Below are 144,179 nucleotides of genomic sequence, written 5' to 3'. Positions count from 1 at the left end.
AAAAACCACAAAAAACCACAACAAAAAAATTCAAAAAGCCCCAAACACTATAAAAATAAAAATATTATTTCCTCCCTCTCTTTAAAAAAAATAAAAATAAAAAGTGACAATTGAACTGCTCCCTACAGTTAGTAACTGGTTATTCTTTTGATTGCTTGAGAGCCGAATGAAAGCTGAATGAACCTAGGAAGCAGGTGATAATCTTCTAAGTAATCTGCATATACTATCATTCCACAGTGACAGAATTACTGTGCAGGAATCTAACCCAGCACTGAGAAATCATGTATGTCTACAAACCTGACTCTAAGACAGGATGGTCAGAACATGCAGCAAAGGTAAGAGCCTATTTCTAACCACAACTGTTCAGCCTTCAGAGGGTGCTGCAACAATTCCACTGTCCTGTGTCTGCAGGAGGTTATTCTGAAGTATCTGTGATAGCACAGGCAGCAGTGGAACAGCGGCAGCCAAGCAAGGAAGCTGTTTCTGTAGAGGTCCTGGGTTCTCCTTCAGGAAGAGAAATGGGCTGATCTGAACCTCAGGAAAGTTAACAAGGGAAATTGCCAAGTCCTGCACCTGCAGAGGAACAACCCAGGCACCACATGGGAGCCACCCATCTGGGAAGCAGTTTGGCAGAAAAGACCCTGGGGGTCCTGGTGGACATGAGATGAACATGTCCCAGCAATGTGTTTTTGCTATGAAGAAGGGGAAATGTTTCCTGGGCTACATTAGACAAAGTACTGACAGCAGATGGAGAACAGTGATCCTTCCTGTGAAGACATGGACATACTGAAGACAGCCCAAAGAAGGCTACAAATATGATTCAGGCACTCAAGTGTCTCTCTTATGAGGAAAGGCTGAGAGAGCTGAGACAGTTCAGCCTGGACAAAAGAAAGCTCAGGGAAAATCTCATCAATATATACAAACTCCTGAAGGGAGGGTACAAGAGGGACAAATCCAGGTTCCCTCTGGACATCAAAAAATGCATTTTTACTGTGATGGTGACCTAACACTGATGCAGATTGCACTGAGAGGTAGTGAAATCACCCTCCTTGGAGATATTCAAAAGCAAAAGGCATCTGGACACGGTCCTGGACAATCAGCAGTGGCCCTACTTGTGTGCAGGGATTGGACCAGATGACCATCAGAAGTACCTTCCAACTCCAACTATTCTATGATTTTGTGATTATTTTAGGAAGTAATCTAATTTTTATAAGAATATGACATTTCAAATGTAAGCCCACTACATCCATTTGAACATAACAAAATGACAACTTCTGATTTTTTCTGGGTTTTTTTCCCAGATCTATGAGAGCTGAGGACTGTAGGTTTATGAACTATATCATTATCAAAGACTAAAGTTTGATCTGGATTTAAAGACAAGAATGTAACTCTAAAGATAAAACTAAGTTTCCAAAAGACATGAGAATTATAATTCAAGCTTTATTTTCTGCATTCATTATTTCTTTTTAAACATTGTCTATTCAGTTAGCACAACTCTTTGATGCAGAATGTTTTGCTATAGGCTAAGTGAAATAATTTGCATCATATTTTCAAGCTCAAAATGTTTCCTTTTTATTATAATACGGAATGGTTTTATAATTTTAAAAATATCTACAAAAATTTACTTTGTTGAACTTATAACTAATTAGGACAAGCAGAAATCAAAGATTCCAAAAAAGATTCATTTTTTCAGACAAAGCACTCAAACTCTTTTATTTAATATCACAAGACTTTCCTGACAAATTATGTCATAATTTGCTCCTCTTTCTCTGTCCCCTAGCATCTATTTGTGTTCCATCTAATAACACAAGTCAGTTTGATTATAAAGATGAGATGTGAAATGAGACCGAATTACAAAACTTTCCTTTATGCACTGCTTTTTCTAGTGTAAAACAAAATAAATATGATTCATTTGTATTAAGAGAAGATACTGTTATAGTATTTATTTGCAATTTCATCAGAAAGATAGAAAATGGGCTGATCACATACATAAATGACAGTAGTATTGTTTTTTATTTTATTTTGATACTTTCCCTCTTTGAATTTCTCTGTGATAGGAAATCTGTTTTGCCTGGTTTTTCTTTAACGTTTCAAATCAGACTATATTTCTGGGTCAACGGCTATCTTCCTTTTCCTCAATATAACTTTATTTTCCTTCTTTCATCACCTTTTCTTGTCTGGCATGTTCTAACTTTTAAAACCATGTGACTCTTTACCTGTCATGAACTGAGAGAGGCATGAGAAACACTGAAAACATCCTCTGTTTTTGTAAAAGCAAGCAAGCAAAAGAAGCAGAGTATAACTATGGTATCACTTTCCTTTTATGACTAACATAAAAAATTAAAAATATGAATAAATATTTTCACTTGTAAAATGAAAGATAGAAAATTAAACATTCTTTATTTTTATTTATTTCTGTAGTGTTCCAGGTAGAAGAGCAGTCTGCAATATTAGATCTACAGCTGTTTCCTACATTTACTTCCCACAAGGCTCTGTAACACATTTTGTCTCATCAATTTAACACAGTATCCAACTTCTGAATACTCAGCACTTAGTTTTGCTTGTTTTTAAACATTTTCCTAAGCAGTGCCTAGTGTTATATACATTTTAGATCAACTGTGACATCTCTGCTTATGACTGCAGGGCCAAAGCCACGGCTTGTATAAAATCTGAGCAATTGTGCTTTGTGACTGAATGCAGGGAAGAGTTGAAAAGGTGAAATTCTGTCTCCAAATTAGGCTTAAAGTGTGAGTCTGTAATACAGCAGTGCTTTCATCCATTCAACCCTATCACCTCTGTGAATCCCCTGTTGTCAGTCTGGCATGTGAATCGTGCACAAAGCCTAACCTCCATTACATTACAGATCCCAAATTAATTTCACATGACCTGAAGAGATGCTAGTCAGCTCTTTGCACCAGGAGCTGAAGTTCAAGTCACCCTATACAATCTAATTATTCAGGATGTACAGGGCAACTCGTCTGAATAAGGACATCTATTGAGAGCTGGATTTTACTGACCAGGACTATTAGATTACCTCTCTGGACTGAAATTCTTCCATGTAATGAAATGCCAAGAATATCTAGGCACCTACTTATAATATCATTAATTGTGTAATTATTTTAGTCAGTTTCAGCATTACTATTTTTTGCATTCAAATTCTATTTTATTCCAGTACATATTACATATAATCCACTTGTTTAACATGCTAGTTCCTGTTAAGAACATTCTGGACAAGAAAAGTACAGAAATACAAAGAACACATGCATGTATGGATCAACTTGTACAAAGGACAAGAAGGATATTATACCCAGCAACTCAGAGCTAATTTGGACTTCAAGAATAAAGCTGACCTGATTTTCACAGAAGATTTTACAAGGAGATGACTATTTTTAAAAGCCCGTAGAAACATTAAGATGTGCTGCTTGTGCTACAAGCATAAATAAAAATGTTTTTCACACATCAATAAAGCAAAATAAAGCACAAACCTCACTTAATAACACTATCCAGCAGCAGGAGTAGAATATTGTATTAGAGCTTTCTTGTGTTGTCAGTGATCTCCATAGGCACCTCAAAAATTCATGCACAAGAAATTAACTTCCTCCTACCCAGATTTCCAGATACTGAGGTGTTTGAGTAGGAGACTATAAAACAGGAATTACTTAATTCTGACAGTACAAGCAGAAGAGAGAATAAATAAAGTTTTCTGCTCACAAAAAGCTGTGCAAAGACATCTTCTTGTGCAGGTAAACGGGATTTAAAAGTCATCCAGACATATCAATTTAAACATTGATCTAAAAGACAAGTTGGGACTAGGCAGGGAAGTAACTTATTAGCATATGTCACGTTGACTTTCTTTCCATAACTTATATTGTTTCAGATAAATACAGTGTCAACCTCTTTGAGAAAGTAACTTAAATAATAAGAATAGACTGAACTTTAGATTAATTGAAGAAATTAGAGTAACAGAAACCATTTTAAAATAGTTTCTAAACTATAAGGAAGCATGTTTAAATACTAGTCTCATAACTACCATCAGAAAATTTGTGTACTCAGGTTTACACTGTTAATTCATATGAATAATCTTTAGACTGCTCACTTGAAACTCTGAATTTCCTGTGAGTGAAGAGTAGGCTAATTTGGAATCATTAAAAAATTCCTCAGTTAAGTTGGTTGTTCATATTTTAATGTCCATGCATCTCTAATTTCCACTGACATCTTACAAGCTACAGTACACTTGACAGCAATTCAACACAATAATCCTCTTGAAGTTTGCCAAGCTATATTCTTTAGACAGAAAATTTATATCTGTAATTCATACCTAGAAGAATTTACGTACCATGAAAATGAATACAGCTTCAGCTGAAATCAAATGTTAAGCCATCTGCAGAGGAGGTGTGTAATTTCATTGTTTTTATTGTTATTCAGCAAAATAAAGTATGTACTCAATGACAAATGTTCAAGCTTTAAAAAGTTTTAAAAATAGCAGTTTGGTTTTAGCTTCTTTTCATGGTCTTTGAGAAAGAAAAGGAGGTCAATGTTCACTGGAGAAAGACAAATATCACAGCCACCTTCAAAAAAGGCCAGAAAATTAACCCTAGCAGCTACAGGATAGTCAGCCTTGTTTCGGTTTCTAGAAAAATCATGGACTGAGTCCTCTTGGACCACATTTCTAGGCATATGAAGTTAAACAGGTGACTGAAAGTCACCAGCATGGATTTACCAAAAGTAAATTATGCTTAACTAACGTAGTTATCTCCTACGACAATGACTGCATTTATGAATATGGGACAATAGTGGATGTTTTTTCATAGATTCAAGCAAGATTTTGACACTGTCATCCATGATGTTTACATTGGAGTGTCACCATCTTCATGGCTAGACAAGTGAATGGATCAACTATGGAAGGTGATTAACAAGACATACTGTGACAGAAGGATTACCAGAGGCATCTGCACTAGGACCTGTCCTCTTTAACATCTCTACCAATGAGCAGGAGGTGACAGAGAACCCTCTCATCAATTTTACCAATTATGTCAAATTAAGGGTACAATTCATTACAGCCAAGGACAGGGCCCAAGCAGACTGAAGAATTGGGCCACCAGTAGCATTATGAAACAGCAGAGACAAATCTCAAACCCTCTAAACATCAAGAAACTTTTCCTTTTACAGGAAAAAATCAGCTCCTGCAACACAACACTATGTGGAGATGGAGATGCCATGAAACAGCTCTGTGGAAAGACCCTGGGGTGGAGGTGGACACCAAGATAGACATTAGTCCATGATGCTTGCTGGCAGCAAACAGACGGAAGCCAACAACCTTCTGGACTGTATGAAACATAGCATAGCCTGTAGGTTGAGGGAATGGTTATGTGGCACTTCTCAGAAAACATCTAGATAGTCCATCCAACATTTTTTTCAAGAGGGAAGACACGGAAAAACTGAAGGGAGCTCAGCAAAGGCCCACTGGTGTGGTGGAGGCTGTTCTGACCAAATGGTCAGAGAAGAGAATGGAGCTGGGTCAGCCTGGGGAAAGGACACCTTCAATGTTCTTAACAGACCCCACAGCTGACACAAGACAATCCTTGGATGGAGACAGGCTGGAGACAGGAGGGAGGGCAAGAAACAACAGGTGTACATTGTGACAAGAGAGTTTCAGACCAGACAGAAGACTTTTATCTTGTGAGAACATTAGGTTGCTCTGATAACTGTGCTATCTCTGTTCTTGGAGGATTTAAAGTCCCAACTGGACTATGCTGTGAACAGCCTGATCTCCCCCAGATGTGGACCTGCTTTGGGCAGTGGGGTGGCCTAGGGGGTTCCTGTCAGCCTCACTTATTCTTTGGTGTCATAGAAAACAAAGATACATGTTGGGAATATGCTTTGATGCTGTATAGTGAAATAAAGAAAAATGACCCAGGGAAGCACAGAGTCACTGGAGCTTGAAGACAGAATAAATAACACTGAAAATAGGGTAAATTACATGCATAAATTGTTATTTTCTTAGCATTAGGGAAAGAGAGAGAAATGAATAAGGATAATTACATTTAGAATTTTGCAATATATATATGAAGTACTCAGCACTCACACAAAGACATATTGCATATTTTCTAGTGTAAAATGTGCTCTTTGATTGCAGAAAATTATCTTCCTTTCAATTTCAGTTCAGAGTTATGCGTTATACTCCCATATGGAGATATGCCCGGTGTTGAAGGCATTGTAAGAGTATATAATTTCTAAAAAATATTCTGCATTTTTTGGCACAGGTGCTGAACTTTAATTGGTTTTCTGCTGTCTCTTTTTGTTTTCTAATTTTTTAACAGAAATTTGAGTTCCACGACTGTCTGAAGACCAGTGGACCACAACAGATGTGGCCCTGAAAAAATCAGAGCAGTTCATTGCATAAGAACCTGTGTCATTTTAACATGGAGGAGAAAATAGCTTGGCAGGAGACTGAGATTGATTGATCCTGGAAAGATTTTGGGTTTTCTTGTGAACAGTTGGATTGGTAAAACAGACAGATGGATTGTTACTGCAGAGAGTTGGTGTGTTGCTAGGGAGACTTGGAATGTTGCACCAGGCAGGTGACAAAATTGTGAACTGGTGTTCAGAATAGATGTGCCATTATTTACATACATACATATATATGCATGGACAATGGACATATATATATATATCCAGTGCTAATGTAAAACTCAGTACTGTAATCACACTCACATTTTCACTACATCCAGAATGTAAAGGCTACATAACTAAAGGCATCTTTTGACAAAAGCCAAATAGACATGGAGTTCAGAAGATAAAATTTTATAAACAGACCAGCAATTGTACCAATTCTAGTATGTACTGAAATCACACTCAACTCCTATTATGATAATTAGTGCCTTATTTGTCATTTAAAGTAGTGTAACTCTCATGCTTCACGTGAATTGATTTCATATGACAGAACTCCACAATCAAGGCATACAATTAATTACTGCATTCTGTGTAGCTAATGAGAAATAAAACCAAATCTTAAATTACCTTCCACTACACTTCCCTTCTACTCTGGCTTAACTTTGCTCTCAATTTTCTCTACCTCCTCACCTCTAAATGGCACAGGGGGACAGGGAATGCAGGCTGTGGTCAGTTCATCATAAATTGTCTCTGCTACTCCATTCTCAGTGGGAGAACTCCTCACATTTTTCTCCTGCTCCAGCTTGGGGTCTCTCCTACTGGAAACAGACCTCTATAACTAGGGGTCTTCATGAACTGCTCCAGAATAAGTCCCTTCCATGGGGTTGCAGTCTCCTTCAGAAATAGACTGTTCCAGTTCTGGTGGGCTCCAATGGGGTCACAAAAAACCTGCTACTGCTGCAGCATGAGGTCCTCTATCAATGAGTCCACAAGTAGTGCTAACAGCCTGCTCCAGCACAGGCTTCCCATGGGGTCACGGATTCCTTTAGGTATGCACTTGCTCTGGTCTGGGGTCCTACAGGGGCTTCAGGTGGATCTCTGCTCCACCACAGACCTCCATGGGCTGCAGGTGCTCAGCTGCCTCACCATGGGCTGGAGAAGAATCTGTTCTGGAGCCTGGAGCTCCTACAGCCCCTTCTCCCTTACTGACCTTGGTGTCTGCAGGGTTCTTTATCTCACATATCCTCCCTTAGCTTTACAGATGTTGTTGTGCAGTAGTTTTTTTAGCCCATTTCTCAAATCTGTTATCCCAGAAGTGCTACCCATCACTGGGTAGACCTTGTCCAGTGGTGGGTCCATCTTGGAGCCAGATGTTGGACACAGGGGAAGCTTCTGGAAGCTTCTCACAGCAGCCCGCCACTATAACACCCACTGCTTTCAAAACTATGCTGCTTAAACCCAATGCATCAGTTTCTAATAATTTGTGCATTTAAAGATAAAAATCTATTCATAGCCACAGTTATGGTTTTTGTAGCCTGTCATAACAGTAACTAAACAAAGAATGATGCAATGAGTCTAGCCAAGCATCCCTCAATTCTACAGGTATGTTACACCATAATAACTCCAGTGTTCAATAACTATCCCCTTACAAAATAAAGGTGTTCATTTTTTCTGTATTAAAGAACAATATCCCTTTAAATAATTGAACAATGAAAGATTAAAATGAGCAATGTTACCCCACAATGGCAGATGACATATTTTTAAAGAAAAAAATATTGTATTTTGCACTTCTAACAGTTTACAGAATATGCTGAATTTTCAAGGACTTTTTCTGCCCTTTATTTAAAAGACTTTGGGTGGGCTTAGTATACTTAATCTTAGACTGTCTGCTAAATATCACATTAAGTCACAAGAAGAGGTCAGTCTAGAATATTTGTTGGGTTAATACACTGTGCTACTTTCATTTCCCCTTACTGACTTTACAGAAAACTTATAAATTCACACACTTCATTAAATATAATTGATTCTGACTTTTTAGACCATCCTGTGCACTCAGCCTTAAAAATAGCATCAAATGCATTAGTTGTATTAGTATTAAAAAAAGCTCCAGGTTTTGCATTTTCAGTGTTTGATTTTCTTATAAATCAGGTTCTTCCCCTATGAAGTGACGGGCTCATGAGAAAATATTGACACCTATTCATGCTAGAAAGAGACATTATACCACATATGTATAGATCTATATAGGTATATATTAAAATTTGTGTATATGGATATGGATATGGAGATGGGTATAGACATATAGATAGATATAGATATATAAATAGATAATATATATATATATGTGTATGTGTAGATATATATATATATTTATATATATGCACCATGAAGTCATGGCAGTAGGAAATTGGATAGTTTCCTATTTTTTCTGATTTTTTTAATCATTATTTTTTTACTTTCATTTTGGAAATTTATATTGAAACAAGAATGTAATTAAGCCATTTAAATAGTTACTCTATTTAATAATATTAGAAAAGTGTTGAGTAATTAGTCTCTGTATATGCAAGATTCAATGTACTGTTGCATTTTCCTACAATCCATACCAAAGTGGCATGGTTAGTTCTTCAGAATTTTTAAACAAGTTTTAATTAATATTAGAAGTATACCAGTGCTCATATGCACATACATGGCATGAAAAATAGAAGCTCAAGGAAAAAGTTCATAAGACAAATATTCTTCATGTATAATCTATAAGTAAAAGAGATTTCAGCAGCATGATCAATATTTTTCTCAATATATATTTTTATCAATGTAGAAAAGAATCAAAATATTTTATATATTTTTTTTTTATTTTAAAAAATCAAAAATAGCAATGCTCAAGTTATGTCATTTCTTGCAGCTGTTGAGGAAACTATCTGAAGATTTTGGATTTGGACCAAAGGGAAAAAAAAATATCTCCTTCTAAGAACAGATCCAAAAAATTGTTCCTTCTTATTTGGCTACCCTTTAAAGAGAGTGAACTAAGTCAATGTGCATAAGAAAATAGAAACAGATGGAAGAATACTCTCAGAAACCATTTAATCACTTTCTAGTGGGTTCCATCTGCCCTAAGTTCTTTTACCTTGTTAAGAAAAAAAAAGGGAACAGACCAGAAAATCAAAATCGAAAAGCCTTCACGAAGCTGGGTTTGAAATCTGCCATCAAATTATTCAGTCATTCCTATTCATCTAACCAAAACCAAATTTGCTATCATGAGTGCTTCCCCACCTATGCTACACAGGCTGCAGTTCTTGAAAATTATTTTCAACACTTTCATGGCCACAGATTTCCATTCCACAGTTTCCAGTTTTGGCTTGGTTTTTTTAGTTTTTTGTTTTTTGGGTTTTTTTTGCCAGGAGATATTTCAATAATTATGCCTATCAGGTTCAGTTTCCCTAGAGACTCAGAAAGGCCTAAGCTTTAGCAGTAGACAAGCAGAAAAAAAATGTGTGTTGGGATGAATACACTAGCATTTCACAACAAGCACATTTGATTTTGCTGCTTGTGTTCTGTGTGATGATGAGAAGCTGGCACTTGACTAAGTTTCAGTATGAGCTACTCACATATCCCAATCTTTTGTTACTGAAATAAGAGCTGCTGCTGAAAGTAGGGCATATAGGAATAAATATTAGTCTGGAAATATGTTATTTTTGAACAACAGACATAAAGTGATGCTTTTGTCTTGCCAGGACTGGTTCTGACATTGCTGAAATATTGTTTAACTGGCCGACCCTTTCTCACTTGCATGCCAGCATATGTGGTGATGCTATGTAGAAATACTGTAAGAAACTTCCTGTAGTCTGTTGATGACTAATGGACTGGATCATCTGGGATGTAAGGAGAGGCTGAGAGAGCTGGGAAAACTCAAGAGGACATTATTCATATGCATTAATACACCATTGTGGGAGTAAGAAAGACACAGTCAGGCTCTTCCCATCAGCACTCAGCGACAGGACAAGAGGAAATGGGAACAAATTGAAACAGAGGAAATTCTGTCTAAGAGGGCAGTTTTCTAGTATGAGCCACCACTGGACAGGCTGCCTAGAGATGTACTGGAGCTTCCATCCTTGCTGACAGTCAAAACCTGACTGGACACAGCCCTGAGAAACCTGCCCTATCTGACCCTGCTCTGAGCATGGATTTGGATGAGCATATCTCTAGAGATGCCTCCAGCCTCATCCATTCTGTGATCCTGAGTGTGGTCCAACATATAAGACAGATAGAGGAAACTGATCATAGCTGTAAGCCAAACAGACATTCTAACCCTCTTCTGCATGATGGCCTTGGTCAGTCCTTTATCTAGCATTCATTAACTTTGTGAAATGTGACTCTTAAATCAGCTGAATTACATTATTTTATTTATAACCAAGTAGGTTAAAATAAGCACGGATTTTCTTCAAGGTCTTCCAGCATTTCAGAAACACAATTATAAGTTAAAATTACATTGATCATTGATTTTTAAAAGAAAATTACTATTTAACTCTATTAAACAATTAAAAGAAAGTTTATTTTCCAGGCTGTAATGCAATGGACAGAACAATGTTCTGCATGCCATCTTAATTGCAAGCATTGTTTGAGACTAATGCAATATTAATTTCGGTGAGTACAAGAGATTTATAGCATAGTATATAATGTCTGAAGTATTTTTATTAGAAAAAAGACCAAAAAATCACAACACAGTCAGTGCATATTCTAAGATCTATGCACTTCCAGGCCAAAAATTTGGAGAGAATATTAAAGAAATGTGACATGGGAAGAGAAAAGCAACCCATATGCAAGAGCAGAAGGGAAGAAGTACAGTATCTCAAAAGAACTGCATCGGAATGAGGCCATATGTATAATCTGGGACTCAACCATTCCCCTATTTCTGGAGATTAGCACTATGCTAATCTGGTAAAAAAACTGTGCTAGCAAAAGTACCACAAGATACTCTTACCCAGTGGACCATTACACCAAGAGCCAGCCAGATTTAGGATCACTCAGGACAGTACACCATTTTGAGAACAACAGTGTTACTATCAACAGAATGTTCTTCTGCTAGGATATATTGTTAAGAATGCAGGTATTGTTACCCCTTCGAGTGTATTATTCTCCCATTTTAAAGTTTCTGCTTGATGTACTGTGTATAAGGACCATTTTTGATGACAGGAACCTTAAACTGCTGTTTTACATATAGTATTTGCTTTGTGTAAAAACATCTATTTATTACCTCAACTATGTTTCTAATGGTAGAATTATGTGCAGCTGGCTGCAAATGGCATCACATTTTTAATTTCTCCTGACAGTATTTTAAAGGCTACATATGACATAAATCATCTGAGTTTGTATTTGAGATATTTCATTTTCATCATGGCTTTTTACAGGAATAGAGGGCAATGTCACCAGTGTTAGTTGTTTCCTGGAAATTGTATTATTTAGCATCTCTGGTTTGATGACCTTGTTTTTTACTGTAGTCAAATTAGTTATGATATTTAGCAATTATCCCTATTATAAGGTATATTCAGATCAGGCACATATACTGAAACAGGATGTCACCTGTAAGGAGACATGCTGCTGTTAAACTCAAAGTTTATATACAGTAGCTGTATAGTACAGGAAAATGCATATCATTCAAAAAAGTGATTTATACTGATTAGAAGTACCAAACAGCTGCTTAGCTAAAAGCTTGACTCAAAGGCCTCTGAAATAAATGGAAAGATTTTCATTGATTTTGCTTCTTTTTGGAACAGGTCCAAAAATGCAGATTTTTTAGCTGAGAGAGGAAGCATTCATTGAACAGGATATTTTTTTTAATCAGGAAAAGAAGATGCCCAATGGAAAAAAAATTCTCATTATGGAAAAAATAAACATCACCCAAACAAAGACATTTTACTCTTGTGGTTTTTTAAATCATGCCACATATAAAAAATAAAGTAAACTAATGTAATTATTTAATGCTGTAGTTTAAATGACTGATATGAAACACACCAGAAAACAACAGTTTCACTTACAGTGTTCAGCATCCGTGAGTTCTTACAATATTTCAGAGGAAAAAAAAATTACATGACTGAAACAACATAATTTCATAAATATAAATCTCCTTTTAACTTGTTTTTCATAAATTGAATCATTTATCATTAAAAAATATCTTCTCCATAGTGGAACTGAAAATTAAAAACTTTTAATTATGGACAGATGAAAAAGAATATATAGATTATAGTGGAAATATTAACATTTCCAGTTTGTCCCTTTTCTTCACACATTCACATACACTTACATATGATTTGTCAAACACAAACTGTATCCTCAAAAGAAGCTATGAAACTTTTAGTCTTGCTTATACTTAAATATTGCTTGATCAGTAAATCACTCATAGAAAAACTGAACAAATAAAAAAAAGTGTTTAGGACTGTTTTTAAAAAATAAAATCTATATACTTGTATTCCTTACTATTATTCAGAAGATATCACAGGTCTCCAACCATATGTCTATTTGATCTTTGACTTGGCTGATATGTGAATTTGTCCAAGATCATCGTCCTATTGTGGTTCCATCCAGAATATTATCTTCTACATGAAGGTGTCTGAAGTTTGAATGAACTAAATGTTAACTTAGATAGCAAAAACATTCCATTTATGACATTCAGCTCCTGCTAAGAACAAAGTGTGATTGTTAAGCTTCAGTTTGCCAAAAAACTGGACAAATATTTATAATACTGTCACTTAAAATGAACCTGCTCTCTGAACAGCAGCTATGTGCATATTCGTTCACTAAAATCATATTTTGCTGTTATGACAGACAGCAGTTGCCACAGTTCAGAAAGGCACAGAAAAGTGGGACACTCTTCCTTGCCTTTGCCTCAATTATTCTCCTTTCAACAAAGAAGGGAATGAAGAGTGAGCTCCATGATGTTGTGTCTCAATACAGCTATTTACAGAAATCCACCATCTTTTATTTACACTGTAAATAAAAAATATTTATGCTTTATATTTGATATTCTTTAGTTTGCATGCTCAATTTTTCAATGAGTCTGAACATTTGCACTTGTTTTGAGAATTATATGGATTAAAATAGTATCCAAAATCATACTTGGGAAAGCAAAAATTAATCTTTTTTTTTTCTTCAAGCTCCAGGAAAAATTACATGTGAAAAAGTTAGAACTTTTGTTTGAAGCCAAAGACTCACTGTACTCCACTACATCCCATCAGCCATGGTAGTAGCTTGTGAAAGTTCCAGGATTCCTCAGAAACTTATATATTTTTAGACAGTTTTTTATCTGGAAAGGTTTTGAAATGTCTGTTTTGGCAGAAAGGAATTTATTTGAAATAAATCAACTTGCACGTGGTAATAAAGTTATCTTGCAAGTATCATTCATTGTAATTAAAGATTGCTTCAGTGGGCAAGAGCACATCATGACACAGCATTTTCAGAAAGATGGATATCTTGTTTCTGTACGATAGGTAAGCTTGTGTTTTTCAGTATCTTTTAAAGAAGCATAAGAAAATTTGTAAGCTACTGATATAAAGCAGCATAAATATGGAAATGCTTAAGAAAGATACAGTAGTAACTTCTTTATAATCCATTTTATGGAGTAAATTTATGCAGTGAGTGGGCTTTCTTTTTCTGGAGATGTATTGTAGGACTCTACCCTCTCCTTTATTGTACACAGACTGCAATATGTAGACAAAATGTTGTTTAAAAAGTGACTGCAATTAAGCCATTGTGTCTGTGACAGAAAACATGGCTGATTGCTGTGTTGGAATGCATTATTAAATATACTTGCAACTGAGCCATTGAATCTGTCACAGGAAATATGGCCAACACATGCATCTAGAATGTATTATTAAACCATATTCCCTTACAAGTTGTGCTATTATCCCAACTTTACAAACAAAAGCAAGTTTGAAGTGGCAGGTTAGGGAGTGGGTTTGCAGTATGTTCATTTTTCATGATGTTATTACCCTTAAGAAGGGTCTTCTCAGTGTTATGAGTGGAATAGCGATAAGACATGCCACTTTTGTCTTTGGATAACAAGAGCAGGATGGAGTAAGTTCTAAAATAGTTTTAGGTTATCCCCTATCTTGGATAGCAAGCTATTAAAAAAAAAAAAAAAAAAAAAAAGAATCAAAGCCAGCCCCATCAAACCCAACCTTTTTACCTTAACACTGTTTTCAAGGACAAAAGTATCTTCAATATCAGCCTGCAACTCTCTGTCTCTAATGATATATCAATTGCATTGCATTTAACTTCAGGAGATGCAAAGTTTTTCCACAGTTTTGGTCTACATGCAAAGCACTTAAAGATCAGTCTATTTTACTACAGACAGTCTAACAAAGCTTAAAGCTTTAAAGCTTGTTAAAGAAAAAACAGCATTATCCATAAATTTCAGATGCAATCTTTTCTAACATCTGTCAGTGACTAGAGTGAATGTTTTTGTCTCTCTCATTAGCTTGCTTTTTTCCAGGACATCAAAATGATCAGAGACAAATGGTTGAGCAAACCAATTACTTTTTTTTATTTTTTTATTTATTGAGAACATTATATTTTAGTTTGAAGGGTGATGCAAATTTTAAAAATCATTATTCATAATGGTTTTAACTCTTTAGCAGCCCCCCAAAATCTTCATTATTCCCAGTGGACAACAAACAAACAAAAAAAAAAACCAAAATAACTTTAAAAAAATTAGTCTTTCTCTTGTAGTCAAAATTTCAATGATTTCAAATAGGAGAAAACTGAAAAACCACTCAGGGGTATTACAAATCTTAGTATAAAGATGTGTTTTGGATTTTTTCCTCTGAAAAAGTAAACCACTTCAAAATGCAAGAGCTGATTTCATTGGCTTCTATATATATATAAATAGTATACTGAAGTAAATGATAGCTAGAAGCAAGCCCTTGTACTCTTGTAATAAAAGGAGATTTTATCTTTAAACACTTGTATAAAAGTATTTAATGAAGATAGGAGAGTGGAGACATGAACTATAAACTGAATTAAAAGAAATCTTTCATTTTAAACAAGGATCATGAAATAAGGTGCTGGTTAATTATCCTTCAGCTGGAATGTACCACCAGCTTTGTGTACAACACAGCAGAATATTTTTCAATTCTTTCATTTATACTCCCTCCCCTGTTCTGAAGAGCACTGTGTTTAGAACACAATATACAATATTTTCTTATTTAATACATATTTTGTTGGACAGATTCCTAGAAGCAGGCTGGAGAGACAGCCCTATCAGTTACAAAATGCCACATATAATTTAACAAGTGGATAGTTGTTTGGGATACTGGCTACTGGCCATTGAACATTGTGCATATTTGCATTTGGCACAGGGGCAGGAGGTAATAAACAGAAGATTTCAAGACTGTGAGAATGGAGTTTAATATTTAATAGTTTCTAAATGGTCTAGAATTTGTTTATTTTTGGTGTAGGGACTTTAGTTTGTCTAGCGGGGTTCATCTGCTTTGATACTAAAGAATTAGTAAAAAGCTTTATATCACTGTAGCTAGAGTTAACCTCATAAGAATTGTACCATTTTTACTTCAAAATGTTCATATACATATATTTATGGCATCTTTTGTCCCTTGATTTTGAGGCAGGATTTCCAAAGCTAGAAGGAAATACTGTCCTGGGAAATTGCACAGGGAAGTGAATCATTTTGCCTGAATTGTCAGTGACCTCTCTCAAACATTAGGAGTCCATAATAGTTTTCTAAAATAAATTGTATTTACAAAACCTAATCTATTTCTTGGATGTCATTTTTACATATGTAAGATCTATCTCAGGCCCTGAATTGAGTTTTCATTCCACTTAGCTTTATCTTTGTTTAAAAAAGTGACAAACAGGAGCTAGAGCAGACCTTTTTACTTGAAGAATCTATTATAAGATTTTTTTGTGATTATGATATAAACTAAATATAAAAACAGATAAGATATGATATGAAAAGTTTAGAGGCACAGTCCAAGGGTAAGCTGTATAAATCACATTCAATTTTGCCTCTCCTGAGAATTGTAGTCATCCTAATCCATGTGAATAATATTTATATCCTATCACACAACTATATCTATTTTGAGTATACAAACACAAGAATCAATGAGGAAACGTTCATTTCTTGAAAGACAAATCTTTGGAGTTTATCACAGTATTTTTCAGCTTTGTTGATAGTAAAAGCAACAGATTGATGAAAAAAAGTGAAGAACAGCTTTTAGAAAATTTTACCTGTTTAAACCATTTAAAAATATTTACAGAATATTTGCATACAAGCACTTTTTTCATTGCTTCCTGAATTTCTTAATGTCATTCTCAGACTGTGTATACTTCTGCATACTGTGCAATGGGCAGATACCAAGAGCAGCTGCAGAAAAATCAGCTCCTGCAGTTGTAGTTTGGAACATTCTGCATATCATTTAACCTGCTTCTCTGGCACTCTTCTTTGCAAAGAACTTTACACAGACTTGCTAAATGCATTTCAGAAAGAATTATGATTTTTTATGTGCATATATATATTTTTGTACCATGCCACTGGGGCTTTTATCTTGTTGTACTGCATGTGCCAAATTACACTGCAGTAATTCCACAGTTACGCTGGTGAGTTCAATAGAGGCAATCCAGATTTACAATGGGATGACTGATTGGAATCTGTGTAATGACTCCTTTCCTGAAAAGCTCTTAGTTTGAGGCAAGATTCAATACTAACTTCTATTGAGATGGAAACTGAGAAAATATGATAAACACTACCTTTATCTCATCCTGTATATAGACCAGCTAGACAATAGTTTCCTCCAAAAGAGTACTTCCTACAAACAATATTCTTGAACTACATTAAATCCCCCTGTAACTCTCTATTATTTGAGTGAATTATCACTCATTGATGGAGAAAAATGAAGATTACAATTTTCTATTACTAATGCTGCCTCATATCCTTAAGCACATAAAAAATGTAAGATTTCTGGTAGGGAATGGATTTTGGCAACTCTCCCCCTATGTGTAGCATTTTGTACAAAAACAACATAAACAGAATAGAACTATTTTTTCTTCATGAACTTGAAAGACATTTCAAGAAATTAAAACCATGGTTGGTGTTGTCTAGAAGAAGTAATTACTTGCTAATTCATATTGATTTGTGTTACTTAATATTCATGATAAGTCCTTTAAAGCTCTCTATTAGTAAATTAAGACTGCTATTGATCTCACCAAAGACAACATGAATGCAATTAAAATTACATAGTCCTGTTTTGGGATGAAAAAAATATATTTTAAGTGGATGTGCATTCATACCAAGCTTTTTTTTATAAGGGCAGCATAAATAGTACATAATATAAAAGATTTACAGATACACATAACTTAAAAATATTTTTTGACACAGCAAGGGTTATTGAAATTAAAGAAAGCATTTTTAACCATGAAAAGAAAAACGGTGTCATCTGCACGAATTCTCAGTGCTTATTAATAAGGCAGTATCATCTCTGCCTTGAGTTAATGGAGAGTTGTAGCAAATATATTTTTGTTACTGAGGAGAAGTGGAAGATTTATCTCACTGCCTTGAACACTTAGACTTCCTTATGGTGTTCACTTATTCTTCTTAATGGGGATTTAGACAATGTCTTTTACCAAACCGTTGACTCAAGTCTGAGCAAAGTAATTCTATTTTTCATGCTCCAAACCAAAGCAGTCCAGTAATGATAACAATGCATAAAGGGATATTGCTATATGACTTTTGCATGCAAATCAGAGACTGCATTGTATGAGCAATCCACATAGCAAAACAAATTATGGTTATGGATCTCTGAAGACACTTCCCAGAATGTGAATGATATCTGTGAATAGGCACACACAACAGCACTTGCAAGAAATAAGTTCTTTACTCTCAAAACCTGGTCATACAAGGAAAATATAGAAGCTGATTTCCTGCAGTACTGTATCTCAGAAGGGGATCTGAAATTGAGTCACACAGACCTACTGTTTACACAAAGGTGTACAAATGAGATAATTGTGCCTCATCTAAATGAGTCCATTTATTCCATGAGCTACTGGCATTAGGTATGACTGCTAAAGACATGGGCGATTCAGAAAGCACCTCCCAAGTGGAGTATTTCATCTTGAAAAGCACACACGTGCGTGTGCACACTACCAGTACCAGCAGGGGAAAGAGGAGAGTTTTATGACTCACAGAGATTTTGCCAGTAAAGCATGTGATGACTGAATAAGAAGCATTTGAACCACATAAGCAAAGATGAAGGACCAGAATACTGGACTTGGATATGGAAGTGCTAAACTAAACCTGGAATGAAAGATTAAAATCATCCTGGAGGGGCTCAAAGGGTATTTCTAGCTCTTTCAAGCAGAACACAATTGGATGTGCAGTCCATCAAGAGAGAAGGGGCAGGACTCCAAACAGACATGTATTAAGATAGAGTACAACAGGTCTTTTGAAAGATTAAGCAGAAGAGATTTCTGGTTTTAAAATTAAAGAGTTGCACAATGATTAGGACTTCTACTTTAAGAGGGAAAGAGGGAGATACTGTATGTACCCATCTCCTGCTTCACTTATGTACTCATTTGCTACAGACCCCTTCATGTGAACAGATGAAGCGTTTCCTCTCTGATTCTTTAGCAGTGTTACAGTTTTAGCTGTGTTGTTGTTTTTGAATATTGTGAATAAATGCTTTCCTCCAAATTTCATTAGTAAAATTTCAAACTTCATAAATTTTCTCCAAACCTCAGTCATACCTTACCAGAAAAGGATGTAGACAAATGTCCTTCTGCCCTAGCATTTTCCATAAATTAGCAAGTAAGGAGAAAGGGTGAGGAATCTTAAGCTACTCACTGTGACTAACCTTCTGCCTGAACCATGGTTAATGCTGAATTCAGATCAGTTTCTCAGATCTTTGCCAAGTCAGGTGATGAGAGTCTCCAAAGATAGCTTCCACAGTCTCTGGGAAATGTGTTCCAATGGTGATTGAAATACAATGCAAAAAAGTAAAAAATCTGTTACTGAAAACACATGGCAGTAAGTAAATTTTGAAGGACTAATGTTGCATTCCAACTGGTCTAAAATTCCTAGGGTCGTCCCCTGTACCTTATTCTTTAGCATTTCTTTCAGTTTTCACACTGTGTTGGTTATTCTTCTTAGAGATTCAGAGAATTCTCAGATGGTCTTTTAAGATTTTTCGGCATACATTATATGGACAAGTTAGTTTGTAAATTTTAGCCATGATGTCTTCATTCCTTTGCTACAGCACTATACTGAATCTATACTCATCTCTCTTGGATTCAGATGCTGCACTGAAGCATTTATCAAAGAATACTGCAATGTTTTCAATATCTAGCAATGTGATCCATGGTGTTACTTGTTCTTAAAATCCATTTAAAATTCTAAGCTTTGTTAATTGTTTGCCCAAATGATTATGTGCATTTTAAGCACATAATTTATAGATCCATGAATTTTTATGTCTCATTTCCATTAACTAATTTTTCATTTTATTTATTTTGGTCAAGTATACCAGCACCAGTTGTCCCTTAAAGCATATATATATATATATATATATATATATATTTATATAAATACAAACCAGAGAAATATAAATATCTATGTATACTTATGTATATACAAACATTAAAATTGTACATGTAGTAATGTTATCTAATGCCTCAACATCAAATTCCTACAGACCTCCATTTCTGTTGATCATGACCTTGCAAATCACTAGACATCAAGCAATTTTTTTCATGAAGAGTAAGACTTTCACAGTAACAGATGAACTGAGTGTTGTTCAACAACTTCATCACACAGCACAGTGAGGAAATAAAGAATAAAGAAATATAGCTACAACATGGCAGAGTCATTTGGTACAGTGAAAAACACCGTGCACAAACAAGAAAAGAAAGAACAAGTTTAAGAAAGGAAAAGTAGATAGTAAAACTAAAAAAAGTATGGATCATTTTAAAGACAGAAAAATTGTATTCTGGATCGGAAATTTTGTTGTCTTTTAAGCAGAATTCCAAGGTCTTCAGAGGGAAGCATTCATCATAAGAAAAATTTTAGACATATAGGAAGTCAGATTTCTTGGCAACTTCTTTTTTATTCCAAGTAATAAGATTAATTTAAATAAAATAGTGAGATATAATAATCTTATTTCAATTGAAACAAAGCAATAGTTAAATTGATTTGCTAATTGTCAGTCAAGCTCTTCCTGATAAATTTTGATTCCTAGGGAGGCCTATGTTAATATCTGTTTCATACCTTCAATTTCACAGCTTATTTAGCTGAACTAAAGTTCAACTGGTCTAAGCTAACTCAGTTAGTTTGTGATAAAATATATGTATAATTCATATATATGTAAAATTCATATTTTGTAGAAGTCTATGTAAAAATTAGAATGAAATTATTGGTCTACCTATATGCAAACCTGTACACATTACCAACTACTTTAAGTATCTGGGTCAAGATACTTATCAATTTGGACTAAGCATGAGATTCTCTCAGTTGGTCAGAGCTTGGTGCTAATAATACTGAAATTGTGGGTTCACTCCACAATATGGGACATTCACTTAATAGTTGGATTCAATGATTCTTGAGTCCCTTCCAACTCAGAATATTGTGTGATTCTGCAATTGCAAAATTTATATCAGTGATTAACTTTTTGATGCCTACCAAAAATTAGTTCACTATTAAAATGCCCTTGCTGAATGCAAGACTTGCTGTAAGAAATTATTTATTTCATACCTATTAAACTATTCTACAGTACCATTCTACAGACAATGCTCTCAGTAACTTATGTAGAATAGCCTATACAGAATTATATATGCAAAATTAATAGATTCTTAAGGAGCAGACATTTCCTTCAGACATTATTTCTCAGACATTAGTATTTCTCTTAAAACTTACCTTTTTAAAAGTTATATGTTCAATTTTTTTTATGGCATTATAATACCTAATTATCTGTGAAGCAATGGTATCTTTAATGCAAATATGCTCTTCCCTTTTCCTTGTTATAGCCCAATAGTATGGCAGCTGTATCTGATATCTATAAGAAAAATTCTGTGAAAATGTGGTTACATCAAACATGATATATTCTTTTGAACCCACAAACATCTTGAGTGTTCATTTTATCATTGGTATAAGGAATTTCTAAATATCTGCATATCTGGTTTTGCTTGGGTCTTTTCAAGTTTGGCAAAAAAAGATGTTGTATATGGCAGTCAGGGAACCATAATTACCTTGGCCCCAGTCTTCAATTTTCTGACTAATTTAGGCCTTCCAATTTCTTTACTAATTTATGAATGGGAATTTACTCTTAGAAATACGACAAATTCATTAGAACCATCAAATATTTTGTAATGAATATCCTGTGTTTCCTAATCTTAGACTCTTATCCCTCTGCCATTTAATCTAGGGCTCTGCTCTTTTTCTGCTTATTTTTATCTGTGAAAACATTCAAGAGAAATTGTTCATTTCATCTCCCTCCACAAGTTAGAATATTCCTCTATGGATATCCACATTGCTGCTGTGTATCATCAGCAATACTTATTTACCTGTAAAACCCTGAAATTTGTTACTGTATTCAGAAATGTCCTTCTCGCTGATGTTTTCTAATGCCTTCCAAGGCAGCTAAAGTTGTTTATTTTCTTTTAAACACAATACAATTGGCTTTTCAATTGTTCTTCTATTTGAAATCCTATTGGGTAAGTTAATCAGCTTCAGTATCAAAGACTTGTGCTTTTCATTTATATTCCTATTCTGCCGGAGTATTCAAGCTCTCACCTTTGATTAGAACATAGTGAATAAGAGAGACAGTCAAAACTCGGTTAAAGCTTGCATGCTTAGTATTCTGTGTATGAAGACTCCTTTTCATCTTTGGCCGAAACATCCTCTCCAGTCGTGAGTTTCACCTAATCTGAATTAACTTCACCTAAAGTACAGAAATTTTTATATGGGTTCTTATAAGTTAGCTTTTTTTCTTTTTAAATATGTCTTACTTATCCCTGAATAATGCTTCAATACTTCTCGTGATTTATGTAGGATGAATAAATACCCTTTTTTATTGGGCAATGAGTCTATGTCTATGCCATTAATTACCTGTCTGTAATTCTGTTGTCTTGTTTGCTGACAGATCAAAAGAGCCAGTTATTTCAGACATCACTCTGCTACTGTACTAAATTACAACAGGAAAATTAATGCCTTAGTGATTGATAATAGCAAAATAAAACTTAATATTTCTTCTCTGTAAAATACTAAAAATATAGTGTTGAATACACATTTCTATTGCAATATAATAATTCAGGAAATGAAAGACGGAATTGTGAAACTGAAGCAGAAAAGACCTGCAGTTTATATTCCGTATCTGAAACATCACAAACAATACTTAAGTTTAATTTAAAAAGGCCAAACAAAGATGTTTCTGTATAAGTCATCATTTGATGGTGTAGAGAAAAACCTAGGGGCAAGGAGACATCATTATTTTTCACTAAAAGGAGTCAACCTGAAAGACATGGTTAGTCATCACTGTACATGTAGACAGTGGTAGACTCTAGATTATGTATTACCACTTAGAGAATTCAAAGCCACTGTTCCTTATCTCTCAAAATGTCAGCTCAGTTTTCCCTACCAGTCAAAAAAAAAAAAAAAAAAATCAGTGAAAAATTATTGAGAAAGGAACTAAGAATAATTCAGGAAACAACTTTGTGATATTAACAGTGACTCTTATTCAAGTACACACCTTGAATATTATGCATAGCTCTGGCTGCTCCATTTCAGAAAGAAAATCCTTTAACTAGAAAAGTGCAGAGAAATGATCAGGGATGAAGAGACATTCTGTGTAAGAAAATTATTTAGAATTTGGTAGTCAGTCTAAGTATTCTAGAAGTCAGATCTCCTACCTGAAGAGTACAAGAGCCAATGAAATCTACATACTACAAGAATGAAAAGGAAATGTCAAGACAGCAAAGAAGCAAGCACTTTTCTTTCCCCTTATACATAGGATGAATGTGTTGTACAATGTATTGCTGACATATACCAAATACAACAAACAGCACATGTTAAAAGAGAATGTTTATTGCTGGACAGTGTGTTTAAACAAAATAATTTAGATGCAGCCTTCAACTTAAAAGTATTTGTGTAGGTTTAAGACAAGTTCAGGAAAGAACATCCAGGAATGAAAGTCCTCTCCAAAGAGAGCAGGTTTGGGCACTCCCTCTCCCATGAATCTCTCCCTCTCCTATGAAAGGAGTTTCTTGGTGAAAAGTGAAAAAAAATGTTAATTTAACAAACAGAGTGTGTGCATGCACAGGAAGGAAACATGGACCTAGAGTTCTGCTTGGCTTCTCCCAAAGTCTGAATCCAGGATTCAGTGTCCCAGGGCATCCTCACCTGCTCCTGGCGATGGTCTGTTCTCGCACCAGAGTTGAATTGAACAGCTCCAAAAGAAGCTACAGAAGTCAATGGAGAAATGTGGCATGCAGTCCCAGGAAAACTCCTTGTCTCAGCTAACAAAGAGAAGCAAGCTAAAAGAAAAGAATGCACTCTCCCCCACTGCACAGCATAGCTGAGAGAACATGGCAGAGTATGTGTGTTTGAACACAGACCACTGACCCTGGTTTCCCCTCTCTCTCAGAGAGACCCAGCTTAAAGTTACAGGATGCGTTCCTGGGCATAAAGCAGACAATAGGGGATACAATATTATCATAAAATCACCCCAAGATAGGCTTTGAAATTCAGATTCCCAGAGTGTGAAAAATATAATAGGATTACATTTTCCTTAACCCAACCACGAACATCTTAAACTCTTTGCACTCAGAATCATCCTACCAGGTGAGGTGGTCTAATTGTCAGACAATCAAGATGTTCTCAAATATTAATGCAAGAATGATTAATTATTTTAACTTGTCCTGAATTTCTTCCATTTGTCCTGAACCTGGGTAGCTCAGACTAATTGGAGTTCATGCAGACCCTTTCCCTAGAAAAGAAACTTAAGACTAAGATAAGCCTGAACTGATGAGAAGCTCTTTAAAGCTCTCCTGTCTGCTTTTTTTTCATCTTCTCCCCTTAAGAAATCATAAACCCAACTCCAAAACAAAAACAAAATAAGAAGCAAGAATTTCTTCTTGAAGTAGATGTGTGTGTATCATCTAAAAGAATGTCTTCATTACGTATAAAAGTAGGTAAATATCTTTCCAATTAATATCTCTAAGCCCTAACATATCCTTCCTTGTGGTAGAAAAGCATAAGGTACTTTTGACCGGCAAATCATTCAATCATTGCAAACAAGCAACTAATACACATGGAGCAAGGAGTATACAGAGCAATTCAAAATATTTAGACTGCGAAAAGTGTTAAGTTAAACAAAGGAGAGCAACATTTCCATTGCATTCATACTAAGTAATTTAAATTTAAATGAAGGATACAAGTTGCATATCCCAAAGAATTGAAAAAAAAGAACAAAAAAGAACATCCCGTAAGTACCAGTAAAGGCTCCTTAGAGTGCAGAACATGTATTGCCTTCTGTGGAAAAAGAAGTGTAACATACAATTGATCACAAATAAGTTTTTTCATTTGTTTTCATATTGCAAGCAAGAAAACAAAACATGTGAAAAATATTTTTTTGTCTCAAGCAAACATTTAGTTACTTTGGTAGCAACTATACAGAATAAAACATGATATTATTAACAATGACAAGGCCAGTATTAAGTTCTCACTAGGCTGCTACAGACTGCCATAGCACCAGAAACTTCATGAGAAGCAGTAGCAAACTGAGAAAAATGACCTGCATTTGTACAAAAATTGTGTAATCATTCATTTGAGAGTACTTTGCTGACATAAATGTCAGATAGTCATATGTAGACCAACCCCTAAGAACTGAAAAACATGTGTATATTCTCCAAGTTCTCTTCTAGAAATGATCTTGCGATCAAATGATGAGTTTGATCATACCACATTGAAAAATCTAAATAAATCTTTAAATATTGTGATTCTGAAAGACTCTGACAAAGTGTGTAAAGCAGAAGTAATCTGTACCTAGCCTTTTCAAATAAAGACTTCACTCCTATGATATCTCCAACAGAAGACTTTGGACAGTGCTTAGGGACTGTCTGACAAAGGTGATGCTACCCATGTTTATATAATGATGCATCCATAGCATGCAAAAGTACTCATAAATCACATTCATAATTCTGGTGGTAAACTTCCTGAGGACACCCATCAGTGGGTTGATCACAGCAGTTGTGATGATTATAGTCCAAAGACCTGAAACTGTCATAATATATAACAGATAAGTCCTCTCTCTTTTTTTCTTTTTTTTTTCTTTTTTTTTCCACAAGGATAGAATGGCCTTGCTGCATGACTGGATCAGATTCATCCAAATGATTTATTTTTTAGATCAGCCTGAAAGGCTTGTCTCTTTAATAGAGAAGGAAAAATTTATCTGAGGGCTAAATTGTGGAAGAAAGTACTATATTCCCTTCAGCTTTTTTGCACTCACTCACACTTGCAGGATACCATGGAGGTCTGAGCTAGGAACCACCTAGCCAGAATCTGTTTTCTCAGAAAACCACCTTTAGGCCTAAAAAAACACACAAAGCACTTGAAATGCGAACCAGGTGTACTTGGGAGGTAGTGTTTGACTGAAAAAAATAATGACATTATCCCTGAAGCACATTATATACATATTAGAAAGGGAGTATTTATACCACTTTTTGAGAAGAACCCTTCCTCAGATGTTTCCCTATAGCAACTATGAATTTAATGAAAAGCTGGAAAGTATAACTTCTGTGTGTTGGAAGGAAAGTTGCTCTGAAACAAGATTAAATTACAGACACCATCAAATCTCTGTAGCTAGATGAAATTGGACAACATATCTTGTTTGGGTACCACTTAAAAAAAACAGGAATACATAATACAATTTGTATTCGTGATACCTATATATATTTTATAATGGCTAAACTCTAGGGAACTCAAAGTGAAGCACTTCTACATGGAAGGAAATTGACTTGAAGGGTAGTGCAGAAGGTGAAACATTTTAAAAGAATTATTGGTATGCATATGATATTTGCATTTCCTATTAACCTTCATTTGCACAAGCAGAAAACCTGCTTCAAAATGGTGAAGGGCTCAGTTCAATTTGCCTGTTTATAAAATTTAATTTAACCAAAAACCTGCAAGAGAGCAGAAGCTGAAACAAAGTCTATTGCTGATTGGTTTAATGTGAGGAACCTGAAATTGATGTTGACATTTTGCCTGCCTGGAGCAATCACTACACTGCATCTCTTAATTGGCTATGCAAGCCTCTCTCCTTCTCTCACACAGCAGTAAACTCATGCTTGCAGCTGCAGGAATCTCTTATTGTAAATACTTACATGGCCGAACCAATTCAGCTAACAAAAGACTCCCCTTCCTGGATAATCCAGTTAGCCTGTTAAATAACTGTGAGCTCTGCATAAATTCTCAGTAACTTTCTGCATTGTGTGAGAGCATGAAGTATGACATTATTAGCTTAATGTGCAGCTTCGAAAATGTATAAGGCATTATGGTACAGTCACACTATTATCTACTAGATTGAGCCAGGGTTATTAATAGTGACAACCATTACAACAATAAAAGGCATGCAAAACCAAATTCAGTTATCAGAACCTTATGGGAGGTTTGCAATCATATTAGATTATTTTCTTTCTAAAAGGTTTACATTTAGAATTTTCCATTAAAATGACAACTTTTATTGGTTTCACTCTTTCTGTTAGAACCTACAAAAGTTCAGGAAATATATTTTGTTTTATGTAGACTGCCTTTGTCTGATGAGAACATCTACAGTCTGCCAAATAAAACTGGAGGCTGATTTAAAAATTTTGTTATAAATAATTTTTTTTTCTTAAAACTTTAAAATTAATTCCTTCCTGCCTGCAAATTCAAACACAAATCACGGTCTCTTGAAGCAAAGACTGTCAATATGGGTGCAAAAAATATCCCACAGGGAATGTGTAAAAATTATTAGGTTTGGAAATGTTCCTAGGTGGAAGCTCAGACTTTTTTTTCTGCTATTGTCAATACAGTTCTGTGCTTCCCCTACAAAAACAATGAGAAAAAATCCAATCAAACAAAAATCCAACCAAACAAAAATCCAAGTAGCTCCTTCCAATACAAGACCTGTTTTCCCTGCAAAATGAAACCCTAAATAGCCTTGTGATAGCTTCACTAGTAGTTCACAGACACTTAACTGAATGAATGTTTGTGTAAATGTCCACTTAGATCAGGTATAAATCATTTAAAGACAGATTTTTAGTCTAATCCTAAAGTGTGGGGTTTTTTCCCCAGAATCATATGGATTGCTTGTTGTAAATTATTACTTGAAATATTTCATTTGTGAAAGTGACTAAGTTTAGAAAGTTACATCAGGTAGTAAGGTCTAAAAAATTTTAAGTTGTCATAGCAACTTTTTTTTTTTTGTTCACAATAGAAACTTTTACCATAAATGTTTGGGCTTTACCACTTTAAAATGAGGTTACTTAGTAAATTAAGAGATTAACTCCCTGCATAAACTCCACAAAGGTCAAATTAAGTTTTCTTTGTTACTGTCTGTAGCTTTTCTTGGCAGAATTTTCTGTTCAGAGCTCTTCAGAAATTTACATTGCTTTGCAACCTCTTAGAATTAGAATTTGGAGATTTTCACCAGATCTGCTTTGCTATCAATTATCACAAAACTTATTCAAGGTGTGGAAGGGGAAAACCAGAGTTCTTATTAAGAGTATTGCCAGTATGAAATCAAAATAGAATTTCAATATCCTAAACTATAGCTACATTATAGATCTATAGAAATAATCATAAACAGATCAGCCAGTAGTCACATAGAGTGAGCTGATTTTGACTGTGTCTACTGAAAACCTCAACACATGTTGAAAACCTGAAAGGAAACAGGAATACTGGCAAAACATGTAACATTTACAGGCATTGCTGGAGTGATAACTAAAATAGTCAGGTTATTTCATTTGGCCAAGACACATTCAGGCATGTATGCCAGTGCAGTTAAATGAAAATGCATACACCTGGGAACTATAAACACAGGTCTCACCTCCATAAAGCTGAACTGCATTTCAAGTATCAGTAGGGAAGGCATGGTGATTCTGGTGAAAGAAGAATGAGACCATAATAAAACAATTTAATTTAATCTGTAATTAGATTTTTAAATGACTGCTCAGACAATGAAAAGAAGACACTAAAAAGGGCTATGTAGAAGCTTTGTTATGTATGAGGGCAATTCACAATTTGCTAAAGCTAGACCCAGGTGTCAAAATAGATTTTTGTTAGGAAGCTGTAGTTTTCCTATGTGGTACACCAATAAACTGTTATAACTACCTTCAGTATCTGACACAGCTCTGTTGGTTGAGGTAGGCTGCACATCTGAAAATGTGAATTTGAATTTGAAATGTGGGTTTTGGTTCACCAGATGTCATGGGCTTAAAACAGTAAACCCTTGGTAAAACACTGCTTACAAACTCGAGATTACTCAAAAGTAAAATAATGTTCACCCAAATATTTTTTAATTTAATAATCTATTAAAGATGGATATAAAGGTAGTGATTCAAATTATGTTGCTTAGCTAGTAAGGGATAATTTAAGAAAAGCATGGCTATTTGGATTGTTCTCCCACACTTGTTCTCTGGCAAGCTCAATCTCTTCTGTAGTCTCCCAGGAAAATCTTAGGAAGATATCATCCTACAAGCATGACTGAAAGAAAGCCTCTGTGCTTTCAATCCTTTTGACATCTGTGACATCTGTTTCACACCCTTTCATTAAGTAAGCTGTGAACACTATTGACCTAAATGTGAGCTATATACCCTTGTCTTGCTTGGCCCATCTTAATAAAACAGAGTTCAATTACTCTGACAAGAATTTTTTTTTTTCTTCTTACTACAATCATTTCAGCTATAGCACCTAATTTAGAATATATATATATTTACAAATATATCGATTTATATATATATATATAAATAATTGTATTTTTATATATATGGGGTGAAAAAAATCCGAGTATTTTGTTGTCTCTTGCTGTGGTCAAGATTTTTTTGTCCAAGCTAGCATTTCACTACTAGGATGGAAGAATAAAATAATTAAAATGTATACAAATTGCTTTATTCCTGTAGGTTGCAGGTAATTTTGATGTTCGTGGAAGAAAAGATTGATTTATGATGAATTCAAACTTCTTTTGATTTCCTAGATTATTCTCCATTTATGAATTAATGCAATCCCTGTTTTATGTAAAAATAACTGTCACCATTTTATGTAAGTGATACAGAATGGGAGATAAAACAGAAGAATCAGAGGTCAGAAGTGGAAGAAGAAAGAAAGGCAGTTGGTGTGGAGAACAATGATTACTAGGGTTTCTCATTCAGAAAGAGACATGAAAATTTTCAGATGTGAATGCCTACTGTATGAAGATTTTGAAGCCATGTGCAGTTGGAGTGCACAGAAACAGAAACCCATTTGAAAATGAAAAGTTCACCACATCTAATGGTTTGTTCCTCCTCCACCCCAAGGTTTAAGCCTTAGGACTGCCCTTTATGTAGCTCAACGAAGCAAAGCATTGCTCATGAGAGATATGTAAAGATCTTGACATTGTATTACACTGTCAGTTTCAAACCCAAGCCAACTCTTGTCAAGCCAAAAGGTGTCTAGGATACATTTTCCTGAGAATATTTGAGATATTAAAGAAATTCACAATTTCCTTGTGTTCTTTTGATAATAGCAGTAGTGAAAAACAATAATCCTCACACATAGCCTTTATTGTGAATAGTCAGTCTAAATAGAAATATATTTCCTCTAAGTGTGAGATTCTAGGTATTTTAGGCTTTATATTCATTAAAATGCTTCTCATTGACCATATTCAAAAGCAAAATTGGTCAGCTTTTAATCCTCACAAATACCTCTATGCTTGGTAGATTGTGGCAGGGACTACCCCATGACTATTCTGATAAATTTGTATTAAAAACATTTAAATAGTCTGAAACTTTTAATTGCAAACACAGGAGAAAATAAAATAATCTTTGAATATCAGATACCAAGTGAATTTCATTTTGAATTTTCATGGAGAGGTAATATAATAAAGCCATCAATATTTCATCAACACTAAAGAACTTTCAGGCATGTTGTCAAAAGCAGTATCATTTCTAAAGTAGAAAAGTTATTTTTTAAAAAAATAATTAGTATTACTTAACTCATTTGGAAGCATTAACAGCAAAATAATTCTTCCTGATTACTTTTTAAAGCTGTAATAATAAAGCATGATAATAAATAGTAACAAATAACAATACTAACAGAGCAAGAATAACAGTGAAAGATAACTCTTATCTTTCACTTTAAAAGCTTTTTGTTCACCACAGTGCAACTGAGAAATCTATAAAAATTTTAATGGGTTGGATGTGGAAGAGAAGACCAATATCAACATAAAAGGCTGAGATTCAATTCTATCATTTCAGTTTCTCAATGCAAGCCATCCAAATACAATGACTTTACAAATTTGACCCAGAAGTATTGTAAATAAATGAGTTCCTTGTAACACAAGGCAGTATTTTCAAGCTTTTCATAAACTCAGAAAAACATCTCTGTTTCTTCTGTGATATCTTCAGACAAAAGTCTCTGTTTTTTTTTTTTAAATACACTATACTAACTTGCCAGAATATTGAAAAACATGTCTTTAATTTTAAATATAACTGAATGCTTGAATGATGTTCTTTTGATTTCAAATTTGTTTGGAAGTTGTTCTTGAAAGTGAAATCATGGAGGAAATATGAGACAGAGATGTGAACACAGCATATCAAATTGTCAGATTTCTATACATACTCTGCTTCTACAATTCTTGTTTCATCACAAGAATAGAGGCTTCATGGTAATCTTAATTGTAAATGCGTAACTCCTGGCTTTGCTATTCAAGTCCATGGTAGTCAAAAAAGAAAAAAAAAATGTTGAATATAGATTGCCAGTTCACTTAGTAAAGTGACAGAACATTTAGCAAATTACATGACCTAAATGAAACTCATGTTTGAATTACATGGCACAATAATTTGCCTGTGTCAGCCTACTGACTGACATTTCTTTATGAAAACGACAAGTTGAAGTTTGCAGTTGTATCTTCACCTAAAAGTAAGAAGCCATTTTCTTATCCTTATAGTTGCAAAAGGCATTCTGAACAAATATGAATCATGAATAACCAGAGAATGATGTCAGTCAGTTTTAACCTGATATAATAAGCCCTAGTTATTAAAATGCTATCTCTTCCAATACCTCAGTGATTCTTTGATATGCAGTATTAGTGTATATGAAAACTCAAGGGTTTCAAAACTCAGATTCCCTTCATACAAACCAATATTTCAATGCTGTACCATCCTCTTGATTTTTTAGCAAAAGTAAGGTTTTATAAAAAAGCTGAGTCTGTTGATCATGTACATAGGACAGAAAGTAACCCTGACACTCATCTGACTCTGCAGTGAAATTGTTAATGACATAAGGCACCAAAAGTTAATATTATAATAATGAAAAAATATTTATTGATTGTGTAATGTCCTAAATAAATTCAGAATCAAACTACTTCCACATACTTCCGTATGTGAAAACACATAGGAAACATTATCCAAGAATGCAGAGAAGAGACAGAAGGATTGAATCGCTGAGCAATTACATGCTTTTGGAGCAGCTCAGCTTTGTGGCAAATCACAATAGGCTGAAAAGTCCTGATTAGAAAATGACTATCCTTCCTGTGGGAATTAAAGAGAGGCAGGCTTGCATAGAATGATTCAAGTTTCAGGGAGACTTAGCCCCCACTGAATGAGCTTGTCTCTTGCCTTACAAAGCAAGACTACCACATAGAGCTCCTGAATTAAGTGACTAAGGTTAGATGGAAGGAATTGAGACCTCCCCTTTACTCTTGACTTTCAATAGATTTTTATTATTTCTGTCCTCTTTTCCATCCAGTATTTGTTTAGCTAGCAGAAATTAGAGTTATTTTGACATGGATTCACAGTTAAATGAAAGTAATTCTCTAGCTCTTCACCTATGAGAAAAAGCTGAAAATTTTAGTGCTTCTTCAAAATTGTTATTAAAGTCAAAATAATGTTCATGACTGCAGAAAATCTCAGACTGCTGTAGTAGTATAACCTTTTCCCCTTAACAAACAGTAAAACCAAATTAAGGGCTTCAAATTCAAGACTTAATTATTGAACCTTGCTCAGCAATTAAAAGAAAATTGCAAAATAGATACTATGGCATATGTCATAATTAAACAAGCACTTTACAATAGTATTTTTGCTCCTTTTTATTTTTTTTTATAATTATGCTGATCAAAGCAATAGTGGGAAGTGAAAATTGTCTTTAAATAGAGGTGCCTAACCTTCAGTACAGAACTTGCAGCTTCTTAAATCAAATCAGATCTTTATGTGACTAGAAAATTAATTATAGCACTATGTTTTTACGGATATGAAATGTAGAAGTGGTGATGTGGTGCATAATAAGACAATCTTAAGACTTTAACTCATATACAGGCATCTATTGCATCACAGATGGAAAATATGCCTGTGGAGACAAGTATGTTGACAACCATATTCTGCTTTAAAAGCTTTGAAAATAGAGCTACAAACAAGTAACTTTAATGGCTCTGGGATAGTATTGTGATCACCCCAGACAAGACAAAATGAATGCATTACGGCAAAATTAAATTGCTTTTCACATTTCAAGGTAAGTGTTATATATGTGCAGTTCATCTATTTGTTTGAAGACGATTCCCTTATGCTGTTTTAAGAAGGGAGTGGTTATATTTAATCACCACTTTGGTTCCAGTTTGAGGTTGTTATTCCAGTATCACAATCCTTCCACTAAGACCTGCAGCTAACTTCTGGAAATGCTCAGGATGAGTCTTGAGTTTTCTTTTATACATTGAACTCTGCCAGAGAACAAGACTCAAGACAATTTTCTGATTTTATCACCACATCTTTAAGTAATTTAACAACTGAATCTTATTTTTTCATTTAAAAATGCATAGTAAATGTAATTTTGCAAGATCACTATGCTTTCATACTGACAGTGAAGACATACATATTAAATACAATTCAGTATAGATCTCTTAGGCAACCTCACAATGATTTGATTCCACACAGGGTTCCCTACACCATAGCTCAGAGGCAGTAGTACCAGCCATATAAGTCAGTGGGAAACTGTACCACCCACTTTGTACAGGTTTATGATGATGCATGTTCTGTGTAGACATAAATATCCCCAGAGCACTGAAATGCAGCTTATGGTAGAAATGAACAGGAATAGCATTTCTAAAGTAAGGTGTATCTAACTTATGCAGGCGCACAAAATCACTAAGTACTCAATATTTAGAGGAGAAAGTAAAGAATATCCTGCTTAACTTGGAAATACCATTATTATTCATAACAGAATACAATGATGCATAAAACTAAACTTTAATCAGCAGCACACACTTTAGTGTGTGGCAAATGACCTGCATGGAAAAAGCGAACCATCCCCTGAATTTAAAACAAAGCTTGCTTTCATCTTGTTCCATTTCAGACCCACTAACGATCACTAAAATCCTAGGTAACTAATGGTCTGAAACAATTTAAGTGCTAATCAGACATCAGCTAAAAGAAAAGCTTACTGAAACCTGTGTTGGTGATGTCTAATCTGTGTTCATTTGTGATCAAAATCATGGCATTGCTGTATTGTCATTGAAAAATTAGAAAATCCTCATGTGCAACATTAAAGCATCATTTGTATTGTTTTGAGGGCTAGATCAAGTAAAGGGGAAAACCAAAAAAGGAAAAAAAGCTAAGGAAACCTAAGAAGGCATAGAAGGAAGTCAGAAACCTGGATGTGCCCCTACAGATTTTAGAATAGGACTATAACAATCATTTAACTGGAAAGTAAAATGTCAAGCTGGGTAATGTCAACCTGAGCTGTTAATGTCAGATTTTCAAACACTGATTAACCTCAATAATATATTTTTTGGAAACAGCAGTTTGACAAACTTCTGAGCAAGTTCTCCTGGCACAGCATGTATCAAGCACCTGTGATGTACCCATGGGCTCAGCAGGAAGATTCTGCCAATGTGACTGTTATTGTTTGGTCATTATCAATTGTTTGGTATTTCAACACAGGTGAATGCATCTGGAAATACTCCAAAAATCTACAATTTACACAAAAATCATTGCGTATATTTTTTTTCAGAATGTTACTCTAGTCACAATCACAATATTTAACTACAATAACCTTCCTCAAATATTTATGTAATTTTTCAAAAAATTGGAAACTTGATAAGTGTGACAGTAGAATAGTAAGTATTAGATATTGTTTGCCCTTTCCTCAAGGGAGGGAATGACATCTGCCTTTCCAGACTGATCTGTTGAATGAAAGCATTGTTAAAGTGGATTTCACTACAAATTGAGACTAATTTGCAACTTTCTAACAAACACCTTCTTATTGAATCACTTCAAATCATTTAAAATATTCATCTTTCTCTGAAGTTTTTTGCAACCTGACCTCAGGAACTTTATGCAAAGCTGAATGAAGACAAGCTGAAAGTCCCTCAGTGACTTTCAGACAAAAGGAACACAAGAAATCATTTAACAAAAGACTCTGTTTAATTTTTATCAGCTCATGTTCTTCTTGATATTTTCTTTGGAAACAAAAACCACTACCTCTCTTTCTTCAGTCCTTGATTCAAAACACTTAGTGCTAAGCAAAGCATACACACACATTGCTTTAAGTGCTTTTGTTGCAGCTTTTATTTCTACTGAAGTATAAAGGATGATGATGATGATGATTATTATTATTTATTATTATTATTATTACTCTGGGATCTCTATTGGAAATGCTGTTCAATCTGCCTATATACTCATATCACTAATTTCACTTCTACTTCAGAGCTACACAGAAGAAATGAAGAATTGTTCTTCCCCAAAACACTAAGTAGTAGACTTCAGCAGATCACAGAGTAAAAGAAAAAAAATACTAGCAAGCACCAAAATACTAACCAAAAAATAATTGTGCCTGGCACAATTTTTTTATTACTATTTTATATTCTCAAAGCAAACCAAATCCAGCGCCCAAATATGTTTCAGAAAAAAATGCTTTGACATCCATGGCCAAATTTCATATTAAGAAGTATGATCAGGGGACTAAAACTTTTTGATGCCCCCTGGCTGTCCTTGTACATTACTAGAAACTTGAGAATTCCTTTTGGTACATCTAACCAAAGCAGTGGTTGCACATGGCAGCAAATAGAAAACGGCAAAGCTGCAAATGCAGTGACATTCAAGACCAGCTTAGCCCCAGTATGGGCAGGCACTGAGACAGTCTAGCTTGAAATGACGCAGATTCTGATAACCATGCAAGAGAAGTGAACAAAGAAGCCTAATCCTTAGCTACTCTTCAGAGCAGAAGCCAGTAAACAGCAATTCCTCTGAAAAGTATTAAAAATATTGTTTCTGTGAAAAACATTTAGATGTGACAGTAATGCAAGATGCCAGACAAGAACAGGGAAAACTGAACATAATCTCTGATTTTGAGAGGCACGCACCCCGTGGTGACCCTTTTGTGTTGTTTTGTTTCGTAAAGCAGAACATAACTACAACTCTTGGATGGCTAACAAGGGGTATGTCCAGATATTTGGGAAAGCAAATTAAGTACAAATTCAGTGGATGGATGGAAGAAAATAGAACTAGGTCCTCTTGTTCATAATTAGTATGTCTAATATGAGGTATGATCTTTGACTGCAGAGATAGGTAACTTTTCCATAACCAATGGCTCTCCTTCCATTAGTTATTTAAGAGTATAAATGCGAATAAACTAGGGCCACCTAAAACAAGAGAGAATATAATCTTATTTTTAAAATATGTTTCAAGAAACCTTTCAATAAAAAATGAATATTTATATGCCTAGTGAAAATATACTTTAATCTGAAAGTCTAGCACTAAAGAGACCAACACCTAGAAGGAAAAATTCCCATTCAAGTAGCAAAAAAATTATTTCTGTTACTAAATCTAAAACATGACTAGTTTCTTGAGCTTTATTAAATGGCAAAAAACAGGATCTGAAATTAGAAATCTTTGTAATTTCCTTTGACAGACTCCCTATACATGCAAACAAACCTTAAACCAAATTACTTATTTCATATTTTTTGTCATGTGTTTTGTTTTTATTTTTTAATAAAATTTTCTGAAGAGTTAGCACTTCTTTACAAATAAAGCAGCTAATTCATATTCAGATAAAATTTGCTTGCTAAAACCACTTTGTTGGCTATGATATTTAAACATAAAATCACAGAATTATTTAGACTGGAAAAGACCTCCAAGGTTATCAAGTCCAAATTTTGACCAACCATCATCTCGTCAACTAGGCACTAAGTACCATATCCAGTTGTTTCTTGAACATCTCCAGGGATGGTGGCTCCACCTTCCTGGGCAGTCCACCCCAATGCTTGCCAACCCTTTCTGTGAAGAAATTCTTCTCCATGTCCAGCCTGAACCTCCTCTGGTGCAGTTTCACACCACTTCTTGTCCTGTCACTGGTTGCCTGGGAGAAGAGGCCGACCACCACCTGGCTATAACATCTTTCATGTAGCTGTTAACAAGAATAAAGTCATCCCTGAGCGTCCTCTTGTCCTGGGAAAACAGCCACAGCTCCCTGGGATATACTCTCTAGTCCACCAGCTCCATTTCCTTCCATGGACTCGTTCCTGTACTTCAATGATTTTCTTGAAGTGAGTGGCCCAGAACCAACAAACTGCTGAGATGCATCCCCACCACTGTCCAGTACAGGAGGCACTTCCCTGGTCTTATTATGGATTCTTTCTGAAAGGCTTTTGTTTTGTCATATGTGTTCTTATATAATAACTACATTTTTGGTCAGTTACTAGATGACAAATTGCTTCCAGTGATTTCTCATAAAAGGGAATTCATTGGGTAATAAAGCTACAATTCTCTGTTCACATCAATCTCTTAGTACAGTGTAAGAAATAAAAAAAATAGTAGTCACTGAAAATGTCTGTTGTTTATCCTATCAGATAAACTTACACATGCCAGTAAGAGACACCTAGCATAAAAGACAACACCTGGTAATGCCCCAAGCATCTTAAACTCCATTCCAACATGAAGCACATCAAGTCAAAAATATTAGTGTAACAATATCTCAACTATTCCAAATTATTGCAAAGATAAAAAAAATAATGTACAATTTTTTTTACACAGACCAAGTAATGAATTATAGATTGTTTTGTTATATCATGTGAAAAATTATCTGGGCAATTGCAGGAGAGCAAATAATCATTTTTATTTTACTGTGGATATTGTGAAGACAGAACAATATTTTCTGAATTTCATGTTAACCCTGTTAACTATAAGCAAGGACAGAGTGTCAGTTCAAAACACTGGCATTTCCTACACTTTCATATTTATTAATATTTTTCCATATATTCACAATGGAATTTTATCATTGCCTTGAAAAGTCAATAGACAGTTTACCTTTCAGCTATAAAATAATGAGAAACTACAGAAAAAATGTAATATGTTAATGGCTTTGGGCATACGTGGCTACAGATCTGCAACAAATAGAAAACAGATCCTGAAATTTCTCCTCACAAAGCTGAGTTTTCTACACAAATTTTACATCTTATTCAATACCACAAGTTTTGTCTGTCATAACCATATGGGATAAAACATTATTCTCAGAAAATAATGTTTGGAATAGAAAAGCATCTTATCGGCAGACTTCTTTATAATCTATTGGTACTTTCAAAAATATATTTTATACTTTTTCTAGTAGTCCAGTAGTGAAGCAACTTATGTATATATTCAGTAAATTCAAAAAGTCACTAAATTCTTTATATACCTTACACAAAAGTGATGTATAGACATTTTTGGATCATACATAAAGGAGTTTGCCTCAAAAAAAGTAATTCTGGAAAAGGAATTATTATCTGGACTAGAGTACATTATTAGTAATTCAGAAAATCATGGGAGGAAAAAGTACCTGCAATATTTCACCCTTTGTTCTTGTCTAACTCTGTCCAGATGCTGAACATCACATACTTTAGGAAAAAGATTGCTGTATGATTTTCCTTGAAGGTTGGGTGAACCTTAAACTTTCCTGAACTGTCTAAATCTTAAAGGAACCCCATTTCCCTGTTCATTTTAACTGTACAGTTCTGAAGGACTTTTCCTACAGTCATGTAGGCTTCTCCAGTCCTGTTAGTAATGGGTTTTCTCCTGTTTAAAGAGATTTTCATCCAAGTTCAGCCTTTCTTGAAGTATTTAAATCATTCTAGAAAGTTCATAATTGATAAAACATTTCAAACTCTTTCTATTCATGTTTTATTGAACTTGAAATAAAAGTTATCCTGGTTTAGGGCAAATTTGGGAGAGAATCTCTGAATAGGGTCCCTCCAGAAAGCAAATTCAAGAGGCCCCTCCCCCAGCTGGTCTGAGTAAAAGATTTCCTGGGAGAAAAGTGGAAAAGACAGTTTAACAGGAATTGAATAATATTAAATAATAAAACCTCCTGCTGTTTGATGAGATGTCAAATCCAGGAAGAAAAGTCCTTTTCATGTGGTGTAGCTCGGCTCGCTCAGGTTCTTATCAGTCCCTCCGGCGCTGGAAAGTGCCGAGGCCCAGGCCCCGGTGGGCCCCAGGCCTGAGCTCCCGGGGTTTGGCTGGGTGTTCAGTCCAGAGCAGGCTTGAACAGATCCAGGAAAAAGGGAAACAAACAGTCTGGGGAACTTCTCTGCCTCAACGAGATAAAAACTAACTAAAAGCAAAAGAGAAGCTCTGTCCCGCAGTCTGTCCGTGCTGTAGACAGCGCAGTCCAGGAGCGGGATGAGGGGGAGTCAGGGCTCTTTCTCAACACAAACTGCGGCTCCTTCTTCCCCCACCTTGGCTCTCAGAGACATCTTAAACCTGCAGAATTTAATATCTAATATAAACAAGGAAACTGGGAATACGAGCATCATAAAGCCACCCCAGGAGAGAAGTGTAGTTGGAATAAGAAATACTAGTTCCCATATGCTGACAGAACTTGCTACCTAGATTTTATATTCTATATATTTTGTTCTTTGTTCAACGTTTCATTACCAGGCTGCTGAGTGCTAAAAGTGAAACCTGGACAATTATGATACTTCAGCAAGAAAAGTATGAACATGAAGTAACATTATTGATTTTTATTTTTTTTTATGGTGTGAAAATCAGTGTAGATCAGAACAATTGGAGAAGAGAAAAAAAAAATAAAATAAAAGAACAAATAAACAAGAACCTCACCCCTGGGTACCTTTTTGTAATTTTTCTTTCCTTTAAACAGTTTTAGTGACAAAAAATGCCTTCTCATTGTGATTATGAATATAAGTCCTTCAACTTTTTTTAAATTTTCCTAATCCATTACACATAATCTCTGCTGAAGAATAACAATTTATACAAGACTCTCAGCATGACGCTCTATTATTAGATAGATGACTCAATTTACCTAGCTTTAAAAAATGTAGTTTTGAGTCTCTCATCAGTTCACTTTATTTACCTTGTTGTTTTTTTTCTACACCTACTAAGAAGGAAATTAATAATTTCTAAGCTGAAACCAGGACACTTACAAAGAAAAAATAATAAACACAACTGTATAAAATGCATTATTACAGTGACTATAAAAGTTTTGAAATACTGTAAAACATTTAAAATATTATCCTGAAATAAAATTAAGGTCTAAATGTGAAACTTGCTCTATTATTTGCAGTACTTCTATGTATTATTTGTAAACCAGAAAGGACTTTCATATCACTTACTAGTCATATTGATGGCAGAAAATATGGAAAATGGCAAAAAGTATGATCTCTCCCTTAGTTTTCTACCTGGCAGTGTAAGATTCACATTTTTTGGCGCATTACAAATGTGTAATGCACCCAGTAACTTATTATACCTGGTATCAGATGATTCTAAAGGGCCTAACTGTGTACAGGATATTAGCTGAATAATTCTTAAGTAATCTGTGTGGGAGATTTGCTTGAGAACTTGGACAAACAAAGACCTTCTATCCCATCTGCCTCAGGACCGGGCTCACCTAGCCTCTTTCAGAAGACAGCAAGACAGTGTCTCCAAAACAGCCTTCTAACACCATAGGAAAGCATTATCTGAAAAGTCAGCATTTCACTGGACAATCCAAAAACCCTGGTTCAGTATCCTGGCCCACTCTTCTTGAACCAAAAAACTTAGAGTTTACAGGGACCATGCCAAAAATTGTCATATTATCTGAGAACAAATTTAGTATCTGAAAAGCAAGATTCATGAAAAGCTAGGAGTGCTTAATAAGCATAATTATGCTGTTTCTACTCATAAAATCCATACAAATTGGATTTTGAGGTGCTGGGAGAATATATTGATGGATTTATCACTGTGCAACAGCCCTTCCTCCTATACACTACCTCAACATCACCGATTTGGGCTGGCTGTGAAAGAATTGCTGCCTAGGTAGACCTTCACTATGTCTCACTGAAAACATTCCCAGAAGGTGAAAGCTGTGAACACTTTAGATTTGTTTGTAATGATCCTATAGGATTTATATTCCTAAATAGCCTAGGGGTAGCAGGAAGGAAGTTAGTGGTAAATGGAACAAGTCACAGTGTGAAGCATTTCAGCACTGTCTTTACCAACTAGTTCATTATCTCTTAAAGGTTTGAAAAATACAAAGTCAGTGGAAGATATCACTACTAAAATTGAAGTTGTCATTGTAAGCCATCCTTGAAAAACATTTTCTTTGAGTGACTTTGTGTAACTGACTGTGTCTGAAGAAGCACTGGGTAGGATAAAACTAGTAGAAATGGAACAGTACACTCTGCTTTCAGCCTTATAATTTGGGGAAAAATAGAAACTCCCACGCACATGATACATTTCAGTTGGTCAGCATATCACCATGACCTGTTTGCAACATACTCCTTATATAACCACTATGCAGTCACACTTGTCAGTAGGCTGTCATAATATATAATGCTGCAGTAAAAGTAAGTTCTACTTTATCTGTGTTTCAAGAACTGAGATTTATATTTTACAACATGTTAATTATGGCTATAAAGTTCAGCTAGCTTCCTGCAAACGAAAAAACCGACCATAAACACAAGGCAGATGGGCTGTGCTAGTGGTACCAAGGCTGCTTGTGGGAACACATCACAAGTACCTGAAAAAGGCTGAGAGATAAGGGTCATGAATCCTATTAAGAGCTGAAAAATTTCTCCTGGAGGTTGAAGTTTTGTGGATGAAAATAAATGCCTTTATTTTCTTGCCAGATTGGAGCAAGAGAATTTACAATGGAAGACAATGATGGACACAGTCTACAACAGTTCCTCTGAAGATCTCTTGATGGATGTGCTTGTGATACTGGTCCATTTACACTATAAGAAACAATTATGATTAGCTTCATGTCTCTACAGTCTTACTCGGTGGCATCATCTAATATATTAAACAGGGAAGCAAAATTTTCCTTTACAACTTTCCTTAAGTTTTTCAATGACATCTGGAGGGGGAAATAAAAATCCTACAAATTCTTGTTATTTTTTGTGAAAATGTAAAGCAGAAGCACTGAATCACAAGCAGAAAAACTGAGTGTTAAAAAATCAGAGGATAGTCATGTTACCTATATTTACTATGTGAAGAATAGGTTGTCTGTTCTTAACTAAACTACAGTAAAATTCGGATAACCTTCTCACAAGAATATTGAATCAAATAGGTACACACATCATGAAATCAATAAAGACAATGTAGTACCAACAACCTGCCAGACAAACAAAATTGAGAACAGGTGAAAAGTCAATACTATAAAAATGATACAATATTCAGGAAGATATTTGTATTGAATGACTAAGGGTTTCTAGAAAGTCTCTCCTGGACTTTTCTCCAGAAAGGAAAGTGGTAGTTTACCTTTGCTATAAGAGCCTGAACACAATGTGCTGAGTATTGTTGCTGTATGCTTTGAAAAATGTACAGGAAATGCATGCCAAACAGAATCACATTCATTTAAAACAGAGGATGCTTTCAAAAGTAACACACTCCTTTCAAAGCATATAGCATGACTCCTTGTGTCCAGATATGACAATATTTCCACATAAATGGGAAATAATTGTTAATAATATAAGACTCTGTAAAGAAATCTACTGTTCCTGGCTATTCAGGAGTATGTTTGAATACTGCAATGATACTAGTTCCTCTGCTGACTTCTAATGAGGCAACGCATTGAGTTTTTAAAAAAACTGTAATTGCAGGATTGTAAATTTTTACATGGGAAGAGTCTTTACTACCACTGTATTTTGACTTACATTGTAAATACAAGTATGGATTTTGAGCATAAATATAAGTTTATTCAAGGGATTTTATAATTTTCTGAAGTATTATTAGTAATTTTATAACCGAATTTTGCAATTGGTGACTCCAGAAATATCAAAGGAATAGAAAACAAGCAGTAAAAAAGCCTTAAAAATCAAGATTTTGCCTGAACACAACCAGGGATGTGGTGTTATTTTTGATCCATTAGAGAATAAAGACTTTACCAGTTCATATTAAATATTTTTGAGAAAATAATTAATATGCTCTTCATCTACCTTGACATAGATGAAGAGCAGTAGGCAGATGAAGAGCTATATATTTATTTATTGGATTAGGAACTAATTTTGACATATTTAAGAATACATAGATCCAATATTTAAACAGATGTATACAAAATACTCATCTGTCAAGGAGTAGAGCTTGATTTCATCCGTATTTATGAGAAGAAAAATTTTCAATAAACACTGGATTTATCATTTAATACATGGTATTTGCCAAAGGCTTATTGAATTTTTAAGGCACGGAAATCCTGCATTAGAAATCTATGATACTTAAGTTGAGATCTGAAATGATAAAATTGCTTGCAGACATAAATTCTCTCATGCAGATTCCCTGGATGCTTTGCTCTAGTACTCCTCAATTTGGATATTTTTTTTCCCAAAAATGTATTTATAGTTTAGGCAACTAATAGGTTCTTTAATTCTGTTTCTGCTCCAGAAATTTATTTTAACTATTGTTTACATCCTGATACATGCTTCTAGGGATCCTCTCTTTCATTGTCAAAGAAAATATATCCATTCTAAGAAAACAACCCCAAGGGAACTGAAAATTAAGCATTTTACTTCCTCACTTCACTGATGGACCCAAAATGGTAGACTTTTGCCACATAAAACATAACCAGTTTTCACAAAAGATGAAGAAAAGAATAGAGAATTGACATCCTCATACCTGACAGACAGTAGTCAGAGCACTTTATTTTGACTTTGATATTGGACTTCCAACATCTAAAAAACCCTGATTTTGATTGTTTACCTCCAGATCTTAAATTTAATAAAGAAATGAAACAGACAAAATATCAGATTTATTGAAAGCAAGGATTTCTCATATCTAGCAAAAGAAAAAGGCTTCTGAATGCTTACCACATCAAATTTTATGTGAAATAAAACTCAAGTCCCTTCAGGTCTTTCCTTCTCTATCCTCTTTCTCCCTTTATCCCATTTTAAAATAGCTTAAAGCTATCTCCTGTCCAAAAAGAAATCTCTCCCTTTAATTTTTATACCGACTTTCAAAGCAGTGATACATAATTTATAGGTCTCACAAATATCAACTGAAAAACAGTTTATTATAAGGCTTCTTTATCTATGAGTCAAATCTAGTTTAGCTTGTCAAGCCTTTAAAATTAGCTTTGATTTTGTTAATTCAGGGAGATTAAAACCCCTTCAGCAAAATTCTGGGCTAAAATCCCCAAGAGGTATTTGGATTTATCTAGTTCTTAAAGATAGAAATGTTAAATTATTAATGGCTTACACACAATGAACTAGAATACCCTCTATGTTCTGATGTGGAGGAGGGGGAAGAAATATATTCTTGTATATTTGAATTTTTTTATGTTTTGCCCAAATGCTCTCACTTATATTTTCGCATTTACAGATTGATAACACTAGTTAGGATATTGTCTTCAATGAGAAATGCAAAGGAGCTATTCTTCTATTACATAAACAGGACTTTTGGGAACGTTAGACAGGTTTGGGTGTCTGTCAGCAAGAAATTTGGTTATCTGGTTCCTGTAACTCTAGTCTTGTCTTAGTGTATTTATCTACTCCAAGAGAGGATTGAAGAAAGTACTCTGCCTGAGTTATTTAAACTTTCTCATCTAAACTAGAATGAGTGTTACACAAATATAATGTGTATGAACATAAACAAATACATAACAAATTATCCTGCAAAACCATTCCCTCTAAGATGTTTTGAAATTCAACAAGCATTGTTCTAATTCTTTATCAATATGCTATATATAACATTTAAAAAATGGATAGGTTTTCTCAAGAATACATTGTTTTTCAGCATATTTCTGTTGTATTCATTCTGATTTGCCCTTTCTTTGCTTGTATTTTACAGAAGCTATTTCAAAGTTATTTGCATAAAGTGTGAGGTTTTTTCATGAGTTGGGCATAACTGGGTCCAAAAAAATACATGACATTAGAAGGGCAGAAAGAATATAAAGTTTCTTTATTATGGTTGAAATAGAACAAGTGGAATAAATCCTTTGCTAATTCTCCACCTTTTTTCTTATTTGGAATTTAGATAAAATGTTTCAAGAAATCTAAGATGTTTTCTCCCTAAGTGCAAATTGAAATATGTCAGGTATGACATGTTCTCATCCTCATTCAGATCAAAGAATAAATATATCAGGTATAAAAAATATCATGTTCAACCATGAACTTGTGCTGAGCATGTGTTTCTCACTCTCAAATAGAAGTCCTTGCATTACACATGCTGAAAGAGAACAGATAGGCTGGAAAAAGCCTCTAGAAAGATAATTATCTAGCTATTCAAGTTTAACTGTTAAATTTAGCTAGTGTTTCTTGTAGAAATTGCATTCATATCCCCATCATTCTATGCTTCTGTGTTGGCTCTTACACAGAGATCCTAATTAATGTTTTGTCATTGAAAGAGTTTCCATTTGTTCTATGAGAACACTAATCATAAGCACATATCCATTGTAAAGAAGCCCATCTAGAATAAATTTGTCCCTGAATCCACTTGGACATGTAGTTATTTAAATTGGATGCAACCCAGACATGAAGAAGATAATTTTTAGCATTATTAGAAAAATAGATAATAATATTAATCACTATTGTCTGGAGCAAGGAAAGAACAATCCAAAAGTATCTATATTTTAAGAATGCATCTCACTGAAGAATTTTCACCTTTTCAAACTATATTTTATTTCTCTACACTTGTTTATTAAGGCTCCATAGATTCCCCAAACAATATTTCATCACTCTGTATTTCTACCATTAGAATTATTCAAAGGAATCTCCTTATTGCCCCAGTGTATCTTTACATGTAGAGTTATTAAATAGAAATATGATATCAAATATTGGGTAGAACTCAAACCAACTTATTCATGAAGAATGTATTTTCATGTATATACTTCCCCTGTTAATCATGTTTTTATCTAGATTACGTGTGTCTGTGTGTGTATAGTGGCACAGTTACAAAAGGAGGAAATAATTCCCAATTATCTTATCCAAGTTAGCACAGGATCCAAGACAGTGACTTTCAATCTACTAAGCCTGAAAAGCAACTTCACCTGAGGTTTCTCAGGTAAGGGTGGCAGCATGACCACCACTCTGCTTATCACAGCAGAAATATCCATTATTTTTAAAAATACTGTCAGTGAAGTCTACAAAAAATTGGGACCACAGGCTGTGTATTTCAAGCAAAGAAAAGCAAAGTTCTGTAAACATCATCCAAATACAGAATAAATGAAGAAGGGTTACCAGATTTTCCTGTACTAAATATCTAGCCCATTGGCTATTTACAGCAACAATTTTCCAGCTAGCTGGATGTTTTGGGTACCATTTAACAGACCCTTCTTCACTGGTCTGAGCAGAAAAAGCAAACTAGTGAGGACACTTGTCTCTTTTCCACACAGGTTGGCCAATTGCAGGACAAAAAGAAGGTGGTGGAGAAAGACTTCCTTCTAATGGCTTCACTAGCATATGCAGATATTCAACAACCTCTGTAAACAAAATTTACATTTTTTGTATAGGAATAAGAGAGTTACATAAGCATTTATCCAATTTCTACTTATTTTTCATTAGTTGGTTTAGGACCCAAAAGGGCTCCAACTAGACTTTGCTGGTTTTGTGACTTTGCTAGACACCTCTTCCCCCCATCTCAATAACACTACCCTAAAACTAACCCTATGATGCCTCAGGTCTGTGTGATGTACAGTTCTGTGTCTGTCAATTTTTCTGTCTTTAGAAATGTGATATGCTTTTAAGGTATATTATCCCATGACCTTTCAAATATAAAATATGTGATTATAGAGAAGCACTTAAATTTTCAAGAATTTCTGAGATGTCAGATATTCTTTAAAAAAAAAAAAAAGGTAGAATTTGTTTATATTTTGTATCTTTTTATAACTTCTTTGAATATTCTATATTTGTGCTTTTTATAACTAAATTTCCAGACTGTGCATACATAAAATAGCCCTTAAGTATTTTCAAAGGTTATACTGCACATGGAAGACTAATTGGCAGCAGTCCCATGCAAAAGTGAACCATGGTATAGATATGATGTAAAAATCTTGCCATTCATGTGAATTGACCTATATATGCCATAGAAGGACTTTTTGCCTGAGGAATAAATATAATACACTATTGCCTATGTAAAAATAATAAAAGTTACAGATGACCTCTGCGTGTGCATGTCTTCTCTTAATCAAATACAGTATCAGTGAAAACATCTTGCTATATTGGTCACTAAAAAACATAATGTGTCCTCTGATCTTCCAGAGACAAGGAAATTAATTTTTACCATGGAAAACTGTAAGAAACACTTAGCCCTAAAATCTCTTGTCCCTTTCCTATTTTCTCTTTTTCATTTTGCTTTATGCATTGTGATGACCTGGAGGAGCTGGAGTATGGATGCAGACAAGACCTTGCCTACTGGGATTACTTCCCTACATAATTCTTTGGAGTCATCTGAGAGAAAAATCTATTTGTAGCCCTTGTGAAATAAGGAGCTCAGAGAATTTAGAGCCCTAGACAAGTATTCAGAAAAATATTTTTATTTCCCAAATCCCACTTCTACTCCTTCAAAAGAAGCAACATAAGAAGTGCTATATAAAATCTCAATTTTGCTATTCTAAGATATTTGTACTTAATATATATGGCATGAGGGTATATTTCCCTATTCCCAGAAGTTCATCAGTATAAATCATAGGTTTCCACACTATTGTCCACAAAGACATAGCAAATTATCTAATTAAATGAAATGTATTAAAAAATAATTCTAATATTGCCTTTAATTTTTTTAAAAATTAAAGGCAAGGGGAAAATTAGCTGACAAGGGGAAATTTTGAATATTGATAACTTTCTGTTACAGCTGTCAACTAATTCTGTTGACCAGTAAACAGCGTCTATTTAGCTTCACACATTTATACTGCAATGATTCATTGCCCCCTCCCCAATACCTTTTTTTAAATTTGGAATTCAATACTTTTTAACTAAGCATTCAGCATCTTAACTCACATTTAGAGTTGGGATTGTGTCAGTGCTCTCTAGTTTTGCCGATGTAGGGAGTAATTTATATTCATCCATTCTCCATTGCAATGCATCTTATTAATTTTTATATTATTTCCATCATAACAAAACATAATTTCAGATTGAGTATTAAACTCCTTAGCCTATACTATAAGCATAAAATCAGTGGACTTTCTGACTGCTAAGATGTCTGACAAATTGGTCATTTTGATGCTATAAAATGATCATTTTTCTCCATCACTCAGTTTCATTTCAATTTAATCAAATGCTTTCTTATTTTTTAATCATAAATCTAACATTTCTAATTTCAAAAATTCTTGCTTTTTTTTCTTAAAGACCTTTTCCCTTCCTTCTATGCAATAGATTTTTTTATTCCCTAATAAGCATGAATGAAGACACAAACATGAATGAAGACATAAACATGAATGAAGACATACCCATGAAGCTTTTACACATTTTCTTGTTTGATATATTGTCATGGGTAACCCAAAAATGTCTATTTTATTCCATATCTGTGCCGCATCATATGACCCAAAATTGTAACTGTTCCTGTAAAGTCCTGGGGGCCATAAGTGGTCCCGGGTTTGGGAGATCAGGGGTGCCGGGGTCTTTTTTAACAGTTGAGGTTGCTCAGAAAGAAGCCTTTGCCCCTTTCTCTTTCATGTCCACCAGGAAACTGAGACAGCACAAGGCAGAAAATTTTTCTGTTTCTCTCCGAGTTCCTTGCCTGGCTTAGATGTCCAAGAAAGTGCAGTTTCCTGGAAATCCCAGACTACTTCAGGGCAAATTACACAAATACCTGTCTGCAGCAGGACCTGTGGAGGTGGGAGCTGCTGGTTTTTGGCGTTAAGTGTCACCATTTCTTCTCCCTGCACACATTCCCCGCAGTGCACCAGAAACTCAGAGTGCATGGGCCAGCACCAAGTGTGTCCAGCCAGCAGAGGAAGAGGCAGAGAAATTGACACCACAGTCAATTTCCCTAGTTTTTTTCCAGCTGCCATTGTCGACAGAGCTGACACCACCAGGAGAGAGAAAGGTCTTATCCAGTGTCCTGAAGCAAAGAGCTTGAGAGGCACTGCAATGTTTGGACTCCAGGTTTTCTTTTTGCTTTGTCCCTGCTCCCTGTTGATTGTCTTTTTAGGGGGAGTTTTGGTAACCGCATAGGTTCATTTGCAGTGGCGTTTTTCATTGTTTGCTCTCTCTGTCTTCACATGTAGCCGAGGAGGGGATGTCAGCCATTGTCAGCCATTTTGCCTTTGTCTCTCAGACCACGGAGCTGTCTGCAGAGGGCGCCATCGTGAGGGGAGGGCCTGCTCCGCCATTTTGTTCTCTTTGATCCTGGCCGGTCTGCAGGATTGAGCACCTTTGCTCTAGTGAGTATTACTGTTATTTTGCCTGTTGCTGTTTCATTTTTTAGTAAACTGTTATTTTTTTTTCTCTGATATCTTCCCGTATTCCTCTCTGCTTGTTGGTGAAGCAGGAGTGGTTAAAACTGAAAGGGGAGGTAACTCACTTTGGACTGTCCACCCCACATAGTTGTCTTAAACCAAGACATAAATTTAGTGGTTTTATATGAGGCCATTGCACCAGATTGGTTGCTCAGTGAAATGATATTGCCCTTGATACTTATTGCAGCATATTAAACTTTCATTCTGCAGAAACCCATGTTAATATAATGCAATATATTGGACATAAATTTACTGATTTCATAGAGCAGGGGTTGTCTCAAATTTCTTCCATAATTGTTAATCCTACAACTATTGAAACACTTCTGCAAACAGCATACATCATCTAAACACACTTGGCCTGCACTTCTGTTTAAATAGCCAGAGCTTTTACAGTTGACAGAACCTTTTGTTAAGACTGAATCATGACCTTCCTGTTCATGTAGTTAATCTCATATTTATTTTTAGAATTAAATTATTTTAGATATTTTTATAAACATTTATAAATAAGTTTATTAAACAGCAACTAAGCATCTAATAAGGTTCTTTTTCTTACTTTGTGGGAACAAGGAGCAAAACTTATGAGTGTCTGGTATACAGGTAAGGGAGAAATAGATTAGAAATCTTAGTCCTTTATAAAATTTCATTTTATTTACTAATAAAACAACTTTTTCTTCCTGTGTAGAAAAAAAATAATCCCAATGTGAAAAGAGAGGAAATTTTGTTTTTTTTTCATTTTTTATGAAGTAGAGCACTTTTAGACAATTGGTTAATTTTTCATAATTGGCAGAATGGATGAAGTGGAAGGGTTGAACTGTATGTAGGGGAGATATTTGACTGCACAGCCCTTACAGTTAGGGTTATATGTTCATGAAATTTTGGGTAATGATTAGGGGGGTGAGAAACAAAAGGAGATGTTATGGTGTTTATCTAGTACTCTGGCCTTCCCTCTGTAACCAGGACTCCATGAAATTTAAGCAGCCAAAGTGCTGGGTTCTTCACCTGGGATGGAGTAATGCTGGGCACAACTACAAGCTGGGGGAGGGTGGCTGGAGAGAAACCCTGCAGAAAGGGATGCTGTCTGATGATAAGCTCAGCAGAAGTCAACAGGGTGCTCTGGCAGTCATGATTACTGTCCTGGTTTTCGCTGTGATAGTTTTCTTCCTAATAGCTGGTACGGTGCTGTGGTTTGGATTCAGTGTGAGAATAATATTGATAACACAGCGGTGTTTGGCTGTTGCTGAGCAGTTCTTACACTAGGTCTAGGACTTTTCAATTTCCCATGCTCTTCTAATAAGCAGGTACAGAAGAAGCTATAAAGGAGTCTGGCCAGAACAGCTGACCTGATCTGGGCAAAGGGATATTCCATACCATAGAATTTCATTCTCAGTATATAAACTGTGGGGAGTTGGATGGGAAAGGCCAAATGGTGCTTGGAGATGGGTTTTGCATGGGTCAGTGGGTGGTGAGAAATCATATTGGACATCGTGTCATTCTCTTTTTTATTTTTTTGGGGGGGTGGAGGGGTAGTATGTGTGTTCCTTATTATTGTTATTATTATTATTAGTAGTAGTAGTAGTAGTAGTAGTATGTTTTTTTTTAAATTAAGTATTAAACTATTCTTATCTTTCTTATATCAACCTATGGGTTCTCCTTTATTTTTTGATTCTCCCTCCTTATGGCACTATGGAGGGGGGTGAGTGAGCGGCTGTGTCACACTTAGTTGCCAGCTGGCGTTAAACCACAGCAAGGGCAAACGGCATCCTGGGGTGCATAAAACACTGTATAATCAGCTGTGACTCAAACACAGCATAGCAAGCCAGTCAAAAGAGGTGATTATCCCACTGTGCTCATCACTGGTGTGGCCTCTCCTCAATCACTTGTGTGCAGTTCTGGGCCCCGCAGGTTAAAAAGGATGTCCAGTAGAGGACATCAAAAGCTGGTGAAATGTGTGGAAGGCATATCCCGCGAGGAATAGCTGATGAGTTTGTGTTTGTCTAATTTGGCGAAGAGGGATGATTTCATTGCTCTCTACAGCTTCCTGAGGAGGGCAAGTGGAGAGGGAGGTTGTTGTCTTTTCTGGGGTCCAGTGATAGGATCATGGAAGTGATTTAAATATGCTCCAGGGAAGGTCTGGACTTGACGTAAGGAAGCACTTCTTTAAAGAGTGGATGTTCAAACACTGGGACAGGTTCCCTAGACAGCTGGTCAAAACCCTCAGCTTGTCAGTGTTTAAGAGGTATTTGGATGAAGCCCTTAGCAGCATTTTTTAACTTTTGGTAAGCCTTGAGTCAGTCAGGTAGTTGGCTTGTTGTATGTCCCTTATAATCTATTCTATTTTACACCAAACACCTAAAGAAAGCTGAGATTTCTGTCTTTAAGATCAAAGGCATAACTGCATCTGAAGAAATACTAAATCTACTTCTTATTTTCTAATCTGGAATAAATCCTCTTCAGAAATCTGCAGCTCTTAATTACTCACTTATATAAAAATGGCCACTGCTGTGCTAAACCTGTTGAGACCTTAAAATCCAGCTGAGGTTATCTCAGGGTAATATTTAATGAGAATATTAATGATTACCATATATTTATTTTATTTAAAAAGTTATATTGATAACATTTCTTACATTTCTTACATCCACAATGGGTATATCTACATTTATCTCAAATATTGTTACTGAGACTTTCTATTGTAGATATCTCATGCAGTATGAGAATATTTTTCTCTCTGGTTGCATTATTGTGTTTGTAAAGGTCTTCTGAAGCTAAGGATTTTTTTTCTCCTTTTTTGAAGCTGACGTGGACACGTAAAACTTTCTAAGGAGTTGTGTAGAGAAAAATATTTACTTAGATATATAGATGTTCTCTAATCCCATATCAACAAATATAGATAAAGCAGTCACAATTTACATATCAAATAGACAAAAATAAAAGTGTCCTATGACATCTCTCCATAGTGCTACACTTGCTCAAATGAGCAGGGAGCATTCATGCAGCATGGTTCTTTTTCAGTATAATTTTTTGACTGTTCTTAAAAATGAAGTCCCACAGACTTACCCTGGCTACTACTTATGGGGAGACACAAGAATGAATTAGTAGTGCTGTGTGTGGGAAACAAATGTAACTTCAATGTTGACATCCTACTTATCCCCTGTTGAGGAATAAAGTATTCTGTGTATTGAGATGATGAATTATAACCGTTAAACAAAAATGTAATGTGTTTGTTACAGCCACCAAGTAGACAAATTACCATTATGCTGTGCAAGTAATACTTTACAAACCCATTTGTCACACAGGATAGGTGTCATATGCAATCTGATTCACCCAGCTTAATGTATGAAATGAAACCTCTATTTTCTTCAGCAGATGTAAAACAATAACAACTAGCTTTCATTCCAGAACCAGTGATAAATACTTTGTTTTCTCAACAAAACAAACAAACAAAAATTCAGCATCTCCTGTGCATTTGAAAAACTAAAAAAAAATCTAGGGTTACATTGCATTTTAACTGGTGGTAAGTATCTGGAAGCTTCTATATATCCCACAAATCACAGCTACTACCATGTTTCTGTTATCAATTCAACAGAACTCACTAAACTTCAAATAAATTCAGCATGATAGATTGTTTTTGGATGGAAATCAGCAAATATTTGGTCAATTTATGTACAGCTACACTGATTTATAACAGGTTAAAGTGACAATATTTCTATCCATGTCTGTACAATTTAATCTCCAGTTTATAGCAGTGATAACAAGCCCATAGGTATGATTTCCAGTATACACTGTAAAGGAGATTTAGGTAAAAATAAATTTCTAGCTTGAGGAGAAGGGATCTAGAAAGATCCCTTCAACAACATTCAGGCTGGAGATGCCTAAATCAGCAACTTCTTTGCCTTGAGTGTCAACTTCTAAGCCAAGTGCCACCCCCATGTGGCAGATTTTTTTTCTGCCTACTCAGGCACTGAGTCCTACCTTAAACTCTCCCAAGTATTTAGAAGGAAGAACTAAATTCAGACATCTATACTATAGGCATACACATCAAATCTATTTGTCTAGGGTTTTCTTAATTATGAAAAGGAAAAAATTAGGATCTAGAGTGAAACAACAGATGAAATCTCACTGTCTTAGTAGCTCACATTCTGTTTCCCTAAATATCCCGAAACAGTAGCCTAGCTTGGTACACAATGGATGCAAATTGGAAAGTTTATGTGTTCAGCACAATACATAGTATAGGTGCTTCGGGGGGGGAAAGAAAAAAAAGGAAAAATGAAGAGTAAACCTCAACTTTTTTTATAACAGAAGAGTAAATACAGCAGTCATCTGCATTTTCTTTCCTTTCCAGCTTTAGGAGAGAAAGTGTCACTTCCTTCCTTCCAGCCAATACTACAAGTATTATGGAAACAAACAAAACAATTAAGTTTGAAGTTACTGTTCTGGATGTCTTTGTCATTTTCAGTTGGAACTTGTCAGACAAGTTCCTAGCTGATATTTGATGAAATAGAGTCTTTTGTTTTAAGTTCAATCATAATTCCATACCAACAGTGTTCATAAAAACAATGCTAGAACTACTCATGAATAGTGACTGTTGTCCATCAATTTGGGTCAGAGATGAAGCAAAACGGTAACCACCATGTCAGAGACCTTAAGTGAAAACAATAAAAACTGTACATAAAATGTAGTTCTTGGACAAAAGTAGTAGCAGAAATAAAAAGCTCTTGAACATAAAAGATGCCCATTCTAAAAAGTCATGCCTATCCCTGAGTCCTGTTGACATCAATGAGAGGTTTGGCATTGAGCTCTGGGAAGGTGTAAGCCTTGTGATGTTAGTAAACAATCTAAATCAGTGTCTTTCAGAGACTTCTAATTAGTGGCTCAGGAGCCATGAAGGAATTCAGTTGATATTATTACAAAAAATACTAAAGAGTCTTAATCTGTGTATATATATATATATATATATATACACACACATACATATGTATATCTTTGTCCTCCTAACTTATCTGCTAAAAATTACAGTTATGTCTTTAGAGAGCCCAGTGTAGCAGACTTACTCTGTGCTAAGTGAGGGAGAAAGAATATTAAAAGTGATCAGAAAACCCAACCATTTTGAGACGAAAGCTACGATTTTGAAGTCTTGTCTTTACAAAAGAATTGGCCAGGTCAAGGTAATAACCATACAGAAGTCAGGAAGAAAAAATTACTTATGAATAAGGTCATTCTGTTATTACTTCTCCATGGGAGAGTTCCTGTAAGTATTTGAACAGGATAGACAATGTGTATGTTTCAACAGGGAGGGGAAAAAAGTCAGTAAATAGTTTGGGATGCAGAATTCAAAACAAGAACTGAAAAATGACTTTGCAGGCCACTTGATGATGGATCAGGTTGCTGTCATACTGGAGCATACAATGAGTTTGCAAGTTCTCCAACACACCAAGCCCTGTCCACTTTTTTTTTTTTCAGAAGTTCACAGCAGTTTTTTGTTCTAATCATCTCATTGCTGGTATCCCTAATGAATATAAAAACACAGTAAAACATAGCAAAGTATACTTATAATACTGGAGCTATGTAACAGAGTAAAAATCATTGGTGGTCCTCTTCTCCTTCCTATAGCACATGGTGGCAAAACCAAATTAATATCTTGATGGTAAGTTTTGTGGTGGGATATATTCGGTAGGAATTTCCTTTTTGACCTTTCTGTCTACATTAAAAAAATCTAAGTTTCCCAGGTGTTTTAATTCTCCTTCCGTTCCTGTCTGTGTAACAAGAACTGGTCTTGTTTTTCGTGGATTACTCAAACACAAGCTTCAGGAGGGCATTCAGTTCTCTGTAAGACAGGTGAATTTATTCAATCCTAGAAATTAATTTAAACAGTCTTTATCTACTTTTCTTGTCCCACAATGGATTTCTTTCTATAAATAGGGTTAACTTCTCATTGTCGGTACTTTTTAAATACATCATACTGCCAGAGGACAGTCCTCTCCTATCAGTCATTTGTCATTAAGAAAGTTATAAAAAAAAAGCTATATTTTGGGGTCATTTTTTTAGAGTTCTCTCTGATCTAAGAAACAGGGAGTTTTACCATGTGTAAAACTGAATTAAAACAAAACCGTATAGAGATTACAGTGTCTCATTCTGGCATTGTTACATTTTCATTGATATCTTGATTTCTCTAAAGTCACTTGAAAGTACATCAAGACTGTAAGAGGAATTTGCTTTGCCAGAGTCAGCAGCTCTTTTGGGTTCCTGATATCTTTTTAGTAACACTGTGAAGGTCCAAATTGAAATCTCAACAGCAACACACCAGAGCAATTGTCTTGAGCAATAGTAAAAAATACAATGCTATCTTCCTAGCAAAAAAAATACAAATTTCATAGTATGAAGTCAACATTAATTTAGAAGAAAGGCTAAATCTGTAGTGTGCAATGCAAAAAAAAAACCAGCTTTTCTGACTTATACTGATAACACAGTATGGCACAAAATCTCTGTCTTTTCAATGCATTAATGAAGATAAATTGAATGGGACTTCAGTATCATAAAAAACAGGATTTCTACACCACAATATTAAACTTATAGATTCTTATTTCTTCTCAAAGTTCTGCATCAACATTTTAGAAAAGGCCTGAGCATTACATTCCTGTCTGAGTACATTTTAATATGTTCACATCATAAATTTGAAGGGTGATTCAGCTGTCCTTTTTTTTTTCCTAAATTATGGAACAAAAAATAACTACAACATTTCAATTACAATAAGCATATTTAACAAACGTGGTTGCCTTAAAACTACAGTCTATGAAATAATGAACATCTATTTTTAATAGTAAACATTCTGAATCTCAAAAACACTAAGTTAACTTTCAAGAAGAAAAAAAGGACTCGTAAAAGTAAAATGGAATTACACATTATTAAACATATACCACTTTCTTTACATTTAGTAATTACAGGGGAGAAGATGTTCACATGCTACTGAACAAACCTGCAAGTGAGGCAAACAGATCCACACCATCTTACATCTTCTAAGGACTATGCAACTGATTATCTCTAAATATAAAGACAGTAATAATAATATCATGCATTTTTGAAGATGGGCAGATAGCAGGTTTTTTACTGCTAAGGAAACTAGTTCATAGGAGTCTTTTATGAACAGTCCTTATATGCTTACAATCACTCAAATACTTAAAGTTTAGAAGGGAAAATCCACAATATTCGAATCATAGAAGGCTTTATTTAGTTTCTGTGGAACAGTAAAAAGGAAGCATTGTTGAAGGAAGTAAGATAAATAAAGTAAGTCCTAGGAATGTTTCCTAGGATATTTCAAGTTGTAGGAGATTGAGTACCCAAAACACGAGAAGTTTATAATAAGAACAGTACCTTTTTCAAAGAAGGGGATAAGGAACAGAACAGCAAAAGTAAATACATAGTTGCTATAGAGGTAAATTAAATTTAGAGAAAATAGGAATTGGACTAGCAGCTTGGATGCTTTTACTGCTTTCATAGACATGTGCATAATGCAATCCTTACATGAGCACAACACAGTCCCTTTTCAGAGCCAGCTTAAGGATATGTGTATACTTAATAACATTTTTGGGAGCAATTTTGTTCTTCCTCAAGTTTTCTTCTACCAAACCAAAGAAGCAACATCTTTCATTTGCCCTTTTAACACTGTCTTTATATGTCCTAACAGCCTCTACTGAATGCAGTCTTAAACACTTTTATCAAAATGAATTACCAGATTTGTAAATAGTATTCCAGTAATGCCTTATTCTTGCCTAGTGACCCAGTGACATGGCATTCATATTTTGATAACAAAAAAAAACCCCAAAAAAACCAAAACAAAACAAAATCAAAAATACTTCTCTAACCATTAGTTTTTTATAAAAATGCATGAAAAATTTTCAGCAACTTCCCAGATATTGGTGTGGAATAATCCAAAATATTTTTACTAATTTTCATATGCAACAAATTAAAGAATATAAGCATATTGGAATAAAACAATACTTTAAAGATAATTGGTAGCATGAATAACAAAAAGATCAAATACCATGAGATAAAATGAGTAATGGGAAAACATGTTTTGAACTTATTTTCTGCTAGAAAATTTACAGGATTATTCTGAATGGAAATCCCAAAAATTTATCCATCACTATTCCCTTTGTATCTGCTTTACTCTCAAGCAGCTTTTAGCAAAAAGTCATGAAGGATAAAAAAGTGTGATTTAATTTTCACCTAAAAAATTAAACAAGGTGTTTGATTTTCAAGAACATCGCTGGAGATTCAAACTCTCCTCCACTTTTATAAAACTCAATTAAATTTCTGACAATATGAATAAAATAACAGAAGAAAACCAATGTCTTCATTCTGCTTGCAATCATTTAACATACATGCTTATATCAGAAGGCAGATAACTATTTTGTGGAAAGCGTTTGGAGGAAGCATGGTCTGGGAAGGCACTGATTTGGTGCTTGAGGCCAGATTAACAGCACACAGGAATGAAACAGAGGCTGGTTTGATACTGGCTGTGCCCTGATAACAAAAATCTGAGTTACCTTTAATAAGAAAACTACCATATTTTCTGTTATTTGCCAGTTTTCTAACACTATATCCTTTTAAAACTGTTTTTATATCCATATACCATAACTTCATATTGCTGTACTCTAGGAATAAAATCAGATAAAAAAAAAAAAAAATCATCTCTTACTGGATTAAAATTAGCCCCTTTTCCAATTGCCAAAATTTTCTAAGGTTTTTGCTGTTTAAAAGTTGAAAACACTGCCTTGGGGAAAAAAAACAAGGGGAAAAAACCAAACCCAGGAAAAAAATCCTAAACAATTGCCCAGCTGTCCCATGCGCTGCAACACATTTTGCCATGCAAACAACAGCTCTCAAACCTTTCAATCTATTTGTGTCTTCTCTCTAGTATGTACTCTAATACATTTTTTAAAAAGTTAAATAATTTTTTGTCAAGAACAATAATATAGCATACCTTCAGAATATTTTAACTATTTCTTCTACCTATATGGGCTTTCTGAAGGGTGGTAAAAGGAGATTTAGAGAAAGTGTATACCTTACACCATCAGGCAGCTCAGTCAAGAACAGATTTGGAATGTAAATTTAATAAAAAACTCTCTATTACTAACAATACTTGCTGATTGCCAAGTAGACAATATCATCACAGACCATGAAGAAACAGCAAATGCTTATTTACTCCTGTAAAATCTGGAATTCACACAAAAGACACCAAGAAGATAGAAAAGTGAAATAAAACCATTTAAATCCCATTAAAGAAATTGTGATAACAGGTGCTTTAGGTGTACTTTGATGAACTTGAGGATAAAACATAAATGCTTATGAGAAGTGGTATTCCTACATTCACCTTCCAGAACACTTCAACACTTTTACCTTTCAATCACCAAAACTTTACTCTAGGTAGTATCCCAACTCTGCTTAATATGAGTTGCAGTTTTGTAATCCCTGTCCCTAGATCGTTCTTCCCCATCCAGGCTCAAGTTATCTCATCCATGAGTCCTTTTCCCCCATTTCTTTGTGCACTATCCAACTGACTCCTTACCAGTTTCTCTCCATGGTGATAATTAGTGCCTTTTTCCTGACTCTGCAGGGAATGACTTAATGTTTTATTTAACTTCATGTATGGCTGTGCCTCCCAGTGTGCTCAGCCACAGCTCCTCAGCACTCTGAGACACGGCAGGAGCCTCTGCAGACACTGCTGCTGGACCCCCTGCAGCCACACCCTCCAGCACAGCAGTAGCTCACCTGCTAACCAACCTGTTTCTCTGTTAAAAGTAGTGAATCCTGATCAATTAATAAAAAAATATTGTTACAAATTATGTGTCCCAAAGTCAGGAAGCTGAAATGTGCCAGTTCTCACTTACATTAGACTCGGAGTTTCCAGTGAAGTTTAATTGCCTTTTTAGACATAAGAACAGTCGTGAAATATTCTCTACTGACCTGAGTTAAATAATTTACTGAGGTGAGATTGTGATTTGCTTTCATCTTTCATTTGGAAAAAAATAGACAAGAAAGCCAAAGAAAATGGATCCCACCCAAAATAGTTACAATCCAGTGTCTGGAAAAAAGCGTTCTTGCAATATGTAGGCTCTTGTCTCTCTGGGTGGGGATCAGGCTCTTTTGAATTTATTTCTTGAGTGAGAAGGCTAGTGGAACAGAGATCTCTCCTTACGAACAAAGTCTGTATTCACTAACCAAAACAAGAACCCAAGCCTGTTTCTGCTTTCTCTGGTGAAGATTATAACATCCAGGTGATTTCCTACTCAGTGTAATTTTGCCTCTCCTGTCTGTCTTAGAGCTGAGAAAGCTTCCCAATTCAGATGTTATCAAACCAATATAATTCTGCAACTGTTCATGTGGTTTTATTCATAATTTTTTTTTTAAAAAAATGTAAAACCCCAAGATATTGTTTGGGAGATATTCTTGTGGCTTTCTACTAATGAATAAACAGAAACCCTATGGTAACACCTAAACCTATTTAACCACCTATTTAACACCTAAATGAGCATATGAGCACCACCAAATACTAAAAAATAAATGACTTCTCATCTTGACCCTATTAATTTTAGATACAGCCATTATTACCTTTGGCAAAAGCAAATAGACTCTTCATCTTTCCAAGTTGTTTTATAGAGGAGCATTGTTAGCATTCCTAATATTTTTAGTGGGTTATATACGAATAAAACTGTAAGTTTTCTTACAAAATCTAGAAGAAAAAGAATCTATAACCCAATTGAGTAGTGTTAATTTTAGTCTGGTAACCATAGTTGTTTACCTAACTTTTCATTATTTACATTCTAATTTCCATTGACTTTCCTATATTTTACTGTTAAATAAGGGATTTCCACAGTGAAGCACAAATTCATTTAGTTCCTGAACTTGACAATGAGCAAGACTTTTGGCAAGTTTTTTCTTTAACCAAAAAATACTTCTAAGCAACACAAATGTAACCTTTAATTTTTCCTGTTATTTAGTTAATTGATTATAAACTTAAAAAAAACCAAACACAACAGTTATCCTTTCAATTATCTAGTTTGTGAGAAAGAACTTTCTGAAAAACAGTGAGCCAACTGATGTTAGCTGTTATGTCTCACTCATGTTGGTCAAAACCTTTGCAAATTGTGACATTCCTATTTAGTGAAATATTATTCAGCAGTGCTATCAGTGGGGTTTGATGTATTGGTTTTGCTGCTCTCAAAATCCCAATGGGATATTTGGGGAGGAAATAAGTACACCTGAATATAAAATAAAGCAGGCAACTGTTTTAGGTAGCTCTCAAGCTTCAGCATCTTGCCCATAGCTTCAGTGACACATTTACATGGACTTGAAGTTTATGTCCTTGAAACTTCCTCTGAAATTATGAGTCATTCTGTTGAAAACTTAGGAATGAAGGAAAACATGTGGATGAGTAGGAGAGTACATCCTCAAGTTTGCCTGAAGGAAGCAATGATTCCCCCTCCTTTTGGAAACAGTGTTAAAGCTAAGAGCATTCATCCTTTTCAGGGCTGAGTCCTGCATCTCCTTTCTTCCTCCCTGGTCCTCCTGTTTTCTGAGACAGATAATATGATTTTAAACTTTGTCAGCTATTCCTGTTCAAAGAGATTTGTTCAAAATGATTAGGAAAATTCAAACAACATTTCAGCCTGTGCCTAGGGGAGTCCAGCTCAGAGCACAGCCAGTGGAGGCAATAGGTAGAGTAGAGCGCAGAGAAGTGTGGCCAGCAGCTCTTCTGGGGGCAGCACACACAAGATCTGCAGTGGTGGTGACACCATAGGCACCAGTCCTGCAGCAACTATTCCTGATGTGGCAGAGCATGGTCCAGGGGAGGAAGCTGCTCTGCACCTCTAGACAGTGAGGTCTAGGTTGGTGCCTATTGCTGAGTCAGAGGGTTTACTTGTCCACTTGAAGCGAGTGCTGTGGGAGCCTCTGTGTTATACAGGACAGGAGTTGCAGGTTGAAGTCAAAAGGCTGCATGATGTCAGAGGTGACTAAAAGGAGAGTGACCTAAGCCTTTATGAGGGCACAAGTGTTTGAGCCCCACAGCTGTTCCAAAGAACAGGAGCTGGCAAAGTCTGTGCCAGTTGAATTGGACAATGGAAGTAAAAGCTGCAAGCTAATGTCTTCTAGCACCAGGAGGACAGTTCCTGTTCCTCATGTTCCACCTGCAGATCTCCAGCTCCTGAATGGGTTCAGTGCCCTGGTAGCAGCAGGTGCCTGGGAGCTGTGAGCTGTGTCCAGTGAAGAAGCAAAGTCAGCTGAGAGTGAGTCCCAGAGCAGCACCAAGAGAAAGTGGTGAGTGGCAGCAGAGAGCAACTGCCTGCTGAGCAGTTGGACAGGTTTATTGATTACAGAGACTTGGGTATTAGACATTAGGGAGACACCACCAAAGCTCAATATCCAGTCTCCATCATTGGAGGTACTGATAAGCCAGATGAGCACAGTTCTGGACAACCTGTTCTATCTGACTCTCCTGGGAACATAAGACTGAGGTTGGTGATTCCTAGAAGTGCTTTCCAGCCTCAGCCATCCTGTGATTCTATTGCATCTGAGGTGTCAGATATGTCTGACCACAAGAAACACAGGAAAGAACTGTCACCCTGTAGCCAGGAAAGGAGGATACCTTCCCTATGGTAGAATGGTTTTGGATAATTCAGCTGTGTCATGAAACTTCTGTTTAAAAAATGAAGACAGGGTTCTTCGGGCACACTGGAATGGTAGACCCATGCAAGTTTGTGTGTGTACATGTGGGTGCACATATAATACAGAACATTCTGGAGAACACAGACATGACACAGATATATGATATGAGAGGTTCAATGCAGGCAACACAGAAATTTTAAGATGCACAAATGAGATTATAGAAGATTAAAGGTGCAAATTGACATGATAAAATTTTTTTCTATATGGTTAGTTTGAGTACATAAAAGGTGTCACAGCACAGGTGTTGTAAATTAAGAGGAAGGACACGAGAACAAGTCAGAGAAGTTTACAAGTTAGTAACTGAAGGTATAATAAAAAATAAGCTTACCTGAAGAGCTTAGCACTGCTGAACAGCAGGATGCATAAAATAACGTGCCAAGTATGAAACTGGAATACCCTTACCAAATGGGAATGAATAATATTCAAGTAATGTAGGGTGTCAATGGGCATCACAAGCAGGGTCACTTAGTAGTATCAACAGAGAGGATTGAGGAAATTATAGTGGAGAACAGGGGTCTGAGATAATACGGAAAAAGCACTATAAAAATTTTAATGGATTCATGGAGCAGAGATCACAGAAGCAGGTAGAAAAGAAATGAGTAGTGGTTCATGAGTCATGGTTTATGCTACAATGTTGCTAAACACAGACACTTCATTTTCTAGGATTGTAGCTTACATACCAGAGAATGGTGTTCACACTGGATAAGCTATTCATATTTACAATGATGACTTTATCAATATCTGCTCATATTTCATCAGTACTGTAGCAATATTAGCTGACACTGTGTACAGATACATGGAAAGATGGAGTAACTACACTTACCAATAATGCTGTCAACCATTTTCTGAGCATTTGATTATCACTGTTAATCAGTTTCAAGAAAACCTGCACTGAATAAATACAATTACAAATTAAATAGTGCAAGAATTAAAAACTAGCCACCAAATTTGCATAAAATAAATGTAAATTTTTGCTAGGAAATCTCCATGGGAATCCATTTTCATTCACTACTTCTCTGTGTACACAGTGAAGCATATAATTTTCCCAGTGGGTAAACTAATTAAATCACAGAACAATACCAATTCTTGAGCAGAGACCTGTGATAAATTATTATGAAAAAAAAAAATAAAAATTAATACATGTTGCTTTAAATAAAGAGTGATAAAAAGAAATGAGAGAGCTGAGCATTCAAAGGTCTTCTGATTTATAAATACCCTGGAAATGTGTCCTTATAATTTATTTTTGTCCATTTACTTGAGAACAATCTCATTACATCAAAAGAACTGTCTGTCTGTGAACATCATGCCATTCAGCTAAGCAGCATGGATAATCAATCTATAATTAAAGAAATAAAAATGATAGTTACTGAATGGATTTTTTAGAGGAAGAATTTGGATTATCTACAGATCATTGTCTTCTGTATATTTGAAAAGGTGATGAGTGGACAGAAGAAAATTTAAGTGAACTATGAATGTGCTTGATACTGATCTTTCAGTTATTTTGTAGCTCTTTTGAATTGCACTAACTCTGAAAGTATTTTGAAAAGAAAATAACCAACAAAAATTATGCCAGTTTTGTTTATCTAGGGGGTTACTGTATTTTATATTTTACTAAAATGAGATTTTTACCTGTATTTCAAGATTTCAATTAGAATGCTAAGAATCAGAGTTTTAGTGTTTAATTCTCATGAACATGACACTCAGACTCTGGAAGGCAGAAAAGAAGGTCTCTCAAGTGGATTAATAGACAACATGGAAAGCAACAGGGTATAAAAACTGACTAGCAGAGAGGTTTGAAAAAGATTAGGGTAAATAAGTGTACTTTGTGAAATTAGGTGATGGCACTTACACACCAGTTTACTTGATAGCAGTTTGCATTTCTTCAAGTTCTTCATGGTGGAAGCTTTAATCAAGGTTCTAAATTCATTAGGCTTAATTTTACATTTCTGAAGTGGCAAAGAGGACACTTTATATACACATTATCACTTGAACATTTTTTTCCCCACCCTTACTGCTGTTAACCACTGCGTCTGACTGAGACACTATGGCCTATTTAATCAGTGTAGAATTTACCTTGAGTCCATAACAAAACCATTTACATCCCATTTGGTTCTACTTTGAACACTCAAATGGGACCTAAATGTCCATAGACCTTGTACTTGCCCTTTGAAATGGATGAATTCACTGTCAATGAAAATAAAGATGCCCATTAAACAACCCTCTAGTATTAGAAGATATTCTACCTGAAAGCATTACACAAGGGTGAGCTGTTTGTATAGCTGGATCAGGAGAGTTTTCCAAGCTTTATCCATTATAGGTTAGTGGGAAACTGTGTATCTCAGTGCATGTATCTTTAGGTGCTCCCATGCCCTTAGAAAGTGTTATGTCCTAAAATACACAGGAATGACAACAAAAGTAATTCTCACATCCTACATTTTACTCTGTCTACGTGAACTTTTGTAACCACCAATTTCCAAAGACATTAGTAGTAGTCTGCAAGTAATAAGGAACAAAAAGATTGGTAGGTAAAATGATTTTGAAGCTTAAATAGTTCAAAGCCATGACTCCTATTAATGGAGATAGAGTGTGAAAGCTCCATCTGACCCTATTCATGTTTATTATTACTAATGCTGGAATCCTTTGACTTTTATTCCTGAGAACAGGAAGTTTTTCCTTTGTTGCTGCCTATATATTATACTATTAGAAGTGTCATAAGGGAAATCAAATGCAGCCAGCACAGCACTAACATGTAAACAGAGTGTAAGAGAGCAAATTTATTTCACTGTAATCCAGTAGGATAGAAACAAGGATAATAGTACAGGGGATTTATATATGTGGGATGTGTTTATTTTAACTTAAATATAGGTAGAACTTTAATATATATAGATACCAGAAATGATCACTGCATATTGACCATATGCAACTTGTATAAAGGATACATGGTTCCAGTAGATCCAGAATCCCTTGCATAGTATCTCTTCCAGGATCACTGTTCTAGCATTGATTCTAAGATACAGAGACAACTGACATGTCCTGTGCCAGTCTGTGAAGATGACTTCGAAACCTCAGGTTATCTAACAAGGGTAATATCCTTCATTAACAAAGGATAGAAATAGACATTCCTCATTGTAAGGGATAGCACTACAGCAGGGAGCAAGCATAGAACTATTAAAAAAAAAGCCTACACAACATGGGCTCGGATGTGTATTTGAGTTTTGGTTGACATAGCTGTGAACCACATACTTTGGTATAACAAGATCACGGCCACTTGATCAAGAGTTGTTTTCTCCCTCTGCTGGGCACTGGTGAGGCTACACCCGTAGACTGTGTTCGGTTTTGAACTCTCCTGTTAAAGAAGGATGTAGTTAAATCAGTTCATTGCCCAGAGGGAGTTACTAGGGTGTATACAGTATAGCTTGCATCACCTAGAATGGGAGGCCAAGGAAGTTCGTCTTGTTTATTCTGACAAAGAGGAAGCAAAACTGTGGTCGTGCACAGGCCTCCCTTTTCTAAAGGCAGTGGTAAAGTTATGGAGTTAAATGTCTCTGATTAGTGCAAGTGACACTAATAGAAGGAAAATGGCTGAAGATTACACTTTGTGAGTGTCGGGTGAATATCAGGAAAGATAATTCACTGTGCAGCACTGGAATGTCTTGCTTAGAGCAGCTATGAAACCTCCATCCTTGTAAACTGTTGAGATTAGAATAAGACCAAACCATTCTGAATTAACTGACTTACTCATGGCAACAGTCCTGCTTCAGTCGGAGCATTGGAATTGACCTCCAGTCAACATTTCCACAAACCTGTGATGTCTAAAACAGTGCATATTAATGTCTGATAAGCTGAAATAAAATTTATTGGTTTATTAATGGTGAAATCCTAGCTCTATAGGATCAGTGGGAATTTGTATTGTGAGTGTTTTGGGGCTTTGAGGTAATATTACTTTATTACTAAGCAAGAGCAGAATCATGCTTTAACTTACATTATGGAAAAGAGAAAGTCAGAGGAAAACTGGAAATCTTAATAATGGTCATCTTTCCCTTCCTAGTCATACTTTGATAAATGTCAAGAGACAGGTGCTTCACAGTCCAATAAATAAAACATTTTAGATTGGTTTGACATAAGTATTGATTCAACATCTAATCACTATTCAAATATTCCATTTTATGAATCTTACAATTGATCTGTTCTTGTATGTTATGTGTGTCAGAAAGGTGAACTTGCCAACTAAATAAAATGCAGATATGAAAGTCTATTTTCTGCTTCCAGTTTTAACACAAGTAAAAATAAGTAAGATTTTAAATCCTATTTTTAAAAAAATGCAGTAACTTTATGCATATTAGCAGCATTATTCATTTAGTACCTAGAATGTTCACATTTAATTTCCAACTAAAAATACCAAAAGAATCATCCCTGAAAAATATCTAAATATAGGTTACTTCATTACCTGTAAATCAGTCTCTAAAACGATACAGTCTGTGAAATACTAAATGAGAACTGACTGGTTAAATGCTGTACTTCTTGCAATCAGAAGGAATAACAATTACAGCGCCGACTGCTAATCCTAAGAAATCAAAACACAGTTAGGCACTAAACTAAATTCTATTATAAAGTGTAATTATTATTATTATACTTCTTTCAGAAAATGAAGAGATGGAAACATTATGCAAGTACTTAACCTTTTTTAGTAGCTAGGGCATTGTTCTTTACTGTGCTGCTAAATATATTCATCTTTTAAAAGAAATAACACTCTAAATTCTGAAAACACTAGTTGGTTCTTCTATTTAATGCTTAATCAGAAATGTTGGGATATTCTGTTTTTTCCCCTGACGTGGATTAGATTGCAAATGGAGATATGTTAAGCAGGCAAAATGCAATATGCTTTTTAATTAGCACAATTGAGAGCTCAATGTTTTACACTACTGTTAATGTATGTACTTCTCATGTGGGTTTTTTCAAATACCTAACATATGTCACTACAATGCAAACGAAAAAAACATGACCACAATCCCTATACAAACATATGATTTTGGGGATGTATACAGGTACTGAAGGCTTAATTTTGCTAACTGAATTAGCATCACAGTCACAATTTTTAATAGTTTTTTTCTTTGGGTTTGTTTTTATTTTTAATTCATGTATGAAGTTAAATGCTATGACAAAGAACGATGTCTATTTCAGGAATGTGTTACCTAATCATTTGAGATGTTTAGATTTTCATTTCCCTCTTATTTAGCTTTAAAAGTATGTGTTGAGTTTTTGGGGTTTTTTCCTTTCCTGATGGATTTCCTAGTCTCTCTCTCCCTATTTATGTGCTCTGAAATCAGTTTGCATTTTACCTATATAATAGGTAATAACATTTCTCTTTTTAACAACTGGGTTTATAATAACAGAGTTTGTTATGAAGGGAAGATGCTTCTTATAACAGTGAGAATTAAAGCTGCTCTTTGTCTATTAGAGAAAAACTAATTTATTCAAGTAATTCTATTCCTGCAAGTTTTCAGTTAACAGAAATGAATAAAAAAACCTTAAAGATAATAGAATCATTCTAGAAAACCAGAGCTTTTCTTGGAAGCTCTAATTACATAGATATTGCTTGGTGTAACAAGTATGAAAGTTTAGGAAAAACTGATTCTAAAGATAATACAAGGTTGTTTTCTTGCATAATTTTCTTAAAATTTATATTTAAAACAGATAAGCCACAAAAAAATTACTCTGTGTTTTGCACTTGAAAACATAATTTACATGAGAGAATGAACCATCTATCATGTGAACCTAGCATACATGTGATGCTTTTTAATAAAAAGAGCTGTTACTGGTTTAATAATGTATTTATTCTTTTCTTGAAAGAGTAAAATCAATAAAGCAATATGCACATACACTTCCTTATGTGTAGGCAGCAGAGAGTATATCCAGACTGCCAGCTGGCACAAAAATACTTCATTTTCAATTTTATCCTACACATGAAGCTTACATGTCAGGTAAGGCACTGGCAATTTAGGCATTTCATAACCATAAATCAGTGCCTATAACTCCCATCCTCCAAATTCATCTTGCACCACCATTTTTTCTGTCCTCCATTATTTTTTTTGCTTGGTTTCCTTTTTTTTCCTAACCTGAGTTCTTGATCTGCTTTTCTAGTTAGAACTGCAAACAAGTGTGGCTAACACAAGTAGTTAACATGAATAGTGTGGCTGGAGCCTTGGGAAGAAAATCATGAAATAACTTGCAAAATAGCTTGACCTTCATTACAGTTTTTAATTTTTGTGGGTTTTTGGTTTTTGCCTAAGAATAATGATTGAGTGTTGTTTCTTTAATATTTTTCCTCAGTGCTAAACATCTGGGTAGGTTCTTTGTAAAATAGGGATGATTTAAAAAACTCCAGAAGATGAATACTGAGGTAGTAAGACTTCACACAGAGGATGTTGCAGACTGCAATTGCTCCAGGAGCATGGACCTGATTCTGCTTTGTTTTGCTGCTCAGCAAGCTGAGTACAATTACAAGTGGCAGGGAGAATTATATTTTTTTCCATTCTAGCCTAGGAACTCTAGTGGCTAGATTTCACCACTGTAAGATTGCTTTAAAATGTATTAAGTACTGTAGAAAAAGATGTGTTATTTCTGAGTACTCTGGAAAACTGAACGATAATTTTCAGAAGCTTTTGTGGATCAACCTGTGTGTTTGCCTGTTGGTCAAATCATCCAAGTCCTAGAAACTGCATGGTTTTGGAGTGTCAGTTTCAGACTATGAGGGTTCAACAAGTGATGTCTGTGACAGCCCCAGTGAAAGCAGCTCTCCCCCTACCAACAGCCCTTGGCTTTTTGTTGCCAATAACAGAGCAACACTTCTCAGTCATTCTCACACCAGTATTTGTGGGATGATGCAACTGATCTATGCAGAAAACCTTCTTGAAATAGAGGTAGAAGTGGAGAATCTCTTTTAAAAATGTATCAGCCCCTGGCTGTCTTCCAGGCTGAACTCAGAAGCAGTTGCTTCGGCACAACTGGGAGGTGTCACACAACAGCGTGGGAGTGAGAAGCCAAGCGGTACACATGGAGACTAAAGTTTTGCCACTGAATGCTTTGATTGGTGAAACTATGCTTCCCATGCCTCACCTGTAGCTCCTTGAAACAAAATGTGTTAGGACCCTGGAATTCCACAAAAAAAACCTTTATTTAAACAATATATCTTATGATGGGTTTTAATGAAGTGTGGCTAAAACTTTGAAGTCTCTTAAATCACAGCTTAAATAACTTAAATCACTGTTAGCCTACAGAGTTTGTTTGCTCTGTCCAGACTGTCTATGGAGATATAAGTTCTTTAAACCATAGCTAGATTTTTTTGGACTCTGTGGTCTCCAGCAATGATTTTTTCAGACTTTCTAAAGACCATCTGCTTGGAATTAGGAGATTTTGAGCTTCACTCTGTCTCTTGAGTTTTTATCTGGACAAATCTTTTGAAGGTTTTAAAAACTTTGCTGAAAGTCACTGTAAAGCTGTAAAGCTTTTTAGCTTTTCATGAGAAAAAGAAACATTTGTTCCCATCTGTATTATTAGTAAAATTTTTAAAATATCCAGACATTGAAGGTAGGTATGCTGACTTTCAAATAATAGGTCTTCAAAAACCCTTGAAAAGGTTTAGACCACATGGCCATGGGTATGTTTATGCAGTTGATGATTAGTGGTATGTACCTACCAAAATACCAGAAATAGCATTGTGTTTTGGGCAATCAGATATGAAGCTAACAAAATTTATTGATTTTAATTACTTAGTCACAATGAAGACACTAGGATTCAAACCTCCACGATTTTTGACTGTGATTCATCTCTGTCTAACCTAGTTTATTATTTATTTATTTTAATGAGACATCAGATATCTGAACAAAAATTCTGGATCTCTAAAGAAATAAATTTCTTAAAGGAAATGCCTAATTTATCTTCACCATCATAACAGAGGAATAAATGTCTGTGTGAGCATCCAGAATAAAATCACTTAGGATAAGTTGTTAATATCTGTAGTTTACAATTTAAGACATTCCCTTATTTTTCATATAAGCAAAATTAATTTATGCCCTGCCTTGATAAAAATTTATGGAACTTTAAGACCAAGTAGAGATGGATTATGTGGCAGGTGTTACAGATATTAATTGTATCTTAATTTCTGCAATTTTAAGATAAACACTAAAAATTTTCCTTGTCATAGCTTAACTTATACTGTTTTGTTAAGATAAGGTAGAATAAATTGCATGGTGGCATTCCCATGTTTGTCTTTAGAGGGAGAAGACAGTGAATTTAATTTTCAAAACAGATAAAAATGTTAGTCATTCCAGTCAGTTAATTAACAGATATTTCAACTTGGCTGGCTGAAAGGAACCAACATTAACAGAATGTGACTAGTGGTAACAATTTCTATATAGGTCCATTACATGATGGAAACTTTAGTCTACAACTAGGAGAAAGAATCTATGTGGAATTAATCAGAAATGTTTTTAGTACAATTTAGTATTTCAACAATGACTGAATAATATCTTGGATAGTTTATTAAAAAAATTAATATATATCCTAAATACAGGCTTAGAACTTAAGTGAGCTATCTGTCAGTACTCTGAAGTATGCAAGGGATGATGTTTGCATATTAGGAGTAAGAGGGCCCTGTATAATATCTCAGATATCTTCATGCTATTGATGCACCTACATTACCTTAAAAAACTTTCAAAGATTAATTCTAATCAGTAAGCAGAAGAATCTAATAATATTTTCTATACCATGCTTTATCTGGGATACCAGTATAATAGAATTAACAGCGCAGCTTCAGGAGACAAGTTAAACCAAGGCCAGACAGGATACATTAAGTCACTTAAAATATTACTAAAACCCTATATTTAAGATGTCAAATTGAGTTAATAGGTAACTGGTTTAGGGTTATCTGATATCTCTTATATTATTATATTATCTCTTATGATTAATTATGTTATCTGCTTTAAGTACATCTCCACTGAGACAGAGCTTGGCTTCTCTGTTGGCACCTTCCTACATGGTTGGTACCTTAGAACATCTGTTCTAAAGTTGAACCCTATACCTGCTGTTCAGAATTCTGTGGAAATGATTATGCAGCATGAGCCTGTGGATCTAGTGTTGGTACTAAAGACTTCAAGGTGGCACAGACAGATATAACAAAGGATCTATAGGACATCTGCAACTTTCTGGTGTGCAGTCTGGAGCCCAGGTAGAGTATTCTAAAGAGCCAAACATGACTATAGATAACAGGACACAAATATGTCTCTGTGCTCCTTAATGAAGCTCTGAACTCAGCATAGATGGAACATGTGCACAGCTTCCTAGTAACATAATTATTTCCACCACTTGAGCCTGTCTTTCCTGTGCTAGAAGTAAGCGTTAACTTAATTTTTGTATAAACACAATGTGCAAGAAGTCATTCTTCCACAGAAATAGACATGATTTTTTATATTTTTCTGTTTGTTTCATCAAAGCTCAGGACTAGTCCTTTGGTTTTGTGAGAAACAGTTTTTCCAGCACTTGCATGTGGTCTTTTGTTCTTTTGCTCTTGAGCTGATGTTTGTTTCAAACATCATTATTCAAATTTCTGTTATAAATAGCTGTACAGCTAAGAGCAATATATGGACCTAATGTTAATAAGCAAAATAGCAGAGAAATATTAATACGATGTTTTAAGCTACTAGCACTATTTACTTTTATCATAAATCAGAAAATAAGTTTGCATTACCAACCAACAGAACCACTCTAATAATTAAAAAAAATTACTAAAACACCTCAAAAAAAGTGTATTTAACAGCAAACTCATTTGTGATAGAGATAGTTCTAAAACCAGTTCAAATAGGTTTTTCTGTAAAACTACTATCTGATTGAGAGAAATTATGGTTACTGCTGTTCTAAAAGCAGGAGCTAAATCTCCTCCCACAGCTTTATTCACCTTCCTTGTATTTACATGATATACTTCATTCAGCACATACAATTCTGTCACTTGGGAAATAACATATTTGTTAAGCAAATTTATATTTAAATGTTCAGCTCAAATAATTACAAAAGCACAGAACTGAAGCCACCTCTGGGAATGAAATAAGAATCAAAGGTAAAGAGGTGTTGGAAAACTATAAAGAGAGCAGCAGTGTGGGACCCTTAATAGCTGAAGATCAGAGAAGCTTAATTTAAAGTACTCACTACAGGGCTGAAGTAGGACAACAGGAAATTTTCACATATGAGAAGATTGATATCTTTTTTAGATGAATGAATAAATGAATGATTGAACTTTTTATTTATCTATATTTATAAATATATTCTACAAGTGCTTTTGAGTCATTCTGATTAGTGTTTTGATGGAAAAGTACTTTGTTATTTTTCAAATGTATGCTTTTTTTCTGTGATTTTTCAGCTCAAATAAAATTTTTAATTTTGGTCCTTATTTTAATTTATTTTATAATATTCATAATTTTCTCCCTATTTTGACAAAAAAAAAAAAGATGTTTTCATCAATGAGCCTCTCAGAAAATAAAAGTTACAAGCTCAAAGCAAAACTATAAAATGGACCACTTAATTTGCATTATATGAACATTCAGTAGCAAAGATCTGAGAAACTTATATTTCCTGATCAAGTTCTGGGTATGAAAGTCAAGAATTCTGAGCCTTTGTCTTGCTTTGAAACAGAACATAGTTTTAATATTTAGCTGAAAAATAGAAGAACCCCACAAAAATAAATTTCTGAAATGTATTATGAAATAAATGCAGACACAAATTTAAAGTCTCAGGTTCTGATAAATGGGGACAAGAATGAAAAAGTACTACCATTAACTGTTAGTTAAATTAGGATTATATTTAACAATATATTGATAATAATTTAAACAACTTCTTATTGAAGAAGCATTACACACATATGAATGTGTATTTTACATAATGTTATCTTGCAGTAGAGTAGAATTAGATAAATGTGTAATAATTTTGAGAAATCATTATTCTCAGTCTCAGGGTTCCAAAATCATAAAAATATTGTGAAAAAAATCTCCAAATAATAAAGAAACTATGATACTTTGTCCTTTTCTATTAAATTTAAAAGATTGGTCCATGCAAGGGACTCCATTAACATGTTATAAATATCACAATAGTGAAATATCTTTATACAAAGAACTCAAAAAAGGAATTTTTTAATATGTTCCATTAAACCATACAATTTGTCACTGCCATTGTGACAGCAGGGCACTAAGATCCTATAAGAAAGGCAGGTCTATTTCTCATTATTGTGTGTCACAAGTGCCCTGTTTCTGAGCTAGTGGCAATAAGTGTGCATGTGCTGACTGCACGAAGTGTGCGTGGTCACAGTCTGTAGAGAAGGAATGAGAGGGTATTTGTAATCAGAATAATTTCTATGTGAACTAACCTTGCTGATTCAATTAAGAAGGAATGTCTGTTCCATGAGTGTTGTAATTGTATTTTAAACAATGTGTGCTAATTCTTCCTCTTCACCTAAACTTGAAAGAGTTTAGTGTATTATAGCATAAAAATGTCAGAAACAAAGACCTACTTTTCCCTCTAAGGGAATTTACAAATACTGAATAGGACTCAAAAGTCATGATTCTTTGACCAACCTAAAACACTCTTTACAACAATCCCCAGCATAGAATTGAATCATTGGATAGTTTAGGTTGGAAAAGACCTTTAAGACCAGCAAGTCCTACAAGTAACCCAGCAGTTCCAGATCCACCACTGTCCCTAAACACCACATCAACACTTTCTTTGTGTACATCTAGGCATGTAGCAGTGATTTGTGTCTCTCTGGAATTACAAGCTGACAGCATACTTTTTTTCAAATATTTTGAGTGTTTTTCTAGATTCTGCACTTTTTCAGAGGTGAGATTACAAAACATTGGGGGTGCCCACAGACCATGCTTGCCAATGCTATCATGCACTTTCTGATGCTCCTATCTGTCCAAACTTGGGGTGGATTTTTGGGTGATCTTCTTCAATAGTTGTCCAACTTAAACAAGACATGAACCATATGCAGGACCTTCTAGTTCCTGGCAAAAAAGAACGAGGGAGGGAGGGAGGAAGGGAGGCAGGCAGGCAGGAAGTTGTCTCCCCCATAGGCTGACTGTCTGAGGAGAACAGGAAAAATAATAGGTTCCAAGCACAGAGGTGACAACGATGCCAAGAACACTCACTGGATTAGTTTCATGGCCAGTGACTCTATATACTAGGCCAGGCCAATCCTAGGAAGTACAACAAAATTATAGTCTTAGCCCAGACCCTATGAATGATAAAGATCACCACAGGGATCTTTATCATTGCTTCTTGATTGGATGTTTATCATGGCTGCTGCACAACCCTTAGAACAAGTGCAAGTCTGAGAAGAAATAAATTGTGACCAGCAACTATGAAATCTATACAGTGAATACTTATGACAACTTACTTTTAACACACTCTGGTCAGATTTGTTTTCTCAACCCTTTGTGCTTCACACCAGGCACCAAAAGGGGTCCTTATGGTTTATTGCCATCTGGAAGCTTAGTACTGTACTGACACTTGCTCTTTCTGCCACTATCTGTGGAATGGGGAGGACAATTGAAAAAATAAAACATGGGTTGAGATAAGAACAATTCAGATAAAGTATAATTTTATAACCAAACCTTAAAAGAAAATTTAAAGTTTATAAGTAAAATATAATTGTATTAATAATGCTAAAAATGCTAATAATAATAATAATAATGAAAAGGAGAGACAGGTATAAATTAAACCCAAGAAAGGCAAGTGAAAGGCACAATACAACTGCTCAAAACTCGCTGACCGATGCAGATATCCCTTTGACCTATTTGGGTAAACTGTCCTGGCCATGCTCCCACCAGCTTCTTGTGCACCTCCTCACTGGCTGAGTACAGGAAACTGGAAAGTCCTTGACTTACAGTAAGCACTTCTCAGCAACAACTAAAACTTCAGTGTGTTATCAACATTATTCTCATACTAAAACCAGAACACAGCACTGTACCAGCTGCTAGGAAGAAAACTAACTCCACCTCAGATGAAACCAGAACAAAATGCACTTAGCATTGCCTCTGCTTTGAGTTATTTTTAAACTAGAGCAAGGTGAAGGCAGTAGTGCATGAAACAGACAAGTAGAAGAGCTGAGGAGAGGGTGCACATGCAAGTGCAATCTGCAGTAATATGCTCTGTAGTCTGAAATGAGACTGGCATGGCCTGGAGGTGCTCTAAGAACATGTCATGTTACAGTAAAAAGGGCATTGCACTGTGATACATTTGCACTAGTGACTTCTGTTTCTACTGCTTTAGTCTTCATGTTCTATTTATTCATTTTATCCTGAAGTGGATAACTTTTTCAAAAACCAAAAATTCTAAGGCAAACATAAAGACATGAGTGGAAATTAATATAGACAAAGTGAGTTAATAATAAAACTATTGTATGTCACTCAATGACGAAGAAAAGAATGATCTATTCTTCTATTTCCCCTTCACATACAAGGCATTTAAGTGCATTGTGGGGGATTGTCAGGTTCTAGTCATATTGTTTCTGTATTTTGCTGATACAGAATCACAGAATCAGAGACTGTGCTGAGGTGGAATGAGCCCAAAATGATCACTGGGTCGAAATCCTAGCCCTGCACAGGAATATCCCCAAGAGTCACGCCATGTGCCCAAGAGCATTGCCTAAACACTTGAACTCTGTCAGGCATGGTGCTATGACCACTGCCCTGGGAAGCCCATTCCAGCGCCCAGCCACCCTCTGGGTGAAAAGCCTTTTCCTAATATCCAACCTAAACCTTCCCTGACACAACTTCAGGCCATTCCCTTGGGTCCTGTCCCTGGACACCACTGAGATCAGTGCCTGCCCCTTCTCTTCCCCTCAGGAGGAAATTGTAACTGCAGTGGGGTCTCCCCTCAGTCTCCTCTTTGCCAGGCTGAACAGATCAAGTGCCTTCAGCCACTCCTCACATGGCTTCTCCTCAAGGCCCTTCATTGCTCATTGGACTCTCTCTTAGAGTTTAACATCTTTCTTATATTGCAGTGACCAAAACTGCTCAAGACTCTTGTATTTCTATGACCTGGCTCCTTTGTCTGCGGTGGGTATGAGGTGCATATTGTAAAGAACTAACAAGCCTACCTAGTTATAAATCTAACTTACTAAATATTGCTGAAATTGAGGTGAATAAAGGTGAACAAGCTATTAACGTTTTATCACTTTCATCCCAGAAGGAAAAGGAATATTTCTTAACCCAAGCAGATAGTCCCACTTCCAGTATCTTCAGTCTGTAGCCCTATAATATGATGGAGGATCACAGCATAGGAATAAACTGTGCTTCTTGTCAACCTCCAGCCCTAAAATAGCCAAAAACTATGAAATGGAAGCCAAAACTTCACAACTACTACATTGCTTTGTCTAGTCACTGTAAATCATTCATTTTGAGGTTGAACAGAAAGGTTATGGTGAAATCAGAAAGTACTTTGGACTTGATTAGCATAACAGATCTGATAGCCAGGATGCCTTGGCAGGAACAAACAGAGCTTTGAAGATTGCAAGAAGATTGAATCAAGTAGAAGAGATTCTGCAAGAAATGTATGTTTTTATGATATTTAACTCAATCATTGTGGTAAAAAAATTACTAGCTTTCCTAGAATGGTATATAAGTTCATGTAGCCCACAGTAAAATCAAATTCTGATCACTGAGTCAGTTGTCCCCGTTTCTCTTCATTACCGATAAAAAATCTGTCTTGAGATGCCTCCCTTTTTTGATAACTCTTTCCTAGTTCATCCTTCATAATCCACACCACTGGTCAAAGTGGTTTTCCTTGTCGTCAAGGACTTCTATTCTGCAGAAAGAAACTGGGTTTTGAAGTAATTTGTCCCAACACCATATTTTTCCACTTTACTCAGAAATAGAAATTTGGGTTAATAATACCATTCATACTGCAGATTTTGATCTTTAATATATCTGTAACTGGTGAATAGAGAGCTGTAAAATTGTCTGGTTCCATGAGTAGTCAAACTTTCACTGGAACAAATGCTGTAGCCTGTCTGCACTACTGTAGCTCTGCTGACGTCAGTAGAACTTTTTACCTGCACAGAAAAAGTAATGCAGTTATGAAACCAGCTGATATATTTATTCAGAATATTCACATCTCTTTCATACCTGTCAGACTCTTCTTGCTAAGTTAGGCCAAAATACTGGTAACAACCAAATACATTTTAGAGCTATTTTTGTCTTTTTGTCTCATGTAAGTAAATGGGAAATAGGATGAAGCTGAACTTGGAAAAGATCTCGTTAAACTGTAATTTTCATCTTCATTAAAGTTCAATTTATTTCCAGATCTTGAGGGAAAAATATCTTTTTGCATGTTTTTTCTGAACAGGAATCTGTGCAGGACTGAGACATAAGTCAAGGGAGTTTGCCATTAGCTTTATCTTTCCTTTATTTTTCCTTAATCAGAATTTACTTCAAAACTGAGAAAATTAGCCAGATATTTCCAACCCATGTATAGCTCCTAACTTTTAGGATTTTTTATTAACTTCTGTGATTTTTATAGTCACAGAATATTCCAGTAAAAAGCTTTTATAGTGGGTTGGTTTTTTAGTAAATCCTGAATAGCTGGGGAATTGATTTCTCTGATGGGGTGTCATGTCTTGCCATAAGCAACTTCAAAGACAGTGATTTCAAAGCCTTTCTATTTCTTGTCCTGCTCTTGAAGTACCTTATATTAATAAATCTTTTCTTTGACATATTGAGAAACAAGTTCTTTGCTCCTGACTCACCCCTAGCTGATTGTTTTACTCTGTTAATAAAGAATTAAAATAAAGAATTGTGTATTTAATTTCAACTTCACCATTTGTGTTAATATGTTGTGCTTCTTTTCTGCAGCATTTTCTTTTTCTGTCTTTTAAATTGCAATGTGGTAAACACTGAAAACCTCTGACAATTTTGTGACTTTTCTAAAAAGTCACAAATCTTATTCAGCAATAATAAAATTTACATAAAAATAAAGCTACTGATTTTGAGAAAGGCAGTTTGCTTCTTTATTGTGGTACCACCTTAGTGAAAAAGTCTGTAAGAAAATTACAGAGCTCTGAATTTTCTCCTTATTGTTCTGACTTGATGTTTTTTCAAAGCCATAACTTGATCTATGAGAACTTCCTCTTTGTGAGGAAACCTTACATATGCTAAGATATTTTCAACTCTTCAGTGCATTTCATTTGAATAAACTTGAATTGAGTATTCTATTAATTACAGAATGTGGCTTATTTCTAAATATAGACACATCTGTGTTCAGCATGGTTAGGAATGAAAATCGCATAATGTGCCATTGGTGCTGTGCACCTGTTGACCAATATTTAATAATTAGCATATTTGTTGAATAGTAATTTCTTTAGGAAGCCAAATAAATTTGGTCCCCTTGCACAAAGTCGTTTTTGCTAGCTAACAGAGGCAGCAAAATTGTAAAAAGTGAACCAGCGATATATCAGATGTCATTCCTCAGTCATTAGTCATTATTATTATGTGAAGGGCATGAGTTTTAAGACTCTTGTAATCTGGAAACATAATGCAATAAATTATGTGATAAAAATACATTATTGTTTTCTGTTTATCTAATGAAAATGAACCCCTAGTTTCAGTTCCGAAGACTGTAGACCATTTCTTTAAGACAGAAGATGTTTGGTTTATGACCGATTGCAATTCTGGTAGAGCTGTCATTCACCTGAACACTGATCATTACTTTACTTGCTGTAGAACCATTATAGCAACTAGTATGATGCAATTTTTCATGAATATATATATATTTTTTTTCCTTTTCAACACTTAATATTCTTCCCAGATCGAATGTTTCTTATCACATATGTCTTAACTCTGTTAATAATTTATAGTTAATAAATTAACTATATTTTAATCTGTCTGGTTGATAAAGGATTGTTAAATATGCTAAGCATTTTCTGGGAAACTGACAATTTTCAATCCCATTAGAGATCTGAAAATCATTCCCATCCCCTCGTAAACTTGGGACATGTTTTTTCTATTGATCTGTATTAGATTCTAATGGCATTAGGTTCTAATTGGTTCTAGAGGCTGCAGAAGTGTCTTGTGTGAGAAAGGACTGGGAATTGTCCCCATGTCAAAGTCAGTTTAAGCCAGCAGTAAAATAGACATGCTACTGCTGAAATCTGAACCCATCAGCACCTCTGGTGGTATCTGTGATAACTTATTTAAGATAGGATTAAAAAAATTGTGCAGCAACTGAGAATAGTAAGAGGAGTGAAAGGGGTCCTCCAGATGCTGGAGCAGAGTCTGCTGAAGCCCGTGGAGAAGACCGTAGTGGAGCAGATACCCCTACTGTGGGACTGTGGAACACACCAGAACTGGTGCATGTGCTGTGCAGCCCATGGGAGCCCATGACAGAGCAGACTTCTGGCAGGAACTGTGGCCCGTACAAAGGAATCCACACTGCAGAAGATTTTCTGGCAGGACCTGTAATATTGTGGGGAATCCATGCTGGAGCAGCCTACTCCTGAAAGAATGTACCACGATGAAGTCCATGCTGGAGCAGTACTTGAATAACTGCAGCCCATAGGAAGGACTCACGCTGGAACAGTTCATGAAGGAGAATTTTCTGTGGGAAGGACCTCACCCTGGTCTGGAGTACTACTGGAGTAGAGGAAGAGTGTGAGCAGAAAGAAGCATTGGAGGCAAAATTAATTCCCCATCCTCCTGTGCCACATGGGAGGTAGGATGTAGAAATGTCAGAAATGAGGTTCTGCCTAGAAGAAGGAAGTAGCTTGTGAGAGGTATTTTTTGATTTATTTTTGTTTCTTTCTATGCAACTCTATTTTTAATTGCCAAAAAACTAAATCTGTTTCCCTAAAGATTAGTGTATTTTGCCCAAGACAGTAACTAGTGGGTGATCTCCCTGACTTTATCTTGACCCATGATCTTTTCTTATTTTATCCTCCTGGCGTGCTGATGATGGGGAGGAGGGTGGCTTGGTGAGCACCTGGTGGCCAGCCAAGGTCAGCCCACCACATTGCAGCATGGTGTATAAAGTATATGTAGTACAGTGTTATAGAAAACAAACTTTGACATTTTCTAAGTTATAGTGACATCAGAGAAATTCAAATTTGTGTTATAGATTAATATGGTTTACTGCCTACTTTCATTGGCTTTTTTTTTTTAAACTATATTTAAAGAGCTGCAATTCAGTATCTTTCCTAGGCTTTCCACAAGTAGTGAGCTCATTTTGTGCTACCTTGGAAAAGGAGACAGCTGTATGAAAAGTTTTATGTAAACTGTCTCTCCTTCTGTTCTATCTCCCGTCTTTGATTCTCCCTCAAGTTCTTGAGGTAGGAGTTGTTTCCCTTCATCCAGTTGCAATAGAGTCATTTTGCATAACATGGGTGGCCATACAAAGTCCTTCACACAGAGTTTCTTGTGGTTTTTATGGGACATGGGCAAATGAGTTCAGAATTAGAGATGTGTGGCAGGGATTTTCTTAGGCATTTTGAAGACTTTGGGATAGCAGGTGGGACCAATCACACATTGTTATGTGCAGCAAGAGGCTTCTGGGGGTTTGGAGATTACAGCAGTGTTAAGGTAATCCAACCTCAGGCTCCTCAGGAGCAACTCCATAGCCATTAAATTGCTGGTGAATACATCCAACACATCTCACTGATTTCTAATTGCCAAAGACGGGCAGGTTTTACCATGAGTATCATAGCTTGTTTCAGTTTTATAATGATTAAAAATGTTTTTTTTTTTTCAATTGAATGGTGTTTTTCAGTATGCAGATTTCAGGACAAATCCATAAACCTAATTTACAAGAAGGCCCAGATTACAAAACTCACGAATCAGTGCCTGCATTTACAGTGGGCACCATGGCAAAAGCCTAAAATCCTGAAAGCACGACTACATACTCCTAAGTGCGTTCAGAGCTGTTAAATGTTTTAAACAGCAAGTGGCTAACTAGAATGAGAATAGAAATGTGAAATCATCCAGATAAGACTTACAGAGTGAATACACTAGAATTAAGTGTTGGGGAAGATAGACTCTAAATTCAGTGAAGTTAATACAATTCTATTTCTTGTATAAAGAGAAAAATACTCAAAGCAAATTCTACTTGTACTCTGAGAGGCATAGTGTTACCATTCCTCTTTGAGGGATTAGAGTCTTGAAAGCCTACTCTGAATTTTACAGATCACATCCATTTTCAAATTAGAAACATGTAAGTGCAGTCTCTTTTGAGTCAGGGGCAGCATGATACTCAGTGTATTAATATATTAATGCAACACTCAGTGACAGTAGTATTTCAGAAGTACAAAATAATATCATGCAGAACTCCATATGCTGAGGCAATCCAGGCACCATTAACAATGTATAAAACACTCCTTAGATATATAGTGCAGAAAATTACTGCATACTTTAGTGGGTGTCAAGATGTTATAGCTGTGTGCTGCTTCTACCCAGGTCAGCCAGCAAAGAGAACACATAGTTTTGAAAATTAAGTATGTTTAAAAAAAACACAAACAATTGTCATAAGCGCCGCTGGAATCATTTAACTTTAATACACAAATTTTAAATAGAAACTTGGGTCTTCAAGTTTATGGGGGGAGGGTCAATGTGTTTTGAAAAACTCACAAAAAATGGTTACTATTTTTTATCTGAAAAAACTTTCGATATATAATATACTTTCAGCTGATGGAAAAGTTTGAGCTCCACAGAGCTTGTGGGTTGCTATTCCCTGTGACATGTACATTCCTGATGTTCCATAGGATTTCTCCTTCTGTCAAAGAGCTTGGCCTCCTTCCATGGGAGAATCAAGAACTAGCATTCCTCCTTAAGGATAGAAAGCAGAAATAAAAACTGACTGACTGAAGCTGATGTGCTTACTAATTCAGTCTTCAAATGTGGGCTTTTATGAAGACACGACTTCTTGCAGAACAAATAAAATCTCTGCTGTGAAGGGTGGTGATTATTTCTCTTTCACTTCAGAGAAAGACTTTAGTAGCTCAAAAGCTCACAAAAAGCAGTAATAATCACCCTTCATAGATGAGATATCCTGTAGGTATAAAATGCACCATTTTCACCTCTCTGAGTCTTCAGTTGAGGAGTTGACAAACAAAGAGAAAGTCTAAGATTCCCCTTTAACTTAGACACATCCAAACTCCTTTAAATCTTTTTTCCCCTCTTCTTCTCCCTTGTAGCCTTTAAAATGCAGATCAGCAGGAGAATATTTCTCTGTTTTAGGAAAATGTGAGTGATTACCTCCATGGAACCTCACGTGGACCAACAGAGCTTCTAGAAAGGTTTGCTGAAGGTCCTTTTCTCACTGTACAAAGTCCATTTTGTCTCCCTTTGGTTTCTGTGGCAAGCAGAATGCCACATTGGTGGGACAATGTGTCAGTGTTGAGGATATGTCTGGTCAGGATGAAACAGTTTCTCTAACAAAAGGGCTGTCTCACATCACAATTCAAATTCTGTTAATAGCATATATGGGCAGTGGGTAGAAATAACCAAGTAAGAGCCAGTACAAAGGCAGGCGGGGGGGTGAACAAACTGAGAGCAACTCTGCCAGGAAATATTTGAGGGTGCTGGTCAAAGGGAGGCTGGACATGACCTGGCAATGTGCCCTTGCAGCCCAGAAAACCACTTGTACCCTGGGCTGCATCCAAACCAGCAGGGCCAACAGGGCAAGGGAGAGGATTCTGCCCTTCTGCTCAGCTCTGGTGAGAGCCCACCCGCAGTGCTGCATCCCTCTCTGGGATGCTCAACACAGGAAGGACATGGACCTGTTGGAGCAAGGCCAAGGGAGGACCGCAAAGGTGATTAGAGAGATGGTACATTTCTCCTGCAAGGAGAGGGCAATGGGAGCCTTACATTTCCTGAATTTAAATAAATAATAGTAAATAAATATTCTTACAAATTTATCATATGGAAATGTTCATATTTTATAATTGCAAGTTTTTGTGACAATGAAATTTGTCAACAATGTAATTAGCTTTCTCTTTTCCTGTTAATTAGAAGCTACTTTTGCCCCTGAACTTAGATTAAACATGTCATGTAGATGAAAACCTATGAATTTTTAATTTCCAAATTCTTGGGCTGTTTTGCTTTAACCTTGAGCCAAGACATTTAACATTGGGGAATATTTTTAAAACTTTTTTATTAGCATATAAACATTTATCTCTCCGTAAAAATGATCTTATGATGATTAGTCTATATTTGTAGGGCACTTTGGAGATTTTCAGCACCAAGTACTAATTAAGTACATTATTTCTATGCCTACTCTTATTTGAGTTTCACCATTTTCTAAGGCTTTGAGAGAAGTAAATAAGATCAGAGGCTTTTTTAAGGACAGTCTTGAGGAAAGACCTTAGGCAAGTTATGAAGACTGCATGTTTTTAACAGTGAGATAACTCATCCCCTTCATTATCTCTGTTCATGGCCACTGCTATCCCACTCTTTTCTCCATTATGTTGAGACTGATGTAATGAAGGTGGAAAAGATGAGTAGTTCTGTATATCCTTTGAATTGTTTCACTTTTCAACAGCTTTTCTGGGTTGTTGATATTCTTCTTGATTCAACTTTGAGAATTAAATTCAAACCTGGTCAAATCTCAGAATTCTGCATGAAAAATGCATGTTTTAATTTCAAAAGATAATCTTTCCTTTAAGATTTTTTTAACAATAATAAATATCTTCTGAGAAATTTTGAATTTAATTGCAGTTAGATTTGTTTTAAGTTGAATAGCTGATTATATTTTCACTAATTCTTTACTAGTCTGTGACAGTATTATATAAGACATAAAATTGTAAATGAATACTAATATACACAGTATGTTTAAAAATCTAAGCTGTCTTCTATATAAGGAGAAAAGAAATAAACATACCTGCTACTTACTTTGAAATAAATACTCTTATTTTTTCCATTAAATTAATTTTTGTTTGTATTGCAAATTTGGACAGAAATTAAAATAAAACTACAGGGAAGTAAATATAGCTCTCATAGTTTATCTTATATTATCTTCCAATAACTTTTCTATGTCAATGGAAATAGCCTAAATGAATTTCTCCCATCCCACACCAAAGCCAAGCCTCTCAGCAGCTCTGATAATTTTGTTCCTTCCAGTAATATACTACTCTGGGGAAGGAAGAGGCCTCTGGTTGTATTACTGCAGAGTTAAATAAGCTTCCATCTATGGAAGATATAAAGTTTTCATGAGTATAGCTCCATCTTTTACAATATGTATAAAATGAGACCTGAGGAGTTTTTTGTAAAACAAGAAGAAAACCAATGGATCTTGAGGAAGGATGGTTACCAGAACAACCCATAAAACATTCCTTTACACTAGCAAGTAAGCATATAGCTTGCACTGCTGCTGATAATTGTTTTTACTTAGAACCTAGAGGTTATTTTTTTGTGGAAATCTTGTAACATGTTCCAGAATCTTGAAAAATATGTAACTTCACAATGGCTACAAAAAGCCCAGGAAGGGAATGTGATTGTGAATGATTCAGAGTGTGATTTATAAAAGGAAATATTTTCTTCGAGAGAATTTAAGATTTTAAACTTTTTAAATAATGTAAGATCATCAAGTGGAGGTAGAGAACATACACCTCTTTGAAATAATAATGATATGCCTTTATTAGTTTGAAGGTTAGGTTCCTCCATTCTTGTATGATACTTGAGTAGGCTGGATCTTTATGTTTTACAATGCTTCCTCATTCTCAACTCAAATGCAGTCTTAGAAAGTTCCTCAAATATTCACTTCTTGTCCAGCTTCTGGACAATGAACTGACCAGACCTAAAGCAATGAGAGTACTTAGAACACCTCTGTGTGGGCCTTACTCACTGAAACAGAAATGCTAACTGATGCAGGTAACAATGAAATCAAACTGTAGTGTGTTTTCCTGATTCTTGCCTTAGCACTATACAAATCAGTACAGTGCAAGATCTGTAAGAACCCAAGTTTACAGTCATGTTTATTCTAACTTCACTGTCACCAACCAGCTGCAGAAGAAAGATATGCATGAAATCTTGATCTCCAGTAAGCGATAATTTAGGCAAGCACTAATAGACAATAGCCAGGCAAAAGAGAAGGTAGAAGCTGTCATTTCTGAAGGCACTTCTATAATATGTCCATTTTTTTATATCACACTAATTGTTCTAGTTTTCTCATATCTGACCTGTGTGTTGTCTTTTTGGAAAGAACTCTTCTGGTTGTCCTGCATCTGCTTGTGCATTCAGTGGGGAGAATTCCTCCCTTTGGTTCACTGGTTGCTTTTGGCCTCAGTTAGAGACAGCTTCTAAGTTAAAAGGCATCTGGCAACTTTACTCCTCTTCAGACTTACCTGAAAGGAAACTCATTTAGCAGGTGCACACAAAGCCATTGACAATTTATTGACCAATGGAAAAAAAAGAGGTCAGCCTAGACTAACATGAGTACCCTTCTGAGCAAGAGCATAACATGCCTTATAAAACAGAAAATTGACAATCAGAGAACGCAGTGTCTGAAGCTGGACACATATTTCTAGATGTGCTATTTAATTTTTTTTAAACTACAGAGATTAGTATGTCAGAAATAGAAACCCAAGACAAAGATATATGAGTACTGAGTTTCCCATTTATACTTCTGTACTTTGTTACAAAATGTATTGGTCAAAAAGAAAAAAAAGTGATAGAAACAGGGCAGAAATCTAAATGGGGGATCTCCAGTTACAGTTTATAAATTTCAGGTATGCAATCTGCCTATAAGACAGAATGTGTCCAGTTATTTATGAAATATGAGGAGGAATAGGACACCTGAGGTTGCTAACAAAAACAGTTGGTAAACAAAATTGTTTGAGAACTTTTAAATTGGGAAGAAGAAAAAATTTAGAATAAGGATGGGTTTTAAAATTTAGAATAAGGATGATAAGTAGTAAACAAAAGAGTGCCTTTAAATATGCAGGTAGCAAACTGATCATAGAAGGCATGGTTTTAGGTGAAACATTATTTCATGATGTATATTGGTTATGGTATGTCAAAATCTAATAATACTAATTCAGCAAAAAATTTTAAAGCATGTTAGATCTGATTCTGTTGACTGTTTTTAAATTCTAAGACATTCAGACTGCAATTTATTTATACATTCAGCTATTTGATTCATCTAACGAAGAAAATAAGATCTTCTTATAATAGGCATGCATTTACACAGGAAATAAAATAATCATTGTAATACTCTTCTGGGATGATGTAGAAACATCTTCTATCAAAATCTTGACTAATATTGCTCTCAATTCTGCGTCTAGAACAAATATTTTGAAAATTTTGAGTTAATGAGAACATTTGGAGTTATGATTCATTCCTAAACACCAAGTATTTAGAATTTTGCACAAATGTCTCCAGATGAGCTAAAGAGAGCAGAATGTGACATAAAACTTCAAAAAGAGTATAAAAGTATGATCTGTCATAGGAAAATGTGTGTGTTGCACTCTGAATGATCAAAGCATATCATAGAATCAGAGATTGTTAAGGGGTTGGAATGGACCTTAAAAATCATCTAGTCTTTCTGTTTAGAGATAAATGTTAAAGGCCTAGGAATACTTTCTCCTAGATGTAAGAAAAAAAAATATTCGGAAACTGATTGTATCATTAAGAAGACATTTATTCCTTTCAGTTATCAGCTCAAAATGAGACTACAAGGAGCAAAGTAGTAGTAGGTAAAGATGGTAAGAAGGTCGCTGTGGATGTTTCTTCCACAGACAAGGACTGAATGATGTTCACTGAAGTCAGTGCACGCCTAAATTAGTCAGGACTTGATCTAAATTAAAGTAATCCCGAGGTAAATATCTTGTATTTATGTATGTACACACAGATGTCTATTATTACTATGGACACCTTCGCTACTAAATCAAAAGGAGAAAGGGAGCACATAAGTTATAGCCCCATAAATGCACCAGACATTTATGAGATAACCCAGGACCAAATGCTCATGTGGCTCTCACGAGGCTGCACTTAGGACTTATTCCTAAGCAGAGAGATCATGAGCCCCTCTGTTTCTTTTTTGGGACAAAGCATGACCTTCTGGAGCCTATACATTTGGCAGTGTAGTAGTCTGGTACATGTGTGGTATGCAGACTCAGAAACAAATTAAAGAGCAAGTCAAATATTTTCAGGAATGCAACATGATTTTTTTAGAAAACCTTGTGAATTGGGCCTTTGTGAAAGAGAGAACTGGAAAACTTTAGAAATTCTATAACTGAAATAAATTTAAATAGACATATAGAGTCCAGACATCCAAATCTCAGCTAATCAGCCTAGGCTTCCTTCAAAAACAATTGCAAAAAAAAGGGACACTTTGAGATAGCGTATTATAGCTTGTTCTAATATCTCTTTAAAATGAAATAAATCACACCTTAGAAGTGTTTATTGTCTCTGTTGACTGTAAGTCAGAAGTCTACATCTAGATAGTGAAAACACATACTGTGTGAATAGCCCCTGGGAATAGACATGGAGAATGAATTTGCTCAGACAATAACTTGCTAGATCATTTTTCTAGATTACTGTTGAACTGTGATCCTTAAAACGAATCTTCCCCTGGAGTTCTTAATGAGTGATGGCATAGTGGAATGTCTAATGATGATCTTATTATCTGTACCACACTTGTACTTCCTGTAATTTGCACAAGTACAGTTGCCTTTTCATTTTGTCTCTACAGCAGACAAAAAATTTTGGAAAATTTGTCTGGAACATAGCTGTAACTTTTTTGTAGGGACTCTTTTAGGGAACCTCTAACTGAAAATTCCTCATAAATTATCTGAAAGTACACATAACTGAAACTAAAAATCTGATCATTTCAGAAAGACCATAAATCAATGAAGACTGTCTTTATCTGTGCTGTTATTTTAAAGGTATGTAGAACAACTGTATGAATAAAAAATAGTTATGGACTTCTTGGGACTAAATTATTATGTTGCCACTTTGCTTTTTTGAGTGCCTTAGAGTCTCTTTTCAACTGTGCTTATCCCATGTGCTTGTGTCTAGATTTTTTCACACATCAAGATAGTTGATTCCCTGACACTGCCAGGATCTTACATAAGTATCTTCACACTTTTAGGATATTTCAAGTAGCTACTAATTTTTTATTCATCTCTATACAACTTTATTTGACATGTAAATATTTTCTTAAAATAAAATTATTGCATTTTGTTGCCAGTTGTTCATAGTGACATAAGTCTATTTATTTTCATTTACTATTTTTCATAACATAAACAACTCTTTAATTATGAACTGACTTAATGCAGCTTCAAAGAGTTGAGTGTAGTGTTTGCCACATTTTAAATTCTCTTATTTTATCTGTAACTAGTTGATTTATATTTGTTTGTTTTTGTTGGTTTATATATGCTTATTGCTGAAGTCAATAAAAATCAATAAACTTATGTGATACATTACTTCATTTTAAATATTGCTCAGTCAGAAATACATCTCTATGGGGAAAGAATGGTCTAATTGAAGAACTGGTTAATGAGTCCTAATACAGTTTCTGGAATGGAGTATTTCTGGTGGACCTGGTGCATTTCCATATGGCTCAGGGTATATCTACAATGAGAAAGCTGACTGCAGTGCATCGTAGGCAGAGAATTTGGCAGTCTTGAGTCTTGGTAGCACTACAGTTACATTCTTCAGAGCTTACAGGGGGCTACAAAAGAAGACTAAATTAGCTCAAGCATCAACCTTGATACTGCTATAGCTATAGCAAGGTCGAAGGAAATAGACATTGTGCTCTTTGTAAAAGGCCATACAGAAAAGCAAAACGTGTAAAACATTATGTGATAGATTATGGAAAACTTAATTTAATAAAAAATTGTTAGTAGACTTATGATGTTAAAAAGTTTATGTAATAGTGTAAGATTGCCCATCTAAATTCTGTATATGAGTTATTGTCATATTAACTTCATTAGGTAGAAAATGGTATCTGAAAACAGAGCAGCCACAGGCTGTTAAAGTTTCAATTAAATATCATTGTTATTAGCTTTCCACACTTTTATTTCTAGTCTTCTAACCAATATTCTATCTTTATTTTTTGTTCTGAGGAATCTTCTGAGTTTCACAGTAAGCTACTGCTGTTGAGAAAGACAGGTTGAGTCAAACCCATGTTGTGTTATCTTCATGGAAGTAGAAAATCCAAGTAAAGCAATGTGTGATGGTATCCTGGACTGACTTGCACATGTGTCTACTGAATTAAAGGAGCTGAAAAGTATTTCCTGTTAAGGTGCAGGGAAGAAAACTGGAACCTTGAGTTGCCTGTAGTGTCCTTGTTTCTGTGAAGGCATGTCCTATGCTAGATGTAAGCCGTTCCTTATTTTTCCCCAAGGAGCAAGTGGCTGTGAGACAATTGTGAATCTGGATGTACCTCCAATGACTAGCTCAGTCTCTCCTTTTTTCTTGTCTTGTTCTCTTCAGTTCTGGTTCAGTTTTATTCTAATTGCCAAATTCATCTTACCTGTTTCCTCATTCACTGAAAGATTATATGCTTGCTGCAGGGGATTTTTATATTGTTTGGGTTGAAAAATGTATGATTTACTTGGCACATATAATAGAGAAGCAGTTTCATAAAACCTGATGAGAGAAGCTGTTTTTTTCATCCATATCCTGTTGTATTAAGAGAAAGGATGCACAGAGGTAATTTCAAGGCATTTGGCATCTCAGCACATGGCATGGAAAAATAAAATAAAAGAATTTCTGTAGTCTCCAGTTCTTTGCATCTACTTCCCTCTGCATTCCTGATTTGACAGTCTGCCAAAACACAGTTCTCCAGAATATGAAATGTTAGGACTTTCACTGGTTCTTTATTAGGGACATGTTGATTTGTGTGTCAGATTACACACATGGTAATCAGTGGGATAGTGTGACCTGCTATTTGGCAGACTTTGTAAAGTGATTGATAGCTAAAAATCAGAGTGTATAGAAGTGGTCTTTACAAGGAATCGTTCCAAGAAATTCTGATATTGTACACATTTTTACATAACACCATACCATATTATTTCTCCATAGCAACTCCATTTACACCTCATTAAAATTCTACTTCACTGACATGTTTTTATAATGCTCAGCTTTTTAAAAAGACCAGGTTAACTTTCATGCTGTCTAGCAAGGCATACATGAGGCATTTATGAGATATGCCCTCAATTTGCATTTAACATCAATACAGTTAATCAATAATGGACCCCAAGCATGCGTACCATGAACACAAAAAGAATGTCAGACAGACAAATAGGCATCAAGCAGATACAATGAGCTTAAAAGTCTATCTTAAAACTATGTTGTAAATTTTTGGTACACTGGTAATAGTGTATTTTTAAAAAAATGTATTTTTTTAAAACATATTCGCAGTAAGATCAATAGAACATAAACAATTTTTTTATAGGACCAGAAATCAAAGTTCTAGCATTTATATTTACCAGTTCATTGATATTGTTAAACAAAACTCATGGTCCATTTTTTGCAATTCCTGTCTCATGAGTTTTGGGGTTTTTTTTTATTAAAAGAACAAACAGAATGCTTACAATCACTTGGTAAGGGATTCTATCTGAGTTCTCTTAATTAGACACCAACCATTTCACTAGATAATTTAGATTATTTCTCCCCATATTTTTGTCCGTTCATTTCTGAGCCAGTCTAAAGCATGAAAATAACAGAAAATTCTGAACCAAAAATATTCATAAGAAAAAGTTTGGGAAATGATGCGATAGAGGGAAAAGACAAAATATTTTGGTATTATTGTAACTGCATTTTTTTTTTCCTCATATAGTCATTATGTCAGTAATTGTACATGTAGGAGGCTGCATGTATTTGGTACACATATGTTTAGACAAGAACAAATTATGTGGAAAAATTGATCATGAAGTAAAAATAATAATGTTGATATGGAAAGATAGTGGGGAGCAATCTCATTTCTTGTCCATCAGCGTGAAAATCAGTTTGCTTAGAAACTGTGTGATGTGAAAAAGGTAAACATAGGAGTTCTTGTGCTCAGGAACGAGAACTATGGTTACAGCAAATGAAACAAAATACTAATTAATAAAATATCTGCATGAAAAAGTATTGTGGAGGTTATCATAAAGAATAAAAATGTGAAACTTGGAAAATAAAATAACACTATTTTGGCCATGTTAAGTGAATGCTAAGTGGAAAACTAGAATGAGGTCTTTAGAGGGAATTCAGCAGGAACTGAAGGACGTAAAGCTGTGACAGTGAGGAAAATCTGCAACTTCCCAAATCCAAACCCTGAAGCTGTAAACATGGCTTCTCTCAGGGAGAAATCCTGACAAGAAAATGCAAGAATATCCTGCAGACTCCCAAACAAGGAGAAGATTGACAAAATATATGCGAGCAGAGGGATGTGAGTGAAGAATCATACACAAAAGCCTTAGATAATCAAATCAACTCTGGCTTCTAAATGTTGATAAAATATATTTTCTATTTCACCATTTCTGTGCTACAGTTGCAAATCAGTTTAAGAAACTGAAGAGCCAAGAGAAGAAAACAAAATGTTCTTCCAACTTTCCGGTTTAATGAAATCTGGTACTGAAAGCCACTTAGTGCAAAAATTTAAAAAAAATCTATATGTAAATAGACACGCATTCTCACTTTCTGTTCATAGAATACTATGAACAAATTACATGCTCATGGAGATCTGTGAATACTGCAGTCTGCCATCTCTGTATCGTACAAATATCTTGATGATATGGTGTTCTGCCTTCAGCAATCCCATATATAAAATCTCTTTCTTACCTGAAAGCAAGAGATGGTATACATACATGGTATGGATGAATCTTCATTTATTCAGGAACTAAAGAAAGCAAACTGTATCTGAAATTCTACTGTATTCAGATTGCACTTCGCATGAATGGTGTCTTGCCACTAAGTATTCCATATGAAGCTGATTTACTAAGGCAAAATCTCAGATGTATTTCATAGGATCAGAGAACATTTTGGGTTGGAGGGTATCTTAAAGATAAAATATTTCCAACATCCCTGCCATGGACAGGAACACCTCCCACTAGACCAGGTGGCTCAAGAGCGCCAGTCCAACCTAACCTTGAAGACTTCCAGGGACAGGGCGTCTACAACTTCTCAGGGTAACATTTTCTGGTGCCTCACCATCCTCACAGTAAAGAATTTCTTATTAATGTGTAATCTAAATCAGTTTAAAGTTATTTCATCCCCTTGTCTTACTGCTGCATGCCCTTCTAAAAGGGCCCTTCCCTCTCAAGGGTTCTTGTACCTTTTAGGTATTGGCAGGCTGCTGTATTTCTATGGATTTACACTTTTGTTGATGCTCTAGCACTGTAGAATTCAGCACCATGTGCTCACTGTCATAGTCTTTCACTCTGATAGGAAGAATGAAGTTTTATGAAGTCTTATGGTAGAGTCACATAATGGAATTCTTAAAAGGGAAAATTTAGAAACATTAGTGAGTCTTCAAACAATATCCTAAATTTTAAAATTACTTTGACACTTTTCTTGAGGTACTTCTTAATATCAAAGTGCTATGAATGAACTAAAGTAGAAGCAAAGAACTCTGGAAGTGAAGCCCATTTAAAGATATGAGTAAAAGTGTTATCTTTATTTTTTGATGCACAAAGAAAGTCTATTTCAGTCCAAGGACTTTGTAATGGGTCTTCTGACAATGGAATGCCAGTGTAATGGGAAAATTTATTTTTTATGCTAGTGTTATTTATACGTTTCAGTTAAAAGGAATTATTCCAATTATAATAATATAAAAAGCAAAATCTTTTGGCCTAAAAAAATATTTTCTTTCTAGTATACAGAAAGGATTTACTGGTCATATTATTTAAGACCTGAATGACCTTCTTGTTCTTCTCATGGTTGCTACAGAAATCCTTGTTAGCCCTTTGTTTAACTTACTTGGTCTTTTTATAGTCTAGTGTAATGGTCAGAACATGCACAGTGAATGCAGGAGATCAAAGTTTTTATGCTGCCTGAGGAAATTCAAATTCCTTGTATTCCCTAGTAGATCAGGTAGTCAGTAGTGTACAGGTTTTCTTGGATGTTCAATATTGAAAGCAATCAATATTGTTCCAGCTGAATCTTTACAAAGAACTCAAGAATAATTTAGAGATAGGAAACACAAAGATAGCATTTTGTTGAGAGAGTTACCAAGTATTCACATGAAAAGGGTTGAATAAAGCTTCACTGGCTGATCCTAGGATTGTTCACATGTTTAGTTTGTGCAAATTACTAGAGCAGGGACAAGCACTCAAAATGAATCTGTAAGTAATAGATTACTGCAGTATATATATCCTTCTGTTTGCCTAATGTTTTGTTCCTCAGTTGATCCAGATCTGTAACAGTTTTTTAGAAAAGAAGCACTTCACATTTTGGCATAAGCAAGAAGTAATATTTGTTTGTTGTTTTGTTTTTTTCTCTTGGCCACTATTAAAATATTTAGGCTAGACTGAATTTAACATCAATTTCTTCTGGTTCTAAGCATGCAGAAGCCTTTAAGGAAAAAGGCAACATGAAACAATTACTATTAGTTGTTTCTAGTACTAATGACTTTGATGAAAATGAGAGGATAAATGTGGTCTCACCAAACCTACATAGCAAGAACTAATCAAGCAGGAAACAGTGTATCACGGTGATTCTGTGGCTTTATTTCAGTGTCATGGGTTGCATTTATTGTGGTAATCAACGCAATATTTTTTTGCTAAATTACTTAAGATTCTTCTTTTATGTTATGAAGGAATTGCTTCAATGAATAAAACAGTCCTTTCTTAGGCAACACCATGCTTTAGTTTGTTCTAACCAGTTAGGGAACTGATATCATAGTTTGCTTACTTATACATGAGTCAGAATGTTAATACAGGCTTCCAAAATAGGACAGAGCCTGTTGGTTCTTGCTACTCTCTGCTTCTCAGTACTTACTTCTTGTGGAAATACCCTAGGAAGTAGAATGGGTCAAGGAAACAAAGAACAAACAAAAATTCCATCAGATTTTTGGCACAAAATCTAGTCTTGGCAAAACAAAACAAAAAGACATTTTTTGAGAAATTCTGTTAAAACACAAGACTGATTTGGGGACACAGCCTGCAGTACTGGACCTGGAAGTTTGCCCTTGGGCAGTGTGGCTGATAAAGTCTCTGCTGTGGGAGGGCTAGAGACTTCAGCTCCATAGAACATCTGGGTTCTCCCAGGTATGACATGGCTTACAGTGCTTCTGTCAGACCTGTCTTTGTGACAATTAATGCGTTCAGCTCTTCACTGAGTCTTTTAGTTAAAGAAATCATGTAGAATTTGAAATTTCTTTTTTTGAGAGACTATCTTTTACAGTTACTTTCTTTACACTTTAAATCAAAGTTGTAATTTGCTTGGTGGTTTGGTTTTTTTTTCTTTTCCTTTTGTTTTATGTTTCTATTTCCATTGCAATGAGACATGAAAGTTTTTTCAAAATGTTAGAAATTTCCACACATAGAAATTTTGGCCACTTCTCCAGGGAAGGACAGCATTACCTTTGCAGGTTGAATTGACAGAGACACCAAAACAATGATTCAAGTTAAATCACGGAAGACAGAGTTTATCCATTTGCAGAGAATGTAAAAAGGTAATGAGATCTGAAATGCATCTCTAAATACTTTTGTGCCTTAAAATACATATTGGGATCAGAAAAGTTGTAAATAGAAAGAAAAACCAGCAGACAAACCTGTAATACTTGGGTAGAAGAGAAAGAATGAAAGTAGAAAGAACAAATAATAAAGTAAAATTCTCAGGGAACAGGGGAAATAGTTTATAGGCACACATTAGTAATTTTATGTATACCTTATACACACAATAGAAACAGATAAATGTAAATATCAGATAGAAAATACCAAGTAGAGAGAAAATAGAGAAAATAAGCCATTTAGAAATTTTCATCTTATTGTTGCTGACTTTGCTTTAAGCAGCAGCATATGGAAATATTATAATATTTAATATAATATTAAAATAGGCAAAATAATAGTGCTTTACAAAAGATACTACAAAATCAAAGACTTATTACTCTCCTGCAAATTAGTTACATTAAGTGTTCCGTAGTATGTTTGCCTTTGTTATTACTTCATCCTTTTAGCTCTCCTATTAGAAAATTATGTCAACTGAGATCAAAAGGCCATAGCTGTTACTAATAAGGGCCATATAACTATACAAAACAATTAAATCTTCTTGTGCTTTCAAATATTCTTTTGAATTTCTTCTATTTTTCAAAGTTAATAATTTATTTTTCTTCCTTAAGAAGAAGAGCTAGTCAATATGTAAAGGACACAACCTTCCTATTTTCTGACTTCTGTGAATGTATTCACTCACAATTTTGTGAATTGTGCATCTATTAAATCTCATTTTTTTCTTCTGGACTCCTTTCTGCAAGGATTGGCTCTCAGATTTTCTTACATTTTCTCAAGTTTCCTAGTTCGTTTTTTGGTTGGTTGTTTTTGTTGTTTTCAAAGTGGAGATTTTCAATTATTCTGTAACCCTGTGTCTTTCTAAATGTTCTAAACTTTATATTTCTAACAGGCCTTAGAAGTTGTTGCATGACTCTCAGATGCAATTTCTCAGTCACGCTTTACATTTAAGGATTGCAGTTCTGACAAATGCAGGATAAGTTTTGCCATCTTAGTTTTGCCATCTTCTTTGTGTGTCTAAGTCAATTTTCAATAGTTTTGTTCATACATAAGTTCAAATATGATGATCCTTTTTTCGCTTTTTTATTTTAAACACTTTATTAATTTCTGATTACACTTCAGCATTTGTGCATTCTTTCCTATTAAATTTCTATGAAGAATCATTGATTGTACAGATAAAATGGGTTGTAAATATATCACTGAATATTTTTAACAGAAACAGTCTTACCAAAAAAAATTACCTTGAGAGAAAAACCTCACTTAAGTGACTATGATAATAAAAGAAAAATATTATAAAATATTCTATTCTAACTTCTAAAAGTCAAAGTTTCATTCATCAATTTTTAATGTGAATGTTATTATATTTAAGAAAATGTTAAACAAAAAATATTTCAAGCTTGAAATTTTTCAAACACCTTGATCACCTTTTCTAGTTAGCAGTGCATTTTTAGAAATTTAGGAGATCAGTTTTAAGTCCCATTTCAGGATGGAAAAACCCTTAAACAATCTAAAAAATTTTCACAGACCAGGAAATCCTTTTGTATGCAGAAATTGGTAGCTATGTCCAAAAGTGAAATACCACAGGTGAGTGAATTGCACAAGTTTGGCATTTCAGAGACAGTGGGGTTTGCCAAGAAGAGAGAATGTGTCAGATTCCTGATGGAAACTGTTCCTGGGCTGGTGTTCTGTGGAAGACATAATGAGCCCAAAAATCCTGTGCAGTCTATGGTAGAGGAGGAGAGTCCTGGAGACTAGGAGGAGATCTTGAGCAGGGGAGAGCAGTGATGTGGGAACTGGAAGTGTCCAGCTTGCTAAACATTCCGCTGTAGTTCAGCCTGTCATTAACAAAAACAAATAATTTATATATATATATATATATATATATATATATGTGGCTTTCTACATTGCCCATCAAAATCAGAAGTCAATTTTTTTAACACTATTAGAACATTTTGCATCATATCTATCATACATATATATATTTGTTTCAATATCAGGAAGTAATATAAAAATGTATAAGATGATTTTTAAGTGTACTTTCAGTCAATATTCTAATAGCATAGAGTTAAGATTCAGGATTGCACATACTTTTTTCATAGAGAGTTGTTAACACAGTGTCTTCATTTTTTATGGCACCATTTCAAATACAAACTTTTGCATATGATCCAATGTTGTCCCAAAAAGTCTAAGACAAAATAAAGAGGAACAAAAAAAAAACTGCAGACATAGAACTGCATCGAGAGAATTATCAGGCTATGAGAGAAAGGCATGGACTTATAGGTAGTGTAGAACTAAATCATGTTTTTTAGCATGCTTCAAAGGATTGACCAGAGCTGTAGCACCACAGGAAAGTTAACTTTTGCCTCTGGAAACAGTGATGCATAATGCACCTTCTGCACCAAAGGCTGAAAACTAGCCCAAACACCATAAATGCGACTTACTGCTTTAACACAGATGGCTGACTTTAGTACCTTAAGCAGACAGAAGACTGAGAGGGAACAGAAAAGGGACATTGTGCATTCTACAACAGCTCAGGGATGTAGCTGCTACAAGACTAGCAAAGAGGACTTGTGACTACAGGAGTATTTTCACCATCAGTAGTGAGAGATTGTATCCTGGGACAGCAGACACTAAAGACAGTGTGAACTTCACAGGAACTGCAATGAAAGTGAAGTTAGTTCTTTTTACATTACTAGAATTCATATCTCTATACATGTTAGTTGAGAAAAATACTTGTGTTGATTGTTTTTCAAGGATGAAGTATTTTTTTTAATCTACCATTATCTTGGCGGTACTCATTAAAAACAAAAAGGTAATTATTAGATGAGCTTATGAATACAAAATGATGCCACCTGTTATGCTTATTTTCCAGGGCAACTCTTCCAGCAAATACTGCAAATTCATTTGTCCACTTTTTCAGACTGTATTAAGAGTGTTGCAATCTGTGTATACAGAATACTATCTTTTGTGACAGAAATAAAACTGAGAAGGAAAGATACCCAGCACTACAGAAGATTGGGCATGTGCTAAATTCTTGGATGGAACTGCTTTGAAAGATAAGCATTTGTATCATATATGAATTCCATAATCTGAAAGCGAAAAGGCTTAAGGCTTTATTTAAACAATTTTAATCATAGCCTCTGATAAATTGAAAAGATTTATGATCATGCAAGATTATATGATAGAAGGCAGGAAAAAAAAGAAAGATTTAGAAGAAAAGGTAAATGTTCTATACCAACCATCATAGAAAGAAATACTCTACTACAGTCTCAGTCAAATCAATCTGTAGATGACAAGTTTAGGTTGTTTGGCTCTGTGGATGCAGCTGCACTGACAGTGATCTACCACCTTAGAAAAAAATTCTCAGGGTTGTCAGACTCCACAGAATCCCTGGAAACTGTTGAAAAGATCACAGAAAATAGATTTTTCCACTTTTCTAAAAATAATTAAATAATAGAACATAATGTGTAGTAATAAAATATATTTTATTTAACAATGATGAGCTGTGTGACAGTTACTTTAAAGGATGTTTCTATGTCTCATCCAACTTTTTCTAAAAAACTAGTTTAAGGTTTACAGTTGAAGGTAAAGCCATCAGTATTACTGCTAAACAACTTTCTCTTTATTGACAGCTGCTCCTGGAGGTACAATAAAGTGAAGTATAAAGATCAGGAAAGGTACTTTGTAGTGGAGTTTAAAATACATCTTTCCTCCTCCTCCTCCTCCTCCTCCTGTAAACATTTCACTGGCTAAATTTTATACCAAAAATGAAAATTATAAGATATATTCCATATACAAAGTGGCACATGCTAAGATGAAGTAATTTACTTTTCAGCTTATCAGACTATTTTTCATCTTTCCATCACTCTAATTTACATTTTTTATCCAGATTTCTAGGTACTTTTCTACTTAATGTAATAGATATTCTCAAAGAGTTACAATATGAAATGTTTGTCTTACAAAACAAAGCGTATTCCCAGTTCATATGAACAAAAGATATGAAACAAATGCAATATTGATTTCCAGATTTTAGAGAAAGAACCAGAAGATTAAAAGGAGAAAAGCCACAGTTTTACTCTGGGTTCGGAAAGGGTGTGATGGGGTGTTCCTTCAATATTGGGAAAGGATTGTGAACAAAAACTGACTAAATTTAAAAAAAAAATTTAAGCTGAAGACTTGAGAAGTATGATCAGCCAACAGTTTGCACAAAATGTGCTTTGCCAGAATATCCATTAGTGCTATAAAAGGACCAGCATCACTCTTATCCCTAGAAACTCATGGAAAACTCTAACCATCATTTTGCAGCAGAATTATCAGAAGTTATTGAAAGACAGATGTCTATTCAAAATTTTTTTTGTAGCTTTTACTCACACTGCAAATGAACTCTGAGAAAGAGATGAAGAAGTTATTTACATCAGAGTAGAAAACCAGATGAGATAACCAAACAATTTTGGCCTTGAAAGAAAATGTTACAATGGAATAAAAAAAAAGAACCTTAGAAAAGTCATTCATAGGAAAATGAATTAACTTTGTTTCTCTAGTGAGGATGGTAACATTCTGTGTTGTTTTAATGGACAGGTTGCCAAGGAATATTTGATGATGAGAAAAGGGGAAGGGAAAGGGGAAGGGGAAGGGGAAGGGGAAGGAAATATGCATCTTGTTTGAAGTATCCAAAATGTTAGTCTTTGAAGGTATATAATTAAAGAAAAAAAACAAACTGTCACCGTGGCCGGGAAGGGGAAGGGGAAGGAAATATGCATCTTGTTTGAAGTATCCAAAATGTTAGTCTTTGAAGGTATATAATTAAAGAAAAAAAACAAACTGTCACCGTGGCCAGACATGCAGAGATAAAACATTTTATTAGTTCAGTTCATTAAGTTTTGCATTCAAAATGATGAAACTGGCAAAAATGCTGCGAAAGACAATATTCTCAGATAATAAATATAAGGTAAATGTATGGCAAAGCAGCTGGCCCATGCTTCAGAGCTAAACATACTGTATTAAAAGTAATTTTTGTGGAAATCCTGATTAATTATCTCTGGGAGGATGATTTTTATGCCAATGAATTTCTGAAATAGTCTTTTTTGATTTTTGGATAATAATTGTGTCTTGTGTGTGCATCTTACTGTGTAGCTACACTGCAATTAGCCTTCTGCAGGAAAGAAATTTGAGAAACTGAGCATAAAAAAAACCCCACCAAAAACACCCCACAAAAAAGAGACCCAGCCCTTAATTGCATTCTCCTAGATACAAAGATTAGCTATGGAGATATTTTTCAGTACTCTTCACTCTTTACTGAAGACTCTTGGGAACTGGACATTGTACCCTCTCATGCCTCTCTGTGAATTGGAATACTCTGACTAATGCTCTCTCCTAGAATTTCCCTCAGAGGTTTGGATTTGGCCTTACCAATACCCTAACAGTGCTGGGCAGGTTAGTATGGAAGAATTGTGTTCCCTCCTTGTCGTCTTGTTCTGCAGTGGTGATAGCCAGTAAAATACAGCAAAGAGACACATTTCCCAATATACCCCAGCAACAGAATGTCTGTAAATACACTAGTATTTACTGCAAACTGCAAACATCAACACCTGACAGGTACAGCCATGCAGAGCCATGTCTCACAGGTGACAAAAGAAGTTGGGGTTAACTTGATTATAGAGAATAGATTATACGTTTCAGATGGAATGTCTTCTGATGACTGGAAGCAAATTAAAGCTCAGTGTTTACCTCTATAATGAAAATATGTTTGCTCAAGATAAAATTTCTGTGTGTGTTCGCACACATACACAAAGTGAGTAAAAAGATTTATCTCGCTGTTGTTTTCCAAAACACATGGTAATGTTGAGCTTGAAATGAATGACCCAGCTTTTTAGGACTAAAGAATGTCCTGATGAGTATCCAAAATACTAATTTAGAAAATTCTTACATGTTCTAATTACACAGTATATAGGCACTACCATCAAGAGCAAATTGGCAAACTGGTGAGCTCTTAGGGTAATCTTTGGGTTTAGATTTCTTAATTCCCACTAATTAGGTGAAAGATAACCTCTTATGAGCACATCATCAGTCAACCAAATATTTAATAATTATGCTATATTGTTGAAATAGCTACAGCTTTTCAAAATCCAATATATAAAATCTGTATAACTTTGTTCTATTAAATTTTATTAGAAATCCTATAAATTATATATATTAATGAAAAGTTAACATTTTTTATTGATATCTCATCAGAACAATGCTTACTATATGGTTAATTTTTTTTAGTGTACCTCTGCTTCTGATATGTTATTTAGGAAAAAGATATACACACACACAATATAAATATACATATGTTTATTTATATGCATATATTTATTTAGCACTCATTCTAAAACCAAAGAAAATTGTGCTTAGTATTTTGAACAATAAATTCCTTCCCATTTGGTTTGTGTTTCCATTCCAAAAAAAAAAAATGTTATTTTAAGTACACTTTTTAGAAAGGTTTGTTTTGTTTTATTTTTAAGTCCTATTATAAAATATAGTTTTTAACTTTTTCTGTAGAAGAGGAAAGGGAAAAAAGAAGAACGATATTTTATGATTTACTAACAGTGAATGCCTCAGATGTAAAGCACTAAGGAGTCTCTTAAAGAGTTATAAATCAATTCTGATATGAAGATTTTATTTTCTAATGCAAAGGGTACCCTGAAAATCCAAAACATGGCAGGAATAGTAGCAAAAATTAAAACATCTGCATAATGCAACATGATTTTAATTTTCCTGTGGTGGAGTCAAATCTGTTGGGTTTTAGATACAAAGTACTATTCATTTAAAAATGATCTGCATAAAAAAAGTCTACAAGTAAAAAACTCTATATGATTTATCTACCTGGTATCAAGAAAGATCCAGAAAGATGCTAAGGTGACAGTGTAATTGGATGTGGGACCAGACCCTATTTATTTATCTTAAAGCAGTGTAAGTCCAAACTCCATTCTTTTCCTCATGTAGGGAAAACCTAAAACTGTATCCTTCTTCTAGGAAACAGATGCAGGAATATTTTTAAACCACTGAGTCTAAGGAATGAAATTAACAGTTTCTCCATTAATTACAGGCAATACCTATTTAAAGTGAAGATGTAAGCTAAAGTACAATATAATCTGATCAATTTCTGGTGTACTTTACATATTGCATATTGTAAAAAGCACTTCAATATATGGTAATGAATTTTCTTTAAGAATGCATTGAACATTTGACAGAAATTATTTTATACAAATAATTCAGTCTGAATAGAAGGAAAAAAGAGAGCTAGAAAATAGAAAGAAAGAAAAATCTATAAAAGTGCACAAAAAATTCTATTCCATTAGCATAGAAATTTTAAACTTTAAACTTTCAGATTAAGCATGCCTAAATCTCATTAACCTCCTCCTACAATTATATTTTTTTGTGATCCTGTGTGGAGATAGCTACATTTTATTGAGATTTACTGAAGTGCCATCATACTGTGATATACCTTTTTGTTATCCCTTGTCCCCTTTTTGGCTGCTTTGAAGTTGAACAGTCACAACAGACTAATTTTTTCCTAGTTGCTTTATTCAGTAACAATTAAATCAAGTGGTTTGGACAATATGTTTCCTCCCTTATGATCAGCCATTTTCCTGCAAAACAGCAGGAGAATGAAGATATTACAGAAGTTTATATCTAATTAAGATTTTTGGTATTGTTAAGAAAAATAATGACAGACATGTTAATTGATGGAAAGATATGATCTCCTTCACCTAGGCTGTTGAATTTTGTCTGTAGTAGAAAAATAAATATGTCCAGAAGATTTATCATTCTCTAACATTTAGATCTACTGGCATGCACTAGCCTGTGTCTGCATGATAAATTGCTTTAACTCCCCCAAAAATGACATTTGTATGCAGACTGCCTGTTGAGGATTATCCTTTGTATTTGCTAACTCCTATGAGTACAGAACATACCTGTAAGAATGCCTTTTGGTCCATTGCAAAAATCATGCCTGGGACCATTCTAACAATATAAGAACATGGATGGTTGAGTTTTAGCATCCAGGAAAAATTCACTAGTTCAGGGTACAAATAAGTATAACTAAAGGACTGCTCTCTTAGGTGTAGCTCTGGGAAACTTGGCTTTAATAGGACATATAATGGTTTTCTTTGTGGAAATGTGAAGGGTTTGTATGTTGCTCAGAAACCATCATGTCAGCACAGGAGGAGAGGCCAGAGCCTTGTCTCATCCTGTTCAGAGCAATGTAGTGAATCTCTCAGGGCAAGCCATGGAGAAATGTTTTTGCTTTAGAAAAAGGTGAAGAAAATCAGTAGGACTTTTACTATTTACATGTTCTATCAAAGTTAATAGAGGAAGAAACTAAGGTTTTGGGTATAGCTCATCTGGTTAAACAGATACCTGCTTCTGAATAGTTATGTTATTTTCCTGTTTTAGCTAGCAGAAAGAGTTGTTGCAGACTGGGCTTTGTATCATCCTCAAAAAGGCATTTAAAATAGGCTGGATGAGTCATATTCTAAAATTGTCATCATATCCCCCATTGACTATAAAGGTAGCTGAAGTTTCTGGTTCAGCAGACACTTTTTAGGTAACCTGAATTCCCACCTTTCCTCCATGCTGGTGCCTTGTCTGAGCTTTCATGAAAAACAGCCTACATTTCATCTCTGCATGCTTTTTTAAACTGTCAGAGCAGGAGAGTGATACTGTTGAGGCTTTTTGTGTTTTGTTTTTCAGCCTTGTTGGATTAATGTAAATAGCATCTACATTCAGAGTTGGGATAGAAAACTGTGTGAACTGGACTTATCGTAGTCTGTTTAAATGAACCAAGAAAATTAAAAACTATCCAATAGGTTTAAATAAAATTTGAAGTGACTATTTAAATTTTGCTTTACTGGAATTTTTATTTAACATTTTAGTCAGGAACATGTATCTTTTTCTCCTGTCAAATAATTTGTAGTTCTATTAACAAGTATTGCCACATACAGAGTAAATATATTTACTAAAAGATGAAGATTTGAAAATATAAGAGAATTATGATCTAAAAACTAGTAAGAAATAAACCAAGAATTGAAGTTTTATTCAGCTTATTATATAAGAATCATTAAATAATAGAATATACCAATAAGTTATCATTGGCATTATTGGTTTCCTTAGTTTCTCTGTACTACCTTTTAGTCTTAAGACAAATAGTTTGAGTTGTTCAAATTTTAGAAAGAGGAAAAAAAATTAGATTTAGAACTCCATATAATTTTTCAACTTGATGTCTTTTCTGCCTATTTTTCTGTTAGTGAGTGTATTTTTGGGGTTTGGGTTTTTTTTTTTGTTTGGTTTTGTGGTTTCTTTTGTTTTGGTTTTTTGTTTTGTTTTGGTTTTATTGCTTTGTTTTGTTTTTGGTTGGTGGTGACGGTGGTTTTGGAGGGAGGGGGGCATGTATGTGTTTTGGGTTTTATTTTTCCTTATATTTTTATCTGATGGTTTTGATGTTTTATCTGACAGTTTAAGCTAGAAACTCTGAAAGAACAAAAAATTAGTCTCTTGCAAATTATAGAACTATATTTGATACAGATCTAGGAAATGATCATTGATACAGAGAACTATCTGTTTTCTTAGTTTTGCTGTTTGCCTCTTACCATTCATGTGTATGTGCCTTCCTTATTTCTGGTTAGTTCTTAACAGATTTAATTCAATAGCAAGTCCTTCTCCAAAGGACTTGGAGAATGCAATGCTAAAAAAACCTCAATCACATGAACTCAATATAATGTATAGGTAGTGGGAAGCTATCCTCTGGCAGAGGTGTCAGATAAACATCACAGAAAATACCCATGTTGCTATGAAAGCACTCAGACTTAGGTAGACTGAACTCAACACTAAATTCCCCACTAGTCTCCTAGGTTGTCTTGGGACAGCATTTAACATTGCTAACTATGTCTACACTTCCTATTTTCAACAGTTTTAGATGTATTTCCAAAGAAAAGCTTCCTGGCTTTCTATGGTATTTTGAAACACATCCAAGACATAATTGGAGCACCCAAGAGGCACCTGTTTGAGTATGTGCTGCAGAGCTCATACAGCAGCCATCAATGGCCTTCTACAACATGCTTAAAGGTATGCTGAGAAGGATGAACAATGGGGTTCATACTATGCTGTCATGGTGATAAGGCAGATTAAACTCTCTTTCATTTACAGAGCATGTGCCTATGAATGCTCTGCAGCAGGATAATCCCCTCCACACTGTGAAGGAACGTTCCACATAATCACAAAACTGTGAGCATAATGATTAATAGAACTGGAGCTTTCCATATGCATATAGACTAATAAGCAGAAAGCTGCTCACCTGCCTCAGAAACACCCCTTTTTCCCTAATGTTATGGCTCTGAGAGACAAGGTACCACACTTTCTCTGCCAACCTTATTCTACTGTTAGCATTGTGCTGAAACCTGGGCTACTCAGTGCTGCAGACTTTCCTAACCAGGAGTAATGTCAGAATATCCACAATCACATTACATTTTGAAGAATAGTTAAGTGCAAAACTTAAATGTATTTCTGAAATCCTTGGTATCTGCTCTTTCAGCGTTTAACTATAGGCCATGTTCAGTACAGATGCAAAATGGAGAAAAGTCTAACTATCTTTACCTGGATATGGACATTTCCTCTGCTGCACAGCCTGTGGCTCTACTGCCTTCTCACACAATTGCCCCATGCTTCCTATCCCCTGCATGCACTGTCCACAAATTGAAATGCTAAGGAAAGCCTGATAATCACATGATTTTTTTTTGAACTTCCAATCCATGCTGACACAGAAAATTCTGGAGTATGCTAGGTACATTTGTTAAATTCTTGTGCTGAAAAGACAAAATTGTAAAGTGCACTGGAGAATCAATCTGCTATGCACACACCTATAAAGAAAAACTGATTATCTGATGACAGCTTTGACTGAAGCGGCTGTGAAATGGCAAAATTTAAGTTTGAGGAATTGCAGGAAGACCAGCTGTAGACTGGAGATCCCAGATTTCAGACGAGCAGATTTGACTTGTTTGAGTGGAAGTCTTGCTCTCCCATTCTTGGGAGCAGCTAAAACAGGGCTTGTCCCCAGGGAAGGTGACTTGGGAGCCACAGGTGACCCAGTACTGCCCAGGCAGGATTCTTCACTGCAGAAACAGCAGTCTGAGCAGGGTGAGCAGAACAAGGATAGTGATAACAAGAGATACTTTCAGTGCTCCAGTGATCATGGGAGAATCTGATGTAGTCAGTGAGGTCCAAAATAAATGGAGGCAAAGAAAAATGACAGTTCATCAAGAGCTGGACACAGGTTTACTTACAGCATAGCTTCCTGTGTCTGTGCAGGCAGGGACTGGCTAGCTAAGGAGCTCTACAGAAAGGGACTGCTGACTGAATCACCAGTACATCTTGCAGAGATGAAGGCTAATTGAATATTGGACTGCATTATAGGATTAGAGCCAGAAGGTTCGAGGAAATTATTTTTCTTTTCTACTTACCAGTTGAGAGCCTTCATCTTGAATATTGTACCATTTATGGGCTCCCTGCTGCAAAAGAAATATTGATAAATTGGAGAGAGTGGGTAGAGAAGTTAGCCTTGAGGAAAAAAATGCTAAAGCAGGATCTAATTGTCTTTTCCAGTATCTAATGGGGGACTATAGAGAAAGCATTGCCGAACTATTTCAGGTAGAAAATAAAAAAGCAGTTGGTGCAACTATTTGCAAAAACAGAAATTCTGACTGGAGAAAAAGTCATCAAAAAACTTGTTAAGCACTGCAACAGATTGCCCCAGAAGGTTGTGGAATCTGTCCTCAGACATATTTAAAACTTGATTGATTATAGCTTTCAAGAACCTGATTTAATTTTGAATTTAACTATGCCTTGACTAACTGACTTCCAGAGGGCACTTCTAAACAGTAGCATGGTCTTGGAGCCAGGGAAATAGCTAGGACTAGGTTGATGAAACCCACATGGAGTTGTCTCACATCCAACCCAAGTTTTAGTAGGAGAACACATAAGAAAGCTAATCCAGATATGTCATGCACTCACAGCACTTGTAGGTCAATACACTCATTCCTAGCCAGGGTCTTCCATGTGCCAGATCAGTTCTCCTACCTACGTCACAATCCTACCCATCAACATGTAGCTGGGCTTGAATACAATATCCAACATCCAGGAAGATTAAAAATACTGTTATCATCCTCTTTATGGTTCCTGGGATGTATCCCTTTTTCAAGGGACAAACCAGGAGCAGATTTGGCACTATCTGCATGCTAAGAGTATCTCTTTTGCCACTGTGTAGTCATTACTGAATGTCAGATGCTGGGCCAGCTAGATTTTGCTTGCTCCCTCAGGAAATTTCTGGCAAAATAATACTATTAGGTGTCTGCTGACCACCTCAGCTTCTCTTGATCTGTGTAGATACCTGCAAAATTATAAAATAACTGTCTTGTCAAATTCACCTGGAAATTCTGAGGAGTGCAAGACTGCTGACATTTCTAAAAATGAATTAACAGAAAATATACTCCCCAGTCACATTTTTACCTTGGGTTAGCTTAGTTTAGTTATATCTGCACACTAAAACACCTATTTACTTTATGTACCATAGTCATGTCTGAAAAAATGAGGCTTATCAGTTTTTCATAAGCTTTCTTGAACAGATCCTCCAAAAACAACCCTGAGAAATCAGAAACTCAAGCACTAAATTGCCTTCTGAACCTGCCTTTAGGCCAGATACAGTTTGTGAGTAAAGATTTTGCTGTACTAATTTTGGGGTCTGAGGGAGGTAGAATGGATCTTCATTTTGTTTTTAAAAGGGGATTGTCTTGAAAAGCCACAGAGATGGTATTTACCCTCCCTTCTATGTTATTTCTGCTTCTTTTTCCTATATGGAGGTATTTAGAAATCTTCCAGGAAAATCTATCTTTAAGATAAGTTTTGTTTAGATTTCTGTCCTGAACAGATAGCATTATGTCCCAGAGGTTCCTTAGATACGTCTGCTGCTGGTTTAAAAGCTGTGTAGAGGAAAACCCAGATGCTCACTCTAATGGAAAAAATCTCTGAAGATAAGTTATGGGAGTTTGCTTGGGAAAAGATGTATTCAGCTGGGAGTAGTGCTGGAGTTGGACAGAATGTAAGTGGACATTAAAATAATCTTTATGAAGTGAAAATAAAATTAGAAGGTTCACTCTAAATCCAGCAGAAGCAGCATGGCCTCATTTGGTCATCTGTGCCTTCAGGCATGCCTAATTTTCATGTTTTAAGGAAAAAAACACCTTCAATTCCTTCTTTTCCTCTCCCTCATATTTATTCCTTTAATGAGTATTTTGTTTTGTTTTGTTTTGTTATTTCATCACAGAAAATACATAGGAGTTTGAAATTAAATTATCCCAGAATTCAACTCTGAACTACGCACTGGAAGAAATTCCTTCTGACTCCACTGCAGTGAACAACTTGTGCCAGAGGCATGGTATCTAATTACCATACACTTTCTTGACTAGTATTGTTGGGAGGGAAAAGGTAGTGTGTGATCAACTGAAATATGAAACAATAAAACGAATTAAACTGCAAGAAGTAAGAGGAGGAAAAATGAGATGGGAGTTGTTTTTGTTAAATGTTTACTGTTCATACACTGCCTGAGGCTTAAATTCTTGACTGTTAGAGGATTTTACAGCTTTATGGGTACCATCAGAAGATTTCAAAGCATTGTGATTTGTATTGCAGTTCTTGTTGAAAGTGCACATTCCTTGCTTCTCAAATACTATATCTAGTTTGGTGGTTTATTATGTGTTTCTTGAAAATCATCCTTCAGCCATTCTTAGCTCAAAACGCAATCATAACTAGACTGATTCATCCAAAAAGCAAATGCTACCAGAAACTCTTTATATTCCTTTTCACTTTAAAAGACCTTACTCTTTTCTTTTCTATAATTCACATAGAAAAATCCTTTGCAAAGCCTCTGGTTTCAAATAAAGGAATAATTGTGGTTGAAGACTAAGAAAAAATTCTGCTTCTGGTCATGGTTTTGTAATTATTTCCTCAAGCTCTGTCTTCTATTAATTATGAATTTATTTAGAAAACAGACCGCTCATCAATATTTTAGTAGCAAAGAAAAAGATAGAATCTTTATATAAAGAAGAAAGTGTCTCAAAAATTAATTTAAAAATATAATTTTTTCTGTAGTACAGATATATCTCTGTGTCCCTTTGGAAAGTTAATGCAATCACAAGTCATTAGCAGAAAACTAAAAGTTTTGCTCCATTCACTTACTCTATCTCGCCACATCCATTTCAGCTAAAATATTACCACATATTAAATTATATACACTGTATACATGCAAGTGAAAATAACTAGGCATAAAATATTTTGCAGCTCTGCACAGAAGTAGGAAATTGCTTGCAGAATTTAATCTACATTTGATATTCTTTGATGGGTCAGATACCTCATTTCTTTCATGCAATAATGGAAAGTAAGTGGCTGCAGACTATTCCCACAATAGTCAGTACTGAACTTTGTTCAATATAATACAAGAAATTTGCATGAGAATGCCAGTATGATCTACTTGGTTGCCACAAATTCCTGAAAAATTATAAATTTGGACTAAACTGAAGACATGTTTCTTTTTGTGCAGATAATTTTCTAAGATTCCTTAAGATCCTAGACAGAAGACAGAATTTCAAGCGTGTTACCTCACCACCTCATCTTATACAGCAGTGATGAGAGCAAACACCCTGTATGAGGGGCAGGCTTAAAACTCAGTTACAAATTGCCGGGGCTAGACAACATGTGGCATGAAAAGCTGCTTTTTTTTCTTTCTTTTTTATGAACACAGAAATATTTTTGCAATTTAATTTTATTGGCAGAGTAATGATATGCAATTAATCCACAGTTATATGACCAAGCAATCTTTTCCATTGTGAGGTGCTTAATATAAAGACATATTAGAAAGAAAAGGATGTGGACAGGAAAGTTTAAGTTCACATTTTTACATAAAATACTAATCATAAGTATTGCAGTGTATTGGAGTATTGGAGTTTCTTTCTGAGGGGTTCCCTTGTGGCTTAGTCTATGTAACTCCAAACCACCACTGCAGTTACATTTGAAAAGCTGAAACTGTTGAAGTAAACCTCTGCCTGTTAAGAAAGAAAAAGAAAAATCAAGGGGTCATGATCAGAAGTAGAATAAATAGATAAACCACATCTGTCTCTGTATATCTTGCAATTAATCTGGTTAATGCTACTTAAGTTATGGGTAGGAAGGTGGTGACATTCCATGGACCAGGCAAAGCATCAGGATGGCACACCTGTCAGCCCAAGAGCTCTCAGCCTCAGTAAAGAGTAATCTTTACTTCTTGGTCTGAAGTCTTCTTGTCCAACCATGAGGATGTAACTGGTCTGCATAGAATATTGTCCTCTGGATTAAAGTTTCTTTCAGAGGATGAAGCAAACCCATTCTGTACTGGTGAGTTAGGGCTGAATGACCCCATGATGGGGCGTGGCATATTCACCATAGGTTGATAGTAAAGACAAATTAAATCTTCATTGATGTTGTCAATTTTGTTCCCTCTCTCAGGAGAGAGATGCATTTAGTACATTTAAAACAGCAGATGTGTATTTTTAATTTGAGATTCATCAGTCCTGCTTTTCCAGGAGTGTTCAGACACATACAGTTCACTGTTAGAGGGAATTAAATTAGTAAGGATAACAGCTTAGGAAGGACAGGGAGTCTGTTGAAGTTATAGTGCTTCCTGGGGATAATTATTTGCATGGGTCACCCCACCCCACCCAACTTGCTTGACATTCTACAATTTTCTGAATCTTTTTTTTTGGTATGAATTATGTTCATTTGTATGATTTATTCATGTATGGTAATGTATGGTTATGTATGTATGGTATTTATTGAAAAGCTAAATAGTAACTCTCTTTTCCTTTCTGATTTTCTGAAAATGAACTTGGTGTGTTAATATGCTCAGTGACTACTGTATTATAATCACTTTCTAATCATTATACAGTTTATTGAACAAAGCAATCTGGGAAAATTATAATACCCTCTTATGCTGATAAACCTCTATCATAAACATATAGCTGTTACTATATTCCTCTTAATATTAAGATATAAAAAACATGTTTTCTGAATCTTTTAGGTGACATGGAACTGTCATAAATTATATAACTGCAGAGAATAAAATGGAATGACTTGAAAAATAGTGTTACAGCAGTATTGTCATTTAACTATTTTTTTAAAAATACTTGCATTGTTTGCTTGACACAATTTTTTAATTATTAAATGTAAATCTGCTATGGAAAGCCAGGAATGCTATTTTTGTATTTAATAATTTAATTTTTCACTTTTATTTCATAGCAAGATAATTCTGGTAGTATAATAAGGCTATATGTTCCCAAGTACACTTCTTATTTTAATGTTAATTTTCACAATGTTGTGGAATACCTGTACACAATATTCATTCCATTAATAAGACCTCTAATATCAATGAACAAACTGGGATCCAGAAGATATTTGTTTTCCTTTTATTTATATCATCAGCAGCAAGCACTACAAATTTGGCATATAAAGTCAGCTGGAAAAGCACAGTATTTTTGTATGTGTGACTTCTTAAAGAAGCCACAGGACAGTATTAAATTAGCTGTGGAATCTAGTACTTTTTATTGGATTAGCTGATAGTCTGACACTCTCTTCTAAGCTACAGTAAGTAAATAAATTACTGTCTTCCATCTGACCATATTACAATACCCTACAAACATGTGATAAATGATTAAATTTACATAAATTATTTTCAATAGTAAAAAGATTTTCATATGGAATTCCATAACACTAATACCAGTCTAGAAAAAAAAGTAATATGAAATAATTTATATTAATGAGAAGACAGAAAATTTAAAAATGTATCTTCTCTACTTAGATAATAAAGGCATGTGGTAAAACATCATCTTTTATGTAGAATTGCTATTGATTTCAATAAGGACCTCTACCTCATGACTGACTGATAGTAAGAAATGTGGATGTCATTATCTCTACATTAATTCCTGCAAAAATCAGCTACATGTTTCTAGGTTTCACACCCATAAGATGAGGAAAAAACCAATTTATTATAACATGTATCAAACAAGACAAAAACTTCTATTTGTTACCAAGTTATAGTACAAACAGAAAAATTATGTGTAGTTCTTCAGAAGAACTGAAGAAATCGGAGATTTTATCTATGTAAAACAGGAATAAGAAGGGAAAGGTTGTGTATGAACCTCTTAAGAATAATGTAGCTAAGATCACAGTCACATGCCCACTTCTTAAGCTCTACTTAGCCCAGAAGGATGGAAAGAAGAGGACAGAAAAGGGGAGTGAGAAGACAGGCTGCAGTCTCTCATGTCTGGAAAAGAGTCAATGAGTAAAACTTCCCCAAGTACCCATTTACCACTCTGCCTGCCTCCATGTATTGCCAACAATTTCTAACCTGAAATCTTAGGATTGTTTTTAAGTCTTGTTTAGAACACAAGTTCTTAGATTTCCCACTACATCAATTAGACAAATGGTTACTTCACCATGTAATATGACAGAAAAAGTGTCAGAAAAGGATGAAAATGCACAAGCAACTAAAGGGGTAGAGCAGGACAATTGTCTCAAAACCTCACAATGGGATTAACTCCACACTTCCTGCTAACATATTTACACAGGAAAAAGATGCTGTGATAAGACTGGTAATGCTGAGGTCTTTCTTAAGTGCCAGCAACAGCTCCATTTGGTCAGCTCGCAGCTCAATGAACTTGAGTATTGTTAGCTTTTTGTTCAAGCCATTGTTCAAGCTGTTAAAAAGGTAAGGCAATAACTATTCCATTTTCCAGTCTTATCTATCTTTCTATCTCTCACAGAACATGTCCAGATTGCCTTTGTAGTGCTGCCAAGAAAATAATGTATCCCTACACGTCACCCTCAGAATGTGCAGCAGGAGTTCCTGTCCTAGAACTGTTGCAGTCATAATTCTATGTCTTGGCATAGTCAGAAGCATCTTCCTAACTAAGGAGTTAGGACCAGCACTGGGACATATGTCCAGGATATTTGGACAGCTTGGGTAGCTTTCTGCCCTTCCTTTGGCACACAGAATTAATCTTTCTCTAAAAAATGATGTTAAATTCTTCAGAGATATTCCAAGATTGCCCCAAATGGTTGGAGCCAATGTCACTGATTTTCAGGATGATAAAGGCCTGTTCTCTAAAGGACCTGATCCAGTGGCATATGCCTCTGAATGAGTCAGATCATGACTGAGTTTGGAGAGAAAGGTTGTGGTTTTATGTGGAAAGAAGAGAAAAAGAAGGTGATGGAAAAAAAGGGTTTGGGTAAAAGCGCTTCATGTTTATAAACTACATAGATCAAGTAGTATATGGCATGTATGTATCATCTATAGAGGCCCATTGTGTTTACTGAGACTCACTGGTATGGCTGTGTGTACTGCTCTCACCACTCAAACAAGGTATTCTTTCTGAGAAGACAACAGCCTCAGGGTTTGATAAGGCCCAGTTAGGACTATGTAAACAGTGCTGTCTACAGGAACATGATTCCAATGGCTATGGCCCTTCCCATGGGTTGTAGTTTCTTCAGGGTACATTCACCTGTGCCTGCAGGGAATCCTCAATGGACTGCAGCATGGGAATCTGCTCTGGTGCAGTCCTTTCTCAGCTTTAGCCCCTGGAGCACTTAATCCTTTTTTTCCTTCTCCTTGGTATTTGCAGGGCTGTCTCACACATTTTTCCCTCACATTTTTCTACTGTGTGGTTTTCTGCTCTTTCTTAGGTCTATTTTTACAGAGGCCACCATCTTAGGTCTGTTGGAGCCAGCTGGAATCTGTTGTGTCCTCCTCAGGGCAGCTCCTGGCCTCTTCCTCACAGACACCACCATGCCTCCAACATCTGGACACCTATACCAAAACTATATATTTTTTTATATATATAATATATATTTTATATATGCATGTATGTATGCATGCATATATATAATTGCATATATAATCTAATCTCTATTGGATTATTATATATAAACCCATATATATTAGATATAGATATAGATTATATAGATATAGATTATATAGATATATGTGGATGCTAAATTCTGACACTGCCTGTACAGATTACAAGCCGCAAGAGCTTCTCAGGCTGGTCCTGAGAAAGTAGTCTGGGAAAGACATGAGAAAGAATTAAAACAATCCTCAGGAACACAAAACAACCTTGCAAGTGTTGTTATGTGTTCCTTGTTTTCCTTGCAGGAGAAAGTCAGGGGGGTGGTGAACCACTGACCAATGATGGTAATGTAGCAGTTTACTAACCAATAAGAGTTTCCTTTCTGTACTTTCCACGTATCTGTCTATAAAGCAGGCCTGCAAGCAATAAACTAAGGGATCCTCTTGTTCTGACTCCCTCGAGAGTCTATGTCGTTCCTTCCAGCTGTTCCCAATCGGAACGACAGATATAGATATAGATTAGATATAGATCACATCAATCCTTCATGTTCAAACTTTATTATGCAAACATTTTGTTGTGTTTCCGTGAAAAGCTGTCTTTGACTACCTACTTTGCTTTTGTCTAATGGAGTTTTGCTAAACATAGAGTCTAAACAAATGTATTTGACAGTGATGTTTTCAGATTTTTATCAGAGGCTCATTGCTGTCTTGTGGACCCCACTCCAGAAATACTTGAGGAAGGGAGTGTTCGCTGATTCACAACAGTTTTAAGCAACAGCTACATATGTGGCTAAAACATACTGTAGGTATGACAGAGTGGTAAGTGAATTAATCTAAGAGACTTGAGCTGTCCTTACTGATCATGTGGAGCAAGTATGGCAATACTGACATATATCACTACCTGCTAACTGAACTCAACTGCCTTGTGAATGCTGATGCTTCACATAGTCCCAGAGTCTGAGGGAGCTGTCAAGACTGATTTCTGCCAAGCACTAAGATGTCTGAAACATCATAGCGGATGGGAATTATGTGCTGCTACATGAAGATTAGTGAATTAAAATATACTACTAAAAGCAATACCGCCAGCACACAATTATAAGCAACCTATGGACTGAAATATAGTTGTTAAAAAAATTATAGAAAAATAAAATTTAAATCTCAGATATTTTGTACAAGCTGAAAGCTTTGTGTTTGGAGTAGGAGAGAGATTAAGGTGGCTGTGAAAATGGCCTACAGTAAATAACTGTGTAGTATGTACTGTAAAAGAGTTTGTCTGGATGATGAGGGCTGAATCAGCCATCTGCAAATTAAGGCTATAATACTGACTTTTGTCTGAGAGTGTAGGGTGCTGGAAAAAGTCTGATATGCTGCTGGAAGTTACCTTGTAATGTTAATGTTAAATGCTTTTTAACAAAAATACGGGAGTTAAGGAAGCTAAAGCTCAGGTGTTACAAGCAGTAAGAGGTGTGAAAGGTAAAAAGAAAGTCTTTTAAAAAATGACGACCAAGAAAAGGCTTAAAAAACTGAGACAGAGATTTTCACTGCCTGCTTTGCCTTGGTTTTCATTGGTAAGGTGAAAGTTTGCTCACAGGTCGAGTGGCAGTGTGAGGAACAAACATTAGGAGAGCAATGTAAGATCAAGTGAGGAAACACTTCAGACTTCCGGGCATACTCAAGTCCATGGGATCAAATGGGTGCATCCAAAGGTGCTGAGGGATGTGGCCAATGTCACTGTGAAGCCACTATCTATTATCTGAAAGATCATGGTGACTGGGGGACATTCCTGAAAATGAGAAAAATGAAAAACTCCCACTGATTTCAAAGAAGGGCAAAAGGGGACATCTAGGGAAACAGACTGCTCAGCCTCACCTGAATGCATGAGAAGATGATGGAGCAACTAATGCTGTAAGTGTTTGCCAGACTTAGGAAAAGCAAGGAGGTGACAACATGGTTTTATGTAAAGGAAGTAGTGCCTGACAAAACTTACTACGTTTTTGCTGTTAGATGATGCAGTAAGGACCAAGGGAGAGCTGTATGTTTACCTGGAGTTTAGTAGAACCTCATATATGGTTTCCCATAGCACTTTAGCAGACATATGAACTGGACAAGCTAGCCATAAGGTGAATTGAAAGCCAGCTGGATCATCAGGGGCAAAAGGTTATGATGAGCAGTGCAAAGTCCCATTGGTGGATGGTTAATAGTGACATCCCTCAGGGATGAATACTGGTGTTAGTAGTTTTTGATCTGTTTATTGACAACCTGGTGATGGACAAAGTGAAAGTCTGAGCATGACACAGAAGTGGGGGAGCAAGGTTCCTGTGATTTGGAAAGAAGTAAGGAAAATATAGAAACAGCAGGAGTCTAATGGCTGAATGAGTTGTCAGATGCTGAGATGAGAGTCTGGGGAGAAATCTGAACTGCACAAAGGTACTAGATTCAAGGACCATGAAAACCCAGAAAAGAGCAGTGAAATGGGTAATTGTTCAGTTTATCTTGATTCTAAATGAACTATTCCACTTTTGCATTTCCTAATTCTTCAATATTTGAAGAATATATTCTTACTTAAAGAATACTTTCATTTTCTTGTACAATCTGATACTTTCTATTACATGTACTAGAAAATGCTTATCTTTTAGCATGAGATGAATGCCAAGTATAGTCATGTTATTGAAATGTTTATTTCCTACATGAAACCCTCCCCCCTCTCCCACATCTATAATTTGGAGGTGATCATCTTTTATTTTTTCACCAAAGTATGTCCTAAATATGCAATAGGAAAAATAAAAAGCAAAGCTAAGCTGTATAAAATGCTTATAAAAGACAATAAAAACAGTTTAGTAGGCGGGAAAAAAGAGCTCTTATTCACTCATATCATATAAATTAAGTCAGTAACACTATGTCTCTTGAAGAGTTCTGTGAATAGCATTGCCTTATAAACACATTTATTGGCAAGTGTTTTCCCATAGTTTGTAGAAATCCACCAGATTTTGCTGACAATAAGCCATTTTTTGGAGGATTCAGCTTTAATACAACATTAAAGTTCAGAAAAGGTTTTCCAAAATTTACTTGAATCAAAAACAAAGAAGACAGCTGGTGGATAAACAGGTCAATTTTTCTCATTAAAGTACAGAAAAAGCAGCCTGCTGCATACAGCCTGCCCTTCTCACCTACTGCAGTGAAGGCAGAACAGTCTTATCAGGTAAGGTCATTCTGCATGGCAGCTTTACATTTTCTGTCTCACCCTTCATTAATCCACAGGGGTAACCAGTGGGAATCCAAGAGCTGTTCATCACTTCAGTATCAAGAGGCATGAAAACAGCTTGTCAGGAGCCTCATTTCCCTCCACCCTATGTGACTAAGTAGAAAGAGTAAGAATAAAACAAAGTAAACCAAAAAAAACCCCCAACCTACAACCAGTGGAAGTTTTACTGGGGAGAAGGAAGTGTTGTATTTTTAAAAAAATTTCATTATTTCTTATTTTTATTATTGATAATATGATCCACATGTTTATTTTATATAGGAGAAAACTGAAAAAAAAACCCCATACAATAACTTCAGCATCTTTTTGCCAGTGAAAATCTTTATAGTCTTATAGTAAAGTACTTTCTGCTACAAATTCAAATAAAGAGTGTCTTTGGTTACTGAAGTAAATAGATACCTCTTCTTATAGGAGGAATAGGGTAAAATGCAGACATTTAAATCACAATCACCATCATACATTTTTGTAAAAGAGCTTCTGCCTTTTAACATTTCAATGAGCTAATGGTTTAAATGAAAATTTTGGCTCAAAATTTTCCATCTTAATCAATATTCCTGGTGTGGTGCATCATATCATATGACAACTATTCTTAATACTAAAATTTCATACTAGTAAAGATGTAGTATTGTTCTGAATTTCCCTGTTTTTAGCATTGCAACTCGGAAGAGACATAAGCAAGATAAGTAAGAACCTACAACCATAGTTGGGCAGAAATTGCTGCCTGGCACTAGTGAAGGAAAAGCATTAAGACTATGCTGATAAATTTCCAACTCATCCCCTGCTTGTAGCAGAGCATTGTGCTCTGTGTGTTTCTTCCATCCATGATGTTTACTTCAGCAGCCCAATGCTCCCCAGTGATAGCACATGAATAAAAGACCAAGCAGTAAACTGTCAATTTATCATGACTCTACTGATGCAACCTTCATGTGGTGTTCTACCACTGTTTTCTTCCTTGGTGCTTCTTATCTATGTTTCAGAGTGTTTGCCAAAAGCTGTTCAAAACTCTGTTATCAGAAAATATTATGTAGCTTACCACAGAACACAGAACCCCAGTGGAGACTGTATGAACAGAGCACAATTTGGCATCCAGTCAACATAAATCTTAATAGGACACTGCAATTTTACAGCATACAGTTTTGACTTTAAACTTTTTTCTATTGATCAATAATGTAAAATATAGTTTAGGTGACAATAAAAGATGAAAAGAGAAACTACATAGCATTTTTAAATGCTAACAAAGCTTTTTTTTTTTTTAAATCAAATTTGGGAAAGATCAAATCAGTAATGCAAATGTAGGAGACTTGTTGCAAAAGGTAGAACTTGGATGAGAAAGATGTTCACATCAAACAGTATAAGATTAAGGGGTTTAAGCATGCTAATAGCACCAACACAAGGCTAAAAGTATTCAACTACGACCTGTTTGATGTTACCTCTTTGCACTGAGTCTTAAAAAACAAACCGTATGAGTGAAGCAAGTTAAAAAATAAAAACAGACCAAGATCTAGAAGTAAAATTAATTATGGTTAAAAGTTACCTCAGTCCCAGTACACAGATGTTTTTCCTGGTTGAGTAGCTGCAAAGCATGTGTCAATAAAAACTTTTACAACTTAATGTTGCTCCAGTGAAAAGTCAGAGTGTAGAAAGGAAGTCCCAAAACTGATACATAAAAGTTTTCTTTAAAAAATACAATCACTACCAGCATCTTTAATGATCTTACATAAATAATGCTGCCAGATACCTTGCAAGAATGCACATGGAGCAGGGGAACATTGCTTCCCAAATTTCATTAGCATGAGAACTGGTTTTCTGATTATGTTCTAACCATCCAAATATTTTAGTCAAAGAATAATAGTTACCTTATTAATGTAAAATTTAACTAGACTCTGTAAAAATATTTGAGATTCTTTTTTCAGTATGGCTTCATCCATGGTGTTCAAAAACTGTGCCTTGATTTCATCAGAATTTCCACACCTCTGGCAATAAACCCCTGCAGAAACAGTGACTGTTGGCCCCACAGCAGTTTGCTGCTAGTTAAACAACTTTCTCTGAAAACTGATGTTTACTTGATACTTTCATCTTTCCATCAGTGCATGGCAATTAGGACTTCTTTCATACTCTTAAATTGTTGATTCATTCAATAATTCAGTCTGTTAGGGAGTTGGTTATTTTGTTTAATTTAGAAATCACTTAAAATTGCTTTTACTGATGAGAGCTGTGAGTTTGAGCCTGTGGTATTTCTTCGCTTTCATAATCTGGTGCTATTTTTCATCATTTTCATAAAAAGATAGATTTTTTTTAATTAATACAGAATTTTCATCAAATTAATTTCATTTAATTGGTCTGTCATTTAAAGCTTGGAACATAAACCCTAGTTTAAGAAAAGCAAAAGGAAAAAAATATCTTAGCTAAATGACCTCAATATGAATCTGATTTAACCAACTAGGACTTCAGTAATCATAAATTTAAAAGAGTAGAGACAAATATTAGCAGGGCCCATGGTCCAGATGCCTATGTGCACTCAGGCTCCCTGAACCTAGCTCTGCTATGTCAGAGAGTCCGTTGTCCCACACCACCAGCTTTAGTGTGGAGCAGAAAAAAAGCAGGGAGTAAAGTAGCAGGGAGTAAGTGCTTATGCCAGTTCACTGCACACCTAACATACTGCAAAAAACGGGAGATTGAAGTTGTTACTTCTTTTGTGATTACTTAAATGCCAGCAGGTCTTTGGTTGTAGGTATTCCAGATCATCCTCTGTTGAGCACAGCAGGCACACCTCACCTTACCTTACCTGGATGCTATTTTCAAGCTATCCTAGCTTACCAAAATGGAAGATGAGAGCTGTAATTATGGAAATCTTTTTGTCTCTGAACCAGCACTTCTCTGTTGATCCCATCCTATTCAAACGTGATTACATTTGAGTCTCTGATTGTCAAGGGAAAATTTCAGGAAATTTGTTTTGCCTATTTACCAGCCATTTCCTTCTCCAGTACTCATGGGTTTTGGTAGGTTATGTTGGAGTCACAAGTCCATATGCATCCTACTCCAAATGAAGTTGTTTCCCAAATCTTTTTTTCCTTTTTAATAACAAATTCACATTCTTAGGAATAGAGAGTATTTTTTTCCTTTGATTTAAAGCTCCCATGAACCTGACTTGTGCTTAATGAATAAAATAAAGAACAGTTTTCAAATTTTTAAGCAGAGCCTGAAGATACTTCTTTGTTTCCCCCCTGCCCTCTCAATACTCAATAAAAATTTTACTCAATACTACTCATAAGTGGATCAGCATGTCTTTAAAAAGTCCCAACATATTGTTAATACTTTTTTGTGATTTCCCTGAGGAGAGCAAAATTTTCTTTTCTGATTTTCCTTTTGTATTACTCTTGAATATGCATCACATTGCCATGATGCTGTTTATTTTTCACTGAGCTAAGACTTTTAATGGCCTTCATAGAACAGTAAAAACACATATTTCCAGAATGCAACCACTCAATTTCTATAAACTGATAGCAGAAGTGCCACATATACATTGTAAATGAGAAGAAGTTCTAGTCCTTATAGCAATGCCTTAGCAGGGGAAAAAAAAATTAAAAGGAATACTTGAGGTCTCTTATACAACATTTCCTAATAAAATTCTGTCTCCAAAAGACTGTTGTGGAGTAGAAAGCCTACGCTACTGGCACATTATCATGAGATGAAGTGAAATGACAGCAGGAATGTGAACAGCACGGCTTTAAAGGATTGTCTGTATGACAAGAGAACCATTTCAAAGTGCTTCATGGAGGGTGCTATGCTTTTCTGTTTTCTCTGTAACATTTCAGGTAGGGGCTCCCCCAACAGGGATAGAGTGGCAACAAGGATAAGGGACATTGTCAAATCAACTGTCTGCATCACTGTCTGTCTGCTCTGTCTCTGTTTCTGTCTCTAACTTCTCCTAAGAATAGAATAATCACATCTTTTCATAATACAGTGACATTGCTCAGATTTTTCATTATGCCTGGATTAATAAAAAGCAGGGGTGGAGTTGTGAGGGGAAAGCAGTTTGATTCTTTTTGTTCACCACCTTCTCTCTTTGTACTTTCCTGCCTGACTTGGGATGCAAACCAACTTCACCTTGGGTACTTTTAGATTTAAAGGTTATTAACAACTGCAACATTAACCTGCTCAGACCTTATTTTCATTATCTCCGATAGGATGGCAGGATTAAGATAGCTGGAAGGAGCATGATGTGATTTAGTTCTGTTTGATGCTTCTGCCTTAGTAAATGTCAGAAGCAGGGAACAGAGTATTAATAATCATTTGCATCCAGTATGCTAACAGAAGATCTCCAGGAGAATGCACTCTGTAAAATAAAAATTGCTCCAAGGTAGCAATTGCCCCTCCTCCAAAAATAAATTAGAACAAAGCCATTCAAGATATATCTGACAAATGCAGGGTTAAATAAAAACACTAGTATCTATTTAAAAGCCTAGAAGCAGTTTGCTGGAGCAGTTATTTCATGTTAATCACTTTGTATTTACTGCAGCTTGAGAAAGACACATTTGTTATGCAGACAGTGTTCATTGTCGTAGCTTGATCATTAATGCACTGCTGCCAGCAACAAAATGAATTAGCTCTCTGAATACTAAACTGGGAAACCAATGCTGAACCAGAGAGTGGCACAATGACACTTACAGGATTGAAATATACTGCCTAGCTATGAGAGGGTGCATTTTTGGCCTTTGTTAATGATCAACTATTTTTAAGATTAGTATTAGTAGGAAACCTCTCTGGAATGGTTGAAAATTGTAGGACAAACAATAGTGATCATTTATGTTCCCCATGGGAGTTTTTACTCTTTCTGGAATACAAATTTCCCATGGATTATTTCCCATGCTTGACCACAGCCATTTTTTCCCCATCAACAATTTATCATTTATCCCTTTACATGCATGCTTTGAATTTCTGCAATTCCTAGCATACTGTAGATCCATAGCAGCACTGTGGAAAGTACATGAATACAAAACATGAAGGAATCAAAGCCCCACTGTGTCTGTGAAGAGATGTCACAGACATGCAAAAGCACAGTAAGAAAGCAAATGCCACCTGTCACTCTGAGTGTTTTTATATGGCTTTTTATGTCCCTTTGATACAATAATAACAACATTAATCTCAGAATGGTATATTATTACTCTTAGTTATAATTTGCTCTGCACTAAACTAGTAAGGGCTAATTGTATATTTAAAATAAAAAAGGAGGGAGGGCAAGGGTCAAGGAAGAAGAAAAAGGAAGAAAAAAAGGAGAAAAAATATCCTCAATTAACAAAATATATTTTTGTGCAATACATATTTTTGTGGGAGCTTGGGACTTGCCCTGTAACAAAATATGTTAAAGTGAGAGCAGAAGGCAGCAGCCGCCTTTTTATCCCCTAAGAACTCTGGGCTTGATTCCCTGAGATCTTGGAAGCACAACACCCCCAGACATTTAAAAGGGAGGAAAGGAACCAGGAAGCTATAAAACACTCATTCTATCTTTTAGTAAAAGCGTCATGTGCGTAAAAGGGTAATAAATTCAAGCTTAAGGATCAAAAATCTAGCTAAGTTCTATAAGAAAAAAACAGATTCTTCTTGAATCTTGGAGTACTCATGTTCTCCTAGAAAAGAAAACCAATAAGCAGCACAATAATCCCAACTCCTTTGGGAATTCTTTCCCTTCCAGCTGGAAATAGATGTTAAAATATTAAATATTATTTAAAATATATATATATTGTTAAAATAACATTTTTGTGCAAAACAAAGCATGCCAGAAAACACAATTTAGCCCAATCATCTGATGCAGAGAAATGGTTATGTCCAGGTATTGTACGGTTGATACTGATGGCTGATTATTTTTGTGCATTTGTATATTTGAAACCTAATATTTTATAATTTAAATTGTAATGGACTCTATTGTTCTCTTTGTATATGTTCTTTTTTAGAACTGTCCATTTTCAGGTTTAGAAAGCAATTATTCAAGATTAATCTTCAAGAATGAAAATAAGCTGTAGGAGTGGGAAACTGTCATCATCATTATGCAGTTTTCTGACCTCACTGACTATTATCTAGAATAATAATAATATTAACTTACGAGAAAAGTAACACTCTGAAGTTAATTAAATGTTTGTACAGTATTATGAAATTACTAAATAATTATATTCCATAAATATCATATTTTCATGACAAATCAATGTCAAGCTCCATGGAAGTTCATCCATGTAGTTTTTCACAGTGTTCCAGACAGATTTCTAGTTGAACAAAACAGCTGATTAGCAATAGAAGGTGTGACTTGAAGTAATAGAGGATTAAGGAAAACTTATATTTTATTAAATTAAACCTACTATTAATATCTGGAAAGAGAATGTAGCTATCAAAATTTGAATTTGACCAAACTCTTAAAGAGAGACATTTCATAACCTATAAACTGGGGTGAAGAATATCTGCTGAAAAATTCTCAAAGATGAACCTTGTGGTTAAACCCCACCTGGCAGATGAGCCCCACATAGCTGCTCACTTTTTCACCTCTGGTGGTGTGAAGGAGAGAATCAGAAGACTAAAAGTGAGAAGTGTTGTGTGTAGACATAAATTTAGTTTAATAGGTAAAGAAAAAGCTGTTCTAGCCAGCAAAATAACCCAAGGGATTTATTCGCTGTTTCCCATGGGCAGGTAGATTCTCAGCCAGGCTCCACCACATGTAGCAGCATCTTGTAAAGAAAACACCATCACTCTTAAAATTCCCTCCTTTCTCCTTCTTCTCCCAGGCTTATATGCTGAGCATGGTGCCATATGGTACAGAATATCCCTCTGGTCATTTGGAGTCAGCTGTTCTGGCTCCCCTTGCACCCACGGCCCCCTCACTGGCAGAGTGAGAAGCAGAAAAGGCCTTGATGCTGTGTAAGCACTGCTCAGCAGTAATGAAAACACTCCTGTTTCAACACTTCCCAGCACAAATCCAGAGCACAGCCCCATTCTGGCTACCATGAAGAAAACTAATTCTGTCTCAGCAAAAACCAGCTGAGTGAAGCAGCCCATTTCATTGTAATAATTCTACTACACTGTGAAAATGACACAAGGATTTATCTTTATAGCATTATAAGGTCCTGTACATGGGTTGGGGTAATCCAAGCATTGAGGCTGGATTGAAAATTGATTGAGAGAGACTCTGAAGAGAAGAACTTTTAGGTGTTGGTTGACAAAAACTTGACACAGCTCAGCAATGTGGGTTTACAGCCCAAAGAACCAACCACATCCTGGGCCTCATCCAAAGCACTGTGGCCAGAAGACTGGGGGAAGTGATTCAGCTCATTTACTCTGCCCTAGTGAATCCCCAGCTGGAGTCCTGCATCCAGCTCTGAAGCCCCCAGCATGAGAAGGACATGGGCATGTTAGAGTGGGTCCAGAAGAGGCCACAAAGATGATCAGAGTGCTGAAGCACCTGTCCTACGAAGACAGAGTGAGATGGTTGGGGTTGTACAGACACAGGAAGAGAAGGCTCCAGTGAGATCTTACAGCACCTTTCAGAACCTAAAGGGGCTTACAAGAAAGATGGAGAGGAAAATTTTATAAGAGCTTGTAGTGATAGGACAAGGGGAAATGGCTTCAAACTGAAAGAGAGTAGGTTCAGATTAGATATTAGGAAAAAAATCTCCTTCCTGGCTGCCCAGGGGAGTTATGGATAACCCATTCCCTGGAAGTGCTCAAGGCTTGGTTGGATGAAGGCTTTGACCAATCTGGTCTTATAGAAGATGTCCCTGTCCATGGCAGGGGACTTGTAAGTAGATGATCTTAAAGGCCCTTAAAGGTGTTGTCAATCAGTAATGAAACACTGAAAATGATAAAAAGATAAAAATTTTACTCTTCACTGAATAATTTATATGCTTTCATTGTGGTGCTTGGGCTTTTCCCCTACATTTTTTAAGGACTGTGAAATTCAATGAGTCACGTCATCATTTGCCTCGTAGTTTTATATATTGTTATGCATCTTGAGACCTACAGGCATTGAAGTCATGATTATAAATGCTATTAAGAAAATGGACATCATATTTGTCTTTCTCCAGACAGACTGAGTATTTGAAAGCGAAAAATAAATAGTATCAAGGTTCTCATTTTGTATCTTAAATCATAAATTAAATATTGCATCATTTACAAATGCATGTATCACTGAAAGAAAAGAAATGTAATGCTGGAGGCTATGCCACTGTCATTTGGTGAGGAGAAATATCCCTGCATAGTAGTGAACTCCTTATCTTAAAGAAAATTAGGCCCACACCTTAACACTACCAGAACTGTGAGAAATAAGAGAAAAGATGTATAAAATCTGCTGAGCCTATCATGCAGTACAAGAATGATTTCTTACAGATCTTTCTGCATATAATGCTAGAGCATGCACTGAAGTTCTTGAGATATTTCTTTGGATTATTTTGCTTAATCTCAAAGTGAATCTAAAAACTACTTTGTAAATATATATATTTTTACTTTATTTTTTAACACAAAAGCCTCCATATTTGCAACCTTAAAAACAAATTCTTTTATCTCCATATTTCAAAAATATATATTTTTGGCAGAAACATTGGTGAGTTTCTCTTATTTTTCTTCAAGTTTAGCAAAAGCAAAAATTTAGTAGTCTACATTGCTAGTTAATGGTTGTGGGGACCTTTTTTTCTTTTCTTCCTCAATTTCTAACTCTTGGCTTTCATTCATTCTAGAATTTTTAGAATTTTTAAAGAGGAAGAATAGACTACTGGGTGAGACAATTAGGGTCTTACTGTATTCTTTCACTTATCTTTCCTTAACAAATTTTCATGTTTGCTTTTCTTGCACATTTGGGCCTTTTCAGACTGTTACTATGGATCTCCACACTATCAATCTATGTAGGACTGTGAGATTTGTCTTTTGGTATTCTAAAATATAATAACACTGCATTGATTTTTCATGGAGTTTAATATTTGTTATCCTTTTTTCTTTTTTTAGTACTGACATCATAAAAATCCTGATACTTATTTTTTGTTAGAAGGTAAAGTAAAAAGAATTTTACCTTCTAAAAATAGAAGGTAAAATTAATTTCTTTACACTTCCCATACATACCCAAATTTCTACCAGTTACCTTCTGTCTACCTTCCTTTTTAACAGCTTCTTATTTAGCAGAACTTCTCTTTTCTGCTCCATTACAGTTTTGTTTAAAGGATTTGTAGATTGTCCTATCTTTGCTTCATTAGGTACTCCTAAGAAGATCTTTCAGAGTGTCTACAGTCTCATAAATTTTATTAGTTCCTCTCACTGCCCCATTAATTTTGCTCTTAATTTTGCAAAATTTCCACTCATGAAATCTAACTCACTTGTATGGCTGCATGAAAGAAGTTAACTCCCTCACAGGAGGAAAAAAAATGAACGAAAGCTATCTCACATACAGCTAAAAAGTTTTAAACTGGGGCTACTGAGTAAATTCCAGCTGTCCCAGAAATATTAGAGGAATAGTATTCCTGTAAGTGGTCACTTCACAATGATTACTCAGACTTACACAAACAAAAATCAAAAGGTATGGTAACATTTTTATTTTATGTGCAGGTTCTGAGAATATCTGCACCTCAGCAAACACCTGTCTTCTACATTCCTTTTTAAAAAGTCTGCCTGGAGCAGCTGATGCAAGGATACTGGCAGGCTGGTGAGCCATTATTCACCTTCTCTGCTGTTGTATCTCAGTATTTATACATCTCCACTGTAATAATAGAGGTGCTTGAGTGAGAAGAGAGACTGAGGGATAAAGTAGAAGGAGATATTAGAATTAATGGAAACATTAAGAAATAGCTCCCACTGAAAGAGTTAAAAAGGATTATTTTTATTTTCCCTCTGTTTTTCATCACAAATTATGCGTCTGCTAACCATACCACCCATTTCCTTTTCAAGCTGCAGTAATGTGCTGATGAGTAATTCCTGATGAAGCTCCAAGCATTCAGTTGTAGAGGAATTTCTTTAAATAACGCATATTTTTATAATAGAGAATGAAAATATTGTTTCACATTAAGAGACAGAAATGATCAGTCTCTGAATTAGTCAAATAAATACACGAACATGTGTGTATGTGATTATGTGTGGGATCCTTTTTTTGCAAGAAAGAAGCAGAATAGAAAAATTATGAGAAGAAAAATTATAGAAAGAAAAAAATAATTCCTTGAATGAATATTGCAAATGCAAAATTAATTCCATGACTTACAGGACCCATTGTCTTATCATAACATCACCTAGATCCTAAGGGTTATGTTTATGATGTAGCAATTAGGGCATCACATTTGCAGCAAATCTGTACAACACAGTCTTGATATGCACACTTTATGCATTCACTCTTTGGAATGGCCCAGTAGTCCCTGGGACTACTAGTAAAATCATTGATCACGGGCTCAGATGTAGCTACCTGCACTGTAAACATTCAATATTACAGGAGATGAAACCCACCTACTATCCATGAAAATCTAATCATCACATCCTCATTTAAAAAAAGTGGACCAAAGTTTCTATGTAGCTGATAAAATCTGCATTTCATGTTAGGCATGCACTGTGCTTTCACCAACACCTTTTATAGCTACAGAATATTGAATTCAGCTTGTACTCTTTGTGTCTAGCAGTCTTCTACCACTAAACATTGCAGAGGAGATGTCATCTTCACCAGGTAATAAAATTGTCAGATGTAGTTGTCCTCAACATCTGTACAGCTATTTTACTCTTCCAGCCCGTTTTCCCTTGATATCTGTTAGTTCACACCTCTGACTTATTTATTGCTTCAATATCAGCAGTATTTTTCTTTTCTACCACCATCAGTCTTATAAAATATAAATGTAGTTATGCTAATTGAAAGTTAGACTGTTTTTCTTCTTTTTACACATAAAACTTTAGGAGAAAGGAGACGGTGGTTTCAAACAAAAACATGTGCTATTGTCTGTTAACCTTTGGGGTTCACTTAAAGATGTGTTGTAATGAGTTGGTCAAATTTTTAAAGAGAGAATACCTACCTGCTCTGCAAATTAACTGTGCCTTTATTTGCATAACCAAGTGCTATAGTCAAATATCCCAATCTAATAAAAGTACCCCAGTTTCTTTGAGAAATGTGAATAGCTTCATGTATTTATATTATTTAAGTGACCCTCCCAGACAAGTATCAGGTGAAAATCTAAAAGTAATAAATGATAAAAGAACAAAAAATTACTTTTAGATTTTTTTATTTTTAACTTAGACAGTCATCTTCAGCACTAAACTTCATAAATCCAAATAACTGAGTGTTCCTTTTTTATTTTTTTAAAGAAATTTTGATTTGGCATCTGTCCCCCATTCTCACTTAGGAGCACAGCTCCACTCAAGTATTTATGCTCTATTCATCCCTGCACAGCTCTAAGAGTTTTAGGGAATCTCTTCTCATATAACTCTGTGAGGTAAGATAGACAACAGAAACACAAAGGAAAAGTATTATGACATTCACTTACTACATTTTTATTCACATGGCAAGTTAAGCCATCAGTTTCAGTCAGCAGTTTAGGCTGCCTGCATGTCCGGGGACACTGAGAAGCACTGCTGGACAGTGGTTCAGACCTCCAGCTATGGAAGGCTGCTGTGTAGACTTCTCAGCTCTGCTGAGAAGGACCTGGGAATCTTGGCAGATGACAAGTTGACCACAAGCCAGGAGTGTTCCTTTGCCATCAGGAGAGCCTTCGGTACCCTGGCATGCATTAGGAGCAGCAATGCCAGCAGGTCAAGGGAGTTGGTCCTGTCCCTCTACTCAGCCCTGCTGAGGCCACCTCTGGAGTGTCCAGTTCTGGGCTCCTCAGTCCAAGAGACACAAGGAGCTACTGCAGAGGGAGGGTCCAGTGGAGGCCACAGAGATGATTAGGGGTTTGAAGGATCTCCCCTGTGAGAAAAGGCTGAGGAAGCTGGGTCTGTTTAATCTAGAGAAGACTGAGAGGGCACGTTGTCAATACATATAAATATCTCAAAGGTGGGTGCCAAAGGGATGATGCCAGATTCTTCTCCTTTGTTCCCAGTGACAGGATCAGGAACAATGGACATAAACAAAACCACGAGAACTTTTACCTTAGCAGAAGGAGAAACTTTGCATTGAGGGTAGCAGAGCACTGGAACTGGCTGCTCAAGAAGCTCATGGGAGCTCTTCCCTCCCTGGAGACCCTTAAAACCCACCTGGACATATTCCTGCTCTAAGTGACCCTTTGGACTGGATGATCTCCAGATGTCCCTTTTAACCCCAGTGGATCTGTGATTCTGTGTTTCTGGTTGTTGATACAATGTCCTCCATTCATCTGAGTATTGACTTTGGATGAAACAGGATTGCAAGGCATCTCTGTTGGCACTGAGTGCCTGAGAAAGTGGGAAACCGAAGCAAACCCTAGATGACTAGCTTGAAGTAGGTGTTTAATCTCAAAGAATGAGGGAGGCCTCCTGTTGTTTTGAATAATTTCTCCTGCCTTAGGAGGCCCTCCCTGTTCTGTCTTGTCTTTCAGATATCTGTGAATGTTTCAGATACCTCTGGAAATATCACAAATACGACACAAGTGTTTATTCTACTGAGTGGTTCCCTAGAGTTAAGTGTGCTGTATTAGTGAATTTCCTGAAATAAGAAAAACAGTCTAGCTACAGGACAGGGGAATTGAAACCTTACCTTAGTATCTAATCAGTGAATTATGAATTATAAGTGTATTTCCATACCTGATGCTCATTTATAACATCTAAATACCTGTATTACTCTACCTAGAAGTAATACTCTTAGGCAGGTCACTTAATCTCTCAGGAAGTTTCGATTTCTTGAAGCAGCTCCTACAACAGAATAATTTCTTACCTCTTGCCATTTTGTTCTCATGTATTCTCAGTCTGTGCTGTAGCAGCTGTATCTAGAGAAAATAAAGAACAAATTAGATGGATCTCTGCCCTAAACATTCCCCTCTTTGTTACTTGCTTTACCTGACCTGAAGACTCTGGGTTTTTTATTCTTGGATTCAAATTCAACTAGATTAAATTATTTCTATAGCTTAAAAAATAGTGCTGAAATAAGTACACTAATATGAAAATTACATGATGGTGAATTTTAAAAGAGCCAAGTTTTGTCCATTTTGCCTTTGACCTTATTTTAAAAATAAATTACTAATAACATTGAGAAGATCAAAGCTTATATTTATAACTATTATTTCATCTTATAGAAATAAAAATGTATACTTAATATGGTACCAAAGAAATCAAAAGGCACATTTCTTGACAGTGGACAATAGAATAATCGTCGGTGTAATAGAAGAAACAGATTGGAAAATAGAGCAAAGAAGTATTAGGGCTGTTGCAATATAATTCTGTGGTGATTTAGTGTACAGTTAGAAATAAATAGGCCAGAAGGGGCAGAAAGAGCAATCAATAAAACCCATGTTATGAGAGATGGGGAGTGGATTCTCACAGATAATAAATGAAAAATCTATTCATGCCTTTTAAAATATTTTGCAGCTCAAGTCATCAGAGTTTTTTGATTAACACTATTGATAATAATAACAGTTACAGCCTAGACGAAAGTGAAAACACAAATTACGTCAGTCCTTTCATCCATATATAACTACTTATATGATTCTCCTCTGATTTACCAACTAAAAAAATATCACCCCACATGCTATACAACTGAATAAATAAAAATTAAACAGTACATTTGCCTTTCTGAATCTCAAATATAAATGATTTTATTTAATTGACTTTACTGCATGTTTTGTATATTCTTCAATAAAATAGAAGCACATTTTCATTAGAAATGAAATAAAGACTCATTTAAATTTCAGTTTCTGTTTTAAATTTGAATTATCAAACAAGTTTTCATAAGAAAATATATAAACCAAAATCAAAATATTGACACAAGGAAACAAAAATATTTTTCATCAAAATGAAATAATATACTTGTTTGCAGAAAAAAAATCTTAATTTCCAAGAAGCCTCTTCTAATAGGTTTTTAAAAAGGTTTTAGAGCCTAAACATATGAAAATACATTGTTTGATAGGATTATTTTTTTGAAAATAACTGCTGTAGTCCAGTACTACACTGTGCAATGAGAATAAATTAAAAAAAAAATTAAAAAAAAGAAGAAACCTTATGTAAGACACCTTTGTAATAATCATTAATTCTACTTTCAGCCACTATCTCACAGAAACCAGTCTGGTGAAGTTAGAGGATGTCTGAAAAAAACAGATTAGTAAATTATTTTCTTATGTGGAAATACTTGATGAATAAATGGTAAAAATATCTTGGTGACAGGAGCCTTCTAAGTCCACTAACTCTATGCAGTAAATTTCAGGCCAGAATCATGCAGTATAACAAGAGAAATTCAGCATTTAGAGGTGTTTTCTAAACTGTTCAAATTTATTAAAAAAAAAAATAAAATATTAACATTCCAGAAGCAAAGGATATAACAAAACATTACTTCAGCCAGCTTCTGACTGATCTTCTCATGCACCTGAAAATGTTGAAAGATGTAGAATTTCTGTCTGAGCTCCATTCTTTGTAAGATAATAGGCCAAAAAATTTTTGTTTATGGAGCTGAATCCTGTGAGTTTCTACATGTTCCTAGGAACAGCTGGCAGACAATGGTGTGCCTCCATGTTATTTTATTACTTTAAACACACTTTAAGACTAAAAAGGTATAGAATGCACCAGCTTTAATTTTGCAGTGCATATCCTTCATCTATTTTCTTGGTATTTTTCCATTTGACTACTGTGAATTACTGAAAACCATGGCTGTGGCATGATTTTGGAAGAAGCCTTTGCTGGAAGTTTTCCATGTGGAAAGTGAAAGGAGGGTCTGTTCTCAGTAGGAGTTCAGGCACAGTAAACTAAGGAGTAAACTGAGGAGTAAACTCTTCACAGTGAACTCTCAAGAATATGTTTTGAGCAGATAGACTGATCTTAGCACTGCTGATGATAACAATCTTTAGATAAGATATAAATACATTAAATTATTTGCTCTTGCTCTTCTGCTTTATCTTCTTTCTCCGTGTGATGTGTTCCTTTCAGGAAATACTCTGTCAAGCCATTTAGATGGACTCCAAGGCCAAAGTTAGCCTGTCACCAGAGTGAAATTTCCTATGGGTAGCTTGGTAGTAGTGGTAAACAGCTTTTTGAAAGTTGTTAGAACAAAACAAATACTAGCCCATCAAGGCTAAAGGGGTTCACCAAGCCAGATATGACAAAATAAAAATATATACTGTTCACTTAGATATGGTGAAATTAAAATCTTCCATTTGAAAGGACTGGAAGAAAATCAGATGTGATCATTCTCTGTTTTATTAAAACATTTACAGTTTTGTGTTTGCATACAATCCTATATCATGGATGATTCTACAATTCTGTACTGCAAAGTGGAGATGAGTGAGGTCTTCACTCATCTCCAGCATGTGAAGTGTCAACACAAGCTAAGTAAAAGGTGTGTGCAAACTAAGATTCCTGTGAGGCAAAATGTAGTGCCCAGAATGTATGAATAAACACCTATAAAATTTGAAATATTATATAATAATTTAATTCTGTTAAGAAATAATTATTTCATTTTTGAGTAGCCAACAGTTGTAACACTGTTGATTGGTAGACTTTTTTTTATAATACATGGCCCCAATAAAAATTTTATTGCATTTTCACGTACTGTGACATTTTAGGAAATCTAAGGAATCATTTAATCATGGAATCATTTACATTGGAAAAGACCTTTAAGCTCATTGAATCCAATCATTATTCCAGCACTGCCAAGGTCACTATTAAATCATGCTCATAAGTGTAACATACAAAGGTCTTTTAAGTGCCTTGAGGGACAGTGACTCCACCACTTCTCAGGGCAGCCTGTTCCAGGGCTCCCTTTTAGAGAAGAAACTTTTCCCAACATCTAATCTTCTACAGCAGGAGCTGGTTAAATTCTCATGGGGCTTTGGCACTTCTAATTTTCACTCTCCATAATTTCATGATAACCTTGTAGTCCCTTTGACGTGGCTGCCCCTTCATAAAATGGTAATAAACTGTCCTGGCTTTTTTTCTAAGTTCAAACCAAAGTCTTATTGTGTGATGCCTAGTCTTTGAGCACATGTGGTTTCTCCTGTACCTTGCCAATTTCCTTCTTGAAGATTGTACAGCCTTCCTGGACTTCTTTGCCGTTCTGGACTGCTTCACAATCAGGTCTATGAGCCAGTGTCCTAAACATGTTAGAGGCCTGCACTCTGGAATTCCAGGTAATGGTTCTGCAGACCCTGCTTCTTACCTCTCAAAGAATTCAAAACTATCATTTTGTGATTGCTGTGTCTGAGATGATCTCTAGCCATCACATCACCCACCAATCCTCTGTTCACAAACAGCAGATCCAGCAGGGTGCCTCCAAGAACTGGCTTCCTAACCAACAGTGTCAGGAAGTTTGACAGAAGTTAAATGATGTCATCATTAAGAGCTATACAAAATCATGGCACAAAATTAACAATAATGCATAGCATCAAATACCTCCAAGTCACTTCCCTCAGGAATGTTCTTAAAATATTGCCATACATGAAAATTACTCACATAGTAATACAGTTTCATTGCTTGTGGACAGGCTCTTATTCATTAAAATCCAGTAGAAACCAATTTATGACATGAGAACTTTATAATGTTAAAGCATTTGTTGTCTTAAATATAGTGTGTTTAAGTATGTGTGAAGCACATGTATGCTGGATTTTTTTCTGAAATTAAAATAAATACATAAAAATTTAAAAATGAATAAATATAAATATAAATATAAATATAAATATAAATTTCATAAATTATCTGGCCTGCTACAGCACATTGCCTCCTCATGTCCAGCCTCTCCTCTACCAGCATTCCTAGTGACATTGAATGTCCCAGTTGATTCCAATAAAATAATTCCTTTTATAAAGTAATATCAAGTGGGTAGAAAAAAAAGAAACACTTGGCAATGAAATAACAAGAATTAGAAGATAAACCCTCATAATAATTTTATCCAGCTACTGTGAGTTGTGAATGGATACAGGTTTGTTAATAAAAAGAGGTTAACGAAAGGAGTTTAGATGCTTTATAAATGAAGCTTCAGTTATGCTCTGCCACATTTTCCCATTACTTAATTCATGTTTACCATAGAACCAATTTCTTTTCTGATTTTTTTCCTATATTTGTGGTTTAGCCAAACAAATTAAAAAATATAATACCAAGTAAAAAGTCTGCTTTCTACACATATATGACTTATTAATTGTTTACTAAATGATGCTTAAAGAATAGAAATTGTATTTTCATGCCAACGGTTCTAGTTTAAGCTCTCCAGATTGTATTCTTATTGTCACTGAACATACTGTAAAAATATTTAAAATACTTTCAATAACCTATTCTACTCACAGAACTCTAAAAAGTGTTAAATCCATTAGGCAATTGAAAATTGGTCTGTGTCAACCATAACTACTTGTCATGTTCATATATAATCTTCTCAGAAAATCAATACAAAACAAGCAGATTTCTAGCTATTGATCTAAACCACTTTACATATAACAAAACCTGATTCTGATAAATGATAGCATAAAAGGAAGAGGATGTGTAATTTGCTGTCATTTGACAGCTAGCATCTATATCATTCCTCTACTTACAAAACAAAGCAGATCATTTTTCAAAGTGTTTGAAAGATTTTCTGGTGTTTGAAAGCCTCTGGATATTAAGCAAACTGGTGGACATTGATGTGCATAACCTTACAGCTTATGTCATTGACCCTATGAGCACCAGAGATCTACTGGCATGGTTCTTGTGCTATAGTTGATGGGCAGCCTCTTAGATTCAAAGCTTATCCTTTTGTCAATACTGAGAACTTTCTTTCAAAAGGTTATAGGAAGGCTAAAGTGAATAAAATTCTTAGCTTGTGTTCCCCAGTAACCTGTCACAAAGGCAGATACTTTCCATCAAATTAAGCTTTGAGGATTTTACTTTTGAATGCACAATGATTACAGACAGAAAATAGAAGATATTGATCTTGGCTAATTATGACAGACTTCAATTTCCAAATTGCATTACTTTCAATTTATTGTATCCTGAAAATGATGAGACTTTGATTTCTTTCACTCAAAAGTTTCTCACTGAAAGTATCTGGCAGATGAATTAGCATTTAAGACATTTCGATTTCATTAACTGTCACCAAAATCAAGAAAGGGGGAAGAAGAAACTAGATTCTAGCTGGTGGACTTCGAGTCTACTTCAAAAAGTTGACTTCCAAAAGCATGAGGTTCTGGGGCTTTCTATCAAATAGTCTTCTCTGGAGTACAATAAAAACTTCAGCTGCTGTTACTGTTCAAAGTCTGTTCCAAAAGCAGAGTACTCCTGAGGCAACCCTTCCTCCATTCTTAGCTTACAGGTCTCTATTTCAGACTTGAGCATTTAGACTAGCCTAAATGTAACTTCTATAAATAATCTTATTGATTTTCCTCATAATATTTCCCTTCCCCATATGCAGTACATCTATGGATTTTTCCATGACAGCAGGATAATTCACTGGGATTCAGGGAATATGGCTTTGAACAGACATTTCCCGAGCTATGCTCTACCTCTGAAGACTCTCGTTATCCATGAGAAAAGAAACATAGCAATCTCAGGAATACAGGTGTCGTAGCCTGTTGAAAATGAAATAAATTTAAGTGAAAAAGGTTGTCTTTAAAAATACAATAAATTAAGTGATGTTAACATTTTAATCAGAAGTCATCATAGAGGCACTGTATGTGTATTAGTATTCTTTAACTGTTTGTAATGCTACATCAGTTTTCAGGAAACTGTAAATGGCAAATGTGAAATCAGGGAATGCAAAAGAACATATTTTTGGCTACATATTCACTGAAACTATATTAAACAACACTTGAAAAAACTGGAAAAGCCCATGTTTTAAAAGAATGCAAATGTACATTTGAGAATAAAAAACAACCTTGACTTCAATCAGATAGAAAGGTTGTCTGAGAAAATAAGCAGTCCATGTAAAAAGAGGCTGTATAGAAACATGTAGGATCCAGAGCAAGCAGTTTATCTAAAACATAAACTGCTGAATAGCCCATATTAAAGATAATGAACCGGCTTAAAATGAATATGTGAGCATTACAAACCCCACTTAATTTTGCATATGCCTTATCTCTTCTGCTCTGTCATTTTTAGATCCAATAGTAGCTGTGACATAAGTGTTTATTATTATTATTATTATTAAATGGATTTCTTAAGTATCTTGTTGAAAATTTTGTTACTGGTGATCGACTGGTCTATTTAGGCTCCTCTGAGAGCTGATTTTTACATCTGGCTGTAACAGAAGACCTTTGCACCTGGTTAGCCAACATGGGACTGAGGCTGAAGAGCTGAAAACCATATGAGTTCTGCAGATTAAATACAGACTCAGTCCTGGTTCTGCTGTGAATATAGGACTTTGAGAATGAAGGCACCAATGTTGGTGGCTTCAGTGAAGCCTTTGTCACTTATTTAAACTCAGTTTCTTGACCACCCAGAAAGGTAATAGCCAGAGATATGCTGGGAAGCCATATCTCATTATAGCCAAGAAATTGTTTCATTTTTAAAAGCTCAGAATTCTCAGTCTCTTCAAATCAAAGTGATTCCCATGAAAATTATAATTTTTAATTAAGTAGCATAAACACTATTAAAAACATAACAAGAAAACGAACTGGCACTTTTTAAGTCAGTGTCTTTGAGTCTCACATTGTCCTTGCAAAACTGTTGTCTTAATCCACTTTTTCAGTCACAATTGTTTTAGCCCTTAACAGGACTTCCCTCGTTTCTTCCACTTAAACTTGATTTTCCCTTAATAGTTGAAGGACGCTTAGACAGCATCACATTAATTTCAGTGGACATTGAGTTTTATCTAATTCAGCAAGCCAGCCTTTGTTAATTAGGCTTCACAGGGCAAGTGATTGTAAAGAGCATCTTTAACTGTCACTGATCAATACCCACAGCAGAAGCAATTCTAGCAGTCAATTACTTGTGTTTCTGAGAAGGAAGAAGAGTCCTATTCTTGTTAACTCCCTGTACTTTTTGAAATCACAAGACCCCTCAGACTATCTTCCTATCAAGTTCAACCAGATACATACAAATTTTATTTCCTCTTCCTAATGCTGAGGCAGGTTCATTGGCAGCAAAGTCTTCTGCAGGCTAGCAGTGCTTTTTAGAAACTTCTTGTGCTTTTAAAACCTTGAGCTTCATTGATGGGAAAGTCAACACTCCAATAATGCCATCAGAGATTCACAGTTTAGACCGAGAGACACGTGCTCTATTTTATTGGGTCGCAGAAGAATAAGTATATGGAAATCAATTTAACATAATGTTACACTGTAATCCTTTAAAGTAAAAGAGAGAGTAAGGACTAAAATAGATCACAGCTATTAGCATTTCCTTGTCACTTATTTCACTGAGGATATATAAATATCACAAAAACACTGGGTTGGAAGAGACCTTCAAAATCAATTCCAAACCATACCCTAGCAGCTCAACTAAACCATGGCACTGAGTGCACATCCAATATTTTTTTAAAAACATCCAGGGATGGTCATTCCACCATCTCCCCAGACATACCATTCCAGTACTTGATCATTCTTTCCATCATAAACTTTTTTCCTAATATCCAGCCTATATTTCCCTTGGTGCAGCTCAAGACTGTGTCCCCTCGTTCTGTCTAGCTGGAGAAAGAGACAGACCCCACCTGACAACACCCACCTTTCAGGAAGTTTTAGAGATTGATAATGTCACCTCTGAGTCTCCTTTTCTCCAGGTTGAAAAACCCCAGCTCCCTCAGCTGTTCCTCACAGGGTTTGTGTTCCAAGCCCCTCACCAGCCTCGTTGCCTCCTCTGGACGTGCTCAAGTGTCTCAATTCCTTCCTGAACTGAGGGCCCAGAACTGGACACAGAACTCCAGGTGTGACCTCACCGGTGCCGAGTACAGGGGGAGAATGACCCCCCTGCTCCTGCTGGCCACACTGTTCCTGATCCAGGCCAGGGGCCATCCCATATGGCCCCATAGATTTATGAACATCCAAGCAGCTCAGCAGCTCTCTGCCTCTTCCTGGCTAACAGGGACCATTCTACTCCCTGATGCCATCTACCAACCCAGCAGGACAGCTGTCCTGAGGACAAGCAGTCTTCCCACTAAGGGCTGAGGCAAAGAAGGCCTTAAGCACTTCTACCTTCTTCCCATCTACAGTACTAAGTTTCCTCCTGCATCCAATAGAGAGCAAAGGTTGGTCCTACCTTTCCTTTTTCCATTAATATATTTTTAAAAACATTTTTTATTATCTTTTACAAAAGTTGCACAATTAAATTCAAACTGAGCTTTGGCCACTCTATTTTTTCCTACATGCCCTAGCAACCCCCTTAAATACTTCCTGAGAGACCTGACCCCCCCTTCCAAAGATGATACATCTTTTTATTCTCAAGTTCCTTCAAAACCTCATTGCCCATCCAGGCTGGATGTTTGCCTCATTGACTCATCTTTTGGCACACAGGGACAGTCTGTTCCTGTGCCCTCAAGATCTATATTTTCAAGCACACCCATCTTTCCTGGGCTTCTTTGTTTTTAAGAGCTGCTTCCCAAGGAACTCTCTGAATAAATCTCCTAAATAGGCCAAAGTCTGCCCTCCAGAAATCTAGTGTGAAAGTCTTATTGATGTTCCTCCTCATTTCACCAAATACTGAGAACTATAATTTCATGATCAGAATGCCCCAAGTGGCCTCCAACCACCACATCTCCCACCAGCCCATTTCTATTTGCAAACAACAGATCTAACATAGTCCCTCCTCTGCTGGGCTCACTCACCAGCAGTGACAAAAAGTTGTCCTCCACACTCTGTAAGAACTTCCTGGACTGCCTCTTTTCTGCTGTATTAAGTTTCCAAAAGATATCTGGCAGGTTGAAGTCACCTGCAAGAACAAGGGCTGGTGATTGTGAAACATTCTCCAGCTGCTTATAGAATAAGTTGTCCACCTCTTCTTCCTGGTTGTTTGGACAGTAACAGACTCCCAGTGGGGTGTCAGCCTTGTTGGCCTTCCCCTTAATTCTTACCCACAGGCATTCAACTCCATCATCATTAGTTTCAATACCCATGACATCAAAAGCCTCCCTAGTATAAAGAGCCACCCCTCCACCTTTTCTCCCTTTCCTGTCTCTTCTGAAGAGCTTGTAGCCATCCAGGGCAGTGCTCCAGCTATGGGAGTTGTCCCACCACGTTTCCATGATGGTGACACCATCATAGCTCTGCTGTTGCACCATGGTGTCCAGCTCTTGTTTGTTACCTATGCTGTGTGCATTATTGTACATGCACCTCAGCGGGCCTACTGATTTATATTTGTATATAAATTAGAACTTTGGGCATTTCCAATAAAAATATTATTTTCTGCCCATATAGAACCCATTTTTTAATAAGCTCCTGTTCCTCTCTGAAGAGATTGTGAAGTTGTTTTTCCTGTCATTGAGGACATAGGGTTAAAAACACCCAACTTCCTGAAACCATCATGGTGTTGTATTAATACATGATAAACAGCTAATCACTCCAAAAAAACGGGTGGGAGAATGTTTTCTCTCTCTTAATGAGAGAGTCCTGAGAATTTACGAATTTACTCATAGTACATCATACATTTTCAAGACCAATTGGTGACATCCCAAAGTGGAGAACTAGAGTTCACTTATTCACTGTAATGTATAAAAGTGAATTTAACAGCAGAAAGATATTTTAATTTTTATTCCTAATCTCCTTTGTTGCTTCCTCTAAACTGCTATTATTAAAGAAGAAAAACATAGCCTGTTAAGTTGTAGATAAAAGACTTCATGTTCTGTTGCAGTATGAAGTGTAGTTACTAGGAAAAAGCTAAACTTGCAGTGGAAGATAAACACACCTAAGTTTGGATGTTTAAACGTGAGAATGTCCAAGTGCCTTACAAAGTCAAAGGACAGTTAACCAATACACATATTGACTTTAGAGCACAATTCAGCCATGAGAAAATTCAGTTGCCTGTTATCTGTTTCATCTCTCACTCATATATCTTTAGCTTTTTTTCCCAGTCTGATATTAGCCTTTCTCTACTACTGCAATGATCACCTATTTCTGATAGGGCCCTCAAGATCATTTTCTCTGAGAATACTCTCAGACATTTTCTCCTTTATACTTCTTCCTTATAGATCATCCTTATTATGCCTTTTAGAGACTCTAAACTACACGTCATGGAAGAGCTTGTGACATTATTTTACAAGGTTTTAGATATAAAAGAAAGAAAATAAAACTGGAGACTGTTTTTTAATTTTTCAGTAGTTTTAGTAGTTCTCTAGTAGTTCTAACCAAAGCATTTGTTTTAATGAAAAAAAAAAAAAAAAGCTGGTAATCTTATGTACACTTGTGAGACTAAGCAAAAAATATTTTTTTTTCAAATGAAATTATTTACTCATGTTTTATCTATATTTAACTTAAGAGAAGGGTTGGTATTTTCTTTTTCTCAGTGGTTGAACCTTGAAAATACCTATGGTGATGCAAATAAATGCTTTCCTTATTTTATATGTTTCAACAATACAATTTAGTCCTGAAAGTTAACACATTATTCTTCAAAAACTTGAGCAAAATAACAGTTCTCAGCAATTAAATACTATATTGAAAATTACCTGTAAAGAACTCTAAGCAAAAAACTTATTTTTATACTGTACTTTAAATGTTTCAAACCCAAGTTTTGACCTTAAATTGCAATGTATTGTTACAATTACAAACAGAGATATTATACTACTTACAATACTTACTGAGACAGAATACGTGATCTTGACAGCCTGAGAGATTTTTAAAGTTCTTTGCCAAGTCACTGCTGGCATAAAAAGTTATCCTAAAAAAAGAACCAATAAAAGACTGTTATTCATGATGATAATGAGCAGAGGTTTTGATGATAGTGTCAAATGTTTCACATCTAATATAAAAGTTTCAGTAATTTCTCCTTTAAAAGAAATCTAATTGTAAAGTACTGTTGTTATGCAAATTAGCTCTATTAAAAGCAGCATTTGCAACTCCAACATAAAATCTTAATATATAAAGAAGGGAGAATAAATTATTGTAGTGTTCCATTGTGTCTTAGAAAATCACAGTGTGGTAAAAGCAAAAATTATATTCAAAGACATTTTAATTTGAAACAATATATCCTTTTTACAATTTCAAGAGTATTAGGACCAGAAAAATGAATATAATAAATAGAGAAACACAAATAAGTCATAGTGATTGTGCAAAATTCATTCCTTGGCATTCAGTTTTGTGTATGAGATAATATACATATTATGACTGGAAAAGCATCCCAGTACAATTATGAAGTACTGAGATCTTAAGAACATTGTTTGTCACAGATAATACAAGCTTAATTGTTAGATGCCTGCTTCAAATTGAAAGGCAAAATTTTTAAATATGGATTTTCTATAAATAAATATGCAGTAAATAAATACATGCATTTAAAACAATAAAGGGATTTTCATACCATTTGAAAATAAGCTTTTGGCAGTATAAATATGGTAAAGTCGACATTATTTTAATCAGATCTAATAAATGGTCAGAGCATTATGACATGAGCCAGAACATCATACCACTTAAAATACAGAATTAAAATATGTAATGTAGAAACTACACATCCCAAAACCCCAGTCCACTATCCAAGATTTTTTCTAAAGGGATTCTGACTTTCTAAATGCATAAATAGTACATATAAACTTTCAGCAGTATGGCCCAAAACCTGTACACTTAGTTACCTTGAGTTCCAAGAAACTAAATCTCAAAATTTCTATATAGGCGGCAAATGCCCTTTACATGTGTTTAAATCAGACCAAAGTAGATAATCACAATAAAATCTTTATGCAACATAAATCTAAAACCTGTGAACATTATAACAGGGCACCAAAAAAAAAGAAAATTCAATAAACACCAAAATCTGCCACAATAGTTTCCTTGTCTTTGAAAGTAGAATTTAAAGGTTCAAACAGCAATTCATCATTCAACAGAAAGGTCTCTGTGGAAGCTGTATGACAAATGAGAGAGTAGGGTCCTGACAAGGGTAGAAACAGCACAGAGGTTTGGCTCTGATCAAAACAGATTGTGTTTCATAGGAAATGGGCCTTGTTTTCAGGGAAGGTGTACCCCTGCAGCCCATGGGGACCATGGGTGTGCAGAGATCCACCTGCAGCCCATGGAAAACACCCATACTGGAGCAGGGGGGTGCCTGAAGGAAGGCTCTGGCTCTGTGCAAAGTCTGTGCAGGAACAAGCTCTTGGCAGGACCCACAGACCCTTGGAGAGAGGACCACACACAGGAGCAGGTTTCCTGGTAGCACCTGTGACCCTTTGGGAGACCCACATTGGAGCAGCCTGTTCTTGAAGGACTGCACACCTTGGAAAAGGGCCATACTGGAGCAGCTGGTGAAGAACTGCAGTCTGTAAGAAGGCCCATGTTGGAGAAGTTCATGAAGAACTGTCTTCCATGGTAGGGATCCCATGGAAGAATGGAGCAGGGGAAGGATTTTTCTCCCTGAGCAGTGGCAGAAACAACCTATGATAAATGGACCATGAAGACCATTCCCTGTCTCCCTGTGTCACGGGGGAAAAAAGATAGAACCCGGGAAGGAAGAATGGGTGGGGTGAAAGGTTTTTTTTGTTTTTTATTTTACTTCTCATTATCCTGCTCTGATTTTGATCCATAATAAATGCAGTTAATGTCTTCTTCCCCTGTTTGCATTTGGTGAGTGATCTCTCCCAGTCCTTATCTTGAGTCCTAAGTCTTTCATTACATTTTTTCTCCCCTGTCTAGTTGTGGAGTGCTAGAGAAGCTTTGGTGGGTATCTGGCATCCAGCCAGGGTCAGTGCAGACCTTAAGACATGTTGATTAAAAAAAAGTATTTGCCACTATGTATAATGTCACTTGTTTATGGTATGACATTATCTTTCATGGAATCACACATAAAAAGATCAGAAAATTACTGTCGCAAGTCCAAGTAGCTGATGAATTGTGTTAAGATTCATCATCAACATTTATATAAAGAAAATAAAGTCTTTTTGTTAAGAACTCAACTAGCAGCATTTGTTCTTTGATAAAAATGTAATTTGCAGAGATGTTACTACGGAATCATATATGGTCTATAACTATGAAGACAGACTGCATGAAAAGCATCTTATTGACATTGTCTCTTTGTTGCATTACTTCCTTCTCTGAGGACACAGCAATTTATTTCTCCATCAGCTTCTATTTATATTGAATTTATAGTATTGAATGTCCAATCTGAAAATTGCAAATAGGTACTAATTTTATTAAAATAACTGAAAATTTCTTCTTTCTTAAGATTGTATAAAAAGAACATATAAGAGAAAAATTTCCATTGGAATAATATCCTCAAGTAAGCTTTCTCTTTCAATATTATTCATGATTCTACATTACCCCAAAAAATTGTCATAAAGATTATTATCTACTCCATGTAGCTTTGATAACTCAGAAGTTATAAGAAAGCTAAGTATACCTTTTTTATCATTTATGTTATTTTTATATTCTTTTTGTTTTAAACCATTTTTGGAAGTTGCTAATATTCAGTTTAAAAACTGCCATGCAAATAGACAAATATTTGTCATTTTATTCCATAATTTTTAAGAAAAATACAATGCAACAAACACTTACTGTGGAGCAACAAGATTATTTTGAACAGTTCTTGAAACTCAGCAGTTCTAAATGCACACATTGAGTAAATTCTAAATAAGGTTGACAGAGTGGAGAAAGGTCTGCAAATATTATCAGTCTGATGACCTTATTTACACTTTTCTTTCCTCCCAAAATATTTGTGATGCATGAAGTTAGTAATACAATATAATATTTTTCCCTTATGCAGCAGTTTTCATCTGAGGCATCAAAGAAGTTTACCAACATATAATTCATCTCTGTAACACAGCTTCAGTGAATCTTGTTCCACTCAATTACTTAAGGTGAACTGAAACTCTTATCTACTTTGAAGACACAATGAATGGAAAACAATGCATGTAGGAATTCTAGGATTCAGCCATGGCTCTCAATTTACTGTCTACTATATCTGCATATTCCCAAGA

Source organism: Parus major, chromosome 1 (assembly GCF_001522545.3).
Source record: "Parus major isolate Abel chromosome 1, Parus_major1.1, whole genome shotgun sequence".
NCBI lineage: Eukaryota > Metazoa > Chordata > Aves > Passeriformes > Paridae > Parus > Parus major.
Note: the sequence above shows the minus strand (reverse complement) of the source record.